We start from the raw sequence: 144,179 nt of genomic DNA, 5'->3' as shown, positions 1-144,179 counted from the left end.
ACCAGAAAATCGTAATGTGGGCAGCAGACACCTGAAAATCGTAATGTGGGCAGCAGACACCAGAAAATCGCAATGTGGGCAGCAGACACCTGAAAATCGTAATGTGGGCAGCAGACACCAGAAAATCGCAATGTGGGCAGCAGTGACCAGAAAATCGCAATGTGGGCAGCAGTGACCAGAAAATCATAATGTGGGCAGCAGTGACCAGAAAATCATAATGTGGGCAGCAGACACCTGAAAATCGTAATGTGGGCAGCAGACACCTGAAAATCGTAATGTGGGCAGCAGACACCAGAAAATCGTAATGTGGGCAGCAGACACCAGAAAATCGCAATGTGGGCAGCAGTGACCAGAAAATCGCAATGTGGGCAGCAGTGACCAGAAAATCATAATGTGGGCAGCAGACACCTGAAAATCGCAATGTGGGCAGCAGACACCTGAAAATCGCAATGTGGGCAGCAGACACCTGAAAATCGTAATGTGGGCAGCAGACACCAGAAAATCGCAATGTGGGCAGCAGACACCAGAAAATCATAATGTGGGCAGCAGACACCTGAAAATCGTAATGTGGGCAGCAGACACCTGAAAATCGTAATGTGGGCAGCAGACACCAGAAAATCGTAATGTGGGCAGCAGACACCAGAAAATCGCAATGTGGGCAGCAGTGACCAGAAAATCGCAATGTGGGCAGCAGTGACCAGAAAATCGCAATGTGGGCAGCAGTGACCAGAAAATCATAATGTGGGCAGCAGTGACCAGAAAATCATAATGTGGGCAGCAGACACCTGAAAATCGTAATGTGGGCAGCAGTGACCAGAAAATCGTAATGTGGGCAGCAGACACCAGAAAATCATAATGTGGGCAGCAGGCACCTGAAAATCACAATGTGGGCAGCAGACACCTGAAAATCACAATGTGGGCAGCAGACACCTGAAAATCACAATGTGGGCAGCAGTCACCAGAAAATCGTAATGTGGGCAGCAGACACCTGAAAATCGTAATGTGGGCAGCAGACACCTGAAAATCACAATGTGGGCAGCAGACACCTTGAAATCACAATGTGGGCAGCAGACACCTGAAAATCGTAATGTGGGCAGCAGACACCTGAAAATCACAATGTGGGCAGCAGACACCTGAAAATCACAATGTGGGCAGCAGTCACCAGAAAATCGTAATGTGGGCAGCAGACACCTGAAAATCGTAATGTGGGCAGCAGACACCTGAAAATCACAATGTGGGCAGCAGACACCTGAAAATCACAATGTGGGCAGCAGACACCAGAAAATCGCAATGTGGGCAGCAGTGACCAGAAAATCGTAATGTGGGCAGCAGACACCAGAAAATCATAATGTGGGCAGCAGGCACCTGAAAATCACAATGTGGGCAGCAGACACCTGAAAATCACAATGTAGGCAGCAGTGACCAGAAAATCACAATGTGGGCAGCAGGCACCTGAAAATCGCAATGTGGGCAGCAGACACCTGAAAATCGCAATGTGGGCAGCAGACACCAGAAAATCATAATGTGGGCAGCAGACACCAGAAAATCATAATGTGGGCAGCAGACACCAGAAAATCGCAATGTGGGCAGCAGGCACCAGAAAATCGCAATGTAGGCAGCAGTGACCAGAAAATCGTAATGTGGGCAGCAGTGACCAGAAAATCGCAATGTGGGCAGCAGACACCTGAAAATCACAATGTGGGCAGCAGACACCAGAAAATCGTAATGTGGGCAGCAGACACCTGAAAATCGTAATGTGGGCAGCAGACACCTGAAAATCACAATGTAGGCAGCAGTGACCAGAAAATCGCAATGTGGGCAGCAGACACCTGAAAATCGTAATGTGGGCAGCAGACACCAGAAAATCGCAATGTGGGCAGCAGTGACCAGAAAATCGCAATGTGGGCAGCAGTGACCAGAAAATCGTAATGTGGGCAGCAGACACCTGAAAATCGTAATGTGGGCAGCAGACACCAGAAAATCGCAATGTGGGCAGCAGACACCTGAAAATCGTAATGTGGGCAGCAGACACCAGAAAATCGCAATGTGGGCAGCAGTGACCAGAAAATCGCAATGTGGGCAGCAGTGACCAGAAAATCGTAATGTGGGCAGCAGACACCTGAAAATCGTAATGTGGGCAGCAGACACCAGAAAATCGCAATGTGGGCAGCAGACACCTGAAAATCGCAATGTGGGCAGCAGACACCTGAAAATCGTAATGTGGGCAGCAGACACCAGAAAATCATAATGTGGGCAGCAGGCACCTGAAAATCACAATGTGGGCAGCAGACACCTGAAAATCGCAATGTGGGCAGCAGACACCTGAAAATCGCAATGTGGGCAGCAGACACCTGAAAATCGTAATGTGGGCAGCAGACACCAGAAAATCGCAATGTGGGCAGCAGACACCAGAAAATCATAATGTGGGCAGCAGACACCTGAAAATCGTAATGTGGGCAGCAGACACCTGAAAATCGTAATGTGGGCAGCAGACACCAGAAAATCGTAATGTGGGCAGCAGACACCTGAAAATCGTAATGTGGGCAGCAGACACCAGAAAATCGCAATGTGGGCAGCAGTGACCAGAAAATCGCAATGTGGGCAGCAGTGACCAGAAAATCGCAATGTGGGCAGCAGTGACCAGAAAATCATAATGTGGGCAGCAGTGACCAGAAAATCATAATGTGGGCAGCAGACACCTGAAAATCGTAATGTGGGCAGCAGACACCTGAAAATCGTAATGTGGGCAGCAGACACCAGAAAATCGTAATGTGGGCAGCAGACACCAGAAAATCGCAATGTGGGCAGCAGTGACCAGAAAATCGCAATGTGGGCAGCAGTGACCAGAAAATCATAATGTGGGCAGCAGACACCTGAAAATCGCAATGTGGGCAGCAGACACCTGAAAATCGCAATGTGGGCAGCAGACACCTGAAAATCGTAATGTGGGCAGCAGACACCAGAAAATCGCAATGTGGGCAGCAGACACCAGAAAATCATAATGTGGGCAGCAGACACCTGAAAATCGTAATGTGGGCAGCAGACACCTGAAAATCGTAATGTGGGCAGCAGACACCAGAAAATCGTAATGTGGGCAGCAGACACCAGAAAATCGCAATGTGGGCAGCAGTGACCAGAAAATCGCAATGTGGGCAGCAGTGACCAGAAAATCGCAATGTGGGCAGCAGTGACCAGAAAATCATAATGTGGGCAGCAGACACCTGAAAATAGTAATGTGGGCAGCAGACACCTGAAAATCACAATGTGGGCAGCAGACACCTGAAAATCACAATGTAGGCAGCAGACACCAGAAAATCGTAATGTGGGCAGCAGACACCAGAAAATCGTAATGTGGGCAGCAGACACCTGAAAATTGTAATGTGGGCAGCAGTCACCAGAAAATCGTAATGTGGGCAGCAGACACCTGAAAATCGTAATGTGGGCAGCAGACACCAGAAAATCGTAATGTGGGCAGCAGACACCAGAAAATCGCAATGTGGGCAGCAGTGACCAGAAAATCGCAATGTGGGCAGCATTGACCAGAAAATCGTAATGTGGGCAGCAGACACCAGAAAATCACAATGTGGGCAGCAGACACCTGAAAATCGTAATGTGGGCAGCAGACACCAGAAAATCGTAATGTGGGCAGCAGACACCTGAAAATTGTAATGTGGGCAGCAGTCACCAGAAAATCGTAATGTGGGCAGCAGACACCTGAAAATCGTAATGTGGGCAGCAGGCACCAGAAAATCACAATGTGGGCAGCAGACACCAGAAAATCACAATGTAGGCAGCAGTGACCAGAAAATCGTAATGTGGGCAGCAGTGACCAGAAAATCGCAATGTGGGCAGCAGACACCTGAAAATCGCAATGTGGGCAGCAGACACCTGAAAATCGTAATGTGGGCAGCAGACACCAGAAAATCGCAATGTGGGCAGCAGACACCAGAAAATCATAATGTGGGCAGCAGACACCTGAAAATCGTAATGTGGGCAGCAGACACCTGAAAATCGTAATGTGGGCAGCAGACACCTGAAAATCGTAATGTGGGCAGCAGACACCAGAAAATCGTAATGTGGGCAGCAGACACCAGAAAATCGCAATGTGGGCAGCAGTGACCAGAAAATCGCAATGTGGGCAGCAGTGACCAGAAAATCGTAATGTGGGCAGCAGACACCTGAAAATCGTAATGTGGGCAGCAGACACCAGAAAATCGCAATGTGGGCAGCAGACACCTGAAAATCGTAATGTGGGCAGCAGACACCAGAAAATCGCAATGTGGGCAGCAGTGACCAGAAAATCGCAATGTGGGCAGCAGTGACCAGAAAATCGTAATGTGGGCAGCAGACACCTGAAAATCGTAATGTGGGCAGTAGACACCAGAAAATCGCAATGTGGGCAGCAGACACCTGAAAATCGCAATGTGGGCAGCAGACACCTGAAAATCGTAATGTGGGCAGCAGACACCAGAAAATCATAATGTGGGCAGCAGGCACCTGAAAATCACAATGTGGGCAGCAGACACCTGAAAATCACAATGTAGGCAGCAGACACCTGAAAATCACAATGTGGGCAGCAGACACCTGAAAATCGCAATGTGGGCAGCAGACACCTGAAAATCGCAATGTGGGCAGCAGACACCTGAAAATCGTAATGTGGGCAGCAGACACCAGAAAATCGCAATGTGGGCAGCAGACACCAGAAAATCATAATGTGGGCAGCAGACACCTGAAAATCGCAATGTGGGCAGCAGTGACCAGAAAATCGCAATGTGGGCAGCAGTGACCAGAAAATCGCAATGTGGGCAGCAGTGACCAGAAAATCATAATGTGGGCAGCAGTGACCAGAAAATCATAATGTGGGCAGCAGACACCTGAAAATCGTAATGTGGGCAGCAGACACCTGAAAATCGTAATGTGGGCAGCAGACACCAGAAAATCGTAATGTGGGCAGCAGACACCAGAAAATCGCAATGTGGGCAGCAGTGACCAGAAAATCGCAATGTGGGCAGCAGTGACCAGAAAATCATAATGTGGGCAGCAGACACCTGAAAATCGTAATGTGGGCAGCAGACACCTGAAAATCACAATGTGGGCAGCAGACACCTTGAAATCACAATGTGGGCAGCAGACACCTGAAAATCGTAATGTGGGCAGCAGACACCTGAAAATCACAATGTGGGCAGCAGACACCTGAAAATCACAATGTGGGCAGCAGTCACCAGAAAATCGTAATGTGGGCAGCAGACACCTGAAAATCGTAATGTGGGCAGCAGACACCTGAAAATCACAATGTGGGCAGCAGACACCTGAAAATCACAATGTGGGCAGCAGACACCAGAAAATCGCAATGTGGGCAGCAGTGACCAGAAAATCGTAATGTGGGCAGCAGACACCAGAAAATCATAATGTGGGCAGCAGGCACCTGAAAATCACAATGTGGGCAGCAGACACCTGAAAATCACAATGTAGGCAGCAGTGACCAGAAAATCACAATGTGGGCAGCAGGCACCTGAAAATCGCAATGTGGGCAGCAGACACCTGAAAATCGCAATGTGGGCAGCAGACACCAGAAAATCATAATGTGGGCAGCAGACACCAGAAAATCATAATGTGGGCAGCAGACACCAGAAAATCGCAATGTGGGCAGCAGGCACCAGAAAATCGCAATGTAGGCAGCAGTGACCAGAAAATCGTAATGTGGGCAGCAGTGACCAGAAAATCGCAATGTGGGCAGCAGACACCTGAAAATCACAATGTGGGCAGCAGACACCAGAAAATCGTAATGTGGGCAGCAGACACCTGAAAATCGTAATGTGGGCAGCAGACACCTGAAAATCACAATGTAGGCAGCAGTGACCAGAAAATCGCAATGTGGGCAGCAGACACCTGAAAATCGTAATGTGGGCAGCAGACACCAGAAAATCGCAATGTGGGCAGCAGTGACCAGAAAATCGCAATGTGGGCAGCAGTGACCAGAAAATCGTAATGTGGGCAGCAGACACCTGAAAATCGTAATGTGGGCAGCAGACACCAGAAAATCGCAATGTGGGCAGCAGACACCTGAAAATCGTAATGTGGGCAGCAGACACCAGAAAATCGCAATGTGGGCAGCAGTGACCAGAAAATCGCAATGTGGGCAGCAGTGACCAGAAAATCGTAATGTGGGCAGCAGACACCTGAAAATCGTAATGTGGGCAGCAGACACCAGAAAATCGCAATGTGGGCAGCAGACACCTGAAAATCGCAATGTGGGCAGCAGACACCTGAAAATCGTAATGTGGGCAGCAGACACCAGAAAATCATAATGTGGGCAGCAGGCACCTGAAAATCACAATGTGGGCAGCAGACACCTGAAAATCGCAATGTGGGCAGCAGACACCTGAAAATCGCAATGTGGGCAGCAGACACCTGAAAATCGTAATGTGGGCAGCAGACACCAGAAAATCGCAATGTGGGCAGCAGACACCAGAAAATCATAATGTGGGCAGCAGACACCTGAAAATCGTAATGTGGGCAGCAGACACCTGAAAATCGTAATGTGGGCAGCAGACACCAGAAAATCGTAATGTGGGCAGCAGACACCTGAAAATCGTAATGTGGGCAGCAGACACCAGAAAATCGCAATGTGGGCAGCAGTGACCAGAAAATCGCAATGTGGGCAGCAGTGACCAGAAAATCGCAATGTGGGCAGCAGTGACCAGAAAATCATAATGTGGGCAGCAGTGACCAGAAAATCATAATGTGGGCAGCAGACACCTGAAAATCGTAATGTGGGCAGCAGACACCTGAAAATCGTAATGTGGGCAGCAGACACCAGAAAATCGTAATGTGGGCAGCAGACACCAGAAAATCGCAATGTGGGCAGCAGTGACCAGAAAATCGCAATGTGGGCAGCAGTGACCAGAAAATCATAATGTGGGCAGCAGACACCTGAAAATCGCAATGTGGGCAGCAGACACCTGAAAATCGCAATGTGGGCAGCAGACACCTGAAAATCGTAATGTGGGCAGCAGACACCAGAAAATCGCAATGTGGGCAGCAGACACCAGAAAATCATAATGTGGGCAGCAGACACCTGAAAATCGTAATGTGGGCAGCAGACACCTGAAAATCGTAATGTGGGCAGCAGACACCAGAAAATCGTAATGTGGGCAGCAGACACCAGAAAATCGCAATGTGGGCAGCAGTGACCAGAAAATCGCAATGTGGGCAGCAGTGACCAGAAAATCGCAATGTGGGCAGCAGTGACCAGAAAATCATAATGTGGGCAGCAGACACCTGAAAATAGTAATGTGGGCAGCAGACACCTGAAAATCACAATGTGGGCAGCAGACACCTGAAAATCACAATGTAGGCAGCAGACACCAGAAAATCGTAATGTGGGCAGCAGACACCAGAAAATCGTAATGTGGGCAGCAGACACCTGAAAATTGTAATGTGGGCAGCAGTCACCAGAAAATCGTAATGTGGGCAGCAGACACCTGAAAATCGTAATGTGGGCAGCAGACACCAGAAAATCGTAATGTGGGCAGCAGACACCAGAAAATCGCAATGTGGGCAGCAGTGACCAGAAAATCGCAATGTGGGCAGCATTGACCAGAAAATCGTAATGTGGGCAGCAGACACCAGAAAATCACAATGTGGGCAGCAGACACCTGAAAATCGTAATGTGGGCAGCAGACACCAGAAAATCGTAATGTGGGCAGCAGACACCTGAAAATTGTAATGTGGGCAGCAGTCACCAGAAAATCGTAATGTGGGCAGCAGACACCTGAAAATCGTAATGTGGGCAGCAGGCACCAGAAAATCACAATGTGGGCAGCAGACACCAGAAAATCACAATGTAGGCAGCAGTGACCAGAAAATCGTAATGTGGGCAGCAGTGACCAGAAAATCGCAATGTGGGCAGCAGACACCTGAAAATCGCAATGTGGGCAGCAGACACCTGAAAATCGTAATGTGGGCAGCAGACACCAGAAAATCGCAATGTGGGCAGCAGACACCAGAAAATCATAATGTGGGCAGCAGACACCTGAAAATCGTAATGTGGGCAGCAGACACCTGAAAATCGTAATGTGGGCAGCAGACACCTGAAAATCGTAATGTGGGCAGCAGACACCAGAAAATCGTAATGTGGGCAGCAGACACCAGAAAATCGCAATGTGGGCAGCAGTGACCAGAAAATCGCAATGTGGGCAGCAGTGACCAGAAAATCGTAATGTGGGCAGCAGACACCTGAAAATCGTAATGTGGGCAGCAGACACCAGAAAATCGCAATGTGGGCAGCAGACACCTGAAAATCGTAATGTGGGCAGCAGACACCAGAAAATCGCAATGTGGGCAGCAGTGACCAGAAAATCGCAATGTGGGCAGCAGTGACCAGAAAATCGTAATGTGGGCAGCAGACACCTGAAAATCGTAATGTGGGCAGTAGACACCAGAAAATCGCAATGTGGGCAGCAGACACCTGAAAATCGCAATGTGGGCAGCAGACACCTGAAAATCGTAATGTGGGCAGCAGACACCAGAAAATCATAATGTGGGCAGCAGGCACCTGAAAATCACAATGTGGGCAGCAGACACCTGAAAATCACAATGTAGGCAGCAGACACCTGAAAATCACAATGTGGGCAGCAGACACCTGAAAATCGCAATGTGGGCAGCAGACACCTGAAAATCGCAATGTGGGCAGCAGACACCTGAAAATCGTAATGTGGGCAGCAGACACCAGAAAATCGCAATGTGGGCAGCAGACACCAGAAAATCATAATGTGGGCAGCAGACACCTGAAAATCGCAATGTGGGCAGCAGTGACCAGAAAATCGCAATGTGGGCAGCAGTGACCAGAAAATCGCAATGTGGGCAGCAGTGACCAGAAAATCATAATGTGGGCAGCAGTGACCAGAAAATCATAATGTGGGCAGCAGACACCTGAAAATCGTAATGTGGGCAGCAGACACCTGAAAATCGTAATGTGGGCAGCAGACACCAGAAAATCGTAATGTGGGCAGCAGACACCAGAAAATCGCAATGTGGGCAGCAGTGACCAGAAAATCGCAATGTGGGCAGCAGTGACCAGAAAATCATAATGTGGGCAGCAGACACCTGAAAATCGTAATGTGGGCAGCAGACACCTGAAAATCACAATGTGGGCAGCAGACACCTGAAAATCACAATGTGGGCAGCAGACACCTGAAAATCACAATGTGGGCAGCAGACACCTGAAAATCACAATGTGGGCAGCAGACACCTGAAAATCACAATGTAGGCAGCAGACACCAGAAAATCGTAATGTGGGCAGCAGACACCAGAAAATCGTAATGTGGGCAGCAGACACCTGAAAATTGTAATGTGGGCAGCAGTCACCAGAAAATCGTAATGTGGGCAGCAGACACCTGAAAATCGTAATGTGGGCAGCAGACACCAGAAAATCGTAATGTGGGCAGCAGACACCAGAAAATCGCAATGTGGGCAGCAGTGACCAGAAAATCGCAATGTGGGCAGCATTGACCAGAAAATCGTAATGTGGGCAGCAGACACCAGAAAATCACAATGTGGGCAGCAGACACCTGAAAATCGTAATGTGGGCAGCAGACACCTGAAAATCACAATGTGGGCAGCAGACACCTGAAAATCGTAATGTGGGCAGCAGACACCAGAAAATCGTAATGTGGGCAGCAGACACCTGAAAATTGTAATGTGGGCAGCAGACACCTGAAAATCGTAATGTGGGCAGCAGACACCAGAAAATCGTAATGTGGGCAGCAGACACCAGAAAATCGCAATGTGGGCAGCAGTGACCAGAAAATCGCAATGTGGGCAGCAGTGACCAGAAAATCGCAATGTGGGCAGCAGTGACCAGAAAATCGTAATGTGGGCAGCAGACACCAGAAAATCACAATGTGGGCAGCAGACACCTGAAAATCGTAATGTGGGCAGCAGACACCTGAAAATCACAATGTGGGCAGCAGACACCTTGAAATCACAATGTGGGCAGCAGACACCTGAAAATCGTAATGTGGGCAGCAGACACCTGAAAATCACAATGTGGGCAGCAGACACCTGAAAATCACAATGTGGGCAGCAGTCACCAGAAAATCGTAATGTGGGCAGCAGACACCTGAAAATCGTAATGTGGGCAGCAGACACCTGAAAATTACAATGTGGGCAGCAGACACCTGAAAATCACAATGTGGGCAGCAGACACCAGAAAATCGCAATGTGGGCAGCAGTGACCAGAAAATCGTAATGTGGGCAGCAGACACCAGAAAATCATAATGTGGGCAGCAGGCACCTGAAAATCACAATGTGGGCAGCAGACACCTGAAAATCACAATGTAGGCAGCAGTGACCAGAAAATCACAATGTGGGCAGCAGGCACCTGAAAATCACAATGTAGGCAGCAGACACCTGAAAATCGCAATGTGGGCAGCAGACACCAGAAAATCATAATGTGGGGAACAGCAGACACCAGAAAATCATAATGTGGGCAGCAGACACCAGAAAATCGCAATGTGGGCAGCAGGCACCAGAAAATCGCAATGTAGGCAGCAGTGACCAGAAAATCGTAATGTGGGCAGCAGTGACCAGAAAATCGCAATGTGGGCAGCAGACACCTGAAAATCACAATGTGGGCAGCAGACACCAGAAAATCGTAATGTGGGCAGCAGACACCTGAAAATCGTAATGTGGGCAGCAGACACCTGAAAATCACAATGTAGGCAGCAGTGACCAGAAAATCGCAATGTGGGCAGCAGACACCTGAAAATCGTAATGTGGGCAGCAGACACCAGAAAATCGCAATGTGGGCAGCAGTGACCAGAAAATCGCAATGTGGGCAGCAGTGACCAGAAAATCGTAATGTGGGCAGCAGACACCTGAAAATCGTAATGTGGGCAGCAGACACCAGAAAATCGCAATGTGGGCAGCAGACACCTGAAAATCGTAATGTGGGCAGCAGACACCAGAAAATCGCAATGTGGGCAGCAGTGACCAGAAAATCGCAATGTGGGCAGCAGTGACCAGAAAATCGTAATGTGGGCAGCAGACACCTGAAAATCGTAATGTGGGCAGCAGACACTAGAAAATCGCAATGTGGGCAGCAGACACCTGAAAATCGCAATGTGGGCAGCAGACACCTGAAAATCGTAATGTGGGCAGCAGACACCAGAAAATCATAATGTGGGCAGCAGACACCTGAAAATCGCAATGTGGGCAGCAGGCACCTGAAAATCACAATGTGGGCAGCAGACACCTGAAAATCACAATGTAGGCAGCAGACACCTGAAAATCACAATGTGGGCAGCAGACACCTGAAAATCGCAATGTGGGCAGCAGACACCTGAAAATCGCAATGTGGGCAGCAGACACCTGAAAATCGTAATGTGGGCAGCAGACACCAGAAAATCGCAATGTGGGCAGCAGACACCAGAAAATCATAATGTGGGCAGCAGACACCTGAAAATCGTAATGTGGGCAGCAGACACCTGAAAATCGTAATGTGGGCAGCAGACACCAGAAAATCGTAATGTGGGCAGCAGACACCAGAAAATCGCAATGTGGGCAGCAGTGACCAGAAAATCGCAATGTGGGCAGCAGTGACCAGAAAATCGCAATGTGGGCAGCAGTGACCAGAAAATCATAATGTGGGCAGCAGTGACCAGAAAATCATAATGTGGGCAGCAGACACCTGAAAATCGTAATGTGGGCAGCAGACACCTGAAAATCGTAATGTGGGCAGCAGACACCAGAAAATCGTAATGTGGGCAGCAGACACCAGAAAATCGCAATGTGGGCAGCAGTGACCAGAAAATCGCAATGTGGGCAGCAGTGACCAGAAAATCATAATGTGGGCAGCAGACACCTGAAAATCGCAATGTGGGCAGCAGACACCTGAAAATCGCAATGTGGGCAGCAGACACCTGAAAATCGTAATGTGGGCAGCAGACACCAGAAAATCGCAATGTGGGCAGCAGACACCAGAAAATCATAATGTGGGCAGCAGACACCTGAAAATCGTAATGTGGGCAGCAGACACCTGAAAATCGTAATGTGGGCAGCAGACACCAGAAAATCGTAATGTGGGCAGCAGACACCAGAAAATCGCAATGTGGGCAGCAGTGACCAGAAAATCGCAATGTGGGCAGCAGTGACCAGAAAATCGCAATGTGGGCAGCAGTGACCAGAAAATCATAATGTGGGCAGCAGTGACCAGAAAATCATAATGTGGGCAGCAGACACCTGAAAATCGTAATGTGGGCAGCAGTGACCAGAAAATCGTAATGTGGGCAGCAGACACCAGAAAATCATAATGTGGGCAGCAGGCACCTGAAAATCACAATGTGGGCAGCAGACACCTGAAAATCACAATGTGGGCAGCAGACACCTGAAAATCACAATGTGGGCAGCAGTCACCAGAAAATCGTAATGTGGGCAGCAGACACCTGAAAATCGTAATGTGGGCAGCAGACACCTGAAAATCACAATGTGGGCAGCAGACACCTTGAAATCACAATGTGGGCAGCAGACACCTGAAAATCGTAATGTGGGCAGCAGACACCTGAAAATCACAATGTGGGCAGCAGACACCTGAAAATCACAATGTGGGCAGCAGTCACCAGAAAATCGTAATGTGGGCAGCAGTGACCAGAAAATCGTAATGTGGGCAGCAGACACCTGAAAATCGCAATGTGGGCAGCAGACACCTGAAAATCGTAATGTGGGCAGCAGACACCAGAAAATCGCAATGTGGGCAGCAGACACCAGAAAATCATAATGTGGGCAGCAGACACCTGAAAATCGTGATGTGGGCAGCAGACACCAGAAAATCGCAATGTGGGCAGCAGACACCTGAAAATCGTAATGTGGGCAGCAGACACCAGAAAATCGTAATGTGGGCAGCAGACACCTGAAAATCGTAATGTGGGCAGCAGACACCAGAAAATCGCAATGTGGGCAGCAGTGACCAGAAAATCGCAATGTGGGCAGCAGTGACCAGAAAATCGCAATGTGGGCAGCAGGCACCTGAAAATCACAATGTAGGCAGCAGTGACCAGAAAATCACAATGTGGGCAGCAGGCACCTGAAAATCACAATGTAGGCAGCAGACACCTGAAAATCGCAATGTGGGCAGCAGACACCAGAAAATCATAATGTGGGCAGCAGACACCAGAAAATCATAATGTGGGCAGCAGACACCAGAAAATCGCAATGTGGGCAGCAGGCACCAGAAAATCGCAATGTAGGCAGCAGTGACCAGAAAATCGTAATGTGGGCAGCAGTGACCAGAAAATCGCAATGTGGGCAGCAGACACCTGAAAATCACAATGTGGGCAGCAGACACCAGAAAATCGTAATGTGGGCAGCAGACACCTGAAAATCGTAATGTGGGCAGCAGACACCTGAAAATCACAATGTAGGCAGCAGTGACCAGAAAATCGCAATGTGGGCAGCAGACACCTGAAAATCGTAATGTGGGCAGCAGACACCAGAAAATCGCAATGTGGGCAGCAGTGACCAGAAAATCGCAATGTGGGCAGCAGTGACCAGAAAATCGTAATGTGGGCAGCAGACACCTGAAAATCGTAATGTGGGCAGCAGACACCAGAAAATCGCAATGTGGGCAACAGACACCTGAAAATCGTAATGTGGGCAGCAGACACCAGAAAATCGCAATGTGGGCAGCAGTGACCAGAAAATCGCAATGTGGGCAGCAGTGACCAGAAAATCGTAATGTGGGCAGCAGACACCTGAAAATCGTAATGTGGGCAGCAGACACCAGAAAATCGCAATGTGGGCAGCAGACACCTGAAAATCGCAATGTGGGCAGCAGACACCTGAAAATCGTAATGTGGGCAGCAGACACCAGAAAATCATAATGTGGGCAGCAGACACTTGAAAATCGCAATGTGGGCAGCAGGCACCTGAAAATCACAATGTGGGCAGCAGACACCTGAAAATCACAATGTAGGCAGCAGACACCTGAAAATCACAATGTGGGCAGCAGACACCTGAAAATCGCAATGTGGGCAGCAGACACCTGAAAATCGCAATGTGGGCAGCAGACACCTGAAAATCGTAATGTGGGCAGCAGACACCAGAAAATCGCAATGTGGGCAGCAGACACCAGAAAATCATAATGTGGGCAGCAGACACCTGAAAATCGTAATGTGGGCAGCAGACACCTGAAAATCGTAATGTGGGCAGCAGACACCAGAAAATCGTAATGTGGGCAGCAGACACCAGAAAATCGCAATGTGGGCAGCAGTGACCAGAAAATCGCAATGTGGGCAGCAGTGACCAGAAAATCGCAATGTGGGCAGCAGTGACCAGAAAATCATAATGTGGGCAGCAGTGACCAGAAAATCATAATGTGGGCAGCAGACACCTGAAAATCGTAATGTGGGCAGCAGACACCTGAAAATCGTAATGTGGGCAGCAGACACCAGAAAATCGTAATGTGGGCAGCAGACACCAGAAAATCGCAATGTGGGCAGCAGTGACCAGAAAATCGCAATGTGGGCAGCAGTGACCAGAAAATCATAATGTGGGCAGCAGACACCTGAAAATCGCAATGTGGGCAGCAGACACCTGAAAATCGCAATGTGGGCAGCAGACACCTGAAAATCGTAATGTGGGCAGCAGACACCAGAAAATCGCAATGTGGGCAGCAGACACCAGAAAATCATAATGTGGGCAGCAGACACCTGAAAATCGTAATGTGGGCAGCAGACACCTGAAAATCGTAATGTGGGCAGCAGACACCAGAAAATCGTAATGTGGGCAGCAGACACCAGAAAATCGCAATGTGGGCAGCAGTGACCAGAAAATCGCAATGTGGGCAGCAGTGACCAGAAAATCGCAATGTGGGCAGCAGTGACCAGAAAATCATAATGTGGGCAGCAGTGACCAGAAAATCATAATGTGGGCAGCAGACACCTGAAAATCGTAATGTGGGCAGCAGTGACCAGAAAATCGTAATGTGGGCAGCAGACACCAGAAAATCATAATGTGGGCAGCAGGCACCTGAAAATCACAATGTGGGCAGCAGACACCTGAAAATCACAATGTGGGCAGCAGACACCTGAAAATCACAATGTGGGCAGCAGTCACCAGAAAATCGTAATGTGGGCAGCAGACACCTGAAAATCGTAATGTGGGCAGCAGACACCTGAAAATCACAATGTGGGCAGCAGACACCTTGAAATCACAATGTGGGCAGCAGACACCTGAAAATCGTAATGTGGGCAGCAGACACCTGAAAATCACAATGTGGGCAGCAGACACCTGAAAATCACAATGTGGGCAGCAGTCACCAGAAAATCGTAATGTGGGCAGCAGTGACCAGAAAATCGTAATGTGGGCAGCAGACACCTGAAAATCGCAATGTGGGCAGCAGACACCTGAAAATCGTAATGTGGGCAGCAGACACCAGAAAATCGCAATGTGGGCAGCAGACACCAGAAAATCATAATGTGGGCAGCAGACACCTGAAAATCGTAATGTGGGCAGCAGACACCAGAAAATCGTAATGTGGGCAGCAGACACCTGAAAATCGTAATGTGGGCAGCAGACACCAGAAAATCGCAATGTGGGCAGCAGACACCTGAAAATCGTAATGTGGGCAGCAGACACCAGAAAATCGTAATGTGGGCAGCAGACACCTGAAAATCGTAATGTGGGCAGCAGACACCAGAAAATCGCAATGTGGGCAGCAGTGACCAGAAAATCGCAATGTGGGCAGCAGTGACCAGAAAATCGCAATGTGGGCAGCAGTGACCAGAAAATCATAATGTGGGCAGCAGTGACCAGAAAATCATAATGTGGGCAGCAGACACCTGAAAATCGTAATGTGGGCAGCAGACACCTGAAAATCGTAATGTGGGCAGCAGACACCAGAAAATCGTAATGTGGGCAGCAGACACCAGAAAATCGCAATGTGGGCAGCAGTGACCAGAAAATCGCAATGTGGGCAGCAGTGACCAGAAAATCATAATGTGGGCAGCAGACACCTGAAAATCGCAATGTGGGCAGCAGACACCTGAAAATCGCAATGTGGGCAGCAGACACCTGAAAATCGTAATGTGGGCAGCAGACACCAGAAAATCGCAATGTGGGCAGCAGACACCAGAAAATCATAATGTGGGCAGCAGACACCTGAAAATCGTAATGTGGGCAGCAGACACCTGAAAATCGTAATGTGGGCAGCAGACACCAGAAAATCGTAATGTGGGCAGCAGACACCAGAAAATCGCAATGTGGGCAGCAGTGACCAGAAAATCGCAATGTGGGCAGCAGTGACCAGAAAATCGCAATGTGGGCAGCAGTGACCAGAAAATCATAATGTGGGCAGCAGACACCTGAAAATAGTAATGTGGGCAGCAGACACCTGAAAATCACAATGTGGGCAGCAGACACCTGAAAATCACAATGTAGGCAGCAGACACCAGAAAATCGTAATGTGGGCAGCAGACACCAGAAAATCGTAATGTGGGCAGCAGACACCTGAAAATTGTAATGTGGGCAGCAGTCACCAGAAAATCGTAATGTGGGCAGCAGACACCTGAAAATCGTAATGTGGGCAGCAGACACCAGAAAATCGTAATGTGGGCAGCAGACACCAGAAAATCGCAATGTGGGCAGCAGTGACCAGAAAATCGCAATGTGGGCAGCATTGACCAGAAAATCGTAATGTGGGCAGCAGACACCAGAAAATCACAATGTGGGCAGCAGACACCTGAAAATCGTAATGTGGGCAGCAGACACCTGAAAATCGTAATGTGGGCAGCAGACACCTGAAAATCGCAATGTGGGCAGCAGACACCTGAAAATCGTAATGTGGGCAGCAGACACCAGAAAATCATAATGTGGGCAGCAGGCACCTGAAAATCACAATGTGGGCAGCAGACACCTGAAAATCACAATGTAGGCAGCAGACACCTGAAAATCACAATGTGGGCAGCAGACACCTGAAAATCGCAATGTGGGCAGCAGACACCTGAAAATCGCAATGTGGGCAGCAGACACCTGAAAATCGTAATGTGGGCAGCAGACACCAGAAAATCGCAATGTGGGCAGCAGACACCAGAAAATCATAATGTGGGCAGCAGACACCTGAAAATCGTAATGTGGGCAGCAGACACCTGAAAATCGTAATGTGGGCAGCAGACACCAGAAAATCGTAATGTGGGCAGCAGACACCTGAAAATCGTAATGTGGGCAGCAGACACCTGAAAATCACAATGTGGGCAGCAGACACCTGAAAATCACAATGTGGGCAGCAGACACCAGAAAATCGCAATGTGGGCAGCAGTGACCAGAAAATCGTAATGTGGGCAGCAGACACCAGAAAATCATAATGTGGGCAGCAGGCACCTGAAAATCACAATGTGGGCAGCAGACACCTGAAAATCACAATGTAGGCAGCAGTGACCAGAAAATCACAATGTGGGCAGCAGGCACCTGAAAATCACAATGTAGGCAGCAGACACCTGAAAATCGCAATGTGGGCAGCAGACACCAGAAAATCATAATGTGGGCAGCAGACACCAGAAAATCATAATGTGGGCAGCAGACACCAGAAAATCGCAATGTGGGCAGCAGGCACCAGAAAATCGCAATGTAGGCAGCAGTGACCAGAAAATCGTAATGTGGGCAGCAGTGACCAGAAAATCGCAATGTGGGCAGCAGACACCTGAAAATCACAATGTGGGCAGCAGACACCAGAAAATCGTAATGTGGGCAGCAGACACCTGAAAATCGTAATGTGGGCAGCAGACACCTGAAAATCACAATGTAGGCAGCAGTGACCAGAAAATCGCAATGTGGGCAGCAGACACCTGAAAATCGTAATGTGGGCAGCAGACACCAGAAAATCGCAATGTGGGCAGCAGTGACCAGAAAATCGCAATGTGGGCAGCAGTGACCAGAAAATCGTAATGTGGGCAGCAGACACCTGAAAATCGTAATGTGGGCAGCAGACACCAGAAAATCGCAATGTGGGCAGCAGACACCTGAAAATCGTAATGTGGGCAGCAGACACCAGAAAATCGCAATGTGGGCAGCAGTGACCAGAAAATCGCAATGTGGGCAGCAGTGACCAGAAAATCGTAATGTGGGCAGCAGACACCTGAAAATCGTAATGTGGGCAGCAGACACCAGAAAATCGCAATGTGGGCAGCAGACACCTGAAAATCGCAATGTGGGCAGCAGACACCTGAAAATCGTAATGTGGGCAGCAGACACCAGAAAATCATAATGTGGGCAGCAGACACCTGAAAATCGCAATGTGGGCAGCAGGCACCTGAAAATCACAATGTGGGCAGCAGACACCTGAAAATCACAATGTAGGCAGCAGACACCTGAAAATCACAATGTGGGCAGCAGACACCTGAAAATCGCAATGTGGGCAGCAGACACCTGAAAATCGCAATGTGGGCAGCAGACACCTGAAAATCGTAATGTGGGCAGCAGACACCAGAAAATCGCAATGTGGGCAGCAGACACCAGAAAATCATAATGTGGGCAGCAGACACCTGAAAATCGTAATGTGGGCAGCAGACACCTGAAAATCGTAATGTGGGCAGCAGACACCAGAAAATCGTAATGTGGGCAGCAGACACCAGAAAATCGCAATGTGGGCAGCAGTGACCAGAAAATCGCAATGTGGGCAGCAGTGACCAGAAAATCGCAATGTGGGCAGCAGTGACCAGAAAATCATAATGTGGGCAGCAGTGACCAGAAAATCATAATGTGGGCAGCAGACACCTGAAAATCGTAATGTGGGCAGCAGACACCTGAAAATCGTAATGTGGGCAGCAGACACCAGAAAATCGTAATGTGGGCAGCAGACACCAGAAAATCGCAATGTGGGCAGCAGTGACCAGAAAATCGCAATGTGGGCAGCAGTGACCAGAAAATCATAATGTGGGCAGCAGACACCTGAAAATCGCAATGTGGGCAGTAGACACCTGAAAATCGCAATGTGGGCAGCAGACACCTGAAAATCGTAATGTGGGCAGCAGACACCAGAAAATCGCAATGTGGGCAGCAGACACCAGAAAATCATAATGTGGGCAGCAGACACCTGAAAATCGTAATGTGGGCAGCAGACACCTGAAAATCGTAATGTGGGCAGCAGACACCAGAAAATCGTAATGTGGGCAGCAGACACCAGAAAATCGCAATGTGGGCAGCAGTGACCAGAAAATCGCAATGTGGGCAGCAGTGACCAGAAAATCGCAATGTGGGCAGCAGTGACCAGAAAATCATAATGTGGGCAGCAGTGACCAGAAAATCATAATGTGGGCAGCAGACACCTGAAAATCGTAATGTGGGCAGCAGTGACCAGAAAATCGTAATGTGGGCAGCAGACACCAGAAAATCATAATGTGGGCAGCAGGCACCTGAAAATCACAATGTGGGCAGCAGACACCTGAAAATCACAATGTGGGCAGCAGACACCTGAAAATCACAATGTGGGCAGCAGTCACCAGAAAATCGTAATGTGGGCAGCAGACACCTGAAAATCGTAATGTGGGCAGCAGACACCTGAAAATCACAATGTGGGCAGCAGACACCTTGAAATCACAATGTGGGCAGCAGACACCTGAAAATCGTAATGTGGGCAGCAGACACCTGAAAATCACAATGTGGGCAGCAGACACCTGAAAATCACAATGTGGGCAGCAGTCACCAGAAAATCGTAATGTGGGCAGCAGTGACCAGAAAATCGTAATGTGGGCAGCAGACACCTGAAAATCGTAATGTGGGCAGCAGACACCTGAAAATCACAATGTGGGCAGCAGACACCTGAAAATCACAATGTGGGCAGCAGACACCAGAAAATCGCAATGTGGGCAGCAGTGACCAGAAAATCGTAATGTGGGCAGCAGACACCAGAAAATCATAATGTGGGCAGCAGGCACCTGAAAATCACAATGTGGGCAGCAGACACCTGAAAATCACAATGTAGGCAGCAGTGACCAGAAAATCACAATGTGGGCAGCAGGCACCTGAAAATCGCAATGTGGGCAGCAGACACCTGAAAATCGCAATGTGGGCAGCAGACACCAGAAAATCATAATGTGGGCAGCAGACACCAGAAAATCATAATGTGGGCAGCAGACACCAGAAAATCGCAATGTGGGCAGCAGGCACCAGAAAATCGCAATGTAGGCAGCAGTGACCAGAAAATCGTAATGTGGGCAGCAGTGACCAGAAAATCGCAATGTGGGCAGCAGACACCTGAAAATCACAATGTGGGCAGCAGACACCAGAAAATCGTAATGTGGGCAGCAGACACCTGAAAATCGTAATGTGGGCAGCAGACACCTGAAAATCACAATGTAGGCAGCAGTGACCAGAAAATCGCAATGTGGGCAGCAGACACCTGAAAATCGTAATGTGGGCAGCAGACACCAGAAAATCGCAATGTGGGCAGCAGTGACCAGAAAATCGCAATGTGGGCAGCAGTGACCAGAAAATCGTAATGTGGGCAGCAGACACCTGAAAATCGTAATGTGGGCAGCAGACACCAGAAAATCGCAATGTGGGCAGCAGACACCTGAAAATCGTAATGTGGGCAGCAGACACCAGAAAATCGCAAAGTGGGCAGCAGTGACCAGAAAATCGCAATGTGGGCAGCAGTGACCAGAAAATCGTAATGTGGGCAGCAGACACCTGAAAATCGTAATGTGGGCAGCAGACACCAGAAAATCGCAATGTGGGCAGCAGACACCTGAAAATCGCAATGTGGGCAGCAGACACCTGAAAATCGTAATGTGGGCAGCAGACACCAGAAAATCATAATGTGGGCAGCAGGCACCTGAAAATCACAATGTGGGCAGCAGACACCTGAAAATCGCAATGTGGGCAGCAGACACCTGAAAATCGCAATGTGGGCAGCAGACACCTGAAAATCGTAATGTGGGCAGCAGACACCAGAAAATCGCAATGTGGGCAGCAGACACCAGAAAATCATAATGTGGGCAGCAGACACCTGAAAATCGTAATGTGGGCAGCAGACACCTGAAAATCGTAATGTGGGCAGCAGACACCAGAAAATCGTAATGTGGGCAGCAGACACCTGAAAATCGTAATGTGGGCAGCAGACACCAGAAAATCGCAATGTGGGCAGCAGACACCTGAAAATCGTAATGTGGGCAGCAGACACCAGAAAATCGTAATGTGGGCAGCAGACACCTGAAAATCGTAATGTGGGCAGCAGACACCAGAAAATCGCAATGTGGGCAGCAGTGACCAGAAAATCGCAATGTGGGCAGCAGTGACCAGAAAATCGCAATGTGGGCAGCAGTGACCAGAAAATCATAATGTGGGCAGCAGTGACCAGAAAATCATAATGTGGGCAGCAGACACCTGAAAATCGTAATGTGGGCAGCAGACACCTGAAAATCGTAATGTGGGCAGCAGACACCAGAAAATCGTAATGTGGGCAGCAGACACCAGAAAATCGCAATGTGGGCAGCAGTGACCAGAAAATCGCAATGTGGGCAGCAGTGACCAGAAAATCATAATGTGGGCAGCAGACACCTGAAAATCGCAATGTGGGCAGCAGACACCTGAAAATCGCAATGTGGGCAGCAGACACCTGAAAATCGTAATGTGGGCAGCAGACACCAGAAAATCGCAATGTGGGCAGCAGACACCAGAAAATCATAATGTGGGCAGCAGACACCTGAAAATCGTAATGTGGGCAGCAGACACCTGAAAATCGTAATGTGGGCAGCAGACACCAGAAAATCGTAATGTGGGCAGCAGACACCAGAAAATCGCAATGTGGGCAGCAGTGACCAGAAAATCGCAATGTGGGCAGCAGTGACCAGAAAATCGCAATGTGGGCAGCAGTGACCAGAAAATCATAATGTGGGCAGCAGACACCTGAAAATAGTAATGTGGGCAGCAGACACCTGAAAATCACAATGTGGGCAGCAGACACCTGAAAATCACAATGTAGGCAGCAGACACCAGAAAATCGTAATGTGGGCAGCAGACACCAGAAAATCGTAATGTGGTCAGCAGACACCTGAAAATTGTAATGTGGGCAGCAGTCACCAGAAAATCGTAATGTGGGCAGCAGACACCTGAAAATCGTAATGTGGGCAGCAGACACCAGAAAATCGTAATGTGGGCAGCAGACACCAGAAAATCGCAATGTGGGCAGCAGTGACCAGAAAATCGCAATGTGGGCAGCATTGACCAGAAAATCGTAATGTGGGCAGCAGACACCAGAAAATCACAATGTGGGCAGCAGACACCTGAAAATCGTAATGTGGGCAGCAGACACCTGAAAATCGTAATGTGGGCAGCAGACACCTGAAAATCGCAATGTGGGCAGCAGACACCTGAAAATCGTAATGTGGGCAGCAGACACCAGAAAATCATAATGTGGGCAGCAGGCACCTGAAAATCACAATGTGGGCAGCAGACACCTGAAAATCACAATGTAGGCAGCAGACACCTGAAAATCACAATGTGGGCAGCAGACACCTGAAAATCGCAATGTGGGCAGCAGACACCTGAAAATCGCAATGTGGGCAGCAGACACCTGAAAATCGTAATGTGGGCAGCAGACACCAGAAAATCGCAATGTGGGCAGCAGACACCAGAAAATCATAATGTGGGCAGCAGACACCTGAAAATCGTAATGTGGGCAGCAGACACCTGAAAATCGTAATGTGGGCAGCAGACACCAGAAAATCGTAATGTGGGCAGCAGACACCAGAAAATCGCAATGTGGGCAGCAGTGACCAGAAAATCGCAATGTGGGCAGCAGTGACCAGAAAATCGCAATGTGGGCAGCAGTGACCAGAAAATCATAATGTGGGCAGCAGTGACCAGAAAATCGTAATGTGGGCAGCAGACACCTGAAAATCGTAATGTGGGCAGCAGACACCTGAAAATCGTAATGTGGGCAGCAGACACCAGAAAATCGTAATGTGGGCAGCAGACACCTGAAAATCGCAATGTGGGCAGCAGTGACCAGAAAATCGCAATGTGGGCAGCAGTGACCAGAAAATCATAATGTGGGCAGCAGACACCTGAAAATCGTAATGTGGGCAGCAGACACCTGAAAATCACAATGTGGGCAGCAGACACCTGAAAATCACAATGTGGGCAGCAGACACCTGAAAATCACAATGTGGGCAGCAGACACCTGAAAATCACAATGTAGGCAGCAGACACCAGAAAATCGTAATGTGGGCAGCAGACACCAGAAAATCGTAATGTGGGCAGCAGACACCTGAAAATTGTAATGTGGGCAGCAGTCACCAGAAAATCGTAATGTGGGCAGCAGACACCTGAAAATCGTAATGTGGGCAGCAGACACCAGAAAATCGTAATGTGGGCAGCAGACACCAGAAAATCGCAATGTGGGCAGCAGTGACCAGAAAATCGCAATGTGGGCAGCATTGACCAGAAAATCGTAATGTGGGCAGCAGACACCAGAAAATCACAATGTGGGCAGCAGACACCTGAAAATTGTAATGTGGGCAGCAGACACCTGAAAATCACAATGTGGGCAGCAGACACCTGAAAATCGTAATGTGGGCAGCAGACACCAGAAAATCGTAATGTGGGCAGCAGACACCTGAAAATTGTAATGTGGGCAGCAGACACCTGAAAATCGTAATGTGGGCAGCAGACACCAGAAAATCGTAATGTGGGCAGCAGACACCAGAAAATCGCAATGTGGGCAGCAGTGACCAGAAAATCGCAATGTGGGCAGCAGTGACCAGAAAATCGTAATGTGGGCAGCAGACACCAGAAAATCACAATGTGGGCAGCAGACACCTGAAAATCGTAATGTGGGCAGCAGACACCTGAAAATCACAATGTGGGCAGCAGACACCTGAAAATCACAATGTGGGCAGCAGACACCTGAAAATCGTAATGTGGGCAGCAGACACCTGAAAATCACAATGTGGGCAGCAGACACCTGAAAATCACAATGTGGGCAGCAGTCACCAGAAAATCGTAATGTGGGCAGCAGACACCTGAAAATCGTAATGTGGGCAGCAGACACCTGAAAATCACAATGTGGGCAGCAGACACCTGAAAATCGTAATGTGGGCAGCAGACACCTGAAAATCACAATGTGGGCAGCAGACACCTGAAAATCACAATGTGGGCAGCAGACACCAGAAAATCGCAATGTGGGCAGCAGTGACCAGAAAATCGTAATGTGGGCAGCAGACACCAGAAAATCGTAATGTGGGCAGCAGACACCAGAAAATCGCAATGTAGGCAGCAGTGACCAGAAAATCGTAATGTGGGCAGCAGTGACCAGAAAATCGCAATGTGGGCAGCAGACACCTGAAAATCACAATGTGGGCAGCAGACACCAGAAAATCGTAATGTGGGCAGCAGACACCTGAAAATCATAATGTGGGCAGCAGACACCAGAAAATTGCAATGTGGGCAGCAGACACCAGAAAATCACAATGTGGGCAGCAGACACCAGAAAATCGCAATGTGGGCAGCAGACACCTGAAAATCGTAATGTGGGCAGCAGACACCTGAAAATCACAATGTGGGCAGCAGTTACCAGAAAATCGCAATGTGGGCAGCAGTGACCAGAAAATCACAATGTGGGCAGCAGACACCTGAAAATCGTAATGTGGGCAGCAGACACCTGAAAATCACAATGTGGGCAGCAGTTACCAGAAAATCGCAATGTGGGCAGCAGTGACCAGAAAATCGCAATGTGGGCAGCAGTGACCAGAAAATCGCAATGTGGGCAGCAGTGACCATAAAATCGTAATGTGGGCAGAAGACACCAGAAAATCACAATGTGGGCAGCAGTGACCAGAAAATCATAATGTGGGCAGCAGACACCTGAAAATCGCAATGTGGGCAGCAGACACCTGAAAATCGTAATGTGGGCAGCAGACACCTGAAAATCGTAATGTGGGCAGCAGACACCTGAAAATCACAATGTGGGCAGCAGACACCAGAAAATCACAATGTGGGCAGCAGTGACCAGAAAATCATAATGTGGGCAGCAGACACCTGAAAATCGCAATGTGGGCTGCAGACACCTGAAAATCGTAATGTGGGCAGCAGACACCTGAAAATCGTAATGTGGGCAGCAGACACCTGAAAATCACAATGTGGGCAGCAGACACCAGAAAATCACAATGTGGGCAGCAGACACCAGAAAATCACAATGTGGGCAGCAGACACCTGAAAATCGCAATGTGGGCAGCAGTGACCAGAAAATAGCAATGTGGGCAGCAGACACCAGAAAATCACAATGTAGGCAGCAGACACTAGAAAAAAAAATGCACCTGTGAAAAAAAACAATTCACTTACCTGACAGAAGTCTTCTCCTCTCCCGGCATCTGGCTCGCAGCTCCCCGAGTCCTCCTGCAGCACATCTCCCGCGCTGACAGGCAGAGTGCAGGGCTACGGCAAGATGGCTGCCGAAGCCCTGTACTGGAGACACAAATAGTCTCCAGTGTAGGGCTTCTTCGGCGGCCATCTTGCCGTAGCCCTGCTCTGCCTGCTGGAGACTATGCAGGCTGCTGAAGCGGGGCTGCGGGGAATGAACTGGCGCAGCGTCTATTAGACGCTGCGGCTAGGGTTGCCACCTGGCCGTTATCTCCCCGGCCCGGCCGGAATTTTAATTACAAAGCCACTGCCGGAAAAATTGTTTTTCCGGCAATGTATCTGTCCGTTTTTTTTTTTTTTTTTGTGGACTGAACCACAAGAGCAGAGGGGGAGACAACAGGTCAATGTAATCATACTACATAAACTACGAGTAAAGTTTACAGCCTGTTCTCCCTTCTGCAGGATGTACACAGCCCCTGCCTCCCCTGCCCTGACTGCAGCGCTGAGCTTAACACACTGATACAGTTCAGTGTTCAGAGGAATGCCCAGCACCCCTCCCCCCAAAATGAGCTCTGCCCCAGAGAAGGAGAGAGAGAGACAGAGATACACGTGGAGAAGCTGAAGCTGCGACAGGCTGCAGAACGCATGTTATCGCACATCCCATTCCTATAACATTGTATAACATAACATTATATAAATGAACACACAAACAACAGTTGGCGAAAAGGCTGCGGCCATTTATTTTGGGGTAACCAAACCAATATGTTTAATATCAACTGAAATGTCTTTTTCTTTATTTTTCTTTAATATACTGATAAAGTAAAACATTACATAACTTTATTCAACAAATGTCCGCCTCGCAGGGTGACATTACCCACAAGGTACCCCAATTAACCGCGACAAGCATGAGCGCAACTAACATTGGGGGGGGGGGGGGGGGGGAGGGGAAAGAGTCGCTTGTTTCAGTCGGCTGCCGGATCTACGCAGCCGACCCTTTTATCCTCCTGCCTCTTCGCCCATAGGCTGCTTCTTTCAGGCCCGCGAAAGCGGGCCAATCCTCTGGCTCCCCGCACACCTGTAGATTTAAACAGAAGAGAGCCAGTACCTGAGGGAAATACCCTTCAGGGACGGCTCTAACATGCAGGTGCAAGCTGATTGCTTGCACCTAGCATGTTATCGCACATCCCATTCCTATAACATTGTATAACATAACATTATATAAATGAACACACAAACAACAGTTGGCGAAAAGGCCGCGGCCATTTATTTTGGGGTAACCAAACCAATATGTTTAATATCAACTGAAATGTCTTTTTCTTTATTTTTCTTTAATATACTGATAAAGTAAAACATTACATAACTTTATTCAACAAATGTCCGCCCGCAGGGTGACATTACCCAAACGACCAGGGCGGCTTAGCCGGACTGGGCCCCCACCACCGCGACCTTTTCAATGATTGAGTGAATGTTTGAGTTAAATATATCCACACCAATGTCCGATAAATGGACTCCATCAGGCCGATACAAGCCTGCAACCGACTCTTCCAACTCCACGTGACGGAGAGATAAACCACCAATGTCACACATAACTTTATTCATAAATCTGTTGATTCTTTTGCGGATTTTATTCATGAAACTCATTTGGTGCTTGAGCCATATAATCCTAGGAATAACTTCCGAGAAAATTAAAACGGTGGCCGGCAGCTGCAGTGCAAGCTGCCGCACATCGCGCTTCATTTCCTGCATCAACTCTATAGTGTTCCGCTTTCCAACATCATTACCTCCTGCGTGAAGGATGAGGAAGTCCGGAGCAGGCCACAACTTAAGCTTAGACAGAATTAAATCATAAAGGGCGTCCCAATGGAGGCCTCTAGTACCTTGCCATAGGATTCTGAAATTAGCAGGATCAAGAAAGAGATTCTCAGTATAAGGACGGAAGCGTGCTCTCCTCCTTGCCCAGTAAACGTAAGAGTGGCCAACCACCCAAACTGTGACCTTACGACCTGCAATTAATCAATGCACAAGTTAGGCCTGACATACAATTTAAATCTACTCGACTCCCATCTACCGATTCTCTGAATGTCAGCTTCTGCTAGACCCAATCTCGCTGCCTCTGTAGCAGCGCCAATTCTAAATGAATGAGCTGTGAAATTAAATTCCTCCAAACCCAGGACAACCAGGCATTTTTTGAAAATCGCCCGGAATTGAAATGCTGAAAGGGGGGTGCCATCCTTGTGCACCAAGAAGGACCCGGATACAGGCTTTACCCGCAAATAGCTCTCTACTGCACTATACGGGCAGCAAATAGAGTCTACCAACTTGCCGAGCCTGAGCCAGGCCCCTTTACCCCTTTGATCAGTTTTTGACCTGCAGATAAAGATAAGTAACCTGTCTCCTGTCAGCACCACATGATCAGACAACAGATTGGCATTGCCTTGTTTACTAGGAGCCACCATTTCAGAAATTCTCAATGCTCCAAAAAATGACAGCGCAAAAGCCGCTTTAAATAATCTCCCTTCATACATGTCAAAGCACACCGTATTCAACACTTCGAACAAATCCCCCAGCATTTTAAAGGATACCGGCCTGCGGGAATCAGGGGTCCTGCCTAATTTTCTGCCCAGACCCTTCACAAACTGATTCACGACCGCAAAATCTCTATGCACCGGCACTTGAGCCAACCTCCTAAAAAAGGAAACGCCTGCCAGCAATCTCAATATTCTATTATACGAGGAACCCTCCTCCAATTCAGCACATATGAATGCCAGGAAAACATCCGCTCCACAGGACAGTGGGGACATATTGATATTATATGCAAACACACACCACTTATTCCATGCTGTAGAATACGCATACCAGGTAGCTGGAGCAACCGAATCCTTAATTACATCCTGAACTCTGCTCAAATCAATGACCACAGGTGATTGGGGCATGGAATACCACAAGCGTCCGCTCCCGGAGCTGCCAGTCTGAATGAATCCCACTGTTGACGAGATAGGGCATCAGCAATAATATTTATCTTGCCAGGCAGATAAGAGGCTTTGAGCCATATGTTATGTTTTAAACATAGAAAAACCATATGTCTGAGCAAGCTAACCACCTGGTTGGATTTTGCTGAAAGACAATTAACTGCGTACATAACACCCTTATTATCTGTCTGAACCATAATTCTACTGTTACTAAATTGTTCGCCCCAAATTTCTAATGAGACCACGACAGGGAATAGTTCTAAAAACAGGATATTCTTTACCAGCCCGGCCTCAAACCAGCTGGCCGGCCAGAAATCCGCCGACCAGTGCCCCTTCCAAAATGCGCCATAGCCCACTGAGCCTGCTGCATCAGTGCAGAAACACATATCCGTGTCAAGCACAAAATCTCGCTGCCATAGCGATCTGCCGTTGAACGATGCTAGGAATACATCCCATACTGCCAGATCATCCTTCATATCCTTGATTAAACGGATGTGCTGCCTGGGGGACTTACACCCCGATATCGCCAGCGCCAACCGTCTAGAAAAAACTCGCCCAACCGGCATAATTCTGGAGGCAAAGGCTAGATGCCCCAACAATGACTGGATTTGCTTCACAGTGGCTTTCTCCCTGACAAGCAAAGAATGAATCAACCATCTCAAATGCACAATCTTAGTTTCAGGCAGGCGAAACTCCATATTTACGGTATCAATGGTGATCCCTAAAAATTCGATAACTGTTGTGGGCTGAACAGTTTTATCCGGAGCCAACGGCACCCCGAACTCCTTCATAATTACCTGAAAGGCATCTAACACTTGCTGGCAAATTGGAGAACCACCTGGTCCAATCAGTAAAAAATCGTCTAAATAATGGACCAGGGTACCATGCTTAATCTGTTGCTTAGCAACCCATTCGAGAAAAGTAGAAAATGACTCAAAATAAAAACAAGAAAGGGCACAGCCCATAGGAAGGCATTTATCAAAATAATATTTATCTTGAAAACAAAAACCCAACGAACTGAAACCCTCAGGCCGAATGGGCAACAACCTGAATGCAGACTGAATGTCTGTTTTCGCCATAAGGGCGAACCTTCCAAACTCCTTAATAACTTTTAGTGTCTGATCAAATGTGATGTAAGAAACAGAAATTAACTCCTTATTAATGCAGTCATTTAATGAATTATCCTTTGGAAACGATAAATGATGAATGAGTCTGAACTCGTTGGGGGCTTTTTTAGGTACTACCCCTAATGGAGAAATTCTGAAATTAACAAAAGGGGGGGAATCAAATGGGCCTGCTACCCTCCCTGCTGACACTTCCTTCAATATTTTCTTTTCCGCCACCTGCGGTAATTGCTCCACCGATTTTAAGTTTGGCACTACTGTGCAGCCTTCACCCGCAAAGGGGGGGATATCAAATCCCATGGTAAAACCATCAAACAGCAGCCGGCTGCTCGCCTGATTTGGATAGCTGCTTAACCAGGGCAGCATATTTTGCACTTTCACTGGTGTCGGAGCTTTTGAGAAAAAGCTCCTTGCTGCTGCTACCCTGGCCTTGAGCTGCCATCTTTTTATAGCAACGGAACGCGGGGTGATTACCGCTACAGCTATTACATTCATGCTTATAGCGACAGTTTGACAGAAACTTGCACTGATTTTCGTTATAAGCGAAGCAAACGCCTTTTTTAAAGGTATTTGCTGGGGCTGCCTGGGAAGGTTTTGCAACCGCAGACCTTTGTGGGAGCATGAATCCCAACCAAAGGGCCACCTCCTTCGTGCCCCAAACCAAAGAAGAATGAACCGACATTCTCTGACGGAAAGCCTCATCATAATTTAACCAGGCAAAACCGCCGAACTGCCTGTATGCATCATGGATTATGTCAATGTGCTGCAACAGGCCGGCCGCTAATTCAGACTTCTTTTCAATAGCGACTGTAGTATATATTATAAAAGCCTGCAGCCAGTTCGCAAACGTGCGCAGAACTGGTCGCTTCCTTTCATCCTCCCCTTCCTTCTTCTCCTTACCTCCCAAGTCCTTATAATGCGGAAGAAGAGATAAAATGTCCATGTATTCACCTCTCCATATCTTTTCTTTCACAGAGGGACTTAAATGGAAGCCCAGGGGAGAAGGAGAGCAAGGCAAAGCTTCCTTATAATGTGTTTCAGCAATACCTGCTTGCAGGGTTGGGACATTCACTGACCCTCCTGCTGCACCTGCCCCTACCGGGGGAACCCATACAGCTGCTGGTGAAGATGCTTCCACCCCTTGCGATTGAGCATCCCCCTGGGACTGAACCTTCCCGGCTAAATTATGGAACATACTGAACAAATCATCTAAACGTGCAGAAATACCAGACAGAGTCTGAGAATTATCACACTCACCGGATCCAGGAGTATTGGGAGCCACTCCTGTGGCTTGTTGAACCTCTGCCCGGCTGCTGCCTGCTGGAGCTGCTTGCTCAGTCACCGCTGTGCCAGCCACCTGTTGTAGCGCTGCCCGGGGCATTCCAGACTGGCCCCTGCTTATTGCTGAGCGTTTCCCACGCTGTGGCCCAGGCTTAGCTCTGGGCGTGTATGTTCTCTGGGGAGGCGGAGAGAAAACCCTCCTCGCCTTTCTGGGCCGTTTGCCCAAGCCTGCATGTCGAAAGGGTTCCGCCTCCTGCTCCCCTTCCAATTGCACAGCTTGTGCCCTCTCCGACGCCCATCCTCTTCTGGCCTCCTCCTCATCTCCCTCCCTGCTAGAGCTCCGCTCACGTGGCAGGGGTGGAGGAGAGGCTATATCGTTGGGCACCGCCTCCTGTTCCAACGGCGCAGAGGGCGCCGCCATTGCAGCAGACTCGCTGCTTGCATGAGCGAGCAGTTCCCGGAGCCATGCCTCTCCGTCTTCCTCCCGGGACCTCCGCAGAACCGCAGCCACGACAGCGTCCATGCTCCAGGATCCAGGCAAGTGCTGAGGGGAAAGAGTCGCTTGTTTCAGTCGGCTGCCGGATCTACGCAGCCGACCCTTTTATCCTCTTGCCTCTTCGCCCATAGGCTGCTTCTTTCAGGCCCGCGAAAGCGGGCCAATCCTCTGGCTCCCCGCACACCTGTAGATTTAAACAGAAGAGAGCCAGTACCTGAGGGAAATACCCTTCAGGGACGGCTCTAACATGCAGGTGCAAGCTGATTGCTTGCACCTAGCAGTGTTGCTGTACGAGAGGTGCTCTGCTTGTATGAATGCAGCGTGTGTCTGTGTGATGTGTCCTGATGTCTGTGTGTGTGTGATGTCTGAGTGGTATCTGCCTGTGATGTCTGTGTGATGTGTCCTGATGTCTGTGTGATGTGTCCTGATGTCTGCCTGCTGTGATGTCTGTGTGATGCATGTGCCTGTCTGATGTGTCTGCGTGATGTGACATAAGTCCTCATGCACACCACCAGAGATGAAACATAGTGGAGGGTTTATACATACCTTGGGCTTCCTCCAGCCCCATCTGCAGGGATCGTTCCCACACCGCCGCCCTCAGCCTTTTGCTCCGATACCGGGTCCCATAACTTCCTCCAGCCCCATCTGCACTTATCGCTCCCACACTGCCGTCCTCAGCCTTTTGCTCCGATACCGGGTCCCATAACTTCCTCCAGCCCCATCTGCACGGATTACTCCCACGCCGCTGTACTCAGTCTTCTCCTGCTCCAGTACCAGGTTCCGTCACTTCCTCCAGCCCCATCTGCACTTATCGCACCCACGCCGCTGTCCTCAGTCTTCTCCTCCCCCAGTAATGGGTCCCAAAACTTCCTCCAGCCCCATCCGCAGGGAACGTTCCCACACTGCCGTCCTCAGCCTTTTGCTCCGATACTGGGTCCCATAACTTCCTCCAGCCCCATCCGTCTGGATCGCTACCATGCCGCCGTCCTCAGTCTTCTCCTGCTCCAGTAATGGGTCCTAAAACTTCCTCCAACCCCATCCACACGGATTACTCCCACGCTGATGTCCTCCGCCTTCTCCAGCTTCAGTACCGGGTCCGTATGTTCCTCCAGCCCCATCTGCACTTATTGCTCCCATGCCGCTGTCCTCAGTCTTCTCCCTCTTCGGTACCAGGTCACATAATTTCAGCCAGTCGCAGACAGTTTTACGCATGGGCAGTGCCCTCTCTCCAGCTGAGAATAGTGCTGTGCCTGCGTAGTACTATTCTCCGCTGGAGAGAACGCACTGCGCATGCTCACACTGTCCGCGACTGGCTGAAGTTACGGGACCCGGTACTGGAGCAGAAGACTGAGGACGGCGACGTGGGAGCAATAAGTGCGCATGGGGCTAGAGGAAGCCCCAGGTATGTTTAAAACGTTCACTAACTATGCTTCGTTTCTGGTATACTTTAAAGGGATACTGTAGGGGGGTCGGGGGAAAATGAGTTGAACTTACCCTTGGCTTCTATTGGTCCCCCGCAGACATCCTGTGCCCACGCAGCCACTCACCGATGCTCCGGCCCCCACAGACATCCTGTGCCCGTGCAGCCACTCACCGATGCTCTGGCCCCACCTCCAGTTCACTTCTGGAGTTTCAGACTTTAAAGTCAGAAAACCACTGCGCCTGCGTTGCCGTGTCCTCGCTCCCGCTGATGTCACCAGGAGCTTACTGTGCAAGGCACAGACCATACTGGGCCTGTGCAGTACGCTCCTGGTTACATCAGCGGGAGCGAAGACACGGCAACGCAGGCGCAGTGGTTTTCTGACTTTAAAGTCTGAAATTCCAGAAGTGAACTGGAGGCGGGGCCAGAGCATCGGTGAGTGGCTGCGCGGGCACAGGATGTCTGCGGGGACCATTAGAAGCCCCGGGTAAGTTCAACTCATTTTCCCCCGACCCCCCTACAGTATTCCTTTAAGGTGTATAGTAAAGTGCAGTGAATGTTTTTTTTACTTTTTTAAAATTGCAGGTTTGTAATGTGTGCTACTGTGGGTGCGGGGGTCAGGGGGAGCATCATTACTTAAAGAGAATCTGAAGCAAGAATAAATCTCGCTGATTCTCTTAATAATAGCAGGGGCATGTTTGCCCCTGCTAAACCGCCGCTATAACGCCGCTCTAAGGGGGTCCCTTACGTCTCAAATCCCCCCGTGCAGCGCTTCCTGGTGAGGCAGGGCTACGAGCCGCAGCCCTGCCTCACACGCGTCTATCAGCGGCGCAGCGGCGCCTCTCTCCGCCCCTCTCAGCGAAGGCAGACTGAGAGGGGCGGGGAGGGGCGGGGAGAGGCGGCGCTGCACCGCTGATAGACGCCTGTGCGGCAGGGCTGCGGATCGTAGCCCGGCCTCACCAGGAAGCGCACAGGGCAGCAAAATCTACGACCAAGTTGGTCGTGGATTTTGCAGGGGGGGGATTTGTAAGGTAAGAGACCCCCTTAGAGCAACGGGATAGCGGCGGTTTAGCAGGGGCAAACATGCCCCTGCTATTATTAAGAGAACAAGCGAGATTGTGTCTCGCTTCAGTGTCTCTTTAACTAAAGGGTGCTGATCCTCTGGCCCCAACCTGTTTGGGATCCTCCTATCTAGTTCTCCTGTCTGCAGCTTCTGTAAGCATTTGTACTGTGTGGTGGCCACATGCCGCAATGGATTTTGGGAGATGAATGGATTCTGGGAGATATAGTCTGGTTAGATGTGAGTACATTTATGCACTGGCATCTAACCAGCCTATATCTCTTAGGATGCATTGTGGCGTGCATGTAACCCCGGCCAGGAATTACTTGCAGAAGCTGCTGTCAGGGGAATTTGGAAGATCCGTAATGGGCTGGGGACCATACAATACTTATTACTAATGGCTCTCACACTGACCCCCATGTACCCAGTATAACTTACCTAGGGCTTTTTCTAGCCCCCTGTAGTAATTCTGGTCCCTTGCTGTCATTCCACTTTAGGCGGGCACATCTGCTGGGGGGAGCAAAATGACTTCAGGGGGCTAGAAGAAGACCTAGGTAAGTTTAATTTTACATTTCCTTTTAGCGCCATTGATCCCGCTTTACTGTTGCAAAATTTTGTGGCACGGCATGCTGCCTTCAAGAAACTCAGACCGAGCCTTTCAGGGCAACTGACAGAGTGGCATATGGAGGCTGCCATATTGATTTCCTTTTAAAAAATACCAGTTGCCTGCCAGCTGACCGTTTTTAGCATTAGTAGTGTCTGAATTCCACATCTAAAACAAGCATGCAGCTAATCTTGTCAGACTTCAGTCAGAAATATCTGATCTGCTTCATGCTGGTTCAGGGTCTGTGAGGCTAAGAGTAATAGAGGCAGAGGCTCAGCAGGACAGCCAGGAAATGTGCATTGTTTAAAAGTAAAAATATGGCAGCCTCTGTATCCCTTTCTTGTCAGTTGTCTTTTAAAAAGTCCGTGACAAACCACTCCCAGTTTTAGGCCACACCCCTCAGGCCACACCCACAAGCCGGTATTTTTTTACCCTAAAGGTGGCAACCCGCCTGCGGCCAGTTGAGCACCTTGCTGGGGGGTCCAGAGCAGCGCTCCCCCCACGCACAGTGAGCGGGCCCCAGAGCAGCCCCGGGCGGCCGGGCCCCCCTGCGGCTTAGAGAGTCGCATCCCCGGTAGGTACGCCGGTGGTGACAGCCTTTCCTCCTCCGGGCCCCTGACTTGCTAGGGGCCCCCCTGCAACTGTAGGGGCTGCAGGGTCTATTCCTACGCCCCTGGATGAGGGGTCTGTGTCTGGGGATGTTGGGGTGGCAGAGGTGGTGGGTGGGTCAGACTCAGGAGAAGAGTTGTATGATGAGGATGATGATCGGGACCATCTGTATGTGCCTCAGAGTCCGACCCCAGAAAACATGTTGTATCGTGTGTTTAGGTACTAAAATCTGCGTTCCCACTTCCCAGTACTGCCCGGGTCCACGGATCCATATAATTTTTTGGACAGCACTATCAAACTGTGGTACTATGAGTGAGTTGCCATGGTCCTTCTGTGCTGCCTGTCACACTCACCGTCTGTCTGCAGATGGATTGTTCAACACAGCTACGCCATCTGACATGTAGACCTTGACCATCTTCTCCAGGCGATTGGTGTTGGAGGACGTGGAACTGCCCGATTGCTGTTCTGTGGGCTGCTGCATGGGTGTCAGAAAATGTTCCCACTCCAAGGACACTGCCAATACCATTCCCTTTTGGGCACTAGCAGCAGCTTGTGTTCTTTGCTGCCCTCCTGGTCCTCCTGGGTTTGCTGAAGTCAGTCTGTCGGCGTACAACTGGCTAGAGAAGGAGGAGGATGTCAATCTCCTCTCTAAAGTCTCCATCCTCAAGGGCCTGCTGGAATTGTTCCATTTTTGACCTGTCTGACACTTTCTTCAATCAGTTTTTTAACATTGTGTTTGTATAAACTGGGTATAAACCCAGTAATTGGTGTTGTCCAGAATAATGAATAGTGAATAATGCGCGGGCCGCGTTCAATGCAGTCTAGCATGAATTGAGCCATGTGTGCCAGAGAATCCTGCCAGACTCCTCTGTCTTCATGTTCTTGTGAGCGTTGTGATTGTTGTGATGCACCATATTCGTCACCAGCATCACTTTCTTCCTCTTCTGCTGTCCATTCCCGATAAATTGTGGAAGTCCAACGTGCACCGCTCTGTCCCTCGGCAGTGGGGGCATCCAATTCCTGCTCCAACTCCAGCTGTTCCTCGTCCTGTTCTTTGTCATAGCTGGGACCAGCGTTTCCTGAGGCAGGTTGCCTGATGTTGGTATCATCACGCTGATCGTTTTCATCTTCAGATTCCCCCACTAGCATCATGCCCGCGGTTTCCATCTTCAACATTGATTTCTTCAGTAAACACAGCAGTGGTATTGTAATGCTGACTGTAGAGTTGTCACTGCTCAGTCACAAGCAACGTGGATTGCTCAAAATTTTGGAGGACTTGGCAGAGATCCAACATGGTGGCCCAATCAGATCCACAGAAGCTTGGTAGCTAGCTAGCTGCTGGAATGCGCCTCGGCACTGCGCAAAAGCGTGCTAGCATGTGCAGCGTAGAATTCCAGCGCGTAGGGAGGGACATCACCCAGCGAGCGATGGTGCGCTAGATTGAAGCGCTCCTGCATCTCTTGGTGAGTCCTTCAGAAGCGGTACTGGACTTTTAAAAATGTTTTTTTTTTTCCTTCAACAGAAGATCTGCCACGTTGGAGTGAGGAGGACGCCGCCGACCCCGACACCAAGCTGAACCCCGGCGAACTTCAAGCAGAGGATCTTCAGGAACCCTGAAGGCTTTGAGCAAGCTGAGGAGGATCAGCAGTCCCGACGAGACCTCTCCTCATATGTGACTGTGTGCAGTGGAGTAGAGCTCCCCAGAACAACCTCTCACTTGTCACTTTGTCACTGGTCACTTTGTCACTTTGTCACTTGTCACTTTGTCACTTGTCACTTTGTCACTTGCCACTTTGTCATTTTGTTACTTGTCACTTTGTCACTTGTCACTTTGTCACTTTGTCACTTGTCACTTTGTCACTTGTCACTTGTCACTTTGTCATTTTGTCACTTTGTCATTTTGTCACTTTGTCAGTCACTTTGTCACTTTGTCACTGGTCACTTTTCACTTTGTCACTTGTCACTTGGTCACTTGGTCACTTGTCCAGATGATCTCGGTACACCTCCTGCGATTCAAATTCCTGCACACATTGCTCTGGGATTTGGGTGTGATGAATGATGCATTTAACTGGCCACCGGAGGCAATTAAGGCCTTCAAAACATTGAAAGCAGCTTTCTGTTCCGCCCCCATTTTGCGTCATGTTGAGTTGTTGACGTCATGTTCATCCTCGGCCTCGTCTTGCATTTCAGTGCGAGGTGCATTTTCCACAGAAAAAGGTTGTGAATCCGGGCACAACATTTGTGGCTGTCCCATTGACCTTTCACAGGTAGAAGATTGTGGTGGTGGGAATAGCTCCTCCGAATAGCCCATTGTGTCCTGAAAACTACTCATTGCATTGCTTTGCGCACGCATTTTTTTGTCCTCATGTAAGGCCTGAGTTGCGCCTGAAAGCGTGGCCTTCTCCTCCTGCGCCTCCTCCTGTTCCATCACGTCTGCTGCTGCTGGGTTAGCGTTGCCGCGTGGTCCCTGTTTATTGAACCACTTATCTTTATTACATTTATGACTGCATGGCGGTAAAAAGCATGCTATCCGCACGCTTCTTGTCCTCATGCAAGGCCTGGGTTGTTGTGTCTCAAAGCGTGGCCTTCTCCTCCTGCGCCTCCTCCTGTTCCATCACGTCTGCTGCTGCTGGGTTAGCGTTACCGGTCCCTGTTTATTGAACCACTTATCTTTATTACATTTATGACTGCATGGCGGTACAAAGCATGCTATCCGCACGCTTCTTGTCCTCATGCAAGGCCTGGGTTGTTGTGTCTCAAAGCGTGGCCTTCTCCTCCTGCGCCTCCTCCTGTTCCATCACGTCTGCTGCTGCTGGGTTAGCGTTGCCGCGTGGTCCCTGTTTATTGAACCACTTATCTTTATTACATTTATGACTGCATGGCGGTACAAAGCATGCTATCCGCACGCTTCTTGTCCTCATGCAAGGCCTGGGATGTTGTTTCTCAGAAAGCGTGGCCTTCTCCTCCTGTGCCTCCTCCTGTTCCATCACGTCTGCTGCTGCTGGGTTAGCGTTGCCGCGTGGTCCCTGTTTATTGAACCACTTATCTTTATTACATTTATGACTGCATGGCGGTACAAAGCATGCTATCCGCACGCTTCTTGTCCTCATGCAAGGCCTGGGTTGTTGTGTCTCACAAAGCGTGGCCTTCTCCTCCTGCGCCTCCTTCTGTTCCATCACGTGTGCTGCTGCTGGTGCTGGGTTAGCGTTACCGGTCCCTTTTCGTGGAACCTCTTCTCTGTATTACATTTATGACTGCATGGCGAAAAAAAGCATGTTACCTGTGCAAAGAAACATGACATTTTCCACATTTAAAAGACAGTTTTTCCTTTGAAACTTTACAATCAATTTTCTCAAAAACTATAAGCTCTTTTTCAAATATTTTTTTTCCTCTTGTACCCACTCCCAAGGTGCACATACCCTGCTAATTTGGGGTATGTAGCATGTAGGGAAGCTTTACAAAGCACGAAAGTTCGGGTCCCCATTGACTTCCATTATGTTCGGAGTTCGGCGCGAACACCCGAACATCGCGGCCATGTTCGGCCCGAACATCTAGGTGTTCGCACAACACTAGTCAGCAGCAGGGGGTTTGGTGATGGGACTGTGACCGAACAGACCATGTTATGCTAGGTACACACAATGAGATTTTCTGGCCGATTTACTGTCAGATTGATTATTTCCAACATTTCAGATTGATTTCCAATCGATTTCCTATTGAAGTGAACGGAAATCGATTGGAAAATGCTCAGAAATCGATCGGAAATCCGATCGGACATGTTGCGAATAATTGATCTGACAGTAAATCGGCCAGAAAATCTCATAGTGTGTACCAGGCATTAGGTACGTGAACTGAAGACAAATGAACTGTTCATTTACAAAACAGAAAAGCTGTCTGCTTGCTGAAAAGGACTTATACAGTAGTTCAGCCCCATATGGAGGGTAAAGGTGCCCATACACTTACTCGATTTCCCGCCGATAGACGACAGATTCGATCACTGTGAAATCGATACGAAAGCACTGACCAATCGACCGATTTCTGTCCGAAAGCGATCGATCCCGTTGATCTGTCCACGCGGAAAATTTCGCTCGATCGCCGGCGGGTTGAGAGTGCGTCGATATCAGCGTTCAAATGTCCGACGACCGACGCTAGCGGCAATACATTACCTGTTCCGCCGGCGCGTGTCCCTGCTGTCCCTTCTCCGCGCTGGGCTCCGGCTGGCTTCACTTACTTCCTGCCGGGGGAAGTTTAAACAGTAGAGTGAAGCTGAAGTCAAGAGCGGAGAAGAGACAGCGGAGATCAGGGGGACTCGCACCGGCCAGATCTGGTAATGTATGTCGGGGGCGGCGGCAGCAGCTGCTCCACAGATTGTGAATTGATTTCATAGTGAAATCGATTCAAAATCTGTTTGCAGTGTAGGCAGTCAATAGATCCCTCTTTGATCAGATTAGATCACAGAGGGATCTATCTGTTGGTTGATCTGGTGGCAATCGACCAGTGTATGGCTGCATTAACAGGTTACAATTTTCTTATCAGCTAGTTGATGCCTTTTGATAGCTGAGCAACAGGTCTCTGATGAGAGAACAGCAGAGAGGGAGATGAACAGTGCTTTATCCAGCTGAGCAACAGGTGTCTGATGACAGCAGAGCAGAGAGGGAGATGAACACTGCTCTATCCAGATATCCTCGGCAGGCAGATGCACGCGTACCGGAGGGTGACTCCAGCGCTATCTGCGTCCGTCTCACAGGCGAGTTTCCTCCGCAGGCAGACGCGCGTATTGGAGGGTGACTCCAGTGCTATCTGCGTCTATCTCACAGGCGAGTTTCCTCCGCAGGCAGACGTGCGCGTATCAGAGGGTGACGCCAGCGCTATCTTCGTCCATCTCACAGGCGAGTTTCCTCCGCAGGCAGACGCGCGTATTGGAGGGTGACTCCAGCGCTATCTGCGTCCGTCTCACAGACGAGTTTCCTCCGCAGGCAGACGCGCGTATTGGAGGGTGACTCCAGTGCTATCTGCATCTGTCTCACAGGCGAGTTTCCTCCGCAGGCAGACGTGCGCGTATCAGAGGGTGACGCCAGCGCTATCTGCGTCCATCTCACAGGCGAGTTTCCTCCGCAGGCAGACGCGCGTATCGGAGGGTGACTCCAGCGCTATCTGCGTCCGTCTCACAGGCGAGTTTCCTCCGCAGGCAGACGCGCGTATTGGAGGGTGACTCCAGTGCTATCTGCGTCTATCTCACAGGCGAGTTTCCTCCGCAGGCAGACGTGCGCGTATCAGAGGGTGACGCCAGCGCTATCTGCGTCCATCTCACAGGCGAGTTTCCTCCGCAGGCAGACGCGCGTATTGGAGGGTGACTCCAGTGCTATCTGCATCTGTCTCACAGGCGAGTTTCCTCCGCAGGCAGACGTGCGCGTATCAGAGGGTGACGCCAGCGCTATCTGCGTCCATCTCACAGGCGAGTTTCCTCCGCAGGCAGACGCACGTATCGGAGGGTGACGCCAGCGCTATCTGTGTCCATCTCACAGACGAGTTTCCTCCGCAGGCAGACGTGCGTATCGGAGGGTGACTCCAGTGCTATCTGTGTCCGTCTCACAGGCGAGTTTCCTCCGCAGGCAGACGTGCACGTATCGGAGGGTGACTCCAGCGCTATCTGCGTCCGTCTCACAGGCGAGTTTCCTCCGCAGGCAGACGCGCGCATATCGGAGGGTGACTCCAGCGCTATCTGCGTCCGTCTCACAGGCGAGTTTCCTCCGCAGGCAGACGCGCGCATATCGGAGGGTGACTCCAGTGCTATCTGTGTCCGTCTAAGGTGAGTTTCCTCCGCAGGCCGCCTGCACCCTGCCGCACCGAACACTAAAAGCATTGTGGCTGCAGGGCTGAGATTACAGCGCGTTTTATCTGGAGTGTCGCAGGACGACGAGACAAGGAAGGGGAATGGGAGCCGCGCCGGCCCCGGAGGGACGATCACTTAGCTGAGAATATGACATTGGTATCGGCTCTCCTCGCACAGCGCTCTTCACATCCAGCCAGGAGCGCATTTCCTGCAGTCACTTGTAAATAATGGCTTTTTCTGGAAGTGTTGTGCTGATAAGGTGATACGCCATAAGACGGCACTCCGATCACACAATCGCCAATCTCGGCTGCCAGGCTGCGTCTTCTGCCAGCACCATTCTTCTCATGTCCGGAGTTCAGACTCATCGCTTCAGCCAATCGGCCCCTAAGCAGCAGCCAAAATCACGCCTCATTATTTGGGTCAAGTACAAAAACTTTCTGCTGCAGAGTGCCCCAGGTTGTCTGATGTGTTAATAAAGTTGTAATATTAGGTGAACCCATTTTCATTACAAATTGCTTGGCCCTGTAGTGACATATAGCAGAATGCAGTAAAGAGGTCCTGTAGTGACCTATAGCAGAATGCAGTAAAGAGGCCCTGTAGTGACATATAGCAGAATGCAGTAAAGAGGCCCTGTAGTGACATATAGCAGAATGCAGTAAAGAGGCCCCGTAGTGACATATAGCAGAATGCAGTAAAGAGGTCCTGTAGTGACCTATAGCAGAATGCAGTAAAGAGGCCCTGTAGTGACCTATAGCAGAATGCAGTAAAGAGGCCCTGTAGTGACATATAGCAGAATGCAGCAAAGAGGCCCTGTAGTGACATATAGCAGAATGCAGTAATGAGGTCCTGTAGTGACATATAGCAGAATGCAGTAAAGAGGCCCTGTAGTGACATATAGCAGAATGCAGCAAAGAGGCCCTGTAGTGACATATAGCAGAATGCAGCAAAGAGGCGCTGTAGTGACATATAGCAGAATGCAGTAAAGAGGCCCTGTAGTGACATATAGCAGAATGCAGTAAAGAGGCCCTGTAGTGACATATAGCAGAATGCAGCAAAGAGGCCCTGTAGTGACATATAGCAGAATGCAGCAAAGAGGCGCTGTAGTGACATATAGCAGAATGCAGTAAAGAGGCCCTGTAGTGACATATAGCAGAATGCAGTAAATAGGCCCTGTAGTGACATATAGCAGAATGCAGTAAAGAGGCCCTGTAGTGACATATAGCAGAATGCAGTAAAGAGGCCCTGTAGTGACCTATAGCAGAATGCAGTAAAGAGGCCCTGTAGTGACCTATAGCAGAATGCAGTAAAGAGGCCCTGTAGTGACCTAGAGCAGAGTGCAGTAAAGAGGCCCTGTAGTGACATATAGCAGAATGCAGTAAAGAGGCCCTGTAGTGACATATAGCAGAATGCAGTAAAGAGGCGCTGTAGTGACATATAGCAGAATGCAGTAAAGAGGTCCTGTAGTGACATATAGCAGAATGCAGTAAGGAGGCCCTGTAGTGACATATAGCAGAATGCAGTAAAGAGGCCCTGTATTGACATATAGCAGAATGCAGTAAAGAGGCCCTGTAGTGATATATAGCAGAATGCAGTAATGAGGTCCTGTAGTGACATATAGCAGAATGCAGTAAAGAGGCCCTGTAGTGATATATAGCAGAATGCAGTAAAGAGGCCCTGTATTGACATATAGCAGAATGCAGTAAAGAGGCCCTGTAGTGATATATAGCAGAATGCAGTAATGAGGTCCTGTAGTGACATATAGCAGAATGCAGTAAAGAGGCCCTGTAGTGATATATAGCAGAATGCAATGCAGTAAAGAGGCCCTGTAGTGACATATAGCAGAATGCAGTAAAGAGGCCCTGTAGTGACATATAGCAGAATGCAGTAAAGAGGTCCTGTAGTGACATATAGCAGAATGCAGTAAAGAGGCCCTGTAGTGACATATAGCACAATGCAGTAAAGAGGCCCTGTAGTGACATATAGCACAATGCAGTAAAGAGGCCCTGTAGTGACATATAGCAGAATGCAGTAAAGAGACCCTGTAGTGACATATAGCAGAATGCAGTAAAACTGCCCTGTAGTGACATATAGCAGAATGCAGTAAAGAGGCCCTGTAGTGACATATAGTGCAATGCAGTAAAGAGGCCCTGTAGTGACATATAGCAGAATGCAGTAAAGAGGCCCTGTAGTGACATATAGCAGAATGCAGTAAAGAGGCCCTGTAGTGACATATAGCAGAATGCAGTAAAGAGGCCCTGTAGTGACATATAGCAGAATGCAGTAAAGAGGCCCTGTAGTGACATATAGCAGAATGCAGTAAAGAGACCCTGTAGTGACATATAGCAGAATGCATTAAAGAGGCCCTGCAGTGACATATAGCAGAATGCAGTAAAGAGGTCCTGTAGTGACATATAGCAGAATGCAGTAAAGAGGCCCTGTAGTGACATATAGCACAATGCAGTAAAGAGGCCCTGTAGTGACATATAGCACAATGCAGTAAAGAGGCCCTGTAGTGACATATAGCAGAATGCAGTAAAGAGACCCTGTAGTGACATATAGCAGAATGCAGTAAAACTGCCCTGTAGTGACATATAGCAGAATGCAGTAAAGATGCCCTGTAGTGACATATAGTGCAATGCAGTAAAGAGGCCCTGTAGTGACATATAGCAGAATGCAGTAAAGAGGCCCTGTAGTGACATATAGCAGAATGCAGTATAGAGGCCCTGCAGTGACATATAGTAGAATGTAGTAAAGAGGCCCTGTAGTGACATATAGCAGAATGCAGTAAAGAGACCCTGTAGTGACATATAGCAGAATGCAGTAAAGAGGCCCTGTATTGACATATAGCAGAATACAGCAAAGAGGCCCTGCAGTGACATATAGTAGAATGTAGTAAAGAGGCCCTGTAGTGACATATAGCAGAATGCAGTAAAGAGACCCTGTAGTGACATATAGCAGAATGCAGTAAAACTGCCCTGTAGTGCCATATAGCAGAATGCAGTAAAGAGGCCCTGTAGTGACATATAGTGCAATGCAGTAAAGAGGCCCTGTAGTGACATATAGCAGAATGCAGTAAAGAGGCCCTGTAGTGACATATAGCAGAATGCAGTAAAGAGGCCCTGTAGTGACATATAGCAGAATGCAGTAAAGAGACCCTGTAGTGACATATAGCAGAATGCAGTATAGAGGCCCTGCAGTGACATATAGCAGAATGCAGTAAAGAGGCCCTGTAGTGACATATAGCAGAATGCAGTAAAGAGGCCCTGTATTGACATATAGCAGAATGCAGTATAGAGGCCCTGCAGTGACATATAGCAGAATGCAGTAAGGAGGCCCTGTAGTGACATATAGCAGAATGCAGTAAGGAGGCCCTGTAGTGACATAGCAGAATGCAGTAAAGAGGCCCTGTAGTGACATATAGCAGAATGCAGTAAAGAGGCCCTGCAGTGACATATAGCAGAATGCAGTAAAGAGGCCCTGTAGTGACATATAGCAGAATGCAGTAAAGAGGCCCTGTATTGACATATAGCAGAATGCAGCAAAGAGGCCCTGTAGTGACATATAGCAGAATGCAGTAAAGAGACCCTGTAGTGACATATAGCAGAATGCAGTAAAACTGCCCTGTAGTGCCATATAGCAGAATGCAGTAAAGAGGCCCTGTAGTGACATATAGTGCAATGCAGTAAAGAGGCCCTGTAGTGACATATAGCAGAATGCAGTAAAGAGGCCCTGTAGTGACATATAGCAGAATGCAGTATAGAGGCCCTGCAGTGACATATAGTAGAATGTAGTAAAGAGGCCCTGTAGTGACATATAGCAGAATGCAGTAAAGAGGCCCTGTAGTGACATATAGCAGAATGCAGTAAAGAGGCCCTGTATTGACATATAGCAGAATACAGCAAAGAGGCCCTGCAGTGACATATAGTAGAATGTAGTAAAGAGGCCCTGTAGTGACATATAGCAGAATGCAGTAAAGAGGCCCTGTATTGACATATAGCAGAATACAGCAAAGAGGCCCTGCAGTGACATATAGTAGAATGTAGTAAAGAGGCACTGTAGTGACATATAGCAGAATGCAGTAAAGAGACCCTGTAGTGACATATAGCAGAATGCAGTAAAACTGCCCTGTAGTGACATATAGCAGAATGCAGTAAAGAGGCCCTGTAGTGACATATAGTGCAATGCAGTAAAGAGGCCCTGTAGTGACATATAGCAGAATGCAGTAAAGAGGCCCTGTAGTGACATATAGCAGAATGCAGTAAAGAGGCCCTGTAGTGACATATAGCAGAATGCAGTAAAGAGACCCTGTAGTGACATATAGCAGAATGCAGTATAGAGGCCCTGCAGTGACATATAGCAGAATGCAGTAAAGAGGCCCTGTAGTGACATATAGCAGAATGCAGTAAAGAGGCCCTGTATTGACATATAGCAGAATGCAGTATAGAGGCCCTGCAGTGACATATAGCAGAATGCAGTAAAGAGGCCCTGTAGTGACATATAGCAGAATGCAGTAAAGAGGCCCTGTATTGACATATAGCAGAATGCAGCAAAGAGGCCCTGTAGTGACATATAGCAGAATGCAGTAAAGAGACCCTGTAGTGACATATAGCAGAATGCAGTAAAACTGCCCTGTAGTGCCATATAGCAGAATGCAGTAAAGAGGCCCTGTAGTGACATATAGTGCAATGCAGTAAAGAGGCCCTGTAGTGACATATAGCAGAATGCAGTAAAGAGGCCCTGTAGTGACATATAGCAGAATGCAGTATAGAGGCCCTGCAGTGACATATAGTAGAATGTAGTAAAGAGGCCCTGTAGTGACATATAGCAGAATGCAGTAAAGAGGCCCTGTAGTGACATATAGCAGAATGCAGCAAAGAGGCCCTGTAGTGACACATAGCAGAATGCAGTAAAGAGGCCCTGTAGTGACATATAGCAGAATGCAGTAAAGAGGCCCTGTAGTGACATATAGCAGAATGCAGTAAAGAGGCCCTGTAGTGACATATAGCAGAATGCAGTAAAGAGGCCCTGTAGTGACATATAGCAGAATGCAGCAAAGAGGCCCTGTAGTGACACATAGCAGAATGCAGTAAAGAGGCCCTGTAGTGACATATAGCAGAATGCAGTAAAGAGGCCCTGTAGTGACATATAGCAGAATGCAGTAAAGAGGCCCTGTAGTGACATATAGCAGAATGCAGTAAAGAGGCCCTGTAGTGACCTATAGCAGAATGCAGTAAAGAGGCCCTGTAGTGACCTATAGCAGAATGCAGTAAAGAGGCCCTGTAGTGACATATAGCAGAATGCAGTAAAGAGGCCCTGTAGTGACATATAGCAGAATGCAGTAAAGAGGCGCTGTAGTGACATATAGCAGAATGCAGTAAAGAGGTCCTGTAGTGACATATAGCAGAATGCAGTAAAGAGGCCCTGTAGTGACATATAGCAGAATGCAGTAAAGAGGCCCTGTATTGACATATAGCAGAATGCAGTAAAGAGGCCCTGTAGTGATATATAGCAGAATGCAGTAATGAGGTCCTGTAGTGACATATAGCAGAATGCAGTAAAGAGGCCCTGTAGTGATATATAGCAGAATGCAGTAAAGAGGCCCTGTATTGACATATAGCAGAATGCAGTAAAGAGGCCCTGTAGTGATATATAGCAGAATGCAGTAATGAGGTCCTGTAGTGACATATAGCAGAATGCAGTAAAGAGGCCCTGTAGTGATATATAGCAGAATGCAATGCAGTAAAGAGGCCCTGTAGTGACATATAGCAGAATGCAGTAAAGAGGCCCTGCAGTGACATATAGCAGAATGCAGTAAAGAGGTCCTGTAGTGACATATAGCAGAATGCAGTAAAGAGGCCCTGTAGTGACATATAGCACAATGCAGTAAAGAGGCCCTGTAGTGACATATAGCACAATGCAGTAAAGAGGCCCTGTAGTGACATATAGCAGAATGCAGTAAAGAGACCCTGTAGTGACATATAGCAGAATGCAGTAAAACTGCCCTGTAGTGACGTATAGCAGAATGCAGTAAAGAGGCCCTGTAGTGACATATAGTGCAATGCAGTAAAGAGGCCCTGTAGTGACATATAGCAGAATGCAGTAAAGAGGCCCTGTAGTGACATATAGCAGAATGCAGTAAAGAGGCCCTGTAGTGACATATAGCAGAATGCAGTAAAGAGGCCCTGTAGTGACATATAGCAGAATGCAGTAAAGAGGCCCTGTAGTGACATATAGCAGAATGCAGTAAAGAGACCCTGTAGTGACATATAGCAGAATGCATTAAAGAGGCCCTGCAGTGACATATAGCAGAATGCAGTAAAGAGGTCCTGTAGTGACATATAGCACAATGCAGTAAAGAGGCCCTGTAGTGACATATAGCACAATGCAGTAAAGAGGCCCTGTAGTGACATATAGCAGAATGCAGTAAAGAGACCCTGTAGTGACATATAGCAGAATGCAGTAAAACTGCCCTGTAGTGACATATAGCAGAATGCAGTAAAGAGGCCCTGTAGTGACATATAGTGCAATGCAGTAAAGAGGCCCTGTAGTGACATATAGCAGAATGCAGTAAAGAGGCCCTGTAGTGACATATAGCAGAATGCAGTATAGAGGCCCTGCAGTGACATATAGTAGAATGTAGTAAAGAGGCCCTGTAGTGACATATAGCAGAATGCAGTAAAGAGGCCCTGTATTGACATATAGCAGAATACAGCAAAGAGGCCCTGCAGTGACATATAGTAGAATGTAGTAAAGAGGCCCTGTAGTGACATATAGCAGAATGCAGTAAAGAGACCCTGTAGTGACATATAGCAGAATGCAGGAAAGAGGCCCTGTAGTGACATATAGCAGAATGCAGTAAAGAGGCCCTGTAGTGACATATAGCAGAATGCAGGAAAGAGGCCCTGTAGTGACATATAGCAGAATGCAGTAAAGAGGCCCTGTAGTGACATATAGCAGAATGCAGTAAAGAGGCCCTGTAGTGACATATAGTGCAATGCAGTAAAGAGGCCCTGTAGTGACATATAGCAGAATGCAGTAAAGAGGCCCTGTAGTGACATATAGCAGAATGCAGTATAGAGGCCCTGCAGTGACATATAGTAGAATGTAGTAAAGAGGCCCTGTAGTGACATATAGCAGAATGCAGTAAAGAGGCCCTGTAGTGACATATAGCAGAATGCAGCAAAGAGGCCCTGTAGTGACACATAGCAGAATGCAGTAAAGAGGCCCTGTAGTGACATATAGCAGAATGCAGTAAAGAGGCCCTGTAGTGACATATAGCAGAATGCAGTAAAGAGGCCCTGTTGTGACCTATAGCAGAATGCAGTAAAGAAGCCCTGTAGTGACCTATAGCAGAATGCAGTAAAGAGGCCCTGTAGTGACATATAGCAGAATGCAGTAAAGAGGCCCTGTAGTGACATATAGCAGAATGCAGTAAAGAGGCGCTGTAGTGACATATAGCAGAATGCAGTAAAGAGGTCCTGTAGTGACATATAGCAGAATGCAGTAAAGAGGCCCTGTAGTGACATATAGCAGAATGCAGTAAAGAGGCCCTGTATTGACATATAGCAGAATGCAGTAAAGAGGCCCTGTAGTGATATATAGCAGAATGCAGTAATGAGGTCCTGTAGTGACATATAGCAGAATGCAGTAAAGAGGCCCTGTAGTGATATATAGCAGAATGCAGTAAAGAGGCCCTGTAGTGACATATAGCAGAATGCAGTAAAGAGGCCCTGTAGTGATATATAGCAGAATGCAGTAATGAGGTCCTGTAGTGACATATAGCAGAATGCAGTAAAGAGGCCCTGTAGTGATATATAGCAGAATGCAATGCAGTAAAGAGGCCCTGTAGTGACATATAGCAGAATGCAGTAAAGAGGTCCTGTAGTGACATATAGCAGAATGCAGTAAAGAGGCCCTGTAGTGACATATAGCACAATGCAGTAAAGAGGCCCTGTAGTGACATATAGCACAATGCAGTAAAGAGGCCCTGTAGTGACATATAGCAGAATGCAGTAAAGAGACCCTGTAGTGACATATAGCAGAATGCAGTAAAACTGCCCTGTAGTGACATATAGCAGAATGCAGTAAAGAGGCCCTGTAGTGACATATAGTGCAATGCAGTAAAGAGGCCCTGTAGTGACATATAGCAGAATGCAGTAAAGAGGCCTGTAGTGACATATAGCAGAATGCAGTAAAGAGGCCCTGTAGTGACATATAGCAGAATGCAGTAAAGAGGCCCTGTAGTGACATATAGCAGAATGCAGTAAAGAGGCCCTGTAGTGACATATAGCAGAATGCAGTAAAGAGACCCTGTAGTGACATATAGCAGAATGCATTAAAGAGGCCCTGCAGTGACATATAGCAGAATGCAGTAAAGAGGTCCTGTAGTGACATATAGCAGAATGCAGTAAAGAGGCCCTGTAGTGACATATAGCACAATGCAGTAAAGAGGCCCTGTAGTGACATATAGCACAATGCAGTAAAGAGGCCCTGTAGTGACATATAGCAGAATGCAGTAAAGAGACCCTGTAGTGACATATAGCAGAATGCAGTAAAACTGCCCTGTAGTGACATATAGCAGAATGCAGTAAAGAGGCCCTGTAGTGACATATAGTGCAATGCAGTAAAGAGGCCCTGTAGTGACATATAGCAGAATGCAGTAAAGAGGCCCTGTAGTGACATATAGCAGAATGCAGTATAGAGGCCCTGCAGTGACATATAGTAGAATGTAGTAAAGAGGCCCTGTAGTGACATATAGCAGAATGCAGTAAAGAGGTACTGTATTGACATATAGCAGAATACAGCAAAGAGGCCCTGCAGTGACATATAGTAGAATGTAGTAAAGAGGCCCTGTAGTGACATATAGCAGAATGCAGTAAAGAGACCCTGTAGTGACATATAGCAGAATGCAGTAAAACTGCCCTGTAGTGACATATAGCAGAATGCAGTAAAGAGGCCCTGTAGTGACATATAGTGCAATGCAGTAAAGAGGCCCTGTAGTGACATATAGCAGAATGCAGTAAAGAGGCCCTGTAGTGACATATAGCAGAATGCAGTAAAGAGACCCTGTAGTGACATATAGCAGAATGCAGTATAGAGGCCCTGCAGTGACATATAGCAGAATGCAGTAAAGAGGCCCTGTAGTGACATATAGCAGAATGCAGTAAAGAGGCCCTGTATTGACATATAGCAGAATGCAGTATAGAGGCCCTGCAGTGACATATAGCAGAATGCAGTAAAGAGGCCCTGTAGTGACATATAGCAGAATGCAGTAAAGAGGCCCTGTATTGACATATAGCAGAATGCAGCAAAGAGGCCCTGTAGTGACATATAGCAGAATGCAGTAAAGAGACCCTGTAGTGACATATAGCAGAATGCAGTAAAACTGCCCTGTAGTGCCATATAGCAGAATGCAGTAAAGAGGCCCTGTAGTGACATATAGTGCAATGCAGTAAAGAGGCCCTGTAGTGACATATAGCAGAATGCAGTAAAGAGGCCCTGTAGTGACATATAGCAGAATGCAGTATAGAGGCCCTGCAGTGACATATAGTAGAATGTAGTAAAGAGGCCCTGTAGTGACATATAGCAGAATGCAGTAAAGAGGCCCTAGTGACATATTGCAGAATGCAGCAAAGAGGCCCTGTAGTGACACATAGCAGAATGCAGTAAAGAGGCCCTGTAGTGACATATAGCAGTATGCAGTAAAGAGGCCCTGTAGTGACATATAGCAGAATGCAGTAAAGAGGCCCTGTAGTGACATATAGCAGAATGCAGCAAAGAGGCCCTGTAGTGACACATAGCAGAATGCAGTAAAGAGGCCCTTTAGTGACATATAGCAGAATGCAGTAAAGAGGCCCTGTAGTGACATATAGCAGAATGCAGTAAAGAGGCCCTGTAGTGACATATAGCAGAATGCAGTAAAGAGGCCCTGTAGTGACATATAGCAGAATGCAGCAAAGAGGCCCTGTAGTGACACATAGCAGAATGCAGTAAAGAGGCCCTTTAGTGACATATAGCAGAATGCAGTAAGGAGGCCCTGTAGTGACATATAGCAGAATGCAGTAAAGAGGTCCTGTAGTGACATATAGCAGAATGCAGTAAAGAGGCCCTGTAGTGACATATAGCAGAATGCAGTAAAGAGGCCCTGTAGTGACATATAGCAGAATGCAGTAAAGAGGCCCTGTAGTGACATATAGCAGAATGCAGTAAAGAGGCCCTGTAGTGACATATAGCAGAGTGCAGTAAAGAGGCCCTGTAGTGAAATATAGTGCAATGCAGTAAAGAGGCCCTGTAGTGACATATAGCAGAATGCAGTAAAGAGGCCCTGTAGTGACATATAGCAGAATGCAGTAAAGAGGCCCTGTAGTGACATACAGTGCTGCCCATAATTATTCATACCCCTGGCAAATGTTGACTTAAAGTTACTTTTATTCAACCAGTAAGTAATTTTTGACAGGAAATGACACAGGTTTCTCTCACAAGATAATAAGATGGACAAGAGGCATTATTGTGGGGAAAAAAAATCTCATCTTTATTTACATTTGAGCAAAAAGTGTCCAGTACCAAATGATTCATCCCCTTCTCAATAATCAATAGAAAAGCCTTTATTGGCTATTACAGCAATCAAACGCTTCCCATAATTGCAGACCAGCTTTTTGCATGTCTCCACAGGTATTTTTGCCCATTCATCTTTAGCAATGAACTCCAAATCTTTCAGGTTGGAGGGTCTGTGACGGACATTACGGAAAGTTGTGCGCAAAATCGCCATCGACTTTCGCATGGTCGTGCACAGTTCCTGTCAGTCTTGGGTAAATGCACAATAGATGTCAATTTCCCTCTCTCTTACTGAGTACAGTAACCTTCCCCCCACATCCTGTGTCAGGAGAGAAAGTCACACGTGGCTAGCTTCCCTGCCGAGAAGCCATTTGGTTACATAGCTCATCTTTCCCCAGAAGGAAAACCAGCTCAAACTGGTTGAACTTCAAATTTCCCTCCAAGCTCATAGCTTCACACAATGGGAACATTTACTTTATTAATAATTCAAAATAGGTTTGGCACAGCAAGACCAAAATTACATTTTCTGATACCTAGGAAACAGTTCTATCGTTCACCTAAAGTGCACGTTTCTAGCTATCAGGGATCCATATAGAAACCACTTTATCCGGCCTGCGTAGAGCAAATTCGACAGACTAGGCATGTATAGACTCATTTAATACAGAGTCGCATGCTGCTTATGAATATGGTCGCGCATTTGCGATGCACCCATCTGGGGCGGAATTACACAAATTATTAATAATTGGTACATTCCTTGCTCCAAGTCTGGGGGTGGCAACCTGACTTTCAGGAGGTAACCCTGCCTCAAACACACCTACTTTCCAGGTAGTGACCGCCCCAAAACTCTGGTCAGTAAAAAGCGTTTGCAAGGAACTCCTCCCAGTTCTCCAAATTCCATCGACTAAGGAAGGTCTAGGCATGTGCTCAAGGAGAACCGGGCGCATGTTGTGTACAAAGACTTTAACCTGAATGCCTACTTTTAACTGGACTATTTTCTTCATCCTTCAAATGGACTGCTCAGCTAACTAAGTAAGAACTTTCTGATTTTATTCCTTTTTATTTTTAAGCTTTGTGTTTTATATGTTAACCTCCTTGGCGGTAACCCCGTGCGTGACACGGGGTAAGCCGCCGGAGGGTGCCGCTCAGGCCCTGCTGGGCCGATTTTAATAATTTTTTTTTTGCTGGACGCAGCTAGCACTTTGCTAGCTGCGCCAGCACTCTGATCGCCGCCGGCCCCTGCCCGATCGCCGCTATCTGCTGCGGCGCGGCCCCCCCCCCCCCCCTCCAGACCCCAGCGCTGCCTGGCCAATCAGTGCCAGGCAGCGCCGAGGGGTGGCCCGGGACTCCCAATGACGTCCCGACGTCAGTGACGTCGGTGACGTCATCCCGCCCCGTCTCCATGGCGACGGGGGAAGCCCTCCAGGAAATCCCGTTCTATGAACGGGATTTCCTGATCGGAGATCGCCGAAGGCGATCGAAGCGGGCGGGGGGGTGCCGCTCAGCAGCGGCTATCATGTAGCGAGCCCTCGGCTCGCTACATGATTAAAAAAAAATTTTTTTAAAAAAAAACTGCTGCGCTCCCTCCTGGCGGTATTTTTCATACCGCCAAGGAGGTTAATAGGTGTATATAACTGTATGTAATGCATTTGTGTTATTAAACGTTTAAAAATCGTTTAGCGGTTATGACCTGTTGCTGAACATACACAATCGTACCTATTCTCCTGAACTCGCTACCCTGTGTTTAATAGAGTATACACCTCTACAACCCGTATGCGAGAACCCGGCCCAGATATAACGATCTGACCCAGGTTCCTGCATATTGCTAGGGGTTACTAAAGTGTTCTCCAAGTCCTAGTATAATTACAGTAGCGGGCTGTGTAACTCGCTTGGTGGCAGATCTTTGAATTGTATGTGTGTGGAGTGATTCGGTTGGTATCAGAACGCTCCCTTCGCGAGTCAGTTCATCAAATTGCGAACGCGGGTTACCCTTCGTGATGAACAAATGACCGTGTAAGAGGATTTCTGACGCTGATCGACTGACCCACCCGCAGACCGGCCTTGCGGTCTGTGACATTGTTTGGCAGCTTTTTGGGATTTGTGTATGTTCAGAACATCAACGGCAACATTATTTGATTAACCTGCCAGAACAGATCAAAAATCTGTGGTCGATAACCGGTGCATTACTATTTATATAGACTAAACGTGTAGCACAGAGTTCCCCCCCAATCTCTTTTCCTATCCTATCTTTTATTTGGCAAAAATGGCTGCAGCAAGATACAAGAAAATGTCAGTGGCAGACCTAGCAAACTTGTGTGAGGAAAAAGGCATTGTGACTTATAGAAAAAAGAAAGCGCAATTGATCGAGGACTTGTTGCGACTGAATACCCAGCCGGAGCAGATGCTGGGAGAGCACACTCCTGGTTCAGACGGTGCTGTAACTGGGGCAGAGGAAAGTGAGCGGTTGGAGCAAAGCAACCCACTTCCAGACCCAGAGGAAAACGGTACCGCATCTGAACCGGTCGCTGTAACTGCTGAGGAACATGGTGGCCGGCAGGAGCCCGCCCATGCCAACCGTTCCTGTGTTCCTGATGCTGGAATGCAACCTGGATTACAAAGGCTGTTGGAGACAAATCCTGAGCTGTACATGCAGATTGTCAGAGAAAATGCTGACCGTGCAGAACGCCAGCGCCAGGCAGAAATGGAAGCCTCAGAACGCCAGGTGGAACGGGAAGCGGACCGTGCAGAGCGCCGGTGGCTTACTGAGAAAGAGGCGGCAGAGAGAGAATCCGCCCGCCGACACAACCTTGAAATGGCCAAACTGCGAGCGCAAGGCCAAAATCCCTCGCAAAGTGCTCCGGAACCCCGGCCCACAGCAGGCCCGTTTGGGACTCCAAAATTTAAGTTCCCAGAAATGGAGAAGGGAACCGACCCGGACACTTATTTACACTCATTTGAAAAGACTTGCCGTCAGCATCATCTGCCCCAGGAGCAGTGGACGAGATATCTGACACCCAACTTGCGGGACAAAGCGCTTGAGGCGTTTGTGGACTTACCCGCTGAGAAAGACAATGACTATGAGGCGATAAAAGCTGCAATTATCGCCAAATACCAGCTGACCCCAGAGGTCTATCGAAAAAAGTTTCGCTCCCTGCAGAAAGGCCACACCGACTCTTACACCGACCTGGAGAGTCGCCTGCTGACTGTGTTCAGGCAGTGGTCACGGGGCCTCAAAAAAGACTCTCACCAAGGTCTGGAGGACCTCATCGTGCAGGAGCAGTTGCTGAACTGCTGCACTCCAGACGTCCGGCAGTTTGTCTTGGAGCGGAAGCCTGAATCCGCCAAAACTGCTGCAGAACTTGCAGACACTTTTGTGGCCACCCGTGTTCCGGACAGCCGCAAACCTCCAGCCCAGAGCTGGAAAGGGGGGAGACCTATGCATGATAATGGTAGAGCCTACCTCCCCTTAACTACCATCCGCCCCAACCCCCATTTAAACTCCCCATCTTAAAGAGACTCTGTAACAAATTGTTTATCTTTATTTCTTCTATGCTATAAGTTCCTATGCCTTTTCTAATGTGGTCTGGCTTACTGCAGCTTTTCCTAATTGCACAGTAGCTGTGTTATCTCTGTTATATGATCTAATCTTCTCTCTATAGTCGGCACAGTCAGGCTGAGGCAGTCAGACTGGAATGTGCAGGGCTGCTTGTGATTAGCTAGAAGCTGTACACACCCCCTGCAGGCTCTGTGTGACTAACACACTCTGCTTAGCTGAGCCTATTAGAAGCTGGTTAGTTTGTTTGTAAACACTGCCTAAAACTGGCAATTACAAGCCAGGTTTGCAGCAGAGAATGGCAGAAACAGCACAGAGGGGACCAGGAGCACATAATGAATAGAATGGTATGCTTTTTATTGTAAGAATTTCAGAGTACAGATTCTCTTTAAGTCTAATAAATAAGGCACACGGACTACTAGGCATTGGATTAATTAAGGCCATAGCAGCCCCTTCTTTATTTTCCAGTTAACAATATTCCAAAGCCATAATAATAACTCAACAACATAAACAAAGAGCTGGGGTAAAGGGGTCCGGAGGTACGAACTTCTCCACGTCAAAAAACACACACGTGTGACATGCAGCCTTGTACCGGCCCCCAGCCGCGCAGCTCGGCTCAGGGACAGCTGCATGCCCCAAAGTCATCTCTCCCGTAGTTGCCATTAGGCCACCGGATTTGTCCCGCGACAAATCACCTTTCACGATAAACCCACCTCCGGAGCCCCTTTTTCCCCTTCCGGCTGCAATGACAAACAAAGACATACCTACATAAAACAAAAATAAGGGAGGGAGGGAGGGAGCTTCTTCCATCACGCTGCAGTGACCGGATGTGCCCGCCCCCTTGTTCCCGCCTCCTATCCGGAATCCGCACTCCTCCCCAGACCAACCACCCGCCTTGCCCTACATTAACTTCCTGCCCCTGCATTAACCCCCTGCCTACCTAACCCACTAACCGGGAAGACGGCTACCCCATCATGCCCGGGCCCTCCGCACTACGTTTCCCTGCGGCTCCAGGCCCTATCTTGATAATGGTAGAGCCTACCTCCCCTTAACTACCATCCGCCCCAACCCCCATTTAAACTCCCCATCTTAAGTCTAATAAATAAGGCACACGGACTACTAGGCATTGGATTAATTAAGGCCATAGCAGCCCCTTCTTTATTTTCCAGTTAACAATATTCCAAAGCCATAATAATAACTCAACAACATAAACAAAGAGCTGGGGTAAAGGGGTCCGGAGGTACGAACTTCTCCACGTCAAAAAACACACACGTGTGACATGCAGCCTTGTACCGGCCCCCAGCCGCGCAGCTCGGCTCAGGGACAGCTGCATGCCCCAAAGTCATCTCTCCCGTAGTTGCCATTAGGCCACCGGATTTGTCCCGCGACAAATCACCTTTCACGATAAACCCACCTCCGGAGCCCCTTTTTCCCCTTCCACCACGAAAGGGCGTGACCCCTTATGCCCTTGAGGCCCCCAACCTTAGGGCTCTGTGGATACCATCCTCGATGCCCAGAGCCCATAAGTCCATCCCAATATCATTGAGATGGACCCCATCCCTGCGCAGAAACAAACCAATTTCATCCTCTAGATCAAAATGCCGAATCGCCAACCCCCCATTCCGAATAAAGAAACGTGCCACCTCTTTATTTAACTTTATCCTTGCCTTATTGACCTTCGGTACCGAATTAGCCAATCTCCAAAACCCCCGTGCCACTATGTCCGACCAAACCGCGATGGTCTCGGGGAACAAGGACCGAATTCTTAAAAAATCAAATTTGATTTCCTTTATCACTAATCTAGTGGACCTGGCCGCCAAATCATTCCCCCCAACATGCAAAATTAAGATATCGGGGGCTCTGTCCTGACGCGCCAGTCTATGCAGTTCCGGTAGCAGGCTGGTCCAAACCATTCCAGGGAAGCCTATCCACCGGATACGAACCTGCTCCCTCGGGAAGCCGAGCTGACGGCCGTCCGGCCTCACATCAGCTCTTCTGGCACCCCTGCGAACATAGGAATGCCCCACGATCCACACGACCACCTGCGAACCTGCAACAAAAACAAAAGAAACTGACAGCAATCGCCTAAAACCCCTCAAAACACCCCCCACCTAAACTAAATGGGGTCTAACATAAGACTTGTACCTAGCTGATTCCCATCTCCCGATCTGCTTTATGATCCTCTCACTCAAACCCCAATGGGAAGCCTCTGTAGCTGCCCCAATCCTGAAAGAATGGGAGGCAAACTCCGTGGAAGGAAGGCCGAGACGGCCAAGGCACTTACGAAATACCGCCACAAACTGGAACCTGGACATAGACGTACCATCCAGGTGTGCAAAGAAAACCCGCGCTTGTGACGGGCGAGCTGCGACCATCCATTGCGCGTTCGCATGCGGACATAGCGACCCGCCGATCTGAAACAGAGTGATGGCTCGGCCCTTACCCGCCTGGTCAGTTTTTGAGCGGGGTAAGTATACGACCACCGTGTCTGCCAGAACCGTAACGTGTTCCGCGAGAATGCCTCCCACTCCAGACTTATTACGACTCACCAATTCCCCTATCCTAAATGCACCGAAGAACGCCAACACAAATGCGGCCCGAAAAAGGCCACACTCGTAGCTTGAAGAACATAGACCCGGTAGCACCTCTGCCAACCTACCCAGTAACTCAAAAGTAACCGGGCGGCGAGACTCCCTGCGAACCACCCCCACCCGATAACCTTTTAACGCCTGCCTTACCCTAAAATCTTTTGTAACATCCACCATCCCCCTGACCTTAAACCAAAAAGCCAGAGCTGACAACTTTTTTGCCACCGCTGATGCTGCAATGCCGTCCACAAAATTCGTCCCCAGAAAATACAACAACAAACACAGCCGTTCCTCGTCCGAAGCACAACCTCCTACTTGCGTCATCAAAGCGTCCCACGCGTTCCACACCACCGTGTACGCTGCCGACGATGCCTCTGACAAGGATCGCCCGATCATACGGGACACCGCCCAAAAGGAATCCTCCACACCGTGGATGGGCAAGGAACCCCACGCTCTTCCGCTGTGGGAGCCGCGGCCCGGAATCTGTCCCACTGGAATCGAGAAAGTGCATCAGCAATCACATTGTCGACCCCAGGCAAATGTACAGCAAACAAGTAAATGTTCAACCGCAAACAATCCAACACCAGCTGCCGCATGAGGCTAATCACTGGAGGAGAAGACGCCGAGCAGCTGTTAATCGCCCCGACCACCCCCATGTTATCGCAATTGATCCTAACCCGTCTGTTAGCCAATTGGTGCCCCCAAATCTGAATTGCCACTACAATGGGGAGTAATTCTAACAACACCAAATTGGAAGTAAAACCAGCCTCCACCCAGGACCTATCCCAGGGGACCGCGCACCATTGCCCCGCAAAAAAGGCCCCAAAACCTTGAGAGCCCGACGCGTCCGTGAACAACTCTAACTCCGCATTACTCACCGTGTCTTTCATCCACAGGGATCTGCAATTGAAATCTGTCAGGAAGGTCAGCCACACTTGCAGATCAGCTTTGATATCCGCTGTCAACCGAAGGCGGTGATGTGGCGCGGATATCCCGGCTGTTGCCATAGCCAAACGCCTGCAGAATATACGCCCCATGGGCATGATCCTGCAGGCGAAGTTTAACTTACCCAGCACCGACTGCACCTCCCTCAATGTCATTTTCTTACACCTGATTGCCTCAGAAACAGATTGCTTGAGGTCCCTAACCTTATCGACTGGCAAGCTACATTCCATAGCAACAGTGTCTATGGTAATGCCAAGAAATTTTAACGAAGTCACGGGACCCTCTGTCTTCTCCTCGGCGAGTGGAACTCCAAATCGCTCACAGACATGCCGCATGGTAGCCACCGCATACGCACAGTCTGGCGAGCCCGCTGCCCCCATGAACAAAAAATCGTCAAGGTAGTGTATAACCGACTGAACACTCGACATGTCCTTCACCACCCACTCCAAAAATGTACTAAAACACTCAAAAAACGCACATGAAATGGAGCACCCCATGGGTAAGCATCTGTCCACAAAATACTCACCTTTCCAGAAACATCCCAACAAACGGAAACTGGAAGGATGAACCGGCAACAACCTAAAAGCCGATTCTATATCAGTTTTTGCCAAGAGCGCTCCCTGACCCAAACGTCTAACCCAACACAATGCCGCGTCGAACGATGTGTACACCACGGACGTGTCGCCCTCCGATAAGCCGTCATTAACCGATGACCCACGAGGAAAAGACAGGTGATGTATCAAGCGGAACGACCCTGGTTCTTTTTTGGGAACCACGCCGAGTGGGGACACAATCAAATTAACCAATGGACGAGATGAAAAAGGGCCCGCCAGGCGACCCGCCAACACTTCTTTCTCAATTTTCTTATCTACAACCCTAGGGAACTCGTAAGCCGATTTTAAATTCCTAAAAGGGGGTTCCGACCGCAATGAACAACTACTTGGGATCCGAAAACCCTCCTCAAAACCCGCCCTCAAAAACTCTGCAGCCTCCCGATCAGGATACCTGTTTAGAAAGGCCGCCATCTCCACCCCCTTCACCGGCGTCGTCCCTTTTTCGCATAGAATCCCCAGACTTCGCCCTTCGCTGCTTATAACATCTTGACGCCATATGAGAGCCTCCGCAATTGGAGCACTCGTGTTTGAAGCGGCAGGACTGACCGAAACGACAGGATCCGTCGTTGAACTGCCAACAAACACCCTTCCCTCGGGTGGCCAGCTGGCCAGCAGGGGCCGACCCGCCGGCAACCGCGGGAAAGGACTGAGGAGACCGAGACGGGATCATCAACCGCATCCACAATGTGATGTCCTTGTGATCCCAACGAACCGCCGGCCTTACCGCCTTCTCCTGCCTGAACTGCTCATCATACCGCAGCCATGCATTACCTCCATACGACCGATAAGCCTCCCCGATCGAATCCATGTATCCAAACAGCGCCGAACAATGTTCGGGCTGTTTCTCCCCGATCACGCTTGCCAGGATTGAAAAAGCCTGGAACCAGTTCTGGAATGTACGGGGAATTAATCTGTATCGCCTCTCCTCCTCCCTCTTCTTCTCGTCGGGCTTGCCTTTATCCAAATTAAACTTTTCCAAAAGGAGGAGCGAAAATATTTCAATATATTCGCCCTTCCAAATCCGTTCCTTTACCTCTTGCTTCAAATGGGAACCCAGGAGGCCATTGAAGCAAACGTAAAGCTCCGCGTGTGACGCGTCCGCCAAACGCACCTGACCTGCCCCATGAATCGCTGAGGAATCACTCCCAGTAGTGTCCGTTTGCACTGCCACCTCTGACTGGACCCCACTGGCGACCTGCGCAACCGGCGACGCCACTAAAACTACCCCCTGAGCCGCTGGTCCTGCCAGCGGAGGCGGCAACACCCCCAAGGACCCCGAGTGTGTAACCGCTGCGGGCGCTGAGGGAGCCCACGCACCTATCGGTGACACGGGGGAGCCCAGTGGCAACAAACCCGTCGCAGCCACCCCAGGAGGTGAAGGCTGCGCCTGTCCTAACTGCGGCCTTGCTGCTGCTAGTAGGTTACCGTCCCCCCCTTGTCTCCCCCCACAAATCCCCAAAAGTAACGTGGCTAAAGCGTTAACCGCTGCTAAACCGGCCTCACCTGGCTGCTCCGGACGCACGTCCCTGCCAGCCGTCACTCCGGATCCACTCGCTGCGTTGCCATCGTCCTCCGCTGCCGAGTCCTCTTCTGAAGCAGAGCCGTCCCTGGCTGGTGGGCCCCTGCTGTGCTGATCGTGCCGGGCCTGCTGTCTCTGTGAGTCCCTCCTGGAGGAACCTCCCTGCTTGCGCTTTCCAGTGGAGCTCCTGCTCCCACCATGTGCCTGCTGGGACACCGCCGCGGGGGGAGGGGCGGCACCCGTCTGCGTGGGGTCCTTCTGCTGGGCCCGCTTAGTCTGCCGCGCCGCGCGGGGACTAAGGGCCGCATCACCTCTGGCCGACTGCCCCTGGGAGGAACTGGCTGTGCCGGATGTCCCTTCTCCTGCCGACTCACGCTGCTGCTGGGCGGGATTCCTCCCACCAGACCCCTTGGTTTTAGAGGTGCGCTTCGCGGGGGGAGGCGGAGGGTCCCGAGGGGGGCTCCCTGAACGGCGCCTGGCTCTGGCTTGAGGCTCCGGGCTGAGACGCTCCGGAGGCCTGGACTTCCTTCTCCCACCTGCCTGTGCGGGTGGAGCGCTGGGTGCCGCAGCCGCGGCTGGCTCGCTGGTCGTCCCCGCCTCCGCTGATGCGCCCGCTCCCATGGCCGCCAACTGCACGTGGACCCAGGTCGGGCCCCTCGATTCTGCTTCTGCCCTGATCCTGGTCACGAGGCGCTCCAAGTCCTCCATAGTCTCCGGGGCACGGGTAGACGGTCCACACGCAGCTTCTTCCATCACGCTGCAGTGACCGGATGTGCCCGCCCCCTTGTTCCCGCCTCCTATCCGGAATCCGCACTCCTCCCCAGACCAACCACCCGCCTTGCCCTACATTAACTTCCTGCCCCTGCATTAACCCCCTGCCTACCTAACCCACTAACCGGGAAGACGGCTACCCCATCATGCCCGGGCCCTCCGCACTACGTTTCCCTGCGGCTCCAGGCCCTATCTACCCAGCTCTCCTCCCCCTGCTCACCATGGGAATCGGGTCCCACAGCCACAGAGGCCGGATGCTGCACCTGCTACTCATCCGCCTGATGCCACATATGTTCCGAAGTGTTACCACTGTGGACAGCGAGGACACCTCAAGTCTGCCTGCCCCGAGGTGAGGACGCCGTCTCCAGAGCCTAGCGCAGAAGTGGCTAGCGCATCCTCTACTGCACACGCCTACCTTGTCATGGGAGCAGCAAATCCTCGACTTTCCGGAAATCATCAAGTCGTGGAAGTTAACGACCAGATCGCTGTTGGTTTCCGTGACACAGGCGCAGAGCTTACCTTGGTTCGCTCTCATCTTGTAGCCAGGGAGAATTTCCTGCCTAATGAGCGTGTCACACTTGTGGGAGTTGGTGGCACACACGCACGCATCGCCAAAGCTCGTGTTGTTCTCAATTGGGGAAGGGGCCGCCAGTCAAAAGTTGTGGGGGTGACAGATGACATCCCAGTGCCTGTGCTGTTGGGCACCGATCTTGGCACCCTACGATCCTTTTATGAACCTGTGATCAACACCCCGGATTGCCAGTCTGGACCCACTCAGGTACTGTACAAGCTTGGGGTGGGACAGAGGGAGGCAGCAAGGGTAATGGTACCTAGCCCTCCTAGGGAAGGAGGGAAGGAAGCGGTACCTGTTTCTAATGGACAGCTGTCTAGTCACGGTTTGTCTGATTCTAAACCTGTCACTGTTGTTCCAGATACCTGTGTACATGATGTGAAAAATGAACGTAACTGTGATGTTAATGTTGTACCAGATGTTGCTAATAGATTTCATGCCGAATCTCCTATTACTAAAAATGATTTATGTTTAAGTGTGATTGCCTCTAACCTAAGAGGTAACAGTCTTGTGTTGCCTGGGTCATATCCGTGCTTGGCAGTGGAAGCAGGCCAGGTGTCAGAGCAGGCAGCAGGGGGCCTAGACCTCCCCTCCTGCTATGACAGCCAGAGTGCTCCACCATTGCCTGCTGTTAACAAACAGCTGGTGGAGACAGGCCATGCCTTCCCTGTCTCACCCTTGCATGTTTTCCCCTTGCAGAAGCAACCCAGTGCAAAACTGCCCAGAGGTCCACCCTCTATCCTTCCTGGAGAAGGGGCAAGCCTCGCCACCCCGGTAAAGGCTGATTCGTTTTTTAAAATGTGCTCTAATGTCCACCTAGGTTGTGCTGACCAAAATGTTGTGCCAAGGTGTAGTCAGTTAGAGCAGGGGTATGCCACGCTGCTTCCAGATTCGCAGGCTGACACCCGAGAGTCAGGAAGTGACCCGGATGTCAGCCAACGACTCTCTCCCTTACAGGAAGCGCTAAGTAAACCCAGCCAGGCCTTTAGAGGTAAGCCTGTGGGTGTGCATCACACCGTCCGCAAAGCGGACACTGGGACACACCGGACCATGAGGCCTTATGCTTCTGGTGAGTTGTCTAAAGGGCAGTCAGATAAGAAGTCGAGAACCCGTTCAGTAGCTAAGCGGCGCGTAGAGCGGGTCATGCAGACCCACTCTGTGCGTCCGACTGGTAGGGGGGAGATGTGACGGACATTACGGAAAGTTGTGCGCAAAATCGCCATCGACTTTCGCATGGTCGTGCACAGTTCCTGTCAGTCTTGGGTAAATGCACAATAGATGTCAATTTCCCTCTCTCTTACTGAGTACAGTAACCTTCCCCCCACATCCTGTGTCAGGAGAGAAAGTCACACGTGGCTAGCTTCCCTGCCGAGAAGCCATTTGGTTACATAGCTCATCTTTCCCCAGAAGGAAAACCAGCTCAAACTGGTTGAACTTCAAATTTCCCTCCAAGCTCATAGCTTCACACAATGGGAACATTTACTTTATTAATAATTCAAAATAGGTTTGGCACAGCAAGACCAAAATTACATTTTCTGATACCTAGGAAACAGTTCTATCGTTCACCTAAAGTGCACGTTTCTAGCTATCAGGGATCCATATAGAAACCACTTTATCCGGCCTGCGTAGAGCAAATTCGACAGACTAGGCATGTATAGACTCATTTAATACAGAGTCGCATGCTGCTTATGAATATGGTCGCGCATTTGCGATGCACCCATCTGGGGCGGAATTACACAAATTATTAATAATTGGTACATTCCTTGCTCCAAGTCTGTGGGTGGTAACCGGACTGCTAGGAGGTAACCCTGCCTCAAACACACCTATTTTCCAGGTAGTGACCGCCCCAAAACTCTGGTCAGTAAAAAGCGTTTGCAAGGAACTCCACCCACTTCTTCAATTCCCATCTACCAGGAAGGTCTAGACATGTGCTCAAGGAGAACCGGGCGCATGTTGTGTACAAAGACTTTAACCTGAATGCCTACTTTAAACTGGACTATTTTCTTCATCCTTCAAATGGACTGCTCAGCTAACTAAGTAAGAACTTTCTGATTTTATTCCTTTTTATTTTTAAGCTCTGTGTTTTATATGTTAATAGGTGTATATAACTGTATGTAATGCATTTGTGTTATTAAACGTTTAAAAATCGTTTAGCGGTTATGACCTGTTGCTGAACATACACAATCGTACCTATTCTCCTGAACTCGCTACCCTGTGTTTAATAGAGTATACACCTCTACAACCCGTATGCGAGAACCCGGCCCAGATATAACGATCTGACCCAGGTTCCTGCATATTGCTAGGGGTTACTAAAGTGTTCTCCAAGTCCTAGTATAATTACAGTAGCGGGCTGTGTAACTCGCTTGGTGGCAGATCTTTGAATTGTATGTGTGTGGAGTGATTCGGTTGGTATCAGAACGCTCCCTTCGCGAGTCAGTTCATCAAATTGCGAACGCGGGTTACCCTTCGTGATGAACAAATGACCGTGTAAGAGGATTTCTGACGCTGATCGATACCCCATCCGCAGACCGGCCTAGCGGTCTGTGACAGGGTCTTCTTGCCATCACCCTGATCTTTATCTCCCTCCACAGATTCTCAATTGGATTCAAGTCAGGACTCTGGCTGGGGCACTCCAAAACGTTAATGTCGTTGTCTGGTATCCTTTTTTTCACCACTTTTGCCGTGTGCTTTGGATGGGGATGGTGTCCTTTGGGTTGAAGGCTTCTCCTTTTTACGCCAAATGAAGGAAACATCATTGTGACCAAGCAATTACATTTGTGTTTCATCTGACTGTAACACAGAAGACCAGAAGTCTTCTTATTTGTCCAGATGAGCATTTGCAAAGGCCAAGCGAGCTTTAATTCCTGCGTAATTACGATTGCTCACGATTACATATGAAACGAATGCTTTTCCTTGAAATTTCGCTTTACAGTTATGATGCGTAAATGTGAATTAGGATGCGTCATTATGCACAGGCGTAATTTCTGCTCATCACTAGCTGCGTTTTTCCCGCAGTCGTCAGAAGGAGCAATTCATTACAAATGCGACTCTCTGCCGTTTTCTTGTGATCTTCCTGTTTTCTTTTTTGTTTACTGATGAAAAATGCAAAACGCAGCTGTGAAAAGGAACAATCGCATGAAAACGGAGCTTAAACAGAGAAAGACACGTACTGCACATAGAAAACAACTGCGATCGCATCAAGTGCATTTGGGATGAATTGTGATCACCAAAGCGATTTTCTTTTTTTTGTATTTCAATTTTTATTGTTAAGCCCAAAAACGTATACAATCATGAACAAAAAGCATGAGCCTATAAAGAACAGGATTGTCAAAAAACAAAACAAAACAAAAAACATCGGTACCAAATAATGACTCCTCAAGAGGCAAAGGAAATACGAGGTAACCAGATGGTCAATGCCAACCGGTATATAGACACCATTAACTGCTGTAACCTCTTAAGTTAGACCGTCTGGCCAGGGCTGCTACCAGAAATTTTTGGGCCCCATACTGGGCCCTCTCATTCCCCTCGGCCCCCCACATAGCAAATCACAATCTTTGAAGGCCTGAACACACTAACATCCTCGCGTCCACTTTTCACGCATTCCCATGGCTGGGAAAATTCTGCGTATGCTCAGTTCATTAAGACTGTAACTGCGCTTGCACAGAACGTTCCCAGCTACAGCGACACAGAGCAATGCATATGCAGTAATTGTGCAGACTTCACAGGAGCAAAACAAATGAGACAGGAAGGGTATGGAGGGAGCTGACGGCAGGGACGGATCTAGGGGGGGGCAGACGGGTCTCTTGCCCCAGGCGCAGTTTGTTGAATTCTTAAAAAGGCGGCAAAATTTGGATGGGGAATGGCAGTTTAGGCGACAAAACCTGATCTTTAGGCGCCAAAACTGGATGGGAAATGGCAGTTTAGGCACCAAAACCTGACCTTTAGGCGCCAAAACTGGATGGGGAATGGCAGTTTAGGAGCCAAAACCTGACCTTTAGGCGCCAAAACCTGACCTTGCCCCAGGCGCAACTTGGTCTAGATCCGTCCCTGGCTGACGGACTACAGGGGGCTGGAAGGCGCACCAGGTAAGTAAATATCCTTTTATCCTACTTGTATCAGGTTTACATTATTCACTAACTGACTAAGGTAACTCCTGGATGAGCCTCGCTACACCTCTCACCACATTAATGGGAAGGCACAGACTGCAGCTGGGGCCCATGTGTAGCACTGTTCGCCGGGCCCCACATTCGCTTGGGGCCCCATACAGTAGTCCCCCCTGTGATGCCCTGAAGGCGGCCCTGCGTCTGGCAGTAACGATAGCCAAACACAATAAGGATATTGCCAAAAACATTAAGATGAAATGATAGGAAATCCCAGTCTCGAATGTATACCTGAGAAAGACATAGAAAATAGATAGAGAGAGAAAGAGGGAAGAGGAGAGAGAAGAAGAAGAAACAAGGGTATATAGACTTTAAAGAGAATCTGTACTCTGAAATTCTTACAATAAAAAGCATACCATTCTATTCATTATGTGCTCCTGGTCCCCTCTGTGCTGTTTCTGCCATTCTCTGCTGCAAACCTGGCTTGTAATTGCCAGTTTTAGGCAGTGTTTACAAACAAACTAACCAGCTTCTAATAGGCTCAGCTAAGCAGAGTGTGTTAGTCACACAGAGCCTGCAGGGGGTGTGTACAGCTTCTAGCTAATCACAAGCAGCCCTGCACATTCCAGTCTGACTGCCTCAGCCTGACTGTGCCGACTATAGAGAGAAGATTAGATCATATAACAGAGATAACACAGCTACTGTGCAATTAGGAAAAGCTGCAGTAAGCCAGACCACATTAGAAAAGGCATAGGAACTTATAGCATAGAAGAAATAAAGATAAACAATTTGTTACAGAGTCTCTTTAAGGCCTGGTGCACACCAAAAACCGCTAGCAGATCCGCAAAATGCTAGCAGATTTTGAAACGCTTTTTCTTCTTTTTCTGCAGCGTTTCAGCTAGCATTTTGCGGTTTTGTGAAGCGTTTTTGGTGTTGTAGATTTCATATATTGTTACAGTAAAGCTGTTACTGAACAGCTACTGTAACAAAAACACCTGCAAAACCGCTCTGAACTGCAGTTTTTCAGAGCGGTTTGCGTTTTTCCTATACTTAACATTGAGGCAGAAACGCATCCACAATCCAAAATCTGCAGCAGCCCGGGAGTATGCGTTTCTGCAAAACGCCTCCCGCTCTGGTGTGCACCAGCCCATTGAGATACATTGACCAAGCGGATCCGCAGGCGCAAGCGGATCGCAAAACGCAGCCGAACCGCTCTGGTGTGCACCAGGCCTATGAGGTTATTGAACCCCATATTTTATGGAAAACATGCAATCTACCTTGTAATCTAATAGGTAAATGCTCCAGTTAATAGACATAGCTTAATCTTGTATGGATTCCAGGTATGGTTGGAGGGTTAACATCCTTCCAGCGTTTGGAAATTAATCAATGGGCAGAAGGCAAATAGTACTTCAACAATCTCAACGAAGGGCTTTTCAGTGATTTGGAAAGCTTGATCGCAGTACAGCATATATCTGTCTTGAAACTCCGGGTTGTATCGAGCTGGGTCAATAAGTCTCGCATAGAGCATGGAAATTACACCGTAACGAGTGGGGCCTCCATCCCATATAGCTTCAAAGTCAGTTTTATGGGGAACCTCCAGCGTAGGGGATAAAGAACCAATAAAATGTTGGATTTGAAGGCATTGCAAATAATGGGCATCCTGAAGTGCTATGCGGTCTTCAAGGGTCTCAAAGGAATATAGCTTCCCCGTGAGTGGATCTAGTAGATGATTAACAAATCATATTTGCTTTATGTGCCAAAGTGAAGTTGTGGGGATATTTAGACCTGGAGATAAAGCAGGGTTACGGAAGACAGGCACAAAACTGGAAGATCAGGAAAATAATAACATGCTTCTACAGAGGGTTAATTATAAGTGAACATTAGAAAGAATAAAAGAGTAAATCTGAAACGCCATGGATCTGCTTCGGTCCAGGCCCCATAATAAGGCCCAGGGATGATATGGCTTAACCGCATCAGACTCAATTTGTGCCTATCTAGTGTGAGGGGCCCCTTCCACTCCAACCCACCATTTGCCGGATTTGGCTAGCTATATAATAATTATACAGGTTGGGGACAGACAGTCCTTCTGCATGTCTCTAAAGACAAGATAGATCTCAAAAAATAGAATTAATTCTGAAGGTGGCCATCAGACCAAACCAGGAAATAGGATAGTTCTCCCCCTTACCCAAGTCAGCCATTATCTGAGTCATTATAGGGGTGACATTATAACGGAACAGATCAATTGAGAAGTATTTTTAGGAATACAGATACCTAAATATTTCACTGTGTGGTCCGGCCATCTATAAGAGAAGATAGATTTCAAGGCAGCGATAGTCCAGGCTAAGAAATAAAATGGGAGACCCTTAGATTTGCTATCATTAATTTGATAGTTGGAAACCTTCCCATATGTGGAGGGCTTCCCCTGCAGGTTCGGGAGAGAAATGAGGGGATTTGTAATTGATAAAAGCACATTGTTCACAAATAGCGACATTTTGAAATGAGACCCTGTTGTTCCTTATCCTTGACCATTGTGAATCTCAGTGTTGTGCGACGCTCATAGTCTGGGCAGGCGCAGCAAGGATACAGAATCAGGATGCAGCTGGGTTATCAGCTCAGTGATTTGCTGCCCCAGGTTCGGGGAGGAGAACTTTTTCTCCATCTCTGCTGGTGTTTGGTGAATGTTTTGGCGTCATGGCAGCCGTTCCGGCGGTGAGATTTAGGAGGTGGACAGGGACATGGAATTGTTGCTGGGGGTGTTACAAGACTCTGTTGAGAAGAAGTCTGACTATAAAATATTATCCCGGGCTTCAGGCCTGTTATCAGCAATAAATTACCGTCTGCAGTCAGCGCCGTCATTACCAGAACCTGCTGAACGTCGCTGCAAGCTGCGGCCATCCATAACACACGGCTGACTAACTAGCATTGGGGATGTCATTGAGTAAATACCTCCTCGCCGTATAATGGAAGAGATAGAGAGATGTAGATGCTTTGTCAAAACCAGCGCCACTTACAACGCGCTTAAATTGCCTGGCCCCGCCCTCTCCTAACGCTGCAGCGTGATGGATGAGCTCAGATTACCTGGCCCCGCCCCTCTCCTAACGCTGCAGCATGATGGATGAGCTCAGATTACCTGGCCCCACCCCTCCCCTAACGCTGCAGCATGATGGATGAGCTCAGATTACCTGGTCCCGTCCCTCTCCTAACGCTGCAGCGTGATGGATGAGCTCAGATTACCTGGCCCGCCCCTCTGCTAACGCTGCAGCGTGATGGATGCACTCAGATTACCTGGCCCCGCCCCTCTCATAACGCTGCAGCGTGATGCATCATCCAACCCCTTCCTGCACCATCCAACCCCTTCCTGCACCATCCAACCCCTTCCTGCACCATCCAACCCCTTCCTGCACCATCCAGCACCTTCCTTCACTATACAATGCCTTCCTGCACTATCCTACATCTTCCTGCACCTTGTGTGTCCAGAGCCCTGGTGTATAGGGCCTGTGTGGCCAGTGCTTGGGGCCCATGTTGGTTGTGCATGTCCAGAGCTGCTGGTGTATAGGGCCCGGGAACACCAGTGTTTGGGGCTCGCGTGGCCATGCGTGTCCAAAGACGCTGATGTGTGGGGCCCATGTGGCCCATACACCGACAGTTCTGGCCACACACGGGCCCCATACACCAGCAGTTTTGGCCACACACGGGCCCCATACACCAGCTGCTCTGGACACGCATGGGGCCCGTGCTGGTGTATGGGGCCTGTGTGTGGCCAGAGCTGCTGGTGTATGGGGCCCATGTGTGTCCAGAGCTGCTGGTGTATGGGGCCCCAGCCTGTGTGTGGCCAGAGTTGCTCGTATATGGGGCCCGTGTGTGTCCAGAGCTGCTGGTGTATGGAGCCCGTGTGTGGCCAGAGCTGCTGGTGTCTGGGCCCCATGTGTGGCAAGAGCTGCTGGTGTATGGGGCCCGTGTGTGGCCAGAGCTGCTGGTGTATGGGGCCCGTGTGTGGCCAGAGCTGCTGGTGTATGGGGCCCGTGTGTGGCCAGAGCTGCTGGTGTATGGGGCCCGTGTGTGGCCAGAGCTGCTGGTGTATGGGGCCCGTGTGTGGCCAGAGCTGCTGGTATATGGGGCCCGTGTGTGGCCAGAGCTGCTGGTATATGGGGCCCGTGTGCAACCAGAGCTGCTGGTGTATGGGGCCCGTGTGCGACCCGAGCTGCTGGTATATGGGGCCCGTGTGTGACCAGAGCTGCTGGTGTATGGGGCCCGTGTGTGACCAGAGCTGCTGGTGTATGGGGCCCGTGTGCGACCCGAGCTGCTGGTATATGGGGCCCGTGTGTGACCAGAGCTGCTGGTGTATGGGGCCCGTGTGTGACCAGAGCTGCTGGTGTATGGGGCCCGTGTGCGACCCGAGCTGCTGGTATATGGGGCCCGTGTGTGGCCAGAGCTGCTGGTGTATGGGGCCCGTGTGTGACCAGAGCTGCTGGTGTATGGGGCCCGTGTGCAACCAGAGCTGCTGGTGTATGGGGCCCGTGTGCGACCCGAGCTGCTGGTATATGGGGCCCGTGTGCCGTTGATTAGGGCTCATGTGGCTGGATTAAGGATTTCATTTCAGAAATGTGTTCAGTAAGTTAAGTCCATGAAGAGTAAATTGAACCAGCGTCGCACATTCAACTTCTGAAGTCGTTTATTTCTCCCCTTTGTGCTGACGTCACTTTATTTCTTCCCTTACTAATAATGATAAACACCCATGAGAAAAGGTTTGTGCTAATTTTGTGCCTAATTAGGTGTATAAAGTACCAGATATGCATAAAATGTAGTATAATTTATTTCACTTGGTATGGAGAAATGATTCATAGCAGCTTTTTAACCATTAACACACAGGGTCGGATTTCTGGGAACGCCACAAAGGCCATGGCCTTGGGCGATGAAATCAGAAGGTTCCTTGGAGGGGACTTGGAGAGAGAAGAGGTCGTATGTCAAAGTAAATCATCTCTTCTGGTAAGCGCAGCCCCCAGCTCTACACTGATGCCTGAATTCCAGAGTTCCCCAATCTCTGCACCTCTCTCACTTCCTGGTGCGTGTGATGACAGTCAGCACTTGCTGTCACCTTGTAATCCTGTCCTATATATGATGGACATACAAGCTGCTGTGAGAAATACCAGATGTTTACAGTACACAGACAGAGTTCCCCAATCCCTGCATCTCTCTCACTTCCTGGTGTTTTATGAAAATCAGCATCTGCTACCACCTGATGATCCAGTCTTCTGTATGATAGACATACACGCTACTGTGAGAAATACCAGAGATTTACAGAACACAGACAGACATAGCTCTCCAATCGCTACATCTCTCTCAAATCTCTCTTACTTCCTGGTGTGTTATGACTGTCAGCATTTGCTATCACCTGATGATCCAGTACTCTGCATGATGGGCATATAAGCTGCTGTGAGAAATGCCAGCGATTTAAAGTACGCAGACAGACAGAGAGAAGCAGGGATTGGAGAACTCTCACTTCCTGGTATGTTGTGACAATCAGCCTCTGCTGTCACCTGATGATCGAGGCCTCTGTATGATGGACATACAAGTTGCTGTGTGAGAGCGGATGGTGACACCTGGCCTTGGGCGTTGGAAAGTACAAATCCAGCCCTGTTAAAGAGTAACTGTCAGGCTGCAAAAGCTAATTAAAACCTCTATTCTCCTGTGCTAAACAGTTTAGAAGGAAGCCAAAAAAGGCAATACTGAAGTTAAAAATCTCTCTTACTTTGATGTGTGCTGAACAGCAAGGCTGTTATTCCCAAGCTCGTAAGGAGGCCGGCAGGATGCATAACAGACACTGCAAAGCATTCTGGGGCTGCTTCTTCTCCCCACTGCACTCCCTTGGGTCCTCCCCTTCATTTCCCTATCCCGCCCTAAGGCTGCTTTCACAGTGAGAAGTTACAGGCTCATGTTACAGCAGCTTGTAACAGCAGCCTAAATCTCACAGCACTGAAAAATCACAGGGCACATGTTCCGTTAGAGTACACTGCATGAGTCGCTATTGTTCCTTGCCACATGGCTAATTAATATTCACTGCACAGTAGTGTTGTCCATTAGGATCTTTTTTGTGAGTCGAATCATCAGGAAGCAGGGAAAAGGAGGATATGACATCACAATTAGCTTCATAGAAGACAGACAAACATGGAACCTGCCATGAGCTGTCAGGAGCATCATTCTCTGCAAATACTATATAAAAATTCTGTGAAATCCAAACGTGGACAGTGAAATGCATATGTAATGTAAGTACAGCCAATATTTAGCTACTGATAGATGTGTTTATTTTCTCTGAGACCTTATACCTAACAGCTCCTCTTTAACACAGTTTTAAAGGAAAACAAACACAGTGTTAGGAATGGCGGGCTTCATGTTCCTCTGGCCTTATGTTCCTCAGGCCGGGCACTGGCAGGCTCCAGGTTTTTCAGGCCAGGCACTGGTGGACTCCATGTTCCTCAGGCTCAGCACTGGCGGGCTCCATGTTCCCCAGGCTCAGCACTGGCGGGCTCCATGTTCCCCAGGCTCAGCACTGGCGGGCTCCATGTTCCCCAGGCTCAGCACTGGCGGGCTCCATGTTCCTCAGGCTCAGCAATGGCAGGCTCCTTGTTCCTCAGGCCGGGCTCTGGCGGGCTCCATGTTCCTCAGGCTCAGCACTGGCGGGCTCCATGTTCCTCAGGCTCAGCACTGGCGGGCTCCATGTTCCCCAGGCTCAGCACTGGTGGTCTCCTCATTCCTCTGGCCACAGGGTGCGGAGCTCTGCAGAGGGTGATTGGGATTCTGGACTGCGAGCTGCTGATGGCCGCGTATAGCTGTAATACTGTTCTGGAGATTCATGATCACTGCAGTATCGCATTAAATGCTTTTCACTGGAGGAAAGATTATAGAGCAGCCGTAATGTTTGGCAGCTCTCCCTCCGCTTCTTACAAGCCGGAAATTTCGGGAGCCACACTCGCTGCACAGCTTGATTAAATGCAGCAGCCAAATTGTGCTGAAGGATTTAAATCATTCCTGGAGCAACAAAACGGGCCTTCAGATGATGAGTTATGTTCTTCTGAGAACCTCGTTTGGGCTCAGAGTGTGAAAATTCTGCTGCCTTCCTGTAAAGTCTTCCTGAATCATCACAAGTGCGGCATCATCATAACATCAAAGTGTGAGCAGATATAACGATCGCTGGTCAGTTACTGGACTAGCTGAGGGCCTTTCACCAGAGCAGGGCTCAAATCCTGGTGGGAACCAATACAAGCAGGCCTTGGGCAAGACTTCCGAACACTCCACATAGGAGGCCTGGAACCCACTAGAGCAATTTTTGAGCATTTAGGGAGCGTTTTAAATTGCTAGCAATTTCCCTAAGCGCTCTGCCAATGTAAATAAATGTAACAAAGTCCGCAGTACCGATTGGGATTAGCAAAACCGCAGTCGCAGGCCATGCAGAATTTTGGGAGCGTTTCTGCTCCAATATAAAGTATATAAGCGCTGGCAAATCACTCATGAATAGCTACACATAGCGATTTGTGTGTGATTTAAACCATTTAAGCCCCCTGGACGTGATTGTCACATCCGGGCGGCTGCTGCTGTGTTTGTGCCCGCTCCCGCGTGTGATCGTGCCCGCATGCTCCCGTGCCGCCCCCCCCCCCCCCCCGGTTGCCTGGAGATCAATGAATGTAAACATAGCTCCATTTCATTGATCTAAGTCCCCGGCAGAAAAAACGAAAAAAGTTTCCCGTCCTCTATATGCTTTCTGGAAGCGAGCACTTCGCTTCCAGGGCTATAAGAAAAATCTCACTGTCATCTTGTGACCAAATAGTAAAACTACATCTACATACATTTTTTAATAAAATAAACCCACATTATTACATTTAAAATTAACTGTTTACCTCCCACACCAAAAATTACCCAATTTAAATTTTTTATATAAAAAAAAAAATTTACAATTAAAAAAAACTAAAACAAAACATAAATAGTTACCTAAGGGTCTGAACTTTTTTTAATATGCATGTGAAGAGGGTATATTGCGGATTTTTTTTTAATTATAAGCTTGTAAATAGTGATGGACGCAAAACTGAAAAAGTGCACCTTTTTTTCCAAATAAAATATTGGCACCATATATTGTGATAGGGACATAATTTAAATGATGTAATAACTGGAACAAATGGTCAAATAAAATACATAGGTTTTAATTATGGTAGCATGTATTATTTTAAAGCTATAATGGCCGAAAACTGAGAAATAATGTTTTTTTTCCATTTTTTCTTAATATTCCTGTTAAAATGCTTTTAGAAAAAAATAATTCTTAGCAACATGTACCACACAAAGAAAGCCTAATTGGTGGAGGAAAAAACAAGATATGGATCAATTCATTGTGATAATTAGTGATAAAGTTATTGGCGAATGAATGGGAAGTGAAAATTGCTCGGATGCATAAGGTAAAAAATACCCGGGGACTGAAATGGTTAAATTACTGCAAACTGTAAAAAAAAAAAATTATAATAATTTAAAACGACCAATCAGAGTTGAAATCACTAATTGCAAATCACAATCGCTGGCAAAAAAGCTTACACTTTTTAAAATCGCTAAAAAAGGCTGATGAAAACGCTTACAAATTGCTCATTCAGAACGCCAGCGATTGTGATAGCGATTTGCGGTGGGTTCCAGGCCAGAGAGAGACTCAGACCTCGAGAGCCACGAGCAGGTGAGTCTCAGGAATATATTTACAAAAGGACAAATTTGCATAAGGCGAGATTTCACCATATTTGCCGTGTAATTTCGCCATGAAGCCAGGTTGGCTTTTTCTAGTTTATATCCTGCAGCGTTCTCCTCCCTCAGGTTAGTTTCACACACATATTGTCCTTCAGCCCGTAAGAAAACCATTCACGTCTCTGAGCGGTTCGATTCCGATTTGCCTCAATGGAAGGTATAGGAAAAATGCAAAACGCTCACAAAACCGCTTTGTGCGGCGATTGCGTTCGCACTTTTAAGAATAAATACATTGTATTTATTATTTTCCGGGTCAAAGAGTTCACTTCCTGGCTTGCGTCAGGAAGTGAAATAACAAATCGCTCTGCTAAAGTGCTTTACACAAAATCGCAACGTGCGAGTAAGCGCCGGGAGGGGAAAAGAAATTGCACCAAAAATCGTCATAGCTTTGTATTTTATATGTGAAGAAGGCCTGAGAGCATTGCCAGGCCTCAGGAACAGTCTGGGCTGCCCCATATCCTCCATCGCTGAGCCCTTTCCCTCCAGCCTCTCGGGACCTTGGCTTGGAAGGAGCAACATTCGTCTTCTGCCCATCAGTGAAGCCAGCTGGAAGCAGTCTGAAGCCCGGAACACCTGACATCTAATGGTGACCTTAAAGAAAACCTCATGATATAATGAATTGTATGTGTAGTACGGATAATGAACAGAACATTAGTAGCAAAGACAATAGTGTAATATTTTTATTTTCATATACATAGCATTTTTCGTAACATTGCATCATTCTCTAATAATTGCAGTTTCCACAATACACTCAGCATTGTAAATAATTTCACAGAGCAGGCTAGTGACCCTTTGAACTTTTCTCTGCAGAAAAAAACATAAACAAAGAAGAAACAATGTGAGACAGTTGAGATAAGTGCTTCAAAAGACAGTGCTGACTGTCTACAACTTTATGAAGTCTTGGAGCTCAGTGAAGCTCTTTTGCATAGATAACAACTGAAGTTTCTTAACTCTTCCTGTACTGGAAACAATATGAGACTCATATCTGTGCTACTAATGGTCTATTTCTTAGCTATACATACAAATCCTTGTCTCATAAGTTTATTCTCACTTCAGATTCCGTTTAGGGTCAGCACCCCTCCAGTGGCCAATACCCAGGCATGGTCACATCCGGACCAAGCTGACCCTCGGGGCCCTTTCACAGTGGGGCAGTGCAGTAATATTACAGCACTTCCAGCGCAGCGTATTGCAATGTTGCGGTATGCTGCGCTGGAAGTGCTCTATCTAACATGCGGACATACCTACGTTGCCGCGCAGCTCCTGTGGCGATCTGCATCGGAAGTCTATAGCAATGCAGGTGTTTTCAAAAATGTTGGCGGCGTTTTACAATACGCTTCCGCACACTTCCGAATTTCTGAAACAGGAAGTGACTGCAAGCCATCATCACTTCCTGTTTAGATGTAAGCCAGAAGGGGATTACCGCACACTAGTCAGTATTTTCCGAAGGCCCCCGGACCGCACCGCTGCTGCCAACCCACAGTCTGAAGCCGGCCTCGGCGTGTGCCAGACACAAAGACTTCAGTTCTTTAAGCATTACCAACATCTTGCCAAATGCCAATTCCCTGAGGCTGTTACCACACTGAAAAGTAACATTATAGAGTAGTGAAGTAAATTACTGACTTTTTCTGTAAATACCACAATACATGTAGACTCACAAAGATTACGGCATTACAGTAAAACAAGTATTGAATAGTTTAAGGCCAGCCTGGAGATGTCGATGATAACTTGTTGCAATTCACATTCAGTTGAACTGACAGAGAAAGGAAACAGCCAGTAGGAAGAAACTTCTGGTCCTGCTACTTACCCCATTTGATCTGATGCACTGGTGGGCGGGACATGAAAACCACAGAGCAGGAGGAGACATTCAAAAAAGGCTTTTCTGTATCACATTAGATGGGCAGATCTATATACTGATACACTCTCTACTAAGGCCTCTTTCACATCATATAACGCGTGCACAAACCAATTTCATGGACGTGTTATGACCTGCGGCGTGACCTCGGGAAGCTGAGGTGCGACATTGATTAGCGGCGGACTGACGGTAGTTCTAATTTACCTGAAGGGAAAATGCCTCGGCTGGACGCTGCGAAGCTCCCAGATGCGTTAGAACGTAACGATCTGAGACGCTTTGTCTAATGTGAAAGGTAACATGAGAGTCAAATAGACTTCATGTTACCTCACTTACCACATCCTAGGAGTGATCCATCAAAACGCATGAATCAGCTCCAGTGTGAAACAGCCCTAAGTTGTCACAGGCCACAGGAATGGCTTATGCAGAACACTTGTAGGAAGAATCCCAGCTGACTGCAGAAACCTCCTCCACAGCTGGTGAGACCGGCGTACGGAGCAGAACTTAGTGAATTAAAGCAACATATTTTGCTATATTACCGCATGTGTGGAAATCTTAGTGAATTCAGGGGGGAAAAAAGTCTAAAATGCCAAATACTGTATTTTACTGACCAGTTGTCTATTTATTTTTACCAAGTTGCCCTTAAAGGGACTCCAAGCACCTCTCATGGGTATGCCTAGAGACTCCGACCAGTACTGCAAAGTGCTTAAATATGTATAAATTTCTGTAGCTTGTGCTCTCCTCTTTCATTTGATGCCTGAATCGCCATTCTACATCCAACAGTTTTTGTTCCATTTCAATTTAAAAATTGCAGCTGCCATCTTGGCTATGTTATAATTTCCGGGTCCCCCCTGTCTTCTCTGTTAGAGAAGTGCATCACTGACTGAAGCAGGAAGAGGAAGTGACACGCATGGCCATTGCAAGAGGCTCCTCCAGAGGGGTCGTAGCACCACTTTGTTGGAAGTCGTCTGGCTTAAAGGCATGCCCATGAGAGGTGCTCGGAGTCCCTTTAATGAATTGAGGGCAAAGTGTCCCGATGGCAAGAGACAAAGGCAACCACCGGCCTCCAATGAACAACCTAAATGATTTGAAGATATCCAGAGGAGGGTATATATATATATATATATATATATATACTGTATATATGTAATGGGATTGGGAAATTATGATATTGGAAGCTTTATCTTTGCAGAAGGAGATTAGTTTTGGAAAGTTTGGCAGCTCTGAGGACAGTTAAGGCCATCCGTGCCTCTCTCATCCGGCGGTGGCATCAGTGAGACTCTCTATTGTTTTCAGATAAAAGCCGATCGCACAAAGCATCTGCGGGAAATAATTGCTGTCTGCATTGGGAATTTGTAGAGCAGCTTTTGGGAAACGGCGGGGAAGCGAGATGTCACTCGTCATACGTTAATTAGCAGACCTGGCGGTGGGACCTGAGATGCCGCATTTGTGACATTTACACAAAGCAAAGCCAACGTCTCACCGCCACAAACCTACGGCTCAGCTTTATACCGTAAATATGCCGCCAACTTCCTGAAAGGAACCCAACAATGCTACAATAGAGCCTCATCTCCATCTACAGCAATCATCGTCTGAGGAAAACAATCCTTCCATTCAGCACGATAGCGGGAAGAGACGCTGGGAGACGGTGGGTGCTCGTTCTCCTGCGATTGTGCAGGTGGCGCAGGTGAATCCGTGACAGAGGGGGAATAATGGAATGTTTAGATGTTTATCCTGCAGAGAAGGTGGACAGCCACAGGTAGGAAATATACGCACGTTATTCATGAATCCAACGCCACACTTCACCCACCCAGCCTCCTCACGGGCCTGAAATCTACACGAGCCGTAATACAGATCGTATATCTCAGAAAAGAACGCACCATGAACAGATGGCTCAACGCACACTGCTAAATGGATAAAACATTCCTTAAAATGGGTACATTTAGTACTGTACAATCAATGCTTCACCAGCCTACATTACTGGCAGATAATGTTTCCACAGTCAGTTAGGCAAGTAAAACGTGCCACAGGTCACAACACTATGGAACTCCCTACCTCCACCCATTAGGGCAGCCCCCTCCTTCAACATCTTCAAGAAGGGCCTCAAAACTCACCTTTTCACTCTGGCCTACTACCCCTCACAAGTGCTCTAAACCTACAGCTGAACTCTGGTCCCCTACCTCTCGTGTCCTTACCTCTCCCTCTAGATTGTAAGCCTTTGGGCAGGGTCCTCCTCCTTGTGTGTCCTACCTGATCATGCGCCTCCATTACTGCGAACCCATCCTATGGATCTGAGTGAACCTATCTTGCCTAGCCCCGTGCCCACAGAGGGCGGCCATTTCCCTATAGCCCCCCCCCCCCCATCACCTGAGGAGATCAAACGTATAATGAAATGTTAGCAAGCCTGTTATTATCTACTCTGGAGCCAAATGACTTATAAGTGATTTCATCAGTATATAAATATATATAAATACTTGATTACATGAGTATGTGCCATATAATCTTTGGGGCATATGCAAGCTGCTGTGTGCAGGACATTTTTACTGTAAGTTTTGCCAGAGTAAAGCACATTATGCTACTTGTGCGATACTTTGTTACCATAAGTAATGGTGAGATTGCTTTTGTGTAGATGCCCCTTCAGCTCCAGAGTAATACAAAGAACAAGGTATTGTGAACTGCGTATGGAGAGAAGAAGATTTTAAGCCTGGTATACACTCCAGTACTCATTTCTGACCAATCCAATAAAACTGTTCACATTGCCCAATGATCGAATTATTGTGATGCCACAATAAAAACATTAAAAAACAAACAAATTATTCTGATGATCGATGGAAGTTTAATTATAAATAATGATATTGGCTGTAAGCGATCAGACAAGGCAGTAATATTGATCAGTTGTGTATCAGTTGTGGAGGTGAACATGACCAACCTATGTCATATAAAACGGGGTTCGGGGATGACCAGAGGGATCTAAAGACCGTCCAAAGGAGACAAGAAATGGACAATGACAGCAGCCCCGCCCCCTCACCCCTTCGGTCTTCAGGCATGCCGGTCACGCCCCAAGTGTAGAAGTCCAATGAACTAAAAACACAAGCAGCCCCACAAAACAGACGGAGGGGGGGAGGGGGGGGGGGGGCTGGACTGACTATAACTGGGAGTGAGAAGGTACCCCGAGTACAAGTACATTGTAGTAATCAGTGTAAATACATATATATATATATATATATATATATATATATATATACATACATACTTGTACTTGCGGCGCCTCCTCACTCCCAGTTAAACCCGTATAATATATAGCAGGTGGAGCAGGGAAGTGGGAACTAGTGATGGTCCGAGCTGTTTGCCGGCAGACAATTCCCGGCAATCATGGAGCGTTTGCCCGCCGGCACACAGATTGTGAAGTTTGATCCACCCCCATACTTTTGCATAGAGCCAAAAATGTACCACTCACCCCAGAGTCAGCTGACGCATGCCAATTAAGTATCTGTCCCTCCTGGACCACACCCTAGTGTCCCTCCTGGACCACACCCTAATATCTCTCCTGGACCACACCCTAGTGTCCCTCCTGGACCACACCCTAATATCTCTCCTGGACCACACCCTAGTGTCCCTCCTGGACCACACCCCCCTATAAAAACACAAGCACAGCAGCCATTTCACATTCTGCCTGTGACTGCTGTGTTAGTTAGAACAGAGAGAGAGCTCTGCTGAGCGGATCAGGGAATAATGGCGCACAGCGCCTATGCATAAAAATGGCGCCGCATTAAAAAGATACGCTTATCACTATTTATCGTTAGTACTGCATAATAATGGCGCACAGGGAAAAAAGAAGAAAAACGGCACACACTAACGTTATTTATCAATAGTGGCACACACTAACGTTATTTATCAATAGTGGCACACACTAACGTTATTTATCAATAGTGGCACACACTAACATTATTTATCAATAGTGGCACACACTAACGTTATTTATCAATAGTGGCACACAGTAACGTTATTTATCAATAGTGGCACACACTAACGTTATTTATCAATAGTGGCACACACTAACGTTATTTATCAATAGTGGCACACACTAACGTTATTTATCAATAGTGGCACACACTAACGTTATTTATCAATAGCGCCCTACATAAGCCAAACTGCAGACATTATTTAACTGCAAAACGGTGAATGGATTTAATGTAACACTGTCAAGGTTAGGATTAGACACCTCCAGGGGGGTGGTTAGGGTTAGGCACCACCAGGGGGGTCTTAGGGTTAGGCACCTCCAGGGGGTGGTTAGGGTTAGGCACCTCCAGGGGGTGGTTAGGGTTAGGCACCTCCAGGGGGGTGGTTAGGGTTTGGCTCCACCAGAGGGGTGGTTAGGGTTAGGCACCACCAGGGGGTGGTTAGAGTTAGGCACCACTAGGGGGGGTCTTGGGGTTAGGCAACACCAGGGGGGTGGTTAGGGTTAGGCACCACCAGGGGGGTTTAGGGATAGGTACAGAGAGGGTTCTCTGTGTTAACGCTAAATAACGATAAGGCTTTAACATTAAATAACTATAAGGCTATAACGTTAAATAGCGATAAGCGACAAACGGATTAGCGGCAACACCGTGCGCCATTATTCACAGGCGCCATTTTCAGATGTATCCCTGCTGAGTGAGGGATAGCTTAGGTAGCTGCTGTGTTGTGTGCTCAGTGCACACTTTAGCTGTTGGAGAGGTGTGCTGCTCCTAGTAGTTCACCAACTAGATAACCCAATAGTCCTTGTAAGGGCTGTTTTTCCCTGTTATTGTTAGATTGCTGTTCTGTGTGTCCAGTGCACACGTAAGCTGTTGGAGACAGGTGTGCTGGTCCTAGTAGTTCACGACTAGATAATACATTCAGTTCTGTTACCGTGCCTGTACTGGGCAGTATTGTATGAATATTGTTAAACAAAACATGAGAGGCATAGACAGGCAGCCGAGAGGGAGGAGAAGAGTAGGAAGCAGGGAGAGCCCGCATGTAACAGCACTTGGGGTCCAGCTTGTGGTCTCCTGGTCATACGACCGGACTTCCACACACAGAACTGTTATGTTGTGGATAGAGCTTTATATAGAATAGCCGGGTCTCCCTCATACGGGGAAATAATAATGCCCGTTACAGGAAGACTGAATCCCGGCAGAAGGACTGACAGAAGTGTGCCGATCGGCGGGCCTCTCGTTGTCTCGCATGGCGACGGCGCACAAACATCAGGCGCGCTTCCCTGGATAGCTGCCATTACTTACAAATGACTCATCCGACGCAGTTGTTTGCAGATTCCTGTCCCTGCCGGATGGAACAAAGCCTCTGCGTTATCATAGCCAGTTTCCGAGGACAATTAGCTGCAGTAATGGCTCCTAAGTGCCTCTCTGTCTCGTCTGCTGCCGCTTTCACTTCAAGGAAAAAGTGATAATAAAAGTTCCCAATGTCTCCTCCATTCTTCCCCAGTCACGATTTGTGAAATCGTCCGTAGAAAGTCAATAAGCGAGAATATTGGTGGCGGAATCTGAATGGTATGTGACGTGGTAACGCCGGCTCCAGGTAAGGATGGTGGAGAGGTGAGGGACACGGTGACGAGGGGACCTACTCTGTCTCTACATAGTGACGTCATATTATACAGAACCACACCCATCTCTCCGGGGAGAGCCCTCCATTCTGTTGTCCCTCTCAAACGCTGACACATGCTGGGGGACCCGAAATCACCCCGCAGGACCCAGACCTCCTGACTGTGGCCTCTGACATGGCATTATGTCTTAGTGTTGTCCGGATCATGAACGATTAGGATCTTTGATCCGAATCTATTTTATGAGTCGATCATCCGAATCATCAAAATGAACGATTCGGATCGCAAAAGGGGCGGGGCCAGGAGCGACACGCCCCCTTCTCTCAGCGGGCAGCGGGGTCCTGGAAGCAGGGATCGCTCTGTTGGATGGGAGGCAGCCTTGCAGGGAGACAGGTAGATGAGAGAGAGGGGACATGGGTGCCACTGCCAGATATGTGTAGAGCACACACACTGGCTGCAATGTGCTGCCCATTATAGGCTGTCTGTTCCGTATAGTTGTGCTCAGTGAACACATTGGAAGTTTTTGGCTCAGCTCAGCACAGCTCAGTAACTTTACAGACACTGGGATTGAAAGGCAATATAATCCTCCTGCACTCGGCACTAAACAGCTGCACTTATCTCCGGGGAATGCTTTCTTTCACTGTGCGACCTTTTCTTTCAAAGTGTACAGATGAACATATAGGTGAAATACATGTAAAGCATATGACTTCAGCATGTGGGTATTACGTGCAAACATTTCTGCTCTCTGCTCGTCCCTCCTCCCATCTCTGTCCACTCCCTGCCCTCTGTCCATCTTCTCCTCTTCTCTGTGTGTCCACCCCCCTCTCCTTCTCCTGTCCACAGACCTGTCCTGCTGTTCATTTCACCCCCGAATGCTTCCGGTAGTAAAATGATCCGAGATTCGAATCAAAGATCCGGATCTCTTCAATGATCCGATTCGAATCATCCGGATCATTGAAAAGATCCGAACTTCCCATCTCTATTATGTCTTAGGGAACATGACCACGCCTGTGCAGTAGCTTGGAGCCGCTCATGCGTGACTGCGCAGGCGTGGGCGTGGTCCCGCAGGTGTGATGCTGTCGCACTTGTGTTTAAAGAGGAGCGCAGCCCCGATCAGATTCCTGACAAGCCCGGAAACCAGTGGGTACAGGAGCGGCCTGGGGCACCGGAGGATGGCGTGAGAGGCATCTACAGGATCTGCAGGCTTACCTCTCTGTAGTATTTCATTTTAGGCCCGAACTTTGGCTCGTGTACACTTTATGAGAGGAGGGGCGAGGGGTGAGGGGAAAACTGTGTTTCAAAAAGACCTTGCAGTTTTTGAGAAAATCAATGTTAAAGTGAAGATAGGAGAAATGTTTTTTTTAAATGCAGTTTTATGACAGATAAATGTGTTTACCTATCGGCAGTGAGAGTTTACATATTTTCCCAGAAACGGCTGTGGATTTCCTGCGGGGGTCTCCAGGTGGTAATGACCCCAGGTAAAGTTAAAACGCTTTTTCCTGGGATCACTGTACAGCCACAATACAGCTACATAAGGATCCCTAGAAAATATACTTATTATTTGCATAAAAAAAATAAAATAGATTAAAAAAAAATATATAAATAAGGACTGTAAGATCCAGTGTGTGTGTGTGTGTGTGTGTGTGTGTGTGTGTGTGTGTGTGTGTGTGTGTGTGTGTGTGTGTGTGTGTGTGTGTGTGTGTGTGTGTGTGTGTATAGTGTGTGTGTGTAGTGTGTGTGTGTGTGTGTGTGTAGTGTGTGTGTGTACAGTGTGTACAGTGTGTGTGTGTGTATGTACAGTGTGTGTGTATGTACAGTGTGTGTGTGTGTGTGTGTACAGTGTGTGTACAGTGAGTGTGTGTGTGTGTATGTACAGTGTGTGTATGTACAGTGTGTGTGTGTGTGTGTGTGTATGTACAGTGAGTGTGTGTGTGTGTATGTACTGTGTGTGTGTGTATGTACTGTGTGTGTATGTACAGTGTGTGTGTGTGTGTATATATGTACAGTGAGTGTGTGTGTGTGTGTGTGTACAGTGTGTGTGTACAGTGTATGTACAGTGTGTGTGTGTGTGTGTGTGTGTGTGTGTGTGTGTGTGTGTGTGTGTGTGTGTATGTGTGTGTGTGTGTGTGTGTGTGTGTGTGTGTGTGTGTATAGTGTGTGTGTGTAGTGTGTGTGTGTGTGTGTGTGTAGTGTGTGTGTGTACAGTGTGTACAGTGTGTGTGTGTGTATGTACAGTGTGTGTGTATGTACAGTGTGTGTGTGTGTGTGTACAGTGTGTGTACAGTGAGTGTGTGTGTGTGTATGTACAGTGTGTGTATGTACAGTGTGTGTGTGTGTGTGTGTGTATGTACAGTGAGTGTGTGTGTGTGTATGTACAGTGTGTGTGTGTGTGTATATATATGTACAGTGAGTGTGTGTGTGTGTGTGTGTGTACAGTGTGTGTGTACAGTGTATGTACAGTGTGTGTGTGTGTGTGTGTGTGTGTGTGTGTGTGTGTGTGTGTGTGTGTGTGTGTGTGTGTGTGTGTGTGTGTGTGTGTGTGTGTGTGTGTGTGTGTGTGTGTATTTTCACATATCAGCGCGGCACCAATAACTTTATTACTACTTATCACACCTAAATGCTCTACAGTATATATTGTTTTTTTTTCCAGATAAATAAGGCTTTTAGTGGGTGATATTTTTATTTGGTAATTACCTTATTTTCTATGCATTTTAAAGGGAAAATAAGGGAAAAAATACAAAAAAAACCCCACTATTTCTCAATTTACATCTATTATAGGTTTACAATAAACAGTGCTAACTATAAGTTAAACCTACAAATTGTATTTGCTTATCCATCCTGGTTATTACAACTTTTGGATTAAGTTCCTTGTACAAAGTATGGTGACAATATTGTATTTGTCTTTTTCTGTTTTGTATGTTTTGCTTTCTCATTGTACACTATCGATCATTACAAGATCTTATTCTAAAAAATAATAGTAATATACCCTCATGGCATATATATTTAAAAAGCCAAGCTCCTAAGGTAACAATCTATGTATTTTCTTTTATAATCTGTCACTTTGTTTTCATTTTACAGGTCTTTTATTTTGGTATAGAATATGCAAAAATGTAATTGCTTTTGATTCAGTTTGTGACAAAAATAAAAATAAAAAAATACACAAGACATGGGCCTCAACCCTAAAACACTCAAGTCTATTCTACTACTTATCACGGTTACAATCTCACCAAATATGTCTCTTGTAGTTTTTTTTAAACTTTCCCAAGTTTGATCATATTTTGAAAATGACTTTTTATTTTGGATTGAGTTTGTCCCTATCCCTACCTATTTTTTATGCAAGGAACATTAATATGGGGGATTCTATATGAGGACCGATATGCCGCACATTACCGCACAACGGAGACAACAACTGGAACCTCTCAGAAAGTCTCAGGACCGGTGGCCACTAGAAATCACAGAATGCGATCACTGAGCGCTTTTTGAAGTTGATTTTAGCAGCATTTTCCAGAGCAATTTCTGATGATTTAATCACTTCACTGCTGAGTGATTTTCCCCTTCTGTACCAGAGCAATTTTCCCCTGTCAGCGCTCCTCCCTTTCATTCGCCTATAACTTTATTACTACTAATCACAACAAAATGATCTATATCTTGTTTTGTTTCCACCAATTAGGCTTTCTTTGGGTGGTGCATTTTGCTAAGAATCATTTCATTCTAAATGCATATTAATGGGAAAAATAAGATTAAAAATTGAAAAAATATCTCTCAGTTTTTGGCCATTATACTTTAAAAATAATACATGCTACCGTAATTAAAACCCACACATTTTATTTGTCCATTTTTCCCAGTTATTAAAACGTTTAAAATATTTCCCTAGTACAATGTATGGTGACAATATTTTATTTGGAAATAAAGGTGTATTTTTTCAATTTTGCGTCTATCACTAATTGCAAGCCCATAATTTCAAAAATAACAGTAATATACCCTCTTGACATACATAATAAAAAAGTTCAGTCCCTAAAGTAACTATTATGTATTTTTTTTTTAAATTGTCATTTTTTTATATGCATATACTTTATTTATGGGAGAGTGTGGGAGTTAAGGGGTTAATTTTAAATGAATGTGTGGGCCTTTTTATTAAAATAAATGTATGTACTGTAGGTGTAATTTTACTATTTACTATCAGTATGTGAACAGGAAGTACTGCGTGGCCGTGTTACTTCAGTAGTTATAATGATCGCAGGCTTCTCATTTCTGCCGGCGATCACTGACACGGGGACTTGGAGCAATTAATGGAAACTGCGTTCATTGATCTAAGTCAGCTTTTTGTTGATGTTGTGATTTTGGGTAATGAAATCTCTGCTATATCTCTTTGTACAGCCACTGAGACTACATTTTGCATGAATCCTTTAATTTGGGGAAATCGCTCCAACGGAATCCTCACCCTATCGCCTTTCATTAGCCTAGTGCTTCAGAAATCGCCAGTGATTCCACAGTAGAGTTGGACCGAACGGTTCGCCGGCGAACGGTTCCATGCGAACTTCAGTGGTTCGCGTTCGCGTCCCGCAGGCGAACCTTTGCGGAAGTTCGGTTCGCCCCATAATGCACATGGAGGGTCAACTTTGACCCTCTACATCACAGTCAGCAGGCCCAGTGTAGCCAATTAGGCTACACTAGCCCCTGGAGCCACTCCCCCCCCTACTAAAAGGCAGGCAGCGGCGGCCATTACGGTCACTCGTGTGCCTGCGTTAGTGAGAGTAGGGCGAGCTGCTGCAGACTGTCTCTCATAGGGAAAGATTAGTTAGGCTTAGTTTGTTCCTGGCTGCATACCTGTTCTGTGAACCCACCACTGCATACCTGTACTGTGAACCCACCACTGCATACCTGTGCTGTGAACCCACCACTGCATACCTGTGCTGTGAACCCACCACTGCATACCTGTACTGTGAACCCACCACTGCATACCTGTACTGTGAACCCAACACTGCATACCTGTTCTGTTCAGTGGACCCGCCACTGCATACCTGTTCTGTGAACCCACCACTGCATACCTGTTCTGTGAACCCACCACTGCATACCTGTTCTGTGAACCCAACACTGCATACCTGTACTGTGAACCCACCACTGCATACCTGTACTGTGAACCCACCACTGCATACCTGTACTGTGAACCCACCACTGCATACCTGTTCTGTGAACCCACCACTGCATACCTGTTCTGTGAACCCAACACTGCATACCTGTACTGTGAACCCACCACTGCATACCTGTACTGTGAACCCACCACTGCATACCTGTTCTGTGAACCCACCACTGCATACCTGTTCTGTGAACCCACCACTGCATACCTGTACTGTGAACCCACCACTGCATACCTGTTCAGTGAAACCACAACTGCAAAGCTGTTCAGTGAACCCACCACTGCATACCTGTTCAGTGAACCTGCCACTGCATACCTGTTCTGTGAACCCACCACTGCATACCTGTTGTGTGAACCCACCACTGCATACCTGTTTAGTGAACCCACCACTGCATACCTGTTCAGTGAACCTGCCACTGCATACCTGTACTGTTCAGTGAACCCGCCACTGCATACCTGTTCTGTTCAGTGAACCTGCCACTGTATACCTGTTCTGTTCAGTGAACCTGCCACTGTATACCTTTTCTGTTCAGTGAACCCGCCACTGTATACCTATTCAGTGAACCTGCCACTGCATACCTGTTCTGTTCAGTGAACCCGCCACTGTATACCTGTTCAGTGAACCTGCCACTGTATACCTGTTCTGTTCAGTGAACCCGCCACTGCATACCTGTTCTATTCAGTGAACCTGCCACTGTATACCTGTTCTGTTCAGTGAACCCACCACTGCATACCTGTTCTGTTCAGTGAACCCGCCACTGCATACCTGTTCTGTTCAGTGAACCCACCACTGCATACCTGTTCTGTTCAGTGAACCTGCCACTGTATACCTGTTCTGTTCAGTGAACCCGCCACTGTATACCTGTTAAGTTAACCCGCCACTGCATACCTGTTGTGTTCAGTGAACCCGCCACTGTATACCTGTTCTGTTCAGTGAACCCGCCACTGCATACCTGTACTGTTCAGTGAACCCGCCACTGCATACCTGTTCTGTGAACCCGCCACTGCATACCTGTTCTGTGAACCCGCCACTGCATACCTGTTCTGTTCAGTGAACCCGCCACTGCATACCTGTTCTGTTCAGTGAACCCGCCACTGTATGCCTGTTCAGTTAACCCGCCACTGCATACCTGTTGTGTTCAGTGAACCCGCCCTTGTATACCTGTTCTGTTCAGTGAACCCGCCACTGCATACATGTACTGTTCAGTGAACCCGCCACTGCATACCTGTTCTGCAAACCCGCCACTGCATACCTGTTGTGTTCAGTGAACCCGCCACTGTATACCTGTTCAGTGAACCCGCCACTGCATACCTGTTCTGTGAACCCGCCACTGTATACCTATTCTGTTCAGTGAACCCGCCACTGCATACCTGTTCTGTTCAGTGAACCCGCCACTGCATACCTGTTCTCGCCATGGTGCGCACCAGTCCAGCACGGCCGTCACTACACAAACAGCTGTTTGCGGTGCGTTACACGGTGAGTTTGGTGTGTCAGTGTGAAGCAGTACCTTAATTACACTACCTGATTGATGTATACACATGCAAGATGTTTTAAAGCACTTTAGGCCTGTCATTTAGCATTCAATGTGATTTCTGCCCTTAAAATGCTGCTTTGCGTCAAATCCAGATTTTTCCTGGGGACTTTTGGCGTATATCCCACTCCGCCATGCCCCCCTCCAGGTGTTAGACTCCTTGAAACATCTTTTCCATCACTTTTGTGGCCAGCATAATATTTTTTTTTTCAAAGTTCGCATCCCCATTGAAGTCTATTGCGGTTCGCGAACTTTTACGTGAACCGAACCTTCCGCGGAAGTTCGCGAACCTGGTTCGCGAACCGAAAATTGGAGGTTCGGCCCAACTCTATTCCACAGCGTGACAGAAACAAGCTCCAGTGCACCAAGATCAGACTCCGGTGTGACCAATAAAACCAAACACCAGATACAGTAGCCATAAACAGTAAGTGAACCCTATGGAATTATATCGATTTCTGCACAAATTGGTCATACAATGTGATCTGATCTCCATCTAAGTCACAATAGACAATCACAGTCTGCTTACACTAATACCACACAAATAATTCAATGTTTCCGTGTTTTTATTGAACACCCCGTGTAAACATTCACAGTGCAGGTGGAAGAAGTATGTGACCCCTAGACTAATGACATCTCTAAGAGCTAATAGGAGTGAGTTGTCCGCCAGCTGGAGTCCGATCAATGAGTTGAGATTGGAGGTGTTGGTTACAGGCTGCCCTGCCCTATAAAAAACACACACTAGTTTTGGGTTTGCTTTTCCCAAGAAGCATTGCCTGATGTGAATGATGCCTCGCACAAAAGGATCAGAATAAGAATTGTTGACTTGCATAAAGCTGAAAAGGGTTATAATAGTTTCTCCAAAAGCTTTGCTGTTCAGTCCATGGTAAGACAAATTGTCTGTAAATGGAGACAGTTCAGCACTGCTGCTGCTCTCTCTAGGAGTGGCCGTCCTGTAAAGAGAGTTCTACAAATTAATGTATATGTTCGACTGTCCAATGGTGTGTATGCAGTATTAAACCCACCTATTACCTTTGAATGTAAATTCCAATCTTGCCTTATAAAATGTGTGTACCAATATTAAGCTCAACTATGCGCACCCCTCTTCTTACCCTCAGTCGCCCCCCCCCCCCCCCCCCCCGTGCTGACAACCTTCCGTACATTAGATACTGTTTGTTGCATGATTGTTCAGTTAGGAAAAAGAGTATGTCTGAACGATTATGTACAGTGTAGGCGCTATATAGCCTGTTCCGTGTTCCTTTGTTTTTATATATTGTACTTTATCCATAAAAAAATGTGTCCAATGAACCAGCTACTTGGAGTTATCTGACTAATAATTAAACAATCAGAAATCTGTTACAACTGTCCTATTGATATTGTACTATATAGCTGATCTAACTACTATTCTAGTGTCTATTTTGTATTTTCTATGTCTAAATATACAATAAAAATGTATTGAATTAAAAAAAAAAAAAAAAGAAAAAAAAAAAAAAGATAAGTGCAAGAGCCCAGCACAGAATGCTCAATGAGGTGAAGAAGAATCCTAGAGTGTCAGCTAAAGACTTACAAAAGTCTCATGGCACATGCTGACATCCCTGCTAGCGAATCTATGATACATAAAACACTAACCAAGAATGGAGTTCATGGGAGGATACCACAGAGGAAGCCACTGCTGTCCAAAAAAACATTGCTGCATCTTTAAAGTTTGCAAAAAAGCACCTGGATGTTCCACAGCAGTCCTGGCAGAATATTCTGTGGACAGATGAAGCCAGAGTTGAGTTGTTTAGAAGAAACACACAACACTATGGGCTTCATTCACTAAACCGTGATAACTCATATCACAGACGTTTTTTGCGCGGACTTTCGTGTTTGAGCGCGATCGAGAATTTGCACGTGCAATTGCACATTTTCGCATGCAAACGATATCGGTTTAGCACGCAAATGTGAATTTTCGTACGCAAACGATATATCGCACACCAACATCTAAACTTCATCCCAACTGTGAAGTATGGTGGTGGGGGCATCATGGTTTAGGGCTGCTTTGCTGTGTCAGGGGGCCTGGACAGATTGCTATCATCAAAGGAAACATGAATTCCCAAGTTTATCAAGACATTTTGCAGGAGAACATAAGGCCATCTGTCCACCAGCTGAAGCTCAGGAGAACATGGGTGTTGCAACAGGACAAAGACCCAAAGCATAGAAGTAAATCAATTCCCTGCCGCCGGTAATCTGCTAATTTTTCATCTAACTAGAGGAATAGAACGGTGGCTGCGCGGCCGTGGCCTGTCGCCTGCGCAGTAAGCTGCCGATGACGCATCGGAGCGAGCACGTCACAGTTCTATTTGTCTAGTTAGACAAATAATTAGCAGATTAAGAAGCCCCAGGTAGGTGTCAGTTTTAGCTTTTTGACAGGTACCGGAGAACCCCTTTAAGGTTAGGCACCACCAGGGAGGTTTTAGGGTTAGGCACCAGTAGGTGGTCTTAGGGTTAGGCACCACCAGGGGGGTCTTAGGGTTAGGCATCTCTAGGGGTATTAAGGTTAGGCACCACCAGTAGGGGGTATTAGGGTTAGGCACCACCAGGAGGAGGGGGTCTTAAAGAGAACCAGAGATGAAGCAACCTCATGTATTTTACCTTATAAATCAGTGGGAACATGACAGTAAACACCTAATCTGCTCTTTGTTACATTGTTCTCTGTTTAATTTGCCTGTTATCACCTCTAAGATAAGAATCCCGACTAAGCAGTCCGTCTGGCTTTGCTACAGAATAATTATAGCTGAGACTGTGTTCTTTGCTGTCTTCAAGTCCAAGCCTGCCCCCTGCTGGCTTTGCTCAGGAATCATTATAGCTGAGTCATTATAGCAAAGCCAGAATCAATGCTCAGTCCGGGATTCTTATCTCAGCTAGATAACAGACACTTTTAGCAGTGAGGATGGAACAGAGAGCATGGTAAATGTTTTCTCTAATGTTCCCACTGATTTCTATGGTAAAATACACAAGGGTGCTTCGTCTCTGGTTCACTTTAAGGTTAGGTACCACTAGGGGGGTCTTAGAGTCAGCACCACCAGGGGGGTCTTAGGGTTAGGCATCTCTAGGGGTATTAAGGTTAGGCACCACCAGTAGGGGGTATTAGGGTTAGGCACCACCAGGGGGAGGGGGTCTTAGGGTTAGGTACCACTAGGGGGGTCTTAGAGTTAGGCACCACCAGGGGGGTCTTAGGGTTAGGCACCACCAGGAGGGTGTCTGGGTTAAGCACCACCAGGGGGTCTTTAGGGTTAGGTACCACCAGGGGGGTTTTAGGGTTAGGCACTACCAGGGAGGTCTTAGGGTTTGGCATTACCAGGGGAGGGTTCTGTGTGAGAGTAGGGAGAGGTTAGGTTACAGTTAGGGTCAACATTATTGGTAAATTTACCAATAATGTAATACCACAATTCAATTGTTATTTACCATTTTTGTTATTTAACGTTGTGCTTAAATTGTTATTTACCGATATTGCTAGTAATATTGTTATTTAAAATTGTGCATAAAATAACGTATGCCAACCGAAGCCTCTCACCTGAATGTTGCTGAACTTCTGCAATTCCCGCTGGATCTGGTACTGCAGACACGGGTGTACACCATTGCACTTGATTGGCTGACAGGCTGTTGGCTCGCCATATTAAGATGGCGGATTCCTGGCTGGGAGTGAGTATTTGCTCCTCGCGTGTGTTGCATGGACACAAGCCGCAGGTAAAACTGCTGTGAAGGAACCCAGAGAGATAATGGCGGAATATCAGAATATAAACCGTCTCCCTTTCTTCTCCGATTCCCTTCACTATTCTCTAACTATTGTGACTTCTAAATAATCAGCCAAAACTCACACTCCCCCTCCCCCTCTCCCTCCCCCTCCATCCTCCCCCCTCTGCCTCTCCCCCTTCCCTCCTCCCCCTCTAACCCCCGTCTCTCTACAATATTAATTCAATCACGCAGAGTAATTAAAACTGAAGAGGCTGAATCCCGCCGTAATTATTCAGACTTTCAACGAGTTTATACAGAAGTGTAGATTGCGGGACGCTCCACGGTCTGCTGCGCATTACAGGGGCTCTACTGACCCTCGGATGCTCCTCCATGCGCTGTGCCGGGACCAGAGAATGTGCCGGATGCTCCTCCATGCGCGGGGGGTCACACGTGAGCCGCGCTGTGCCGGGACCAGAGAATGTGCCGGATGCTCCTCCATGTGCTGTGCCGGGACCAGAGAATGTGCCGGATGCTCCTCCATGCGCGGGGGGGGGGGGTCACACGTGAGCCGCGCTGTGCCGGGACCAGAGAATGTGCCGGATGCTCCTCCATGCGCTGTGCCGGGACCAGAGAATGTGCCGGATGCTCCTCCATGCGCTGTGCAGGGACCAGAGAATGTGCCGGATGCTCCTCCATGCGCTGTGCCGGGACCAGAGAATGTGCCGGATGCTCCTCCATGCGCTGTGCCGGGACCAGAGAATGTGCCGGATGCTCCTCCATGCGCGGGGGGTCACACGTGAGCCGCGCTGTGCAGGGACCAGAGAATGTGCCGGATGCTCCTCCATGCACTGTGCCTGGACCAGAGAATGTGCCGGTTGCTCCTCCATGCACTGTGCCGGGACCAGAGAATGTGCCGGATGCTCCTCCATGCGCTGTGCCGGGACCAGAGAATGTGCCGGATGCTCCTCCATGCGCTGTGCAGGGACCAGAGAATGTGCCGGATGCTCCTCCATGCGCTGTGCCGGGACCAGAGAATGTGCCGGATGCTCCTCCATGCGCTGTGCCGGGACCAGAGAATGTGCCGGATGCTCCTCCATGCGCGGGGGGTCACACGTGAGCCGCGCTGTGCAGGGACCAGTGAATGTGCCGGATGCTCCTCCATGCACTGTGCCTGGACCAGAGAATGTGCCGGATGCTCCTCCATGCACTGTGCCGGGACCAGAGAATGTGCTGAATGCTCCTCCATGCGCTGTGCAGGGACCAGAGAATGTGCCGGATGCTCCTCCATGCACTGTGCCGGGACCAGAGAATGTGCCGGATGCTCCTCCATGGGTTGTGTGTGTGTGTGGGGGGGTCACATGTGAGCCGCGCTGTGCTGGGATCAGAGAATGTGCCGGATAAACGCTCTGCCAATGTAAATGGATTTGACAGATTTAACTAGAGCGATTGCGATTAAGGAAATTGCGGGACATGCAGCATTTTGGGAGCGTTTCCATTCTCATGAATTGTATAGAGCAGGGTAATCGCTCCCAAAATCTCTTGTAAACCACTACCACAAATCGCTAGTGATCGCGCTTTCTAGTGGGTTCCAGGCCTGAGACTTATCCGGAGAGATGCAGCTTATTAGACTGGAGTCCCATCTGTGGGACTCTATTGTTTACCTGAATACAGATGGTCCTCCCCTGAAGTATCTCTCCCCACCCCTGTGGACTCTACTGTCAGTTCTGTCTCCGCCCACCTTATCCGCCTTCTCTTCCTGTTCTACACCAAGAAAAGACCATCCCCTTTCTGCTTGTACCAACTTTATTGCCCTAAAAGAAAACAAACACAGACATGCTCTGAGAGCACAGCCAGCGGCTCCCAGGCCTGTCCCCTCCCCCCAGAAGGAAGTTAACCCTCGGCCATCCAGACCACTGTGAGTCTTAAAGTAAACCTGATATGATGGATAAAAGAGTTTTCATACATAGCTGGGTATTCCTCCAGCCCCCTTTACGCTGATCCGTCCCTCACCGCCTTGTTCCTTCGCAATCTGGCCTGGTAACTTCGGGAGGCGGGGCTTACTGCACATGTGTGGCCTGGCCATGCCCACGTGTCCCCTTCACGCCCCAATCGCCAGGAGTGTTCTTTGCCAACTGCCCCCGACGGGAAGAATTACCGGGACGGATTGCGAAGGATCCAGGCGGTGGCGGAGGACCGTGAGGTACAATTTTCTTTCACCAAATGCGATTTTAATGATTGAATTGCATAGAAAATGGGGGCTGGAGGATGACTCAGGTATGTATAAAACGTCTTTTATCCGCCGTCTCAGGTACCACACATGCCTGCTCTCCCCCACACACACACAGATATAGGCCCGCCGCCTCAGGTACCACACATGCCTGCTCTCCCCCACACACACAGATATAGGCCCGCCGTCTCAGGTACCACACATGCCTGCTCTCCCCCACACACACACAGATATAGGCCCGCCGCCTCAGGTACCACACATGCCTGCTCTCCCCCACACACACACAGATATAGGCCGGCCGCCTCAGGTACCACACATGCCTGCTCTCCCCCACACACACACAGATATAGGCCCGCCGTCTCAGGTACCACACATGCCTGCTCTCCCCCACACACACTTACACACACAGATATAGGCCCGCCGCCTCAGGTACCACACATGCCTGCTCTCCCCCACACACACACAGTTATAGGCCCGCCGTCTCAGGTACCACACATGCCTGCTCTCCCCCAAACACACAGATATAGGCCCGCCGCCTCAGGTACCACACATGCCTGCTCTCCCCCACACACACACAGATATAGGCCCGCCGTCTCAGGTACCACACATGCCTGCTCTCCCCCACACACACTTACACACACAGATATAGGCCCGCCGTCTCAGGTACCGCACATGCCTGCTCTCCCCCACACACACACAGATATAGGCCCGCCGCCTCAGGTACCACACATGCCTGCTCTCCCCCACACACACTTACACACACAGATATAGGCCCGCCGTCTCAGGTACCACACATGCCTGCTCTCCCCCACACACACACAGATATAGGCCCGCCGTCTCAGGTACCGCGCATGCCTGCTCTCCCCCCCACACACACAGATATAGGCCCGCCGTCTCAGGTACCGCACATGCCTGCTCTCCCCCACACACACACAGATATAGGCCCGCCGCCTCAGGTACCACACATGCCTGCTCTCCCCCACACACACACAGATATAGGCCCGCCGTCTCAGGTACCACACATGCCTGCTCTCCCCCACACACACACAGATATAGGCCCGCCGTCTCAGGTACCACACATGCCTGCTCTCCCCCACACACACTTACACACACAGATATAGGCCCGCCGGCTCAGGTACCACACATGCCTGCTCTCCCCCACACACACTTACACACACAGATATAGGCCCGCCGCCTCAGGTACCGCACACGCCTGCTCTCCCCCACACACACACAGATATAGGCCCGCCGCCTCAGGTACCACACATGCCTGCTCTCCCCCACACACACACAGATATAGGCCCGCCGTCTCAGGTACCGCACATGCCTGCTCTCCCCCACACACACACAGATATAGGCCCGCCGTCTCAGGTACTACACATGCCTGCTCTCCCCCACACACACACAGATATAGGCCCGCTGTCTCAGGTACCACACATGCCTGCTCTCTCCCCCACACACTTACACACACAGATATAGGCCCGCCGCCTCAGGTACCGCACATGCCTGCTCTCCCCCACACACACACAGATATAGGCCCGCCGCCTCAGGTACCACACATGCCTGCTCTCCCCCACACACACACAGATATAGGCCCGCCGTCTCAGGTACCACACATGCCTGCTCTCCCCCACACACACACAGATATAGGCCCGCTGTCTCAGGTACCGCGCATGCCTGCTCTCCCCCACACACACACAGATATAGGCCCGCCGTCTCAGGTACCACACATGCCTGCTCTCCCACACACACACACACACAGATATAGGCCCGCCGTCTCAGGTACCGCACATGCCTGCTCTCCCCCACACACACAGATATAGGCCCGCCGTCTCAGGTACCACACATGCCTGCTCTCCCCCACACACACAGATATAGGCCCGCCGTCTCAGGTACCACACATGCCTGCTCTCCCCCACACACACACAGATATAGGCCCGCCGCCTCAGGTACCACACATGCCTGCTCTCCCCCACACACACAGATATAGGCCCGCCGTCTCAGGTACCACACATGCCTGCTCTCCCCCACACACACACAGATATAGGCCCGCCGCCTCAGGTACCACACATGCCTGCTCTCCCCCACACACACACAGATATAGGCCGGCCGCCTCAGGTACCACACATGCCTGCTCTCCCCCACACACACACAGATATAGGCCCGCCGTCTCAGGTACCACACATGCCTGCTCTCCCCCACACACACTTACACACACAGATATAGGCCCGCCGCCTCAGGTACCACACATGCCTGCTCTCCCCCACACACACACAGTTATAGGCCCGCCGTCTCAGGTACCACACATGCCTGCTCTCCCCCAAACACACAGATATAGGCCCGCCGCCTCAGGTACCACACATGCCTGCTCTCCCCCACACACACACAGATATAGGCCCGCCGTCTCAGGTACCACACATGCCTGCTCTCCCCCACACACACTTACACACACAGATATAGGCCCGCCGTCTCAGGTACCGCACATGCCTGCTCTCCCCCACACACACACAGATATAGGCCCGCCGCCTCAGGTACCACACATGCCTGCTCTCCCCCACACACACTTACACACACAGATATAGGCCCGCCGTCTCAGGTACCACACATGCCTGCTCTCCCCCACACACACACAGATATAGGCCCGCCGTCTCAGGTACCGCGCATGCCTGCTCTCCCCCCCACACACACAGATATAGGCCCGCCGTCTCAGGTACCGCACATGCCTGCTCTCCCCCACACACACACAGATATAGGCCCGCCGCCTCAGGTACCACACATGCCTGCTCTCCCCCACACACACACAGATATAGGCCCGCCGTCTCAGGTACCACACATGCCTGCTCTCCCCCACACACACACAGATATAGGCCCGCCGTCTCAGGTACCACACATGCCTGCTCTCCCCCACACACACTTACACACACAGATATAGGCCCGCCGGCTCAGGTACCACACATGCCTGCTCTCCCCCACACACACTTACACACACAGATATAGGCCCGCCGCCTCAGGTACCGCACACGCCTGCTCTCCCCCACACACACACAGATATAGGCCCGCCGCCTCAGGTACCACACATGCCTGCTCTCCCCCACACACACACAGATATAGGCCCGCCGTCTCAGGTACCGCACATGCCTGCTCTCCCCCACACACACACAGATATAGGCCCGCCGTCTCAGGTACTACACATGCCTGCTCTCCCCCACACACACACAGATATAGGCCCGCTGTCTCAGGTACCACACATGCCTGCTCTCTCCCCCACACACTTACACACACAGATATAGGCCCGCCGCCTCAGGTACCGCACATGCCTGCTCTCCCCCACACACACACAGATATAGGCCCGCCGCCTCAGGTACCACACATGCCTGCTCTCCCCCACACACACACAGATATAGGCCCGCCGTCTCAGGTACCACACATGCCTGCTCTCCCCCACACACACACAGATATAGGCCCGCTGTCTCAGGTACCGCGCATGCCTGCTCTCCCCCACACACACACAGATATAGGCCCGCCCTCTCAGGTACCACACATGCCTGCTCTCCCACACACACACACACACAGATATAGGCCCGCCGTCTCAGGTACCGCACATGCCTGCTCTCCCCCACACACACACAGATATAGGCCCGCCGCCTCAAGTACCACACATGCCTGCTCTCCCCCACACACACACAGATATAGGCCCGCCGCCTCAGGTACCACACATGCCTGCTCTCCCCCACACACACACAGATATAGGCCCGCCGCCTCAGGTACCACACATGCCTGCTCTCCCCCACACACACTTACACACACAGATATAGGCCCGCCGCCTCAGGTACCACACATGCCTGCTCTCCCCCACACACACACAGATATAGGCCCGCCGCCTCAGGTACCACACATGCCTGCTCTCCCCCACACACACACAGATATAGGCCCGCCGCCTCAGGTACCACACATGCCTGCTCTCCCCCACACACACTTACACACACAGATATAGGCCCGCCGTCTCAGGTACCACACATGCCTGCTCTCCCCCACACACACACAGATATAGGCCCGCCGCCTCAGGTACCACACATGCCTGCTCTCCCCCACACACACACAGATATAGGCCCGCTGCCTCAGGTACCACACATGCCTGCTCTCCCCCACACACACTTACACACACAGATATAGGCCCGCCGTCTCAGGTACCGCACATGCCTGCTCTCCCCCACACACACACAGATATAGGCCCGCCGCCTCAGGTACCACACATGCCTGCTCTCCCCCACACACACACAGATATAGGCCCGCCGCCTCAGGTACCACACATGCCTGCTCTCCCCCACACACACACAGATATAGGCCCGCCGCCTCAGGTACCACACATGCCTGCTCTCCCCCACACACACTTACACACACAGATATAGGCCCGCCGTCTCAGGTACCACACATGCCTGCTCTCCCCCCCACACACACAGATATAGGCCCGCCGCCTCAGGTACCACACATGCCTGCTCTCCCCCACACACACTTACACACACAGATATAGGCCCGCCGCCTCAGGTACCGCACATGCCTGCTCTCCCCCACACACACACAGATATAGGCCCGCCGCCTCAGGTACCACACATGCCTGCTCTCCCCCACACACACACAGATATAGGCCCGCCGCCTCAGGTACCACACATGCCTGCTCTCCCCCACACACACTTACACACACAGATATAGGCCCGCCGTCTCAGGTACCACACATGCCTGCTCTCCCCCACACACACACAGATATAGGCCCGCCGCCTCAGGTACCACACATGCCTGCTCTCCCCCACACACACTTACACACACAGATATAGGCCCGCCGCCTCAGGTACCACACATGCCTGCTCTCCCCCACACACACTTACACACACAGATATAGGCCCGCCGTCTCAGGTACCACACATGCCTGCTCTCCCCCACACACACACAGATATAGGCCCGCCGCCTCAGGTACCACACATGCCTGCTCTCCCCCACACACACTTACACACACAGATATAGGCCCGCCGTCTCAGGTACCACACATGCCTGCTCTCCCCCACACACACACAGATATAGGCCCGCCGCCTCAGGTACCACACATGCCTGCTCTCCCCCACACACACTTACACACACAGATATAGGCCCGCCGTCTCAGGTACCGCACATGCCTGCTCTCCCCCACACACACACAGATATAGGCCCGCCGCCTCAGGTACCACACATGCCTGCTCTCCCCCACACACACACAGATATAGGCCCGCCGCCTCAGGTACCACACATGCCTGCTCTCCCCCACACACACTTACACACACAGATATAGGCCCGCCGTCTCAGGTACCACACATGCCTGCTCTCCCCCACACACACTTACACACACAGATATAGGCCCGCCGTCTCAGGTACCGCACATGCCTGCTCTCCCCCACACACACACAGATATAGGCCCGCCGCCTCAGGTACCACACATGCCTGCTCTCCCCCACACACACTTACACACACAGATATAGGCCCGCCGTCTCAGGTACCACACATGCCTGCTCTCCCCCACACACACACAGATATAGGCCCGCCGCCTCAGGTACCACACATGCCTGCTCTCCCCCACACACACTTACACACACAGATATAGGCCCGCCGTCTCAGGTACCGCACATGCCTGCTCTCCCCCACACACACACAGATATAGGCCCGCCGCCTCAGGTACCACACATGCCTGCTCTCCCCCACACACACTTACACACACAGATATAGGCCCGCCGTCTCAGATACCGCGCATGCCTGCTCTCCCCCACACACACACAGATATAGGCCCGCCGCCTCAGGTACCACACATGCCTGCTCTCCCCCACACACACTTACACACACAGATATAGGCCCGCCGTCTCAGGTACCGCACATGCCTGCTCTCCCCCACACACACACAGATATAGGCCCGCCGCCTCAGGTACCACACATGCCTGCTCTCCCCCACACACACACAGATATAGGCCCGCCGTCTCAGGTACCGCACATGCCTGCTCTCCCCCACACACACACAGATATAGGCCCGCCGCCTCAGGTACCACACATGCCTGCTCTCCCCCCCACACACACAGATATAGGCCCGCCGTCTCAGGTACCGCACATGCCTGCTCTCCCCCACACACACACAGATATAGGCCCGCCGCCTCAGGTACCACACATGCCTGCTCTCCCCCACACACACACAGATATAGGCCCGCCGCCTCAGGTACCACACATGCCTGCTCTCCCCCACACACACTTACACACACAGATATAGGCCCGCCGTCTCAGGTACCGCACATGCCTGCTCTCCCCCCCACACACACAGATATAGGCCCGCCGCCTCAGGTACCACACATGCCTGCTCTCCCCCACACACACACAGATATAGGCCCGCCGCCTCAGGTACCACACATGCCTGCTCTCCCCCACACACACACAGATATAGGCCCGCCGCCTCAGGTACCACACATGCCTGCTCTCCCCCACACACACACAGATATAGGCCTGCCGCCTCAGGTACCACACATGCCTGCTCTCCCCCACACACACTTACACACACAGATATAGGCCCGCCGTCTCAGGTACCGCACATGCCTGCTCTCCCCCACACACACACAGATATAGGCCTGCCGCCTCAGGTACCACACATGCCTGCTCTCCCCCACACACACACAGATATAGGCCCGCCGCCTCAGGTACCACACATGCCTGCTCTCCCCCACACACACTTACACACACAGATATAGGCCCGCCGTCTCAGGTACCACACATGCCTGCTCTCCCCCCCACACACACAGATATAGGCCCGCCGCCTCAGGTACCACACATGCCTGCTCTCCCCCACACACACTTACACACACAGATATAGGCCCGCCGTCTCAGGTACCGCACATGCCTGCTCTCCCCCACACACACACAGATATAGGCCCGCCGCCTCAGGTACCACACATGCCTGCTCTCCCCCACACACACTTACACACACAGATATAGGCCCGCCGTCTCAGGTACCACACATGCCTGCTCTCCCCCACACACACACAGATATAGGCCCGCCGCCTCAGGTACCACACATGCCTGCTCTCCCCCACACACACACAGATATAGGCCCGCCGTCTCAGGTACCGCACATGCCTGCTCTCCCCCACACACACACAGATATAGGCCCGCCGCCTCAGGTACCACACATGCCTGCTCTCCCCCACACACACACAGATATAGGCCCGCCGCCTCAGGTACCACACATGCCTGCTCTCCCCCACACACACTTACACACACAGATATAGGCCCGCCGTCTCAGGTACCACACATGCCTGCTCTCCCCCCCACACACACAGATATAGGCCCGCCGTCTCAGGTACCACACATGCCTGCTCTCCCCCACACACACTTACACACACAGATATAGGCCCGCCGTCTCAGGTACCACACATGCCTGCTCTCCCCCACACACACACAGATATAGGCCCGCCGTCTCAGGTACCACACATGCCTGCTCTCCCCCACACACACACAGATATAGGCCCGCCGCCTCAGGTACCACACATGCCTGCTCTCCCCCACACACACTTACACACACAGATATAGGCCCGCCGTCTCAGGTACCGCACATGCCTGCTCTCCCCCACACACACACAGATATAGGCCCGCCGTCTCAGGTACCGCGCATGCCTGCTCTCCCCCACACACACACAGATATAGGCCCGCCGTCTCAGATACCGCGCATGCCTGCTCTCCCCCACACACACACAGATATAGGCCCGCCGCCTCAGGTACCACACATGCCTGCTCTCCCCCACACACACACAGATATAGGCCCGCCGCCTCAGGTACCACACATGCCTGCTCTCCCCCACACACACACTTACACACACAGATATAGGCCCGCCGTCTCAGGTACCACACATGCCTGCTCTCCCCCACACACACACAGATATAGGCCCGCCGCCTCAGGTACCACACATGCCTGCTCTCCCCCACACACACACAGATATAGGCCCGCCGTCTCAGGTACCACACATGCCTGCTCTCCCCCCCCACACACACAGATATAGGCCCGCCGCCTCAGGTACCACACATGCCTGCTCTCCCCCACACACACACAGATATAGGCCCGCCGTCTCAGGTACCACACATGCCTGCTCTCCCCCACACACACAGATATAGGCCCGCCGCCTCAGGTACCACACATGCCTGCTCTCCCACACACACTTACACACACAGATATAGGCCCGCCGTCTCAGGTACCGCACATGCCTGCTCTCCCCCACACACACACAGATATAGGCCCGCCGCCTCAGGTACCACACATGCCTGCTCTCCCCCACACACACACAGATATAGGCCCGCCGCCTCAGGTACCACACATGCCTGCTCTCCCCCACACACACTTACACACACAGATATAGGCCCGCCGTCTCAGGTACCGCACATGCCTGCTCTCCCCCACACACACACAGATATAGGCCTGCCGCCTCAGGTACCACACATGCCTGCTCTCCCCCACACACACACAGATATAGGCCCGCCGTCTCAGGTACCACACATGCCTGCTCTCCCCCACACACACACAGATATAGGCCCGCCGCCTCAGGTACCACACATGCCTGCTCTCCCCCACACACACTTACACACACAGATATAGGCCCGCCGTCTCAGGTACCACACATGCCTGCTCTCCAATCCACACACACAGATATAGGCCCGCCGTCTCAGGTACCACACATGCCTGCTCTCCCCCACACACACACAGATATAGGCCCGCCGCCTCAGGTACCACACATGCCTGCTCTCCCCCACACACACTTACACACACAGATATAGGCCCGCTGCCTCAGGTACCACACATGCCTGCTCTCCAATCCACACACACAGATATAGGCCCGCCGTCTCAGGTACCACACATGCCTGCTCTCCCCCCCACACACACAGATATAGGCCCGCCGCCTCAGGTACCACACATGCCTGCTCTCCCCCACACACACACAGATATAGGCCCGCCGCCTCAGGTACCACACATGCCTGCTCTCCCCCACACACACACAGATATAGGCCCGCCGTCTCAGGTACCACACATGCCTGCTCTCCCCCACACACACTTACACACACAGATATAGGCCCGCCGTCTCAGGTACCACACATGCCTGCTCTCCCCCACACACACACAGATATAGGCCCGCCTCCTCAGGTACCACACATGCCTGCTCTCCCCCACACACACACTTACACACACAGATATAGGCCCGCCGTCTCAGGTACCACACATGCCTGCTCTCCCCCACACACACACAGATATAGGCCCGCTGTCTCAGGTACCACACATGCCTGCTCTCCCCCCCCACACACACAGATATAGGCCCGCCGCCTCAGGTACCACACATGCCTGCTCTCCCCCACACACACACAGATATAGGCCCGCCGCCTCAGGTACCACACATGCCTGCTCTCCCCCACACACACTTACACACACAGATATAGGCCCGCCGTCTCAGGTACCGCACATGCCTGCTCTCCCCCCCACACACACAGATATAGGCCCGCCGCCTCAGGTACCACACATGCCTGCTCTCCCCCACACACACACAGATATAGGCCCGCCGCCTCAGGTACCGCACATGCCTGCTCTCCCCCACACACACACAGATATAGGCCCGCCGCCTCAGGTACCACACATGCCTGCTCTCCCCCACACACACACAGATATAGGCCCGCCGCCTCAGGTACCACACATGCCTGCTCTCCCCCACACACACTTACACACACAGATATAGGCCCGCCGTCTCAGGTACCGCACATGCCTGCTCTCCCCCACACACACACAGATATAGGCCTGCCGCCTCAGGTACCACACATGCCTGCTCTCCCCCACACACACACAGATATAGGCCCGCCGCCTCAGGTACCACACATGCCTGCTCTCCCCCACACACACTTACACACACAGATATAGGCCCGCCGTCTCAGGTACCACACATGCCTGCTCTCCCCCCCACACACACAGATATAGGCCCGCCGCCTCAGGTACCACACATGCCTGCTCTCCCCCACACACACTTACACACACAGATATAGGCCCGCCGTCTCAGGTACCGCACATGCCTGCTCTCCCCCACACACACACAGATATAGGCCCGCCGCCTCAGGTACCACACATGCCTGCTCTCCCCCACACACACTTACACACACTGATATAGGCCCGCCGTCTCAGGTACCACACATGCCTGCTCTCCCCCACACACACACAGATATAGGCCCGCCGCCTCAGGTACCACACATGCCTGCTCTCCCCCACACACACACAGATATAGGCCCGCCGTCTCAGGTACCGCACATGCCTGCTCTCCCCCACACACACACAGATATAGGCCCGCCGCCTCAGGTACCACACATGCCTGCTCTCCCCCACACACACACAGATATAGGCCCGCCGCCTCAGGTACCACACATGCCTGCTCTCCCCCACACACACACACACAGATATAGGCCCGCCGTCTCAGGTACCACACATGCCTGCTCTCCCCCCCACACACACAGATATAGGCCCGCCGTCTCAGGTACCACACATGCCTGCTCTCCCCCACACACACTTACACACACAGATATAGGCCCGCCGTCTCAGGTACCACACATGCCTGCTCTCCCCCACACACACACAGATATAGGCCCGCCGTCTCAGGTACCACACATGCCTGCTCTCCCCCACACACACACAGATATAGGCCCGCCGCCTCAGGTACCACACATGCCTGCTCTCCCCCACACACACTTACACACACAGATATAGGCCCGCCGTCTCAGGTACCACACATGCCTGCTCTCCCCCACACACACTTACACACACAGATATAGGCCCGCCGTCTCAGGTACCACACATGCCTGCTCTCCCCCACACACACACAGATATAGGCCCGCCGTCTCAGATACCGCGCATGCCTGCTCTCCCCCACACACACACAGATATAGGCCCGCCGCCTCAGGTACCACACATGCCTGCTCTCCCCCACACACACACAGATATAGGCCCGCCGCCTCAGGTACCACACATGCCTGCTCTCCCCCACACACACACTTACACACACAGATATAGGCCCGCCGTCTCAGGTACCACACATGCCTGCTCTCCCCCACACACACACAGATATAGGCCCGCCGCCTCAGGTACCACACATGCCTGCTCTCCCCCACACACACACAGATATAGGCCCGCCGTCTCAGGTACCACACATGCCTGCTCTCCCCCCCCACACACACAGATATAGGCCCGCCGCCTCAGGTACCACACATGCCTGCTCTCCCCCACACACACACAGATATAGGCCCGCCGTCTCAGGTACCACACATGCCTGCTCTCCCCCACACACACAGATATAGGCCCGCCGCCTCAGGTACCACACATGCCTGCTCTCCCACACACACTTACACACACAGATATAGGCCCGCCGTCTCAGGTACCGCACATGCCTGCTCTCCCCCACACACACACAGATATAGGCCCGCCGCCTCAGGTACTACACATGCCTGCTCTCCCCTACACACACACAGATATAGGCCCGCCGTCTCAGGTACCACACATGCCTGCTCTCCCCCACACACACACAGATATAGGCCCGCCGCCTCAGGTACCACACATGCCTGCTCTCCCCCACACACACACAGATATAGGCCCGCCGTCTCAGGTACCACACATGCCTGCTCTCCCCCACACACACACAGATATAGGCCCGCCACCTCAGGTACCACACATGCCTGCTCTCCCCCACACACACTTACACACACAGATATAGGCCCGCCGCCTCAGGTACCACACATGCCTGCTCTCCAATCCACACACACAGATATAGGCCCGCCGTCTCAGGTACCACACATGCCTGCTCTCCCCCCCACACACACAGATATAGGCCCGCCGCCTCAGGTACCACACATGCCTGCTCTCCCCCACACACACACAGATATAGGCCCGCCGCCTCAGGTACCACACATGCCTGCTCTCCCCCACACACACACAGATATAGGCCCGCCGCCTCAGATACCACACATGCCTGCTCTCCCCCACACACACTTACACACACAGATATAGGCCCGCCGTCTCAGGTACCACACATGCCTGCTCTCCCCCACACACACACAGATATAGGCCCGCCGCCTCAGGTACCACACATGCCTGCTCTCCCCCACACACACACTTACACACACAGATATAGGCCCGCCGTCTCAGGTACCACACATGCCTGCTCTCCCCCACACACACACAGATATAGGCCCGCCGTCTCAGGTACCACACATGCCTGCTCTCCCCCCCCACACACACAGATATAGGCCCGCCGCCTCAGGTACCACACATGCCTGCTCTCCCCCACACACACACAGATATAGGCCCGCCGTCTCAGGTACCACACATGCCTGCTCTCCCCCACACACACACAGATATAGGCCCGCCGCCTCAGGTACCGCACATGCCTGCTCTCCCCCACACACACACAGATATAGGCCCGCCGCCTCAGGTACCACACATGCCTGCTCTCCCCCACACACACACAGATATAGGCCCGCCGCCTCAGGTACCACACATGCCTGCTCTCCCCCACACACACACAGATATAGGCCCGCCGCCTCAGGTACCACACATGCCTGCTCTCCCCCACACACACACAGATATAGGCCCGCCGCCTCAGGTACCACACATGCCTGCTCTCCAATCCACACACACACAGATATAGGCCCGCCGCCTCAGGTACCACACATGCCTGCTCTCCCCCACACACACTTACACACACAGATATAGGCCCGCCGTCTCAGGTACCGCACATGCCTGCTCTCCCCCACACACACTTACACACACAGATATAGGCCCGCCGTCTCAGGTACCGCACATGCCTGCTCTCCCCCCCACACACACAGATATAGGCCCGTCGCCTCAGGTACCACACATGCCTGCTCTCCCCCACACACACACAGATATAGGCCCGCCGCCTCAGGTACCACACATGCCTGCTCTCCAATCCACACACACAGATATAGGCCCGCCGTCTCAGGTACCACACATGCCTGCTCTCCCCCCCACACACACAGATATAGGCCCGCCGCCTCAGGTACCACACATGCCTGCTCTCCCCCACACACACACAGATATAGGCCCGCCGCCTCAGGTACCACACATGCCTGCTCTCCCCCACACACACACAGATATAGGCCCGCCGTCTCAGGTACCACACATGCCTGCTCTCCCCCACACACACTTACACACACAGATATAGGCCCGCCGTCTCAGGTACCACACATGCCTGCTCTCCCCCACACACACACAGATATAGGCCCGCCTCCTCAGGTACCACACATGCCTGCTCTCCCCCACACACACACTTACACACACAGATATAGGCCCGCCGTCTCAGGTACCACACATGCCTGCTCTCCCCCACACACACACAGATATAGGCCCGCCGTCTCAGGTACCACACATGCCTGCTCTCCCCCCCCACACACACAGATATAGGCCCGCCGCCTCAGGTACCACACATGCCTGCTCTCCCCCACACACACACAGATATAGGCCCGCCGCCTCAGGTACCACACATGCCTGCTCTCCCCCACACACACTTACACACACAGATATAGGCCCGCCGTCTCAGGTACCGCACATGCCTGCTCTCCCCCCCACACACACAGATATAGGCCCGCCGCCTCAGGTACCACACATGCCTGCTCTCCCCCACACACACACAGATATAGGCCCGCCGCCTCAGGTACCGCACATGCCTGCTCTCCCCCACACACACACAGATATAGGCCCGCCGCCTCAGGTACCACACATGCCTGCTCTCCCCCACACACACACAGATATAGGCCCGCCGCCTCAGGTACCACACATGCCTGCTCTCCCCCACACACACTTACACACACAGATATAGGCCCGCCGTCTCAGGTACCGCACATGCCTGCTCTCCCCCACACACACACAGATATAGGCCTGCCGCCTCAGGTACCACACATGCCTGCTCTCCCCCACACACACACAGATATAGGCCCGCCGCCTCAGGTACCACACATGCCTGCTCTCCCCCACACACACTTACACACACAGATATAGGCCCGCCGTCTCAGGTACCACACATGCCTGCTCTCCCCCCCACACACACAGATATAGGCCCGCCGCCTCAGGTACCACACATGCCTGCTCTCCCCCACACACACTTAAACACACAGATATAGGCCCGCCGTCTCAGGTACCGCACATGCCTGCTCTCCCCCACACACACACAGATATAGGCCCGCCGCCTCAGGTACCACACATGCCTGCTCTCCCCCACACACACTTACACACACAGATATAGGCCCGCCGTCTCAGGTACCACACATGCCTGCTCTCCCCCACACACACACAGATATAGGCCCGCCGCCTCAGGTACCACACATGCCTGCTCTCCCCCACACACACACAGATATAGGCCCGCCGTCTCAGGTACCGCACATGCCTGCTCTCCCCCACACACACACAGATATAGGCCCGCCGCCTCAGGTACCACACATGCCTGCTCTCCCCCACACACACACAGATATAGGCCCGCCGCCTCAGGTACCACACATGCCTGCTCTCCCCCACACACACACACACAGATATAGGCCCGCCGTCTCAGGTACCACACATGCCTGCTCTCCCCCCCACACACACAGATATAGGCCCGCCGTCTCAGGTACCACACATGCCTGCTCTCCCCCACACACACTTACACACACAGATATAGGCCCGCCGTCTCAGGTACCACACATGCCTGCTCTCCCCCACACACACACAGATATAGGCCCGCCGTCTCAGGTACCACACATGCCTGCTCTCCCCCACACACACACAGATATAGGCCCGCCGCCTCAGGTACCACACATGCCTGCTCTCCCCCACACACACTTACACACACAGATATAGGCCCGCCGTCTCAGGTACCACACATGCCTGCTCTCCCCCACACACACTTACACACACAGATATAGGCCCGCCGTCTCAGGTACCACACATGCCTGCTCTCCCCCACACACACACAGATATAGGCCCGCCGTCTCAGATACCGCGCATGCCTGCTCTCCCCCACACACACACAGATATAGGCCCGCCGCCTCAGGTACCACACATGCCTGCTCTCCCCCACACACACACAGATATAGGCCCGCCGCCTCAGGTACCACACATGCCTGCTCTCCCCCACACACACTTACACACACAGATATAGGCCCGCCGTCTCAGGTACCACACATGCCTGCTCTCCCCCACACACACACAGATATAGGCCCGCCGCCTCAGGTACCACACATGCCTGCTCTCCCCCACACACACACAGATATAGGCCCGCCGTCTCAGGTACCACACATGCCTGCTCTCCCCCCCCACACACACAGATATAGGCCCGCCGCCTCAGGTACCACACATGCCTGCTCTCCCCCACACACACACAGATATAGGCCCGCCGTCTCAGGTACCACACATGCCTGCTCTCCCCCACACACACAGATATAGGCCCGCCGCCTCAGGTACCACACATGCCTGCTCTCCCACACACACTTACACACACAGATATAGGCCCGCCGTCTCAGGTACCGCACATGCCTGCTCTCCCCCACACACACACAGATATAGGCCCGCCGCCTCAGGTACTACACATGCCTGCTCTCCCCTACACACACACAGATATAGGCCCGCCGTCTCAGGTACCACACATGCCTGCTCTCCCCCACACACACACAGATATAGGCCCGCCGCCTCAGGTACCACACATGCCTGCTCTCCCCCACACACACACAGATATAGGCCCGCCGTCTCAGGTACCACACATGCCTGCTCTCCCCCACACACACACAGATATAGGCCCGCCACCTCAGGTACCACACATGCCTGCTCTCCCCCACACACACTTACACACACAGATATAGGCCCGCCGCCTCAGGTACCACACATGCCTGCTCTCCAATCCACACACACAGATATAGGCCCGCCGTCTCAGGTACCACACATGCCTGCTCTCCCCCCCACACACACAGATATAGGCCCGCCGCCTCAGGTACCACACATGCCTGCTCTCCCCCACACACACACAGATATAGGCCCGCCGCCTCAGGTACCACACATGCCTGCTCTCCCCCACACACACACAGATATAGGCCCGCCGCCTCAGATACCACACATGCCTGCTCTCCCCCACACACACTTACACACACAGATATAGGCCCGCCGTCTCAGGTACCACACATGCCTGCTCTCCCCCACACACACACAGATATAGGCCCGCCGCCTCAGGTACCACACATGCCTGCTCTCCCCCACACACACACTTACACACACAGATATAGGCCCGCCGTCTCAGGTACCACACATGCCTGCTCTCCCCCACACACACACAGATATAGGCCCGCCGTCTCAGGTACCACACATGCCTGCTCTCCCCCCCCACACACACAGATATAGGCCCGCCGCCTCAGGTACCACACATGCCTGCTCTCCCCCACACACACACAGATATAGGCCCGCCGTCTCAGGTACCACACATGCCTGCTCTCCCCCACACACACACAGATATAGGCCCGCCGCCTCAGGTACCGCACATGCCTGCTCTCCCCCACACACACACAGATATAGGCCCGCCGCCTCAGGTACCACACATGCCTGCTCTCCCCCACACACACACAGATATAGGCCCGCCGCCTCAGGTACCACACATGCCTGCTCTCCCCCACACACACACAGATATAGGCCCGCCGCCTCAGGTACCACACATGCCTGCTCTCCAATCCACACACACACAGATATAGGCCCGCCGCCTCAGGTACCACACATGCCTGCTCTCCCCCACACACACTTACACACACAGATATAGGCCCGCCGTCTCAGGTACCGCACATGCCTGCTCTCCCCCACACACACTTACACACACAGATATAGGCCCGCCGTCTCAGGTACCGCACATGCCTGCTCTCCCCCCCACACACACAGATATAGGCCCGCCGTCTCAGGTACCACACATGCCTGCTCTCCCCCACACACACACAGATATAGGCCCGCCGTCTCAGGTACCGCACATGCCTGCTCTCCCCCACACACACACAGATATAGGCCCGCCGCCTCAGGTACCACACATGCCTGCTCTCCCTCACACACACACAGATATAGGCAGCCAAGCAATACATCACATGTCCGGGTTACACCTGTACCTGTGTCTGATGGGTAACTCTACATTCCAAGAGTGATAACTGCCCTCTATAACTAATGATATACTGAATGCACATTGCAGGGCTGCTGTAATGATATGATGAATGCACATTGCAGGGCTGCTGTAATGATATGATTAATGCACATTGCGGGGCTGCTGTAGTTGATGATATAATTAATGCACATTGCAGGGCTGCTGTAATTGATGATATGATGAATGCACATTGCAGGGCTGCTGTAGTTGATGATATAATGAATGCACATTGCAGGGCTGCTGTAGTTGATGACATAATGAATGCACATCGCGGGGCTGCTGTAATTTATATGATGAATGCACATTGCGGGGCTGCTGTATTGATATGATGTATGCAAATTGCAGGGCTGCTGTAGTTGATGATATAATTAATGCACATTGCAGGGCTGCTGTAATTGATGATATGATGAATGCACATTGCAGGGCTGCTGTAGTTGATGATATAATGAATGCACATTGCAGGGCTGCTGTAATTGATATGATGAAGGCACATTGCAGGGCTGCTGTAGTTGATGATATAATGAATGCACATTGCAGGGCTGCTGTAGTTGATGATATAATGAATGCACATTGCAGGGCTGCTGTAGCTGATGATATAATGAATGCACATTGCAGGGCTGCTGTAATTGATTATATGATGAATGCACCTTGCAGGGCTGCTGTAATTGATGATATGATGAATGCACATTGCAGGGCTGCTGTAGTTGATGATATAATGAATGCACATTGCAGGGCTGCTGTAATTGATTATATGATGAATGCACCTTGCAGGGCTGCTGTAATTGATGATATGATGAATGCACATTGCAGGGCTGCTGTAATTGATATGATGAATGCACATTGTAGGGCTGCTGTAATTGATGATATGATGAATGCACATTGCAGGGCTGCTGTAATGATATGATAAATGCACATTGCGGGGCTGCTGTAATGATATGATGAATGCACATTGCGGGGCTGCTGTAATGATATGATGAATGCACATTGCGGGGCTGCTGTAATGATATGATGAATGCACATTGTAGGGCTGCTGTAATGATATGATGAATGCACATTGCGGGGCTGCTGTAATGATATGATGAATGCACATTGCGGGGCTGCTGTAATGATATGATGAATGCACATTGCGGGGCTGCTGTAATGATATGATGAATGCACATTGCAGGGCTGCTGTAATGATATGATGAATGCACATTGCAGGGCTGCTGTAATGATATGATGAATGCACATTGCAGGGCTGCTGTAATTGATATGATGAATGCACATTGCAGGGCTGCTGTAATTGATGATATGATGAATGCACATTGCGGGGCTGCTGTAATTGATGATATGATGAATGCACATTGCAGGGCTGCTGTAATGATATGATGAATGCACATTGCAGGGCTGCTGTAATGATATGATGAATGCACATTGCAGGGCTGCTGTAATTGATGATATGATGAATGCACATTGCAGGGCTGCTGTAATTGATGATATGATGAATGCACATTGCAGGACTGCTGTAATGATATGATGAATGCACATTGCAGGGCTGCTGTAATTGATGATATGATGAATGCACATTGCAGGGCTGCTGTAAGTGATGATATGATGAATGCACATTGCAGGGCTGCTGTAAGTGATATGATGAATGCACATTGCAGGGCTGCTGTAATGATATGATGAATGCACATTGCAGGGCTGCTGTAGTTGATGATATAAATGAATGCACATTGCAGGGCTGCTGTAATTGATTATATGATGAATGCACCTTGCAGGGCTGCTGTAATTGATATGATGAATGCACATTGCAGGGCTAGCTGTAATTGATGATATGATGAATGCACATTGCAGGGCTGCAGTAATTGATATGTTGAATGCACATTGCAGGGCTGCTGTAATTGATGATATGATGAATGCACATTGCAGGGCTGCTGTAGTTGATGATATAATGAATGCACATTGCAGGGCTGCTGTAATTGATGATATGATGAATGCACATTGCAGGGCTGCTGTAATTGATATGATTAATGCACATTGCAGGGCTGCTGTAGTTGATGATATAATGAATGCACATTGCAGGGCTGCTGTAGTTGATGATATAATGAATGCACATTGCAGGGCTGCTGTAATTGATGATATGATGAATGCACCTTGCAGGGCTGCTGTAAGTGTTATGATGAATGCACATTTCAGGACTGCTGTAATGATATGATGAATGCACATTGCGAGGCTGCTGTAATTAATGATATGATTAATGCACATTGCAGGGCTGCTGTAATGATATGATTAATGCACATTGCAGGGCTGCTGTAATGATATGATGAATGCACATTGTACATCTCATTCTGTCGGCAGATTTACACACACACAGGCCTCATCCATCTTCCCATACGTTGTGTACCGTCTGCTCGCTTTCCCGCGGCCCCCATATATTTATGCCATGGCAATCAATTGCTTTTGTTGCCTGCTAGTGTTTGATGGACCCTCATCTATTTGCATTGTTATCCGGGGAAGTTATTACCGCGCCAAACCAACGACCTTCAGAGCCGCAGCTGGAGGACATGTTTTATGTCTGCTGCAAAAACTTCGGAAAGGAAGTTTGTCAACATTAATCCATCTACAGCTGCCCGATTACACTACTGACCCCCCCAACCACAGGACTGCCGCCCGACTACTATACTGACCCTCCGACCACAGGACTGCCGCCCGACTACTATACTGACCCTCCGACCACAGGACTGCCGCCCCACTACTATACTGACCCCCCCAACCACAGGACCGCCGCCCGACTACACTACTGACCCTCTGACCACAGGACTGCCGCCCAATTACACTACTAACCCACCGACCAAAGGACCACCGCCCACTACTATACTGACCCCCGACCACACCACTGCCGCCCGACTACTATACTGACCCCCTGACCACAGGGCTGCTGCCCACTACTATACTGACCCCCTGACCACAGGACCACCGCCCAATACTATACTGACCCCCCGACCACAGGACTGCCGCCCGACTACTATACTGACCCCCCGACCACAGGACTGCCGCCCGACTACTAAACTGACCCCCCGACCACAGGACTACCGCCCACTACTATACTCACCCTCCAACCACAGGGCCTCGGCCCGACTACAATACCGACCCACTGACCACAGGACCGCTGCCCTACTACACTACTGACCCTCCAACCACAGAACCACCGCTTAACTACAATACTGACCCCCCAACCACAGGACCGCCGCCCGACTACACTACTGACCCTCCAACCACAGGACCGCTGCCCAACTACAATACTGACCCTCCAACCACAGGGCTGCGGCCCGACTACACTACTGACCCTTCAACCACAGGACTGCTGCCTGACTACACTACTGACCCACCGATCACAGGACTGCTTCCCGACTACACTACTGACCCAACGACCACAGGACCGCCACCTGACTGCACTACTGACCCTCCGATCACAGGACCGCTGCCCGACTACACTACTGACCCACCGATCACAGAGCCGCTGCCCGACTACACTACTGATCCACCGATCACAAGACCACTGCCCGACTACACTACTGACCCATCGATCACAGGGCCGCTGCCCGACTACATTACTGACCCACCGATCACAGGACCGCTGCCCGACTACACTACTGACCCAACCGACCGCAGGACCGCCGCCTGATTAAACTACTGACCCTCCAACCTCAGGACCGCCGCCCGACTACAATACTGACCCACTGATCGCAGGACCGCTGCCCGACTTCAATACTGACCCACCGACCTCAGGACCGCCGCCTGATTAAACTACTGACCCTCCAACCTCAGGACCGCCGCCCGACTACAATACTGACCCACTGATCGCAGGACCGCTGCCCGACTTCAATACTGACCCACCGACCTCAGGACCGCCGCCTGATTAAACTACTGACCCTCCAACCTCAGGACCGCCGCCCGACTACAATACTGACCCACTGATCGCAGGACCGCTGCCCGACTTCAATACTGACCCACCGACCTCAGGACCGCCGCCTGATTAAACTACTGACCCTCCAACCTCAGGACCGCCGCCCGACTACAATACTGACCCACCGACCGCAGGACCGCCACCTGATTAAACTACTGACCCTCCAACCACAGGACCGCTGCCTGACTACAATACTGACCCTACAACCACAGGACCACCGCCCAACTATACTGACCCACCAATCACAGGACCGCCACCTGATTAAACTACTGACCCTCCAACCACAGGACCGCCGCCCAACTACAATACTGACCCTCCCTGACTGCAGGGCCACCATCTGGCTACTATACTGACCCAACGACCACAGGACCGTATTGTGGGCTGCAGAGAAGTTTGCGCTTCCAGTCAGTTTTGCAGATTGAAATGGAAGAATTATTTTTGCTTACATGAAATGACAGCAGCCGCGCTCAGCACATCTATATTTACGGCAATTTTCTGGCGATGTCGGATTCACCCCTCTATACAAACATTGGACAGGAGGGATGTTGTGTTCCTGCAATATAGCTGCGCGTTTCGGGGCTTCGGTCGGCAGAGAATCGCTCGCCTCGGAGGAGAAATACGATACCTGGATATTCGCAGGAAATACATTCTGCCGCTATATTATAATTTAATGCTAAAATGTTCTGGTAGCGTTTCTCCTGCTCTGTCATTATGTCCCGCGTCCTGAAATGATGGGAAACCAACTTCTACATAAACATGATTGGATTCTCAACACAAAACCCTCAGCGTTGGCTGAAAGCGCAGAAGCGAGGAGGAAACAGACACAACATAATGGGATATTTCCTGCTGGAATGAGAAATGGTGGGAGGCGGGTAGAGAGAGCAGGAGTGTGATCCCCCCACCCCCACCACACTGCGCGAACCACAGACCACCGAGAGGACCACGTGGAGAGCGCCACAAACAAAATACTGAGGATTTCACCAGAGCCCCTACAATCCCCCGACCTCTGCAGCCCGCCTCACTAACCTCTCCCTACTGACCTCTGCTGCCTGCCTCACTAACCTCTCCCCCCTCCAATCCCTACTGACCTCTGCAGCCAGCTCACCAACCTCTCCAACCCCCCCCCCCCTCCCGCACATCCCTACTGACCGCTGGTGCCTGCCTCACTAACCTCTCCCGCCTCCAATCCCCCCGACCTCTGCAGTCAGCTCACCAACCTCTCTTTCCTCCCCGCCAATTCCTACTGACCTCTGCTGCCTGCCTTACTACCCCCCCCCCTCCCCCGCGCATCGCTACTGACCTCTGCTGCCTGCCTCACTAACCTCTCCCCCCTCCAATCCCCCGGACCTCTGCAGTCGGCTCACCGACCTCTCTCCCCTCCCCGCCAATTCCTACTGACCTCTGCTGCCTGCCTCACTAACCTCTCCTCCCCCCTTCCTGCCAATCCCTACAGACCTCTGCTGCCTCCCTCACTAACTTCTCCCCCTCCAATCCCTACTGACCTCTGCTGCCTGCCTCACTAACCTCTCCCCCCTCCAATCCCTACTGACCTCTGCTGCCTGCCTCACTAACCTCTCCCCCCTCCAATCCCTACTGACCTCTGCTGCCTGCCTCACTAACCTCTCCCCCCTCCAATCCCTACTGACCTCTGCTTCCTGCCTCACTAACATCTCCCCCTCCGCCAATCCCTACTGACCTTTGCTTTCTGCCTCACTAACCTCTCCCCTCCGCCAATCCCTACTGACCTCTGCTGCCTGCCTCACTAACCTCTCCTCCCCCCTCCCTGCCAATCCCTACTGACCACTGCTGCCTGCCTCACTAACCTCTCCTCCCCCCTCCCTGCCAATCCCTACTGACCTCTGCTGCCTGCCTCACTAACCTCTCCCTCCTCCAATCCCTACTGACCACTGCTGCCTGCCTCACTAACCTCTCCCCCCTTCAATCCCTACTGACCACTGCTGCCTGCCTCACTAACCTCTCCCCCCCCTTCCTGCCAATCCCTACTGACCTCTGCTGCCTGCCTCACTAACCTCTCCTCCCCCCTCCCTGCCAATCCCTACTGACCTCTGCTGCCTGCCTCATCCACCTCTCCCCCCTCCAATCCCTACTGACCACTGCTGCCTGCCTCACTAACCTCTCCCCCCTTCAATCTCTACTGACCTCTGCTGCCTGCCCCACTAACCTCTCCTCCCCCCTCCCTGCCAATCCCTACTGACCTCTGCTTCCTGCCTCACTAACCTCTCCCCCCTCCAATCCCTACTGACCTCTGCTGCCTGCCTCACTAACCTCTCCTCCCCCCTCCCTGCCAATCCCTACTGACCTCTGCTGCCTGCCTCACTAATCTCTCCCCCTGCTCCTCTGATGATGCCCTTTCCCTGCCACTCCCTACTGACCTCTGCTGCCTGCCTCATCCACCTCTCCTCCCGCTCCTCTGATGCTGCCTCTCTCTGCCACTCCCTACTGACCTCTGCTGCCTGCCTCATCCACCTATCCTCCCGCTCCTCTGATGCTGCCCCTCTCTGCCAATCCCTACTGACCTCTACTGCCCACCTCATCCACCTCTCCTCCCGCTCCTCTGATGCTGCCTCTCTCTGTCACTCCCTACTGACCTCTGCTGCCTGCCTCATCCACCTATCCTCCCGCTCCTCTGATGCTGCCCCTCTCTGCCAATCCCTACTGACCTCTGCTGCCTGCCTCATCCACCTCTCCTCCCGCTCCTCTGATGCTGTCTCTCTCTGCCACTCCCTACTGACCTCTGCTGCCTGCCTCATCCACCTATCCTCCCGCTCCTCTGATGCTGCCCCTCTCTGCCAATCCCTACTGACCTCTGCTGCCCACCTCATCCACCTCTCCTCCCGCTCCTCTGATGCTGCCTTTCTCTGTCACTCCCTACTGACCTCTGCTGCCTGCCTCATCCACCTCTCCTCCCGCACCTCTAATGCTGCCCCTCTCTGCCAATCCCTACTGACCTCTGCTGCCTGCCTCATCCACCTCTCCTCCCGCTCCTCTGATGCTGCTCCTCTCTCTGCCACTCCCTACTGACCTCTGCTGCCTGCCTCATCCACCTATCCTCCCGCTCCTCTGAAGCTGCCCCTCTCTGCCAATCCCTACTGACCTCTGCTGCCCACCTCATCCACCTCTCCTCCCGCTCCTCTGATGCTGCCTCTCTCTGTCACTCCCTACTGACCTCTGCTGCCTGCCTCATCCACCTCTCCTCCCGCTCCTCTGATGCTGCCCCTCTCTGCCAATCCCTACTGACCTCTGCTGCCCACCTAATCCACCTCTCCTCCCGCTCCTCTGATTCTGCCCCTCTCTGCCAATCCCTACTGACCTCTGCTGCCTGCCTCATCCACCTCTCCTCCCACTCCTCCGATGCTGCCCCTCTCTGCCAATCCCTACTGACCTCTGCTGCCTGCCTCATCCACCTCTCCTCCCACTCCTCTGATGCTGCCCCTTTCTGCCAATCCCTACTGACCTCTGCTGCCTGCCTCATCCACCTATCCTCCCACTCCTCTGATGCTGCTCCTCTCTGCCAATCCCTACTGACCTCTGCTGCCTGCCTCATCCACCTATCCTCCCTCTCCTCTGATGCTGCTCCTCTCTGCCAATCCCTACTGACCTCTGCTGCTCGTCTCATCCACGTCTCCTCCCGCTCCTCTGATGCTGCTCCTCTCTGCCAATCCCTACTGACCTCTGCTGCCTGCCTCATCCACCTCTCCTCCCGCTCCTCTGATGCTGCCTCTCTCTGCCACTCCCTACTGACCTCTGCTGCCTGCCTCATCCACCTCTCCTCCCGCTCCTCTGATGCTGCTTCTCTCTGCCACTCCCTACTGACCTCTGCTGCTCGTCTCATCCACCTCTCCTCCTGCTCCTCTGAGGCTGCCCCTCTCTGTCACTCCCTACTGACCTCTTCTGCCTGCCTCCTCCACCTCTCCTCCCGCTCCTCTGATGCTGCCTCTCTCTGCCACTCCCTACTGACCTCTGCTGCCCATCTCATCCACCTCTCCTCCCGCTCCTCTGATGCTTCCTCTCTCTGCCACTCCCTACTGAGCTCTGCTGCCCACCTTATCCACCTCTCCTCCCGCTCCTCTGATGCTGCCTCTCTCTGCCACTCCCAACTGACCTCTGCTGCCCACCTCATCCACCTCTCCTCCCACTCCTCTGATGCTGCCCCTCTCTGCCAATCCCTACTGACCTCTGCTGCCCACCTCATCCACCTCTCCTCCTGATCCTCTGATGCTGCCCCTCTCTGCCAATCCCTACTGACCTCTGCTTCCTGTCTCATCCACCTCTCCTCCTGTTCCTCTGCCAATATCTACTGACCTCTTTTGCCCATCTCATCCACCTCTCCTCCCGCTCCTCTGATGCTGTCCCTCTCTGCCTATCCCTACTGACCTCTGCTGCCCATCTCATCCACCTCTCCTCCCAATCCTCTGATGCTGCCCCTCTCTGCCAATCCCTACTGACCTCTGCTGCCCACCTCATCCACCTCTCCTCCCGCTCCTCTGATGCTGCCTTTCTCTGTCACTCCCTACTGACCTCTGCTGCCTGCCTCATCCACCTCTCCTTCCGCTCCTCTAATGCTGCCCCTCTCTGCCAATCCCTACTGACCTCTGCTGCCTGCCTCATCCACCTCTCCTCCCGCTCCTCTGATGCTGCTCCTCTCTCTGCCACTCCCTACTGACCTCTGCTGCCTGCCTCATCCACCTATCCTCCCGCTCCTCTGATGCTGCCCCTCTCTGCCAATCCCTACTGACCTCTGCTGCCCACCTCATCCACCTCTCCTCCCGCTCCTCTGATGCTGCCTCTCTCTGTCACTCCCTACTGACCTCTGCTGCCTGCCTCATCCACCTCTCCTCCCGCTCCTCTGATGCTGCCCCTCTCTGCCAATCCCTACTGACCTCTGCTGCCCACCTAATCCACCTCTCCTCCCGCTCCTCTGATGCTGCCCCTCTCTGCCAATCCCTACTGACCTCTGCTGCCTGCCTCATCCACCTCTCCTCCCACTCCTCTGATGCTGCCCCTCTCTGCCAATCCCTACTGACCTCTGCTTCCTGCCTCATCCACCTATCCTCCCACTCCTCTGATGCTGCCCCTCTCTGCCAATCCCTACTGACCTCTGCTGCCTGCCTCATCCACCTCTCCTCCCACTCCTCTGATGCTGCCCCTTTCTGCCAATCCCTACTGACCTCTGCTGCCTGCCTCATCCACCTATCCTCCCACTCCTCTGATGCTGCTCCTCTCTGCCAATCCCTACTGACCTCTGCTGCCTGCCTCATCCACCTATCCTCCCTCTCCTCTGATGCTGCTCCTCTCTGCCAATCCCTACTGACCTCTGCTGCTCGTCTCATCCACGTCTCCTCCCGCTCCTCTAATGCTGCTCCTCTCTGCCAATCCCTACTGACCTCTGCTGCCTGCCTCATCCACCTCTCCTCCCGCTCCTCTGATGCTGCCTCTCTCTGCCACTCCCTACTGACCTCTGCTGCCTGCCTCATCCACCTCTCCTCCCGCTCCTCTGATGCTGCTTCTCTCTGCCACTCCCTACTGACCTCTGCTGCTCGTCTCATCCACCTCTCCTCCCGCTCCTCTGAGGCTGCCCCTCTCTGTCACTCCCTACTGACCTCTTCTGCCTGCCTCATCCACCTCTCCTCCCGCTCCTCTGATGCCGCCCCTCTCTGCCAATCCCTACTGACCTCTGCTGCCCACCTCATCCACCTCTCCTCCCGCTCCTCTGATGCTGCCTCTCTCTGCCACTCCCTACTGACCTCTGCTGCCCATCTCATCCACCTCTCCTCCCGCTCCTCTGATGCTTCCTCTCTCTGCCACTCCCTACTGAGCTCTGCTGCCCACCTCATCCACCTCTCCTCCCGCTCCTCTGATGCTGCCTCTCTCTGCCACTCCCAACTGACCTCTGCTGCTCACCTCATCCACCTCTCCTCCCGCTCCTCTGATGCTGCCCCTCTCTGCCAATCCCTACTGACCTCTGCTGCCCACCTCATCCACCTCTCCTCCCGATCCTCTGATGCTGCCCCTCTCTGCCAATCCCTACTGACCTCTGCTTCCTGTCTCATCCACCTCTCCTCCTGTTCCTCTGCCAATATCTACTGACCTCTTTTGCCCATCTCATCCACCTCTCCTCCCGCTCCTCTGATGCTGCCCCTCTCTGCCTATCCCTACTGACCTCTGCTGCCCATCTCATCCACCTCTCCTCCCGATCCTCTGATGCTGCCCCTCTCTGCCAATCCCTACTGACCTCTGCTTCCTGTCTCATCCACCTCTCCTCCTGCTCCTCTGCCAATATCTACTGACCTCTGCTGCCTGCCTCATCCACCTCTCCTCCCGCTCCTCTGATGCTGCCTCTCTCTGCCACTCCCTACTGACCTCTGCTGCCTGCCTCATCCACCTCTCCTCCCGCTCCTCTGATGCTGCTCCTCTCTGCCAATCCCTACTGACTTCTGCTGCCTGCCTCATCCACCTATCCTCCCGCTCCTCTGATGCTGCTCCCCTCTGCCAATCCCTACTGACCTCTGCTGTCTGCCTCATCCACCTCTCCTCCTGCTCCTCTGATGCTGCTCCTCTCTGCCAATCCCTACTGATCTCAGCTGCCCGTCTCATCCACCTCTCCTCCCGCTCCTCTGATGCTGCTCCTCGCTGCCAATCCCTACTGACCTCTGCTGCCTGCCTCATCCACCTATCCTCCCGCTCCTCTGCTGCTGCCCCTCTCTGCCAATCCCTGCCAATCCCTACTGACCTCTGCTGCCCATCTCATCCACCTCTCCTCCCGCTCCTCTGATGCTGCCTCTCTCTGCCAATCCTTACTGACCTGTGCTGCCTGCCTCATCCACCTCTCCTCCCGCTCCTCTGATGCTGCTCCTCCTTGACCATATGATTCAATTATTATCATCAAATCGGATGAAAATCAGTGCAGCCAAGTGCATGCCCGATCAACGATGCGACCAATCTCACTGTGCTGACAGATAAGTGATGTGGCGTCCATCCGCTGCGCACGGAACCACCATCAATTTCGTCTCTCTCCACAGATTTCATTTCCTGCGATGAACACTGCAGCCAAAAACAAATTAAGGAAGCGGAAAAAAAAGTCCCTCCGCAGAGCTGGCCGATATATCCTTAAATAAAATATTCCTCAGCTAAATGATTCCAGTCGTAAAGCGGAGATTTGGCGGCGCGCGCCGTGTGACAAATGAACGCGGCTGTAATTTGTGCCCCGCACTTTTCTAATCTTCTGCTGTAATTATGCTGCTTTCTCTTTATCTCTCTGTATAATGATGGCAAAATAATTAGTTTACACAAGTGAGCAGCGGAGAATCAGACCTGGCTCCCCAATTAACTCGTGTATTGAAGAATGCGCAATCAGCCGCCATAATAATGGAGACAGGGACGGGACTCTGTAATCACAATTACAGGACAGAGAAAAATGGCAAAACACCGACACAGAGGCGACAACACGACTTCAGGCTGCGGCTGGCTTAACAATTACCGCGTTACCGGCGGCAGAACAAACGCCAGGATAGGTGGATCTGGTTGGCACCGCCGCGTGTTAAAGGAGGAGCGAAGGGCTAGAACATGTTGTCTCTGCAGTAGGGTGGGCTGGACCAGCCTCACTGAGCTCCTCCCCCTCCATCCCTGAATGGTTCCCCCCATCCCTAGCATGTCCCCCCCCCCCCCCCCCCCGCTGTGGATGTGCAAGTGAGGCCCGGATACAGCTGGATCTGCCAGAGAGGACCTCCACCATGACTAATGCTGGGAATACACGGTTCGTTTTTGCCTTCGTTTAAACCTTCGATTCGTTCGGTAAACGAATCGAGTGTTGAAAACGTATGTGAAAATAGTCATAATCTCATTATAGTTTCGATTAATAGACCCCAAAAACGAACGACTAGTGATCGAACATGTTTGATATTATCTCTCTTTATCCATCTAATCGAGCCATTGGTAGGCTTGATGGCTGTTCAGATCGATTATATATTCGTTTATGCTAGTCCGTCCCTGTAAAAAGGGATTTTCGTTTCGTTTCTTTGCAGCCTTCGATCATTGGAAAAACGAAACCATCAGAATCGAAAAAAAAAAACGAAACCGTGGGTGGTGATATTAACCGTATGACCGATTATTTCGGGATCGAAAAGGACAAAAGGCACGATCGAAACGAAGGTTTAAACGAAGGCAAAAACGAACCGTGTATTCCCAGCATAAGGCTTAGTTCACATTATAAATTGCAAGCAAAGAGATCTTTTTGAAGCGATTTTACCGGCGTTTTTTGAGCGGTTTGCGGTTTTTTGTAAGCGCTTTTGTTTTGCGATTTGAGCTTTTCTGTTTGCAGACAGTCAGGAAGTGAACTCTTTGACCTGGAACTGAATATCTTTAATGTAATTTATAATGAAAAGCGCTCACAAAATCGCTTTTACAAGCATTTTTAAAGCGATTTGCAATTGTCCTATACCTTCCATTGGAGCGCAAAAGCTGAGAAAATGGTGCAGGACCCGGGTTTGTGATTGGAAAGAAAGTCATAGTGTGAAGAAGCCCTGAGGGAAGAGCCAGGCTGGACAGAGGTGTGAGGATCGACCAAACCAGTTCCATACCTCACAACATTCTGATATAAGAAAGAGGGACAATTTAAAGGGAACCAGAGATGAACGATTCACACAAAATAAACATATCAGTTGATAGCTTGTAAAGAAAAAATGCTCTACCCGATAATTTCGCCGCTCTGGTGTGCCTTTTTGAGTGCTTTTTATCCATTATTGCTCCAGGAAAAATCAAATATGGCCGCCGGCTCGTATCCCTTCTGCTTCCGGGTTATGAGGTGTTCTGGATGTGCTGTCTAGGCTATGTGAGACTATAGACAAGCAGGGCTGCTGTAGGCTTTCATCTGTGTGCTTTCAACTTCATATTCTGGTATGCTGTGTGGCTGCCTGTAGGAAGTGTCTCTCATAGTAATGAAACTGCATACAGTAGATAATAATGATGACTGGCTGCACAGACAGAGCACACAGATCACACAGCCACACTTGTCTGTTAGACAGAGATTTTTCCTGCAGCAGCAGCCCCTCCTATGTCATCACAGCTCTCAGTATGCAAAGCAGGAAATCTAAGCCAGGAGGGGGAAGGCTTGGGCTTGAAAAGACTCCACAAAAGAGTTACTCAGCTATAATGATTCCAGGTCAAACCTCGACTGACTCAGTCAGGGATTCTTATCATAGCTGATTATAGACAGATTAAGCAGAGAAGATTTAAACTAAAAGCAGGGTAGGTGTTTACTGTCATGTTCCCACTGATAAATGTAATAAAATACATGAGGGTGCTTTGTCTCTGGTTCTCTTTAAGACACACCCCTGCCACACCCCTAATCACTCCCCCACGACACCTCCAGACACACCCCTCATCAATGATGCCAGAAACAGTTCAGAAGCAAGAGATTTATAAAGGAGGTTTGATGATCATTGCTCTGATTATTGGATGTAATTACCACACGTGGCGATCTTTAACGCCATTCGCCAGAAAAGACACGCCTCCTTTGACTCTTACTGACTTTAGTGAATTTCGTGCCCAGCTCGACAGCGGTGAATGGTGGTTGGTGGGAGTGGCCAATGTCCGCCTTCCTGTATTACATTAAAGGGGAACTTCAGCCTAAACAAACATACTACATTAGTTATGTTAATTAAAATAGATAGGTAATATAATCTCTGAAACATCCTGTTTTAAAAGAACAGGCAAATGTTTGTGGCTTTATGAGGGCAGCCATCTTTGTCATGGGGCAGCCATCTTTTTGGCTGAAAGGAGGTGACAACGAGCAGGAGACACAGTTCCAACTGTCCTGTGTCCTGATCACCCCTCCCAGCTGCACACCCTAGGCTTCAAATCTCAAATTCAAAATTAAAAAAAAAAAAATTGTGCCAAAACAGCAGAAGGAGAACAACAACATCAGAAATCCCATCATGCTTTGCACAGCATCAGGGAAAAATGCCCGGGCAGTTTTCTTCTGTGCAGCTAAAAATGAGGGTTGGGTAAGAAAAACAAAGTTCTGATGCTGTGAAACTGATAAAGAAACACCAGGCCTTTTCAGTGCTGCCGAGTAGATATTTAGTCTGGAGGTTCACTTTAATGATGGCGGTCTGCACGTGTTTGGTGATCATCTGATCTCCACTCTATAATTATGGCCGCCTTGTCATCGTAGTGATCAGGGGACATAGGGAGGCATTTATAGAAATGGTGATTATTTCGGCTGATTGCTACTCAGTATGGGGGACCCCAGACACGCGGTGTGACTTCTGCAGCCATAACTTTATAACACGTGTAACTAATAACACGTTTCTGCCAATCTACAGATTGATGCAATTATAAATAATTCACAGTCTCTGCTCTGCCAAATGTGCACAAGCTGTAATCACTGCTGAGAAGTAATGAGAAGAAACGATTAATCATCTCCCCATCTGTGACTCTGTCTGGCCTGATACTGACGGATCTATAGTCTGTGTCAGGGGAGGATTGCAGGACTCGGTGAGTCTGTACCGATTGATCTCAGAGAAGGAAGATGAGGATCACCATGACACTGAATAATTACAGCCAGGGGCATAACTAGATATCACTGTCCAGCTGCAGCTGACAAGCCTTTCCCTCGCAGCTCTGCTCCCAATACATACATACACACACAGCTGTATTATTTTACTACATGAGAGCACATGCTATATGGAGGAACAACAATGACATGCTGAACATAACATATAGTATTCACTGTAACGTTGGCAAAACATTCAGAATGTCACTGATTGATACTCTTATATTACAGGATCTGGGACTCAGTATGAGACAACAAGCTCTCAATGAGGCAGGGACAGTCAGACATCAATCTTTCCCACTCCACTGTGTCCGTAATCAGACACCATAAGGTCACTAGCCTGTGTGTAATAAGAATCTAGGAATCTCATCTGGTAAGGGCCAGTCTACAACTTTTTCTTAACCTGTGACTCCTTTGTTTGTAACGTTGTACATGAAGTCATCAGAACTTTGCTGCAGTGTGAGACAGATGTTTTTTACGAACCCTAGGGAGCAGGGACAGTGTACAAATTCCAAAGTGTGTATGATTCCTTATCTGTGCGGTGGACACATGCAGTCAATATAACAATGATACGAGAGCAGAATACGTTTTCTCTCCATGCCCTTAGTTGTCAGTCTCTCAAACTTTTCCCCCCATGGGGCCCCCCGTGGCTTCTGGGCCCCCCTGCAGAGGAATCCCTTGCAGGGTCTATTGTTATGCATCAGCAGCGACTCTCTGCGGTCTGATGATCAGTTACCGACATTCACAATGCTCGACACACATGATGCAATCTTCCAGTCAGATTAATGGGAAATTTCCGATCTGCTTCCAATCAAGGAAGGGTTTAATTGTGACATCAGCCCTGCACAAAACAGATCCTTTTCTCAATCGGAAGCAGATCGGAAATGTTGGAAATGATTGAAAGACGGCCAATTTCTTGTCGAGCTGACAGCAAAATTGCATTGTGTGTACTGGGCGCAAAGTGAGATAAAATGCGTACCTATTTTGCTGTATTTAGTGTTCACTGTCACATTTCAGAGAGACAAGAATTTTTATGCTGGCTTCCATCTTTACTGTCTCTCTGTGATGCCAAAAATGATGTCACTCTGCCCTTTTCTTTCTTTCTTTTTTTAAACCAGCTGAATGTCCCTCCCACAGCAAACATCACCTCAATAACAGGCTAACATCACTGTGTAAACGCTTCAAAATTACTGTCTGGTCATAGTGTCCTTGTCTTATCTGAAATGGGAAGCTTCTGTTATTTGCATTTTCAGATGAACATGTTACTGTAGCTAAGAAAAAAATACTTCCCACAAATCCTGTAGGCACTGCACAGTTCCGCAAAGGCCAGGTAAAAAAATTAAAAAATTAGGGGACATACAGGGATCTAGTTTAGAAAGTAAGGTGTTTACATATATATTGGGGGCACTAACTATTTTTAGGAATTTTTTTGTGGATGTTAGAACCCCCTTTAAGGACAGCTTTGTCTCTGGGCAATCGATGCATCGATGGACAGATTTACATATGAATATTCATCACAAACGATTGTCGTCATAGCTGCTTGTAGTCACACAGCAATCACATAATGGCTGACTCAATGACTTTTTAGCAAGCCTTGCTATGATCTGCTATGACGCAGCCTTTGTCATCTTACAGCAGATTCAGTTCAGTAAACTCAGGCTGGGTTAGCCGGATATCTTCTGATACTCAGGACAATCCCAGTAATCAGCCCATTATAGATGAACCTCCGTGGATCATCGGATGGCTGTCAGAACTTGTCCCTCTTTCAGGACTCATGTACAGATCTGTATAAATTCCGTACATACTCGAGTACAAGCCGACCCGACTATAAGCTGACCATCCCCCACCCCAAGTTTTACCTTACAGAGAACCTGAACTGAAAATTAAAAGTCAAAATAAAGATAAACACATCATACTTACCTTCCATGTAGTCTGCTCGTCAGTCTCTTCCTCCTCTCCTGCGTCCTGTTTGTCCTCTATGATCAATGGAATTCTCCAGAAAATGGCCATCAGTGCTGCTCGGATACCCCTTTTCAAAATCCGGATCCGATTTGGATCCGAATACCCTGATATTCGATCCGGGTCGGATATCCAAGTTTAAAGTTTTCCAATCCGAATCGGATATCCGACCTCAGTGTCCGGGGTATCCAGCTGGATTCGGATATCCGGGTAGAAAACCGGAAGTGGCCTTTAAATTGCTTTAAAAACGTTTTTTAGGGTAACTGAGGCATGTAGCATCATTATTTTGTAAAGGGGAACACTAATTGATGATGTGGAGACTTAAAATCCCCCCCCCCCCAAAAAAAAAAAAATGGCTGCCAATTAACATCAGGATAGGTTGCAGACAGCGGTCGTGCAGCCCACATTGTGTCCAAAGTCCAACCACACAACTGGGACATGGCAGTTTTCAGGCCGGACACCTCTCAAAAATTATGCAGCAATTGTGTTAGGTGGTATCAGTGGCCTGTGGCACCCTGGCCTGGCGGTGGGAGCTGCATAGGCAGCAGGAGCAGGGCAATACAGCAGCAGCAGCAGGTGTAACGTGTGCCAGGAGCCTGCCGGACATGGCACATGGCAATTGGCACTTAGCACGTGGAACGTGGTAAGTGCCACATGACACGTGCCAAGTGCCGAGTGCCAGGTGCCACGTGCCGAGTGACAGTCAGCAGAGGAGAAGACACTAGTGCACACTAACTGTCACACTGGCACTGCTCACAGCACAGCAGTTCTGTAGAAAGCTAACACAGTAGTACTATTACTCTAACAACTACTAGCACACTGACTGCAGTACTACAGTACTAACTACACAATAACACAGTAATCCTATCCCCTAATCCCTAACCTAACCTATAACTAAGTCTAATAGCTGGCCAGCAGGCAGCAGCTGGCCTGGACTGTGCACAGCACACACACAGACACATAGCAGCTGCCTGCAGCACACATTCTGACTGTCACACAAATGACATTAAGCTAATTAATGATTTAACAATAGTGTAGTGATAGTGAAGGGATTAATCACTGAACAGCTTTCCGTTTATCACTGCTAGGCCAGCAGCACTGGAGCACACACTCTGACTGTCATACAATGACATCAATCAAGCTAATTAACGAATTAACAATAGTGTAGTGATAGTAGTGAAGGGGTTAATCTCTGAACAGCTTTAGGTTTATAACTGTGTACAGCCCTTGCTAGGCCAGCAGCACTGGAGCATGTCTCTCAGTGAGCATTCAGCAAGCTATGGCGATATGTCTCATCATGGCAGCCCTCCTTATTATACAGGGGGGCTGGCCAGTGTTCCTTTCTGTGATTGGGTGCTAGGGTTTAGGCTGGGAGCCCCCTAATTGGCTCAATGAGGTCAGGTGGGGCTGGCCAGGGTTCCCTTCTGTGATTGGTTGCTAGGGCTTGTGCTGGGAGCCCTCTGATTGGCTCCAGGACTTCATCTCCTTAGCCTTAGTTACAGTATTTCGGATCCGGATATCCGCAACATCCGCGGAAATCCGCGTTATTCGTCCAAATATCCGCAGATAGCTAGCCGGATTTTAAAAAAAATCCAGAATCCGAATCAGATAGCGTAAAAATGTTTGGCTATCCAGGTTACACGGATATCCGGAATCCTGATGAGCACCACTGATGGCCATTACCCCATAACAGCTTCCTGGTCAGCACAGTGTTAAACTGTAATATTGCCCACTTGAGCCATAGGGAAACATGGACATTACCTTGCACATTCAGTTGTAACTGACAGCAGCTGATATATAACTGACAGCAACTGGTATGTTTTATTTATGCCAAAATATTGTTAGAACTGGAAGGGATCACTGTAAGAAGAAGAAAATGGTGAGCTTCTGAGAGGAACTGGCACTGAGGTAAGTATGTAATATTCATTTGCAGCTACATCATGAGTTTATTTTAAATAATTGTACTTAGTTCAGGTTCCCTTTAAAACAACTGAAAAAATGTTTGACCCGAGTATAAGCCGGAGGTGGCAAAAGCCACAACTACACCACCACTCACAGCCATGGCCGGCCACAACCATATATTAGAAAAGCAGCATATATTCAGCAGATTGCAATAATAAGCCACAACATAGGCCTACAATGGAGATGGACATGCAGAGAAATCCTGCTGTAAAGTGTAAGCTGGCATAAAGATAAAGCAAGGAGTGCAGAGCCACATAGTCATGTATGTAAAACTTGATATAAGAATGCCAGGACTCTCACCACTCAGTAGTCACTGTCCCTGTATGCCTTCCAAGGCTACAACTTCAGATGAGGTTAGCTGGGACCTCCCAAGGAAATGTCCAGTGTGTGGTGTCTCTCGGATGATGCACCACTGTGCATATAGTGAGGGCACTGTGGGGGTTACTCAAAGAGCAGTGACTCCAGTATAAGCCGAGACCCCCAGTTTTGGGACACTTTTTCTTTTACCAAAAATTAGGCTTATACTCGAGTATATATGGTATATGTATTTTTCTACTGAAAAAACATGTGTTTAATAGACTCTAAATGTTATTTCTATCATTTATTTATTAATTTTTAACACTTAAATAAAAGAGAACAAATGATAATAAAGAGGACCAGTGTGGTCTGAATTTTAAAACATTGTCTTTTTCTTCTGAATTCCTTTTAAAATCAGCGACTGGGGGTGTGGCGGGGGTGTGTCTCAAAGTGTCCTGCTTTCTCCAAAATGTGGTAGTACGCCGTGACTGGCCAGATTACCAGGACGGCGGGAGCCAAAGCGGAGGTTCCAGGAGGTGGAGGAGTACAGCGAGGGAGGGATCACTTTAATTTAAAAAGTTGGAAGGTGTGGAGTTATAGAAACAATCAGTGAAAGACATGGAGTAAATGGAGGTGGTGTGGCAGTTGGTAACTGATTAGTGTCCTAGTTAGGAGTGTATCCTTTCTTGCACAGGTGAGATGTCAGGTTGCTCTTATAGCTGGTAAGGAGATGAGAGGGTGGCATAGCCAGCCAGGAGAGAGAGACGCTGCATGCCGAGACAGGAGAGACAGGCCTGAAGGTGTAGCCGGTGGTACATACTGTGCCAAGATCTCACGAGAGGTCAAACAGAATAACTGTACAGAATAAACATTTAGATATAGCGGCCGTCACTTTGACCGTGACCCTCTCAGTAGAGTGACTTGGGCAGAAGCCAGATTACAGGAGATCATACAGGGGGCTATCCACTCCAATCAAGACTACTCCAACCCTGGAGGCAACTGAAATGAAATGTGAGAAGCCCCCTGTATAGTCTGCCATTTATGATCACATAACCTTCCACCATCACAAACCACAACCATCTATAGGTCTGAGGCAAGTCTGTGCACGTGAGTCCTACAGGAGAAAAGCTCTTTACACATATTTAGCTGGTAGTGGTGAGGTGACACCTCAGAGTGGACCTGCGGCTCCAGTAGTGAGGAGAAGACACAGGCCAGCAGTAGGGAGGGTGGTGGGATCCAGTGAAGGCTTGCTGAGTATTGGGGTGATGAGAGTTTGGTTGAACATGGATGGGAAGTGGGTGGAGATACTGAAGACAGAGGATAAGGCGAATGTGCTGAAAGATGATATTGTACGTAAGGGAAGACGTGTTTCAGATGAACCATTTGAATGTTTGGTCCCTTTGGGCTCTTTCACACTGGGGCGGTGCCTTGAGGTATTTTTACCGCACCCCACTATTGGGCAATGAAAGTCTATGGAGACTTTCATATTGCCACGTTACAGCACCGGAAGTGAAGTATTTGCTGCATCCCTGTCGCAGGTCCAGAACTTTGTTACTGCGCGGCTTCTTTGTTGAGTTGCGGCGATCTGCGTCAGTCCGGAAGTCATGTTAGTCTATGGCGATGCAGGGATTGTTAAAAAATTTCTGATGCGACCTTGTGGCGCGCATTTCACATAAGCATATTTTTACAATACGCTTCGAGCACTTCTGCATCCCCCGAAAGCAGGAAGTGACCGCAAGCGTTTGTCACTTCCTGCTTGGTCCAGTGCCAGATGGGGAATACCGCGTAGTAATGTGGTATTCCCAGAATGCCTGTTTTTGGCGGTGTGAACCCGGCCTTTGTGTTACAGCGTGTACTCATTCTCTAGGTAGGTTTCTCTTTTATGCTTCTTATGTTGTGTTTTATAGTGCTGTATAATTAAAGATACTAAAAATGATCTTGAGGTTGCCGCTCCCCCAGCAGTTGTTGCTAGGTAACAGGGGACACCTGACATCCCAGCACAGTTCTGGCTTGTGATTCCCTTATTCCTGATAACGTCGGGTGACTCTGATACCTCACCATGCAGAGTCTCCGGCCAAAACACAATTTATGAAGGGCAAAGCTGTCATCATCGGGCAGAGCAGACAGAGGACGCGGCCTCCTCAGTAATAATGGGGCACTTCAGACAATAACATCTCGTCTCAAGGAGATTACACGGCTCCTACACGAGTCCTCGTCTGATGTTTACCGTCTGCCTCGTGTTATCTCAGGTCTGGGAGCAGCTCCTCAGGAGGGAGGAATGACTGAAGAGACTCGGCCTCCGGGGGGGAGACCCTGAATGACCCCCTTACTGGGGACACATCAGACGGGAGGAATGACTGAAGAAACTCGGCCTCCTGGGGGGGGGGGAGACCCTGAATTACCCTGAATGACCCTCTTACCGAGGACACATGAGGGATTACTACAAGTCAGGGAGCTTTGCTTTGTTCTGTAACACCGAGGCCGAGTCCCCACATGAGAGACATTTCTTGTCCGTTCTCCGCTCATCACTAAACTGACAGTGAGTGGCTCCTGTGTGATAATAAATACGAGGCGATCACACTTGTCACGCTGCGGTGGATCCGTGGGATTCGTGGCAGTAAGCGGGCCACACTTCTGTGCAGTCCCCGATAATCCTGGACCAGGCGTATGCGTTCCCCATATTGCCTCTGGGGATGATGCATCTGCCCCGGGTTATATGCCCTGCCCCTGAGTGGTCCCTCCTACACAGCCCAGTGGCCGGCAGTAGCATGAGGATCTCCACTGGACTGCAAAACACCAATGGGAATCCTCATCATTGCTTCATGGTGAAAATCCCTCCTTACCCTCTGGAGAATTGGTCTAATGCATCCTATGGAGAGCCCCGCCCCCTCCAGGCTGAGTACAGAGGGGCGGAGCAGGGGACTCAGGAGCAGGACATGTGGGCAGCGATCACTTCTTAAGTGCGGATACAGAGCAGACGGCACAGAGTGGGTGCAAAATGGACGGAGCACATCCGCATGCCCTTGTTGCATCCGCTCAAGTGCGAACCGAGCCAATTTAATCATTGTAGCCACCATTACTCATTTATAACAGTGCGGCTACTGTAACTCCTCCCACCCATGAGTGTGGTCACTGTAACTCCTCCCACTCATAACATGTGCAGCCACTATAACCCCTCCCACCTATAACAAGTGCAGCCACTATAACCCTTCCGACCTATAACAAGTGCAGCCACTGTAACTCCTCCCACCCATAAGAGTGTGACCACTGTAGCTCCTCCCACTCATAACAAGCGTGACCACTGTAACTCCTCCCAGCCATAACAAGTGTGGCCACTGTAACCCCTCCCACCCATAACAAGTGCAGCCACTGTAACTCCTCCCACCCATAACAAGTGCAGACACTGTAACTCCTCCCACCCATAACAAGTGCAGACACTGTAACGTCTCCCACCCATAACAAGTGCAGACACTGTAACGTCTCCCACCCATAACAAGCGTGACCACTGTAACTCCTCCCAGCCTTAACAAGTTCGGCCACTGTAACTCCTCCCACCCATAACAAGTACTGCCGCCACTGTACGTCCTCACACCCACAACAATGTGTTGTACAAATATCCTCCCCTCTGTGTCCTGATTGGAGAGATATCCAGCAGGTGCGGTCTGTGTCCCAGTGGTGCTCAAATACCCCATTTTAAAATTCGAGTTTGGTCGAATTCGAATAGTAAATTATTCGAGGTCAGTCGAATATTCGAGTCGAATAATTTTTACTATTCAATTCGACCTCGGACTTCGAGCTCACTATTCGAGTCGGTATTCGAGCTCATTATTCGAGCTGACTATTCGAATTGGCCTTAAATAGCTTCCAACACTTGTTTTGAGGGTGAATGATGCAAGAAACATCTTTTTTTCCAAGTAACAACAGCAAGTGATTATGTGGGGATGTTCCTTTAAAAAAAAAATGGTGGAAAGAGAAGTTGTGTCCAGAATTTTGTTCAGTACTGTATATACTTCTTCTTCTTTATCTTCTATATCTTCTTCTTCTATATCTTCTTCTATATCTTCTTCTTCTATATCTTCTTCTATATCTTCTTCTTCTTCTTCTATATTGTCTTCTTCTTCTTCTTCTTCTTCATCTTCTTCTTCTTCTTCTTCTTCATCTTCTTCTTCTTCTTCATCTTCTTCATCTTCTTCTTCATCATCTTCTTCTTCTTCATCTTCTTCATCTTCTTCTTCATCATCTTCTTCTTCTTCTTCTTCATCATCTTCTTCTTCTTCATCTTCTTCACCTTCTTCATCTTCTTCTTCTTCACCTTCTTCTTCTTCTTCTTCATCTTCTTCTTCATCTTCTTCTTCTTCTTCTTCTTCTTCTTCATCTTCTTCTTCTTCATCTTCTTCTTCTTCTTCTTCTTCTTCTTCTTCTTCTTCTTCTTCTTCTTCTTCTTCTTCTTCTTCTTCTTCTTCTTCTTCTTCTTCTTCTTCTTCTTCTCCTTCTTCTTCTTCTTCTTCTTCTTCATCTTCTTCATCTTCTTCTTCTTCATCTTCTTCATCTTCTTCATCTTCTTCTTCATCTTCTTCATCTTCTTCATCTTCTTCATCTTCTTCATCTTCTTCTCCTTCTTCTTCTCCTTCTTCTTCATCTTCTTCTTCTTCTTCCTCTCCTTCTTCTTCTTCTCCTTCTTTTTCTATATCGTCTTCTTCTTCTTCACTTATTTCTCTTTTCAATTTTTTTTTTTAAAGAAATGCAGCTATTTTTGAGCGTAACAAATAGCTGGTGGCGCACGCATGTTGGAAGCGCCATTGTATGTGCTCCCTGGCAGTGGAAACACACAGACAGCAGGAGGTAAATTCATCAGCAGGAGGAGGAGGATGAGTGTGTGGCAGCAGGCAGTCAATGAGGCAGGCAGCGTGACATAATAGCCCTGGTACCTAGCGGTGATACCAGGGCTGTAAATAAACACAGCAGGCAGGAGGTCCCAGACAGCGGTCGTGCAGCCCACAACGTGTCCAATACACAACTGGGACAACACAGTTTTCAACCCGGGCACCTCTGAAAAATTAAACCTTTTTTTTTTTAATGGTTTTGTAGTTTTGGTTTTACAACCAATTACACAGATATATAGCTATTGTTTGACGTAATAGCTGGTGGCAGAGTGGCAGCAGAAGGTAATTCTGTGTACCCTGGCAGTGGGAAACACAGACCGACAGCAGCAGCAGCAGGAGGAATGGAGGAGTAATGTGAGCAGCTATTGTTTGACTTAATAGCTGGTGGCAGAGTGGCAGCAGAATGTAATTCTGTGTACCCTGGCAGTGAGAAACACAGACAGACAGCAGCAGCAGCAGGAGGAATGGAGGAGTAGTGTGAGTGTGGCAGCAGGCAGGCAGCGTGACATAATAGCCCTGGTACCTAGCGGGAGATACCAGGGCTGTAAATAAACACAGCAGGCAGGAGGTCCCAGACAGCGGTCGTGCAGCCCACATCGTGTCCAATACACAACTGGGACAACACAGTTTTCAACCCGGGCACCTCTGAAAAATTAAACCTTTTTTTTTTTAATGGTTTTGTAGTTTTGGTTTTACAACCAATTACACAGATATATAGCTATTGTTTGACGTAATAGCTGGTGGCAGAGTGGCAGCAGAAGGTAATTCTGTGTACCCTGGCAGTGGGAAACACAGACAGACAGCAGCAGCAGCAGGAGGAATGGAGGAGTAGTGTGAGCGTGGCAGCAGGCAGGCAGCGTGACATAATAGCCCTGGTACCTAGCGGGTGATACCAGGGCTGTAAATAAACACAACAGGAGGTCCCAGACAGCGGTCGTGCAGCCCACATCGTGTCCAATACACAACTGGGACAACACAGTTTTCAACCCGGGCACCTCTGAAAAATTAAACCTTTTTTTTTTTTAATGGTTTTGTAGTTTTGGTTTTACAACCAATTACACAGATATATAGCTATTGTTTGACGTAATAGCTGGTGGCAGAGTGGCAGCAGAATGTAATTCTGTGTACCCTGGCAGTGGGAAACACAAACAGACAGCAGAAGGGCAGTACACAGCAGCCCACTGTAGTTGTAAAATGTGTGGCTGCAGGTGACGTAATAGTCAAAGTGAACCAGGCTGGCTTAGTGAGCAGGAGCCAGGAGGTGGTAAAGGGTGGTAAGGCACATTAACGATGGTTCTAAGTTCCGGCAGCCAGTTCATGTCCCCCTCTCGCCGACAACAGGGGCCAGGAACTCGCCTTCCACCCACGCCTGGTTCATCTTGAGAAACGTCAGTCTGTCCACAGACTTGTGAGACAGACGTGAGCGTTTCTCGGTGACCACGCCACCAGCTGCACTGAAGCAGCGCTCGGACAGCACGCTGGAAGGGGGGCAGGACAGCACTTCCAGGGCGTACTGCGCCAGCTCGCTCCAGATCTCCAGGCGCTTGACCCAATACTCCATGGGATCAACAGGGGCATCGCTGTCAAGCCCGCTGTAGGACCCCATGTAGTCAGCCACCATGCGGGTCAGGCGCTGGCTGTGACCGGAGGAGGATGCTGCTGCATGCACCTCCTCTCTAGTCACTGCTGCCAGAGCCTCTACAGTCCTGTAGAGCTCGTGGCTGAGAGACAGCAGGTCTGTGGGGCGCTTGCTGCTGGATGCAGGCACCTGCTGCTGCCTCTGTGCTGGATGGACAGTGGGGGTGGAAGGCTGGGGGAAGGCTTCCTCCAAGCGCTCAACAAGGGCCTGCTGCAAGCTCCTTATTTGTTGCGCTGGGTCTCCTCCTGCAGGTGGCAGGAACTGGCTCAACTTCCCCTTGAGGCGTGGGTCCAACATCATGCTGATCCAGATGTCCTCCCTCTGCTTCATCTGGATCACCCTGGGGTCCCTGCGCAGGCACGTCAGCATGTGCGCTGCCATTGGGAAGAGGCGGGCCACGTCTGCTGGCACATCGGCAGCAGTGCTGTCCTCATCCTCCTCCTCTGCCGCCTCATCCTCTCTCCACCCCCGCACCAACTCAGCTGCGCTGTGCTGATCCCCCTTATCAGCAGCAAGGTCAGGGACCTCCACCAAGTCCTCCTCCTCCTCCCCCTCAGAGGTGGACTGTGCAGCTGCTTGCCGCTCCTGCTGGTCCAAGGCTGCCGCTCCCTGTTCCAGCAAAGCATCGAGGGCCCTGTTCAGCAGACAAACCAGGGGCACCCACTCGCAGACCATAGCATGGTCCCTGCTCACCATGTTAGTGGCCTGCAGAAAGGGAGCCAGCACACCTGCTGCATGTGCCTCCAGTCATCATCGGGGATGATGGACGGGATGTTGCTGGTCCTGTCCCTTCTCCGAGCGGCGGAAACAGTGGCCAGGGCAAGGTACTGGTTGACAGCGTGCTTCTGTTCAACCAGACGCTCCAACATCGCCAGGGTGGAGTTCCAGCGAGTCGGAACGTCAAGGATCAGCCGATGGCGTGGCAGATCCAGCTCCTTTTGCACGTCTTCCAGGCTCGCACAGGCTGCAGCCGAGCGCCGGAAGTGACGCACAACGTTCCTTGCCGTTTCCAGCAGTTCGCCCATCCCCTGGTAGGTGCGCAAGAACTTCTGCACCACCAGGTTCAGCACGTGGGCAAGACAGGGGATGTGGGTCAGGTTTCCCCTGTCTATTGCGGCAACCAGATTGGCCCCATTGTCGGCCACCACCTCTCCGACTCTGAGGCCTCTGGGGGTCAGCCAAATCCTCTCCTGCTCCTGGAGTTTGGCCAACACATGGGTTGCCGTCAGCTTGGTCTTCCCAAGGCTGACCAACTGCAGAAGCGCTTGGCAGTGGCGGGCCTTCACGCTGCTGCTGAGGCGGGGGGTTTGGCCAGGTGTGCCGGAGGATGGCAGAGGATCGGAGGAACCTGCTGCAGTTCCCCTGACCCTGCGGGGTGGCACCACCCACTGTGTTGCTGCTGCTGCTGTGCCCGCTGCTGCTCTCCCATCCTCACCCCCTTCCACCAAGCTGACCCAGTGGACAGTGAAGGACAGGTAGCGGCCTGTCCCGAAGCGGCTGCTCCAGGAGTCCATGGTGACGTGGACCCTTTCACCAACCGCGTGCTCCAGCCCTCGCTCCACATTGGCCATCACAAAGCGGTGCAGTGCAGGAATGGCCTTGCGGGCGAAGAAGTGTCTGCTGGGGAGCTGCCAGTCTGGGGCTGCACAAGCAAGCAGCGCACGCATGTCGCTCCCCTCCTGCACAAGCGTGTACGGCAGGAGTTGGGAGCACATGGCCCGTGCCAGCAAGCCGTTCAGCTGCCGCACGCGACGGCTGCTGGGAGGCAGAGCCCTAACCACCCCCTGGAAGGACTCGCTCAAAAGGCTCTGGCGTCGCTTTTTGCTGGCACGGGAATCAGCGGAGACAGCAGAGGAGGCCACTGAGGACTGGCTGCCAGAACAGGCCTCAGTGTCGGTGGCAGGAGTTGCAGAGGGGGGAGGAGCAGTGCGTTTCCCCACTCCTGCTGGTGCTGCTGGAGGAGCAGGAGGGCGGGTGGCTGCTGTTGCTGCTGCTGCTGCTGCTGAAGCCTGTGCAGTGATGGGTGTGGTGCCACTGCCAGCACCAGATGCCTTCAGCCTCTGGAACTCCTCATGCTGGTGGAAATGTTTCGCAGCAAGGTGGTTGATGAGCGAGCTGGTGCTGAACTTTAAGGGGTCTGCACCTCTGCTCAACTTCCGCTGACAGTGGTTGCAAGTGGCGTACTTGCTGTACACTGTGGGCATGGTGATAAAGCGCCAGATTGGTGACAAAAACAACCCCCTACGGCATGGAACCGCTGCTGCCTGTCTCCCTGTGGGGGTTGGGGGGGGGGGGCTTGGGTGCGGCTGGTGGTGGTACTGGCAGATGCTGCTGCTGCTGAGCCTGAGACACCAGCAGGCTGTGGGACCTGCCTACTGCTGCCAATGCTTGCAATGATGCGCCTCCTTGCAAGGCCCACAAGCACATCCTCCTCCTCAGAGCTGCTGATGACGACATCCCCTGGAGCTGGTGGCACCCAGTCTCTGTCTGTCACCGTGTCATCATCATCCTCCCCCTCCTGAAACATGTCCTGCTGGGATGATGACCCCCAAACTCCTCTCCTGATGCATGGATGGGCTGCTTGACTGTCGCCACAGTCTTGCTGTCCAATCCCTCCTCCCCCAAAGTGCCCATCAGCATCTCCTCCTCCAAATCGCCAACAACAGCAGACAATTTACTCATGATGCCTGGGGTCAAAAGACTGCTGAATGACAGGTCGGCGACTGACGGTGAACTGGCCTCCTCCCCAGGCCCTGCTGGGCGGCTGCTGCGAACAGGAGTGGTGGTGGTGAGGGTGGAGGCCTCGGATGCAGAGCTGATGGCGGGCTGCTCATCCTCCGTCATCAGTTGCACCACAGTGGCTGCATCCTTTTCCTCAATGGGACGTTTCCGACCCGGCTGGAGGAAAATTGGAGCAGGTGCTACACGCTGCTGCTGCTGTGTCTCTGCAGCGTGAGTTGCAGATGCTCCTGCTGGGCGGCGTCCACGGCCAGTGGCTATAGGAGGAATGTTAGCCACTGACGCTGCTGCTGCTGCTGCTGCTGCGGAACTGTACATGGTGGCGCGCCCGCGGCTTGCCACAATGCTGCTCCCTCTCCTCCTGATTCCCTTGCTGCCCTTCCCCTTGCCCAAACCGCGCTGGCTGCCACTTCCAGACATCTTCGATATTTTGGGCGTAAACACAAAAGTTTTTTAAAAGGGCGGGTGAAAAGTGGGGTACTTTAATGGAGTGGGTTGGTGGGCGAGGTGAATGAGTGAGTGTCTAGTACAGTAAGTAAGTAGTAACAGTCAGGAAGTACAACTAGAAGTTACAATAATCAGTAGTAATCATCACAAGGAAATAGAGTGTGTGTACACTACAGACAGTGAGTGCACGCACGCGCAAACACGCGCAGGAGCTAGCCTATGAACAGTGACTGAGTGAGTGTCTAGTACAGTAAGTAAGTAGTAACAGTCAGGAAGTACAACTAGAAGTTAAAATAATCAGTAGTAATAATCACAAGGAAATAGAGTGTGTGTACACAGACAGTGAGTGAGTGCACGCACACGCAGGAGCTAACCTATGAACAGTGACAGTGAGTGTCCTAGTACAGTTACAGTATATAACTATTCAGAAGGAAATAGAGTGTGTGTACAGTACACAGACAGTGAGTGCACGCACACGCAGGAGCTAGTAGCCTATGAACAGTGACAGTGAGTGTCCTAGTACAGTTACAGTATATAACTATTCAGAAGGAAATAGAGTGTGTGTACACTACAGTACACAGACAGTGAGTGCACACACACGCAGGAGCTAGTAGCCTATGAACAGTGACAGTGAGTGTCCTAGTACAGTTACAGTATTTAACTATTCAGAAGGAAATAGAGTGTGTGTACAGTACACAGACAGTGAGTGCACGCACACGCAGGAGCTAGCCTATGAACAGTGACAGTGAGTGTCCTAGTACAGTTACAGTATATAACTATTCAAAAGGAAATAAAGTGTGTGTACAGTACACAGACAGTGAGTGCACGCACACGCAGGAGCTAGTAGCCTATGAACAGTGACAGTGAGTGTCCTAGTACAGTTACAGTATATAACTATTCAGAAGGAAATAGAGTGTGTGTACACTACAGTACACAGACAGTGAGTGCACGCACACGCAGGAGCTAGTAGCCTATGAACAGTGACAGTGAGTGTCCTAGTACAGTTACAGTATTTAACTATTCAGAAGGAAATAGAGTGTGTGTACAGTACACAGACAGTGAGTGCACGCACACGCAGGAGCTAGCCTATGAACAGTGACAGTGAGTGTCCTAGTACAGTTACAGTATATAACTATTCAAAAGGAAATAAAGTGTGTGTACAGTACACAGACAGTGAGTGCACGCACACGCAGGAGCTAGTAGCCTATGAACAGTGACAGTGAGTGTCCTAGTACAGTTACAGTATATAACTATTCAGAAGGAAATAGAGTGTGTGTACACTACAGTACACAGACAGTGAGTGCACGCACACGCAGGAGCTAGTAGCCTATGAACAGTGACAGTGAGTGTCCTAGTACAGTTACAGTATATAACTTTTCAGAAGGAAATAGAGTGTGTGTACAGTACACAGACAGTGAGTGCACGCACACGCAGGAGCTAGTAGCCTATGAACAGTGACAGTGAGTGTCCTAGTACAGTTACAGTATATAACTACAATACAAAATACAATCAATCAGTAGTAAAGGACAGCAGAAATACTGGTATAGATGAGAAATAAACAGAGGACAGGAGAGAACAGCTGCCCACACAGGCAGGCCCTGAGGCCCAAAGCTGTAAGCCTGCAGCAGCTGTCTCTCTCTATGTAACACAAAAGCTACTAACTAAAATACAATGTCTATCTAACTAACAACAATATAGGTGTATATAGGAGGTGTATGTGAGCAAAAACGCTAGGTAAATGACCACAATAAAGCTCTTGCTAAGCCAACGCACAAAGGAGCAGATCTCTCTCGGTGCAAAGTCAGGCAAGGACGGAGAAACGGAACATGGCGGCCGCTATTTATAGGGTAGGGGCTGGCCAGGGTCCCCCTCAGTGATTGGCTGCCGTCAGAGGGCCTGGGAGCCCTCTGATTGGCTCTAAGGACATCAATCTGGGCTATGACGCTATTCGAGCTCGGTATTCGAGCTCGAATAGCGCTGTTAGCTCGAATAGCGCGAATAGTGAATGGGCTATTCGAGATCACTCGAATAGCCCATTCGAATAGCTCCAGCTATTCGGAGCTCGAATACCGAGCTCGAATAGCTGAAAAAGAGCTCTAATATTCGAGCTACTCGAATATTCGAGCTCTGCTGAGCACCACTGCTGTGTCCTCCTGATATTGGGTGTTCTGTAGATCCTCCTATGTAGTTTCTGTGTATCTCTCGTTGAGGTTACAGTGACAGAATCAGAATATGGGGGGCTCAAAAGTAATTGAACAATTGACTCAGAGCTTATTTCATGGGCAGGTGTGGGCAAGTCAGTCATTATATCATAATCAATGAAGCAGATAAAAGGCCTGGAGTTGATTTGAGGTGTGGCGCTTGCATGTGGAAGACTTTGCTGTGAACAGACAACATGCGGTCAGGAGCTCTCCATGCAGGTGAAAGAAGCCAACACTAAGCTGCAAACACAGAAAAAAACCCATCCAAGAAGTTGCTACAATATTACAAGTGGCAAAATCTACAGCAGGGCAGTTTCTAGGCTAAAATGCACCCAGGGCCATGGTGTAAAAATTGCTCCCCCCCCCCCCCGTCAAATCCAGCTAAATGCCGTCAGATTGATTGGAGATGGACAATGACCCAAAACATCCAGCCAAAGCAACCCAGGAGTTTATTAAAGCAAAGAGGTAGAAAATTCTTGAATGGCCATGTCAGTCACCTGATCTTATCCCAATTCACTTGTTGAAGACTAAACTTTGGACAGAAAGGCCCAAAAACAGCAACTGAAATTAACAATGAGGAATCCAGCATCTGGTGATGTCCACAAGGTCAAGACTTCAGGCTTTCATTGCCAGCAAGAGGGTTTCCATCAAATATTAGAAATTAGCATTTTATTTCCAGATATTTCATTTGTCCAATTACTTTCGAGGCCCTGAAATGAAAAGATTGTGATAAAAACTGCTTTAGTTGCCTCACATTTTTATACAATCATTTTGTTCAACCCAGTGAATTAAAGATGAAAGTCTGCACTTCACCTGCATTTGAGTTATCTCATTTACAATTCATGGTGGTCATGTACAGAACCAAAATTAGAAAAGAAAGTTATCTCTGTTCAAATATTTATGGACCTAACTGCAGGGCCGGCTTTACCATGAAGCAAACTGAATCACAGGATTCGGGGCGGCAGACTTTATCAGCCCTACACTCAGCTGCTCCTTTTCAGTCTCTCCCCCCTGCTCTGCTGCTTCTGCCTGACTCAGAGCACAGAGCTTGCCTAATGTAAGTGTGTGAGAGGACAGGATCCTTCATTTAATATGGACTGCTCTTTGCCAGCCCCGCCTCTTCCTGCTGTGCTGTATGAAATTGATGGGGGGTCTGGGGGGGTGCATCCTCAAGTTTGCCTCAGGCAGCAGAAAGTCTATAACCTGCCCTGTCTGACTGTATATATGGATATTGAGGGGCCATAACTTCCTAGAGATCCCCGAGATCCCCAGAGATTGATTCCCAGAAGAGATTGTCTCAAGATTCCCAGAGATATCCTGAGTAGAGATGGTCGGAAAATTTCAGTGGAATACGAATTTCCGAGTTTCCGATTGCAAATTGGCTTCCTGCTGTGGTAAACAGAAGGCGGCATCAGAAAACGGATTTCCGTGGAAATGCAGCATTAGCGCAACTCATACATTTTAGTCCAATCACTGAAATTAGAAGCATTGGACCAATCTGAATTGCAAACATTGAATTGCCATGTTCATTTTAG

Source organism: Hyperolius riggenbachi, chromosome 6 (assembly GCF_040937935.1).
Source record: "Hyperolius riggenbachi isolate aHypRig1 chromosome 6, aHypRig1.pri, whole genome shotgun sequence".
Lineage (NCBI taxonomy): Eukaryota > Metazoa > Chordata > Amphibia > Anura > Hyperoliidae > Hyperolius > Hyperolius riggenbachi.
The sequence above is the reverse complement of the archived record's forward strand: the minus strand, read 5'-3'. Positions refer to the sequence as shown.